This window comes from Falco cherrug, assembly GCF_023634085.1.
Source record: "Falco cherrug isolate bFalChe1 chromosome W unlocalized genomic scaffold, bFalChe1.pri SUPER_W_unloc_1, whole genome shotgun sequence".
NCBI lineage: Eukaryota > Metazoa > Chordata > Aves > Falconiformes > Falconidae > Falco > Falco cherrug.
The window spans coordinates 10,311,878-10,434,154 of NW_026599288.1; the positions used below are offsets into that span (position 1 = coordinate 10,311,878).

Genomic DNA, 122,277 nt, shown 5'->3' on the forward strand with positions numbered 1-122,277 from the left:
CAGATCCGACCGCAGAAGGTGACCCCTACTACACAAATAACTACTCTGCATGATGCTCAAAGGCTTTTAGGAGACCTACAGTGGGTTCATAATGTAGCTTGCCTCACTAACGATGATTTGCAACCGTTCGGATCCTGGTTGCATGGCACCAAAGCCAACAGTCCTCAAACTTGTTCACCAGAACAGCGGGCTGCCCTAGAAGTTGTGTCCCGCAAGATTCAGACTGGCTGGTGTGGTCGCCGAATGGCGAATCATCCATTATCTTTCTTGGTTTTTAATGTTGCCACTTCACCTTTTGCCCTTATTTTACAATGGCAAAAGAAAAAGGGGGAAAATACGGCGATCATTTTAGAGTGGTTGTTTTTGCCATTGCAACCCAGACATCGTATTTTAGAGTTGTCCTGAAGCAGTAGCAGCCTTGGTGAGAAAAGGAAGAGACAGGATTGTTGAAATTGATGGGACTGAACCGGCAGATATCAGTATTCCAGTCAGTGGTGATGATTATGAGTGGCTCCTGAGACATTCAACAGCCATACAGGAAGCCTTGATGGGTTATACAGGTGTTGTACACAACAACTGGCCAAAAGGACCTCTCTGGAAGATGTTAGAACATTACCAGTGGATTGCGAGACTGTTATGCTCAGAAGGACCAGTTGAAGGGCCAACGGTGTTCACAGATGCAGGACGAAAGATGAAGAAGGCTGCGTGTGTTTGGCAATCCGATAATCAGTGGCAGAAACACGTGATCACCGGTGAACCACGGGACAACCTTCAAACCTTAGAACTGAAAGCAGCGTGTTGGGCATTGGGAAGCTGGAACAATACACCTGTAAACATAGTATCAGACTCATTGTACGTAGTTGGTGTAGTACAGCGCATTGAAGATACCTTGTTGAGAGAGACAAAGAATCAACATCTTGGTGAAATGTTTATACAACTGCGTAGTACTCTTCGACAGAGAAAACATGAATTTTGTATTATGCATATTAGAAGTCATCAGTGGACCGTTGGTTTGGGCGAAGGTAATGCTAGAGATGATGAAGCAGTCAGCTGTCTGGCAATAACTCCTCCAACAAATAAGTTTGAAGAAGCTCGTAACAGCCACGAGATGTTTCATCAGAATGCAAAGTCTTTACATCGACAGTATCAAATACCCATAGCAGATGCAAAGGGTATTGTCCGCTCCTGTCCTCAGTGTAGTCATCATGGACCTGGTTTAGGGGTGGGCACTAACCCAAAAGGTCTGAAGGCACTTCAGGTTTGGCAAATGGATGTAACACATGTGCCTGACTTTGGGAAACTTAAGTATGTGCATGTCACAACTGACACCTATTCTCATTTTATATGGGCCACTGCACAAACCGGTGAAAAGGCATTACATGTGGAGAGACACTTAATGTCTTGTTTTGCTGTCATGGGAGTACCTGTAGAAATAAAGACAGACAATGGCCCAGCGTATAGTAGTCAATGAGTCGCTAGGTTTATGACAACTTGGGGAATTAAACACGTTAAAGGGATTCCTCACTCCCCAACGGGGCAAGCAGTTGTTGAAAGGGCAAACCGTACCCTGAAGGATTATCTTCAGAGACAGAAAGTATCGCAGGACACAGATGTAACTAAACGGCTGACTAAGGTGTTGTTTACCTTAAACTATCTCTCCCTAACGGAGGATAGAGAGGGACCACCTGTTGTTATACATCACCAAACAGCGCGAGGGAACCAAACAACTACAGTTCCTGGTTTGAATGTGTTGTATAAAAATATGGCTTCAGGCGTATGGGAAGGACCTAATCCGGTGTTATTTATTAGTAGAGGTTATTTTTGTATCTCCACAGATAAAGGATCTATATGGGTCCCTAGCAAGTTTGTGCGACCTGTATGTCAAGATCAGAAGACGGAAGAGAAGACTCAGAGTGAGCAGACAGAATAAACTGTCTATGTTGTAAGGGACGTAAACTGCAGGTATTGTGCCAATGTATGCTATGTGGGGTAAAACGGTTCTGTAAGCCAAAGCTTAAATGTAAATGGTGTGAAGGGTGTATGGACAGTAAATTGAGTACTGTGCGTTTGATTAGTAACCAGGCATAAAGCAAAAGGAAACATATGACTAGTGCAATACTATGCTGATTGGAGACAGCACACATCATCAGAATCTGTGAAAACCCAGATTTGCGGTGTGGAACATAGTAAACCCATTTTTATATATGAAATTTGGTCTGTTTTAGAACAGGATTGGGAAGAAACTAAAAAGATTTTTTTAAAACGAGTTGGCTGAAAAAAAATTGTGGAAATTGTAGGAGTAAACATGTTTGAGTGGTGGACTTAGTTTACGGTCTTGATGAAGTTTTTACCCATTGGCCAAAGTATTTTTGACATCTTGCCTAGGACAAACATATGGGTGACATGGGCAAATATCACGGGAGTAACAGACTTTTGTTTAAGTCTGCAACAGGCAGACAACCCCTTTAGAACTTGTTTAATTGGTATTCCCCAGCAAGAGAATGAAACCAATTTTGATGGTTTTTGGAATGTTAAAGCAGTGAATCTGTCTTCCAATCAGAATGGTACATGTCTGAGTCCAAATGGGCAATATGTTTGGCCTTCTATGCGTAATGCAGCGTGGCAGAAGATGGTTACAGAGAATTTAAATCAGCCACATCATTTATCTTTGCAGGAGTTTAGACCTATTGGCTAGCGTTGTACCTGTTGAATATGTCAATGTTACTGCAACTGGTATGGCAGACTGTACCCACATGTCATCACCACTTCAACCCGTGAATGGCACTGGAGCAATTTGGTTTGGTGACCCGTGGCAGTTATGGCTAACACATCAAGGTGAACGGGGGTTTTATACAGGGTTTCAAAATCTAACCGGTTCACCTATTTGGGGAGAATTGAAAACTGGGGGTTTCCATGTAGATGTATCAAGGGGTTATCAGTTGCCACCGGGAGTCTTTCTGATATGTGGGTGTGGATAACTGGCTAGCTGAAAAAGTTCACATAGACATAGTCCAGCTGGCTGGACAAAAATGCACATCGCTCTCAGCTTATCTGAAGTAAAGCAAAAATACACTGTCCCTGGCTGTTCTTGTTACACAGTAACAGGAAGATTGCAGTGGGAAAAGAATGTTACAGGTGGGAACAGATAACTACAGAAGAGAAACTAGGGGCGGGCTTGGTATTTAGGCAACTAACCAATAATGAGCTTAACTTTTGTAATATGTATGAGCTAATTATAACAAGGCATAAAAGATGACTGTAAGGGACAATAAACGAAGTCTGCTGATCACTCATATTGAGTGACTGTGTCTTTCTTCTGTCGCGACATGTGGGGACAGAGCGTGGCCAGGGGTTCCTTTGTATCCTGTCAGTGGACCATATTATTTAGGGCGTTTGACTATGTTTGCTCCACATATGAAAGACTTATTAAAAATGACTCAACAGTCTCACAGATCACAGAGGACACTGCGCACCTTTGATGAAACATGTAATGACCGAGTCGATCTACAGTCTGTAACAGCAAATGTCCTAGCCTCCATATTTATGCCGGGGGCAATAGCAGCATTAAATGCTAAGAATATACGAAGGTTAGTGTGCTGGGGAGAGAAACAATTTAATCTTACATCACAGATTTTAAATTCGTTATTGCTTGATGTAGATAGTGTTAGGCATGCTACGCTACAGAAAAGGGCTGCAATAGATTTTTTATTATTAGCACATGGACATGGTTGTGAGGATTTTGAAGGGATGTGTTGTATGAACCTTTCCGATCATTCCATATCGATGCACAAGAAGTTGTCACAACTGCAGGGAAACATGAAGCATATTCTTGCTGATGATAATCCCTTTGATGAATGGTTGAGAGGATTGGGGATAACAGGATGGTTAAAGACGTTATTGATGGAAGGAATACTCTTTGTTATAATCATTGTTGTAATGTTTTTAGGTTTTGGCTGTTTATTTTCTTGTTTGAAGAAAGGTTTAACATCTATTGTGAAACAGACAAGGGTTGTCCAAAAAGAAAAGGGGGATATGTAGAGGAATTTTTAAAGACCGAGGACATATGTTACCATTGTCCGGGTTGGACAACCCAGGCCTGTTAGTTAAAGCTGCAGAGCAACTTTAAATTGTCCTGGGAACACGCAGGGTGAGAAAGAAAACAAGCTATGCACAAACAAGAAGCCAGGTGCAGAGCAAGCCCTGGGAACCGTGAAATCAACACACTCTCATTGGCACACTCTGATCAGGCACCTGCAGCATGCTCACCGATCAGCAACACAGACACCTGCGTGACCAGAAACTTTTATGCAATCACCTGTGTGTAAAGTCGTGTGAGTGGTCGGTTTAAGTTATAAATATGACCTGTTTGTTTAATAAAGTGAGCACGGCATGTAGCCATATTGGTGTGATTGTCGTGACTTGGCCGACTCTCCACGGGGGACCCTCTTCAAATAACTATATAAACTATTTCTGAAACTTCTTCCTGCAAAGCCTTTATGGCATCTGCAGTGTTGCTGGCTCTCCCTTCCATTACTGCAGATATATTTATCATTCTCTTTTCCAATTCAGCAACCCTCAACCAAGGAATAAACCACTGTGGTGAAAACTTATTAAATTGATTGCTGCTTATGAAAAAGCCTTTGTTTTTAATTAGGGATTGCTTAACTTGGACAGTGAGCTTTAGGGAGCTCAAGGACAACCTTAATGAGCAGGTGGTGTTTGTCTTGAGCCCCCCGAACAAGCAAGATATGAACAGGACCATCCAGACAATAAATATTGTGTGCAGCTGTGCCATGACGGTAACTCCACCACGCTTGAGCGTCTGGCCAATATCCCTGGCATGTGTGAACCTTAAAAATCATAAGGTACTGCACGCCTGCACTTAGCCTAAACTTAAACGTTTGCATACACTAGGTGTGTAAACTATTTTTGTTTTTCACTGAGTATAAAGGCAGGCAAGCTCTGGGACTGGGCCAGAAGCCTCATCTACGGTTGAACACACCGTGTAGGAATTTTCCCAGTTACTGAGAAACTTATTTTCATAGTAGCCGCTTCTTCTGATTTCCACTTTACCTCAGAACTCCTTTTCATCCTGGTGTAATGGATCCAAGAATCAATTCCCATAAGTTTTACTGCATTATTAGTTATCAGTAATACTAAATATGGTCCTTTCCACTGCTCCTTCAAAGACTCGTCCTTCCAAGTTCAAAGATGCACTTGATCTCCAGGTGGGAAAGGATGCACCGGCATGTCCAATGGTACAGGTGCTCTCTGTTGAATATACCTGTACAATGAGGAAGGAGTCTTTCCCAAAGACAATATATTCAGTTAACACCTGATCACCAGTAACATGCATTTGGTCTTCCTTTCCTGTTAAATTTACAGCATAAGGTCTTCCGTATAATACTTTAAATGGACTCACCTTTTCCCTGACTTTTGGGGTGATTCTGATTCTTATTAAAGTGATAGGTAAAACATCTATCCTTTTTAAATTAGTTTCTTGATACAATTTAGCCAGTTGTTTCTTTAAAGATCTATTCATCCTTTCTACTTTCCCACTAGACTGGGGTCTCCGAGTTGTATGTAAATCCCATTTTATTCCTAAAAGGGCAGAAATTGTCTGTATTACTTCTGCTATAAAGTGTGGGCCTCTGTCTGATGAGATCCCACTTGGAACTCCAAATCTTGGTATAATCTCATTTAATAATCTCTTTGTTCCCTCTCTAGCTCGATTGGTCCGGTGCGGGAAAGCTTCAGGCCATCCTGAAAAGGTATCTACCAATACCAAAAGATATTTATAATTATTGCATTTTGGTAATTCAGAAAAATCAATTTGCCAATATTCTTCCAGAATATTACCTTTCTTTACCTCTCCAGGTGGAGGTCTTAATTCCACTTTAGGATTATTTTACAACATATTACTTATTGGTTTACTATTTGATCAGCATAGCTTTCCATCTTTGGCCCTACTGCGTATCTCCTAACACTTGTGATTGATTATAGCATCTGCTCCCATATGAGTTCCTTTGTGTGTCTGCTGTAGCAACTTCTGTGTTATGGGAGCTGTTACCAAACATTGTCCAGTAGATGTTACCCGCCATCTGTCTGAAGTCCTTTTACATTTTAGCATCTTAGCTAATTCATTCTCCTTTTCATTGTATTTGGGCACTTCAGTTCTCATTACATTTTGAGGAATCAAGGCTCCCATTATTGCTTCGTTGGCCGTTCTCTTTGCTGGTTCATCAGCCTTACGATTCCCTCGTATGACTTCAGTATGCCCAGGTTGGTGAGCCTTACAATTAATTCAGGCCACTTCCTTAGGTTTATGAATTGCTTCTACTAATAATTTCAATATTTCTGATCCATGCTTAATAGGTGACCCTTGTGAGGTTAAAAGTCCTCTTTCTTTCCACGTTGCCCCATGCGCATGTATCACTCCAAAGGCATATTTAGAGTCAGTATATAGATATTGGCTTGTTTATCCTGTGACAATGTCGGAGCTCTAGTCAAAGCAATTAATTCAGCTTTTTGTACTGAAGTATTTGATGGCAAGGGTTGTGATTCAATCACATCCTCCAGAGTTGCCACTGCATATCCGGATCGTCGCTCCCCATTCAGCACAAAACTGAGAGAATCTACTCCAGATTTTCCAGTCAAACATCCTTCAGATCTGGCCTATTGGAAAAGACTTGTTCAATAGTTAATATATAGTCATGCTCTAGGTTTGTATCATCAGATACCAGCAACAAAATAGCAGAATTCAAAGAGGTTGTTACCTTTAAACTGACATCGTCCAGTTCCAATAATACTGCTTGACATTGGATCATTCTACTAGGTGATAACCAGTGATGTCCTTGTTGTTCCAGCACTGAGGTCACAGCATGTGGTACAAATCAAAGTCTCTAATCCAATTTTTGCTCCCATTTTCATAGGATATTGTTTGCTTTTCTTTTGTTTGGTTGGGGTTTTTTGTTACCATTTTTGAGTTCTGTTTTAATTCTACTTTATTGGTATGGTGTTAGCTTTCCCCGGTACTTCAGTAGCCCATATCAACAGAAATACAGCATCCAGGATTTCTTAGGAGATTTCTGGTTCACTTCGTTGTTCCCCTTGCAGCAGATATAATTGCACCTTCCAGGCATTTTCCGGTGGGATATGCAACTGAATGGAATTCTCAAAACTGTTTTTGGGGCCTGTAGTTTACTAAGTAAATCCCAACCTGAGAGGTATAGGGCATTCCGACATATACAAGGATTCATGTATTAAAGTTTTACCTCCATTTTGTCATTCCATTGGTTTAAAAAATGGCCTTAATTCTCTCTTTCCAGTAACCCCAAAACCTGGAATATTAAATTTACTGAGAAGCCCCTTACAATTAGTTACTATGGAATAAGTTGCTCCTGTATCTATCAAGAAATCTATAGTTTTATTTCCCAGCTTTATTGGCACCAGGGGATCTGCTGGGGATGCCTCTAAGCTCACCCCTACTCCCTGTCAATCTGAATCTTCCATACCAATCATAAGTAGGTCTGCCTCTGGAATGGATGCAGACGAAGGGTATCCAATTAGTTGATTATTTCTTTAGACATTAATTTTTGCAATGTCCTTTTTCCTTGCAAAGCATACACTGATCTTTCCCCAGAGAGATTCTATTCCTTATTTTTCCTCTTATTCCTTGTCCTTTTCCACACCCTTGTCGTCTCAGGAAACCTCTTCCCTGAGATGAAGTTTGGGCTTGGGTAAATGTAGCTGCCAAAATTGCGGCATTTTTTTTCTTTTTCTTTCTGTTTATCCTCTTTTTTCCCTCTCTTCCCCCCCCCCCCCCCCAATTCCTCTCTGTTATTATAAACCTTATAAGCAATTTCTGTCAACTAAGATATCAACATTCCAGACGTACCATCTACTTTTTGCAACTTTCTTCTTATATCTGGAGCAGACTGCCCCACAAACAAAGGAATATAAGTCATTTATCCTCTTCTTTTCCTGAGCTTTCTCCAATACCATTTTTTTTCTTTAAGCAAAAATCTCTTCCTATTATTAAGAATACTATCCTGAAACCATCAAGTGCACATTCTCTTCTTCATTTTTCGTTTTCAAACATCTTTTCCCAATACTACAAGCAGAACAACACCGAGGCAATTTCTTTTTATCCTCTATCATCATCAATACATTAGAATCAAATATCATCAATTTATATTTCCTTCTTCTTTCATAAATTCTCAAGGAAAAAAACAACCACTAAACCCACATATGGGACTTCATTTTCCTTCACATCTATAAACCACCATTAATTGCAATACTTTATTACAATTTATACTTCTGTTCTTAGGTCATTTCTCCTGATCATCTACAGGTATACAAGGGCCATCAATGATTACAATATTCTACCAATTTTTTTCTGAGTGAGGGGATCACCCCCAAACTTGCTCCAATATCTTAATATACAGCCCAATGGAGAACTCTTAAGAACACACCCCCCTTCAGTAGAATGTCCCCATGTTACAAAGTTTTCAAAATTACAGACACCCAACACTTAAACAAAATCTGGCAAACAAATCCAATAGAGACAAAATCTGGTAAACAAAATTCAAAAAAGTTTCACATTGCCAATAAAATTTCAAATTACCTATACACAAAATCTAGAAAACAATATTGAACAAAGTTTCAAATTCCAATAAAGTTTCAAATTACCAAAAACCAAAATCCAGACTCTGGGTGTATGTAAATCCATAAGTTTCAAATTCCAATAAAGTTTCAAATTACCAATACCCAAAATCCAGACTCTGGGCGTATGTAAATTCATAATAGTGTATGGATTTACACAGTTTTGCACATCAAATATCCTGGTGGGACCCTAACCTACAATACCAATAGCTCAACAATGTGTATATAATTTGAATATTCCGGGGGGACTCTAACCCACAGGGGGGACTCTAACCTACTCTCCAATACAAGTTATTTGTAAGCAACCTAATTATTTATGACCAAAGTTGTTAATATCCCAGAGACCTGTTGCAGAAACTCACCTGGTCAATGAATTGGAGAGCCTTCCCCAACATACTTCGATGCGTGCTTGGGGTCCTCACGATTCCTCTGGTCTTTCAAGATTCTGGAGAGCAAGTCCCACCTGGGTGTCGCGACGGAGGGAAGACGCAGTCACTCAATATGAGTGATCAGCAGACTTCGTTTATTGTCCCTTACAGTCACCTTTTATGCCTTGTTATAATTAGCTCATACATATTACAAAAGTTAAGCTCATTATTGGTTAGTTGCCTAAATATCAAGCCCGCCCCTAGTTTCTCTTCTGTAGTTATCTGTTCCCACCTGCAACATTCTTTTCCCACCAAAATCTTCCTGTTATTGTGTAACAAGAACAGCCAAAGACAGTGTATTTTTGCTTCACTTCAGATAAGCTGAGAGCGATGTGCATTTTTGTCCAGCCAGCTGGACTATGTCTATGAGACCTTTTTCAGCTAGCCAGTTATCCACAATTCCCCCGTTTTTATTTTGGGCGACATAGGCCTGGTTGACCATTTTCAATAACAGCGTTTTAACACAGGAAAATACACAGCCAACTTATAAAATCTCAGTTCAGAAGTATAATTCCAGAAATACTTGAAAAATAAAGTTAGCTTGAAGATTAATTTAGATGCTCTTTCTGTTCCAGTGATATAAAAAGTTTAAAAAATTCAAAGGTAATTTTAAAGTTCTGAACATGGACTAATGCAAGCTCAAAACCCAAAAAGAAACCAAACTGATGTTTGACTAGGAATATTTGCAAATATTTTAGTGGAAAATCCCTGACCATTAACAATTTTCTGTCCAAATAACAACTGCCCTTATGCAACCAACCAGTCCATACATTTTCTAAAGAATACCTCATTGATATCAAAGAATTAACAAAGGGGAAAAATTAGTTCTAAGCTATATACATTCATAAGTGGATTTTTCAATAGTTACGTACAGATTTACACACTAAGCCATAATGGCTTGTAGGTGATACACACAAGAAGAGTACGTTGCTTATCTGTCTGAATGTCTATGCTAAATTTGACAACTATGCCACAAGCCAAGCCTACATGGGTGCTGTGTGTTATGCACGTTCCTTAACAAACAGAAGTATAATAGACATATTCCCAAGATCTAGTCCCCGAACTAATTATATTATTTTGTAGCCAATTAAGGAAAATAACACAAATGTGCATATCTACATGTGCACACACCTTTTAGTTCAGAACCGATCTGTGATAAAAGGCCTTAGCCTTATGGCATCATCGAATCTTAACGAGTACAGTAATTAAAAATGCAGTCTTACTGTAAGTGCGATTTATGCTGACATTCCCTCATGCTACACGTGAGTATTTCTCACTCAACTGCCTCAAGTTAAAATAGTAGTATTTGTTAATATGTATTAAAAAATCATTAATTCTCTACAATAGCAGTTGACTTCCATAACACTATGTAAGCAAAAGAGGCTTAAGATGGGTTTTCTGAATACTAACAATTTATTTTAGACTGTCTAAACTCAGGTCTTGAAAGATTTCACTCTGCCAGACATAGAAACACTGTTGCACTCCAGTTGTGATATCCCTTTTCCCAAGTTGTCACATGCACATCTCACTCAAGCAACATTATTGTTAAAGTTTCTCTCTGCTACATAAAAGCATATTGCACTTGTAGACTTAAAAGACAGCACCCTTACTTAGATTATTACCTTATTACCTCATAACTCTTAGGATATCTTGTATCTGTGATTTCATCACTTCAAAAATTCACCAGAAGCAGATAAAACCACAGCCTCAGACTAAACTACACCTTAAGTGCTGATTCAAATAAAGGCATTCTCTTCAGATATGCCTAATGCTTACAAATAATTTTGGCTGGTTTTGATCAAGAAACTATTATTACAATAATGATCAAAAATAATAATCCCGTTTGCAAAATGCCTTTAAGACAGCCTCCTAGTCCCAACCAATTTCCACATTCAGAATACAGCATAAATACAGAATACAGAATAAATTATCTCCATCAAGGCAAAAAGGCTTCTCTTTAAGCACAGAGATGATTGCTAGTTCAAGGCAGAAACCCAATTCTTGTAGGGGACATCTGAAGCACTTTTTTTGGTGGGTTTGTACTCAATTCCGTATTTTTCCTTGAGAAGCTTAAGCTGTTCCTCTTGTTTCAGGAGTGTCTCCAACTCTGATTTGTCGAATAGGTCCGTATTTCCCAAAGATATCATACATTTCCTCCGCTGTGATTTTATACGGCAGGTTCCGAATATAAAGGACCCGATTGACCTCTGGGGGCAGCCAGATGTCAGCTCGCTTGGCCGCTTGCATCGCCATGGCGCCGATCGGAGGGGGGGGGTGGGTGCCGCCTTGGAGAGAAACCGCGGCCGGGAAGGGGCCTGCCGGGCCGCACGCCGCCGCTCGCCGCTGCCGCGGGGGACCCGGATGCTATCCCATACGTTAATAACCCGGGTAATTCCTTTTTACAATCTATGTCCCGAACGCTCCGCTTTTCTAAAAAGCATTTGAGCGAATCGTACGTCGCTTGTCTCTCCATACCTTCGTCAGCGCTGTTGCAGCCTTTGCGAGACTTCGGCGACGCGTGGCCGGCGGGACCCTCTGTAGGTGCTCCCGGGCGCGGGGACTGTGCCCTTCCGCCTCCTGCGCTGCTTTCAGGACCGGTACCCGAATCTCCGTCGAACCGTGGCTCGCAGGTTCAGCCCTCTCTAGGGTCCCTGTTCGGGCGCCATTTGTCGCGATGGAGGTGTGAGAAACTATGGACTAGGGTATTGTTTATAAAGATTTATGTTAGGCCCAATGTAAAGGTCAGACAGCAAAAGATATAAACAGCCACAAGATACCGCTTGTGCAAGATAAGATAACCACCAGATGTCCAGGAACCGACAGAAACAGGACAAACTACCCCATATAAGGACATATGAGTGAGGGGTCAACTATGGGACAAAGGAGGAAGACTTCTTACTTCGGCCTCAACGACCACCAGAAGGCAGAAAACGACCCCCTAACAACAACCGAAGCATGCGCAGGGTACCTCCACTACCTCATGAACACGGGAGTAAAGATGTATAAAAAGGGACTGTTTGAACTGCTCAGGATGGCAGTTGGCGGAGCGCAGACTCCCCTGTCGTCCAGCGCTGTTTTTGCTCATATTCTACTTGCTATAATTAATAAAATTTTAATTGGATTATGATCCATTGTGGTCTCAATTTATAACAGAGGGAAGACACAGTCACTCAATATGAGTGATCAGCAGACTTCGTTTATTGAACCTTACAGTCACCTTTTATGCCTTTTTATAATTAGCTCATACATATTACAAAAGTTAAGCTCATTATTGGTTAGTTGCCTAAATACCAAGCCCGCCCCTTGTTTCTCTTCTGTAGTTATCTGTTTCCACCTGCAACATTCTTTTCCCACCGCAATCTTCCTGTTATTGTGTAACAAGAACAGCCAAGGACAGTGTATTTTTGCTTTACTTCAGATAAACTGAGAGCGATGTGCATTTTTGTCCAGCCAGCTGGACTATGTCTATGAGACCTTTTTCAGCTAGCCAGTTATCCACACCTGGGTTGCCAAATTCTGTTACCAAAAATCATAACCTGGAAAACTCTCCAAAGCAAATGATAGTTTAGAAAGCTGACATTGGTTTATTGCAGCACTGGGTACATGGGGGATCTTTCCTCCTAACATGCACACCAACATACTCGAGGGTACGCATTATATACAGTAGAGTATTTGCATATTCACATTACATATTCATTTCATTCACACAGAGGATTGTTTACAAGTTTCTCACTTCTAGTGCAAATTAGTGATTGCAACACCTTATCAGCTTGTCTTTTCTTGCAGCCAGAACTTTTTTCACTTGGAGACTTCTTTCTGCATAATTTACATAACAGTGTTATTATCATTATCTGTTCTTTCCCAAGATTGACTCCCTTGATTAGAAGTCCTTTCGGTCATTTAGCATGAAGTTTTAAGTAATAAATTAGTTCTTAAAGAATTAACTTTGAGAGTGTCAAACAAAAAGTACATTTGAGCAAAATACAGGAGTAGATGGTACTGTGCTTTGCACATCTATTTAATGGAGATGTACATATTGCTATGATGATGTATTTAATTGGTCTTCTGATCCCCAGAGTAAAAGAATATGAATCACTATCAAGGGTAAGCAAGGAAACACACATACTAGTTGTAGTCAAAAGTGAAGAAATCCTGTAGGAAGGTTTCCAATTTGTTTCTTAGTAAGAAAACTCTGAGATACTTGCAGAGGACTCTGGTAAACATATTAAATCAATGAAACAAAACAGCTAATAAAATTAAGGTTTAATCCCTTTGGCAACAAAAGGGTCAAGTGGAATGAAAAACTCAAGCCTGAAAATTACTTTCTTCTCACACTAACAGGTTACTCTTCAGAGAATTTTCACCACGCATTTGTCTGTAGGCTACAAGTTTTTTTCTGATGCAAATGTAACTAATGAAAAAGAAAAAGGGCAGGCCACCAACTGAAAGAAAAACATTTCATGAATCAAAGTCAATGCTTTCCTTTGAATATCTACAAGCCAGCACTGAACTGACTTTAATAAAGAATGAACACTGTACAAAAAAGTATGTCTTTTAAAAATGTCAGTTTTTTTCTGGCTATTGATCTGAAGACATGTTGAGGAATGCAAGATAGTTTTGGCAAGTAAATTTAAGCTGCAGTTACTGATGACAAAGTTAAATAACTTTGTAATCATAGTATATTTAAGACTCATTGATCAAGTTGCATGAGAAATGCTGGCTCCTAAAAATGTCACTGCATTGCTATGTGTTTGTGCACCCCAGACAACTAAACATCTGATCTTGTGTCATCAAGAATCAGTACCTTTATCAGTGAAGACTATCCAACCTAACTGAATACACTGGAATACAACTTAGGGAAGGCCAGCTACCTCCGTAGCCCTTGATCTTTGTGAACTGAGGAGAAGAGTAGGTAGGTTCATAAATGTTTAAATCAGTTGGATAACTATTGCAATGTGAAATCAGGGAAAGCAGAGGGAGAGAATAAAGAGTAATTTATGAAGCAATCTTTATTTATAAACACATGGGTGTTTATGCATAAAAATTGAAACTATTAGGCTCAGTTATGCCTTAGGATAATTTTTTTCCATATAAAAATCTCAGTCAGGTTTCAAACCATCAACTTGTTTCAAACCACCAACAAGGAGAAAAAGGATGATTTACAGAGATAATTCAAAACCAGTGCAATATCAAAATACAGTTTTCACATGTGAAAGAGAAACATGCTTTGGAACCTGAGCAAAAGGCTTTTTGTCAACTTTGTAAAAAGTCACCCTGTATGTTGTTTTCACTGGCATTTGTTCTGCCAGATTATTATGTTGCTCTTAGCAACTTCCATGGCCCCTAAGTATTTAATACACAGAAACTGCTAACTACTTAGAGAGGGCTACTAAAATTTTCAGCTAATACTGCAGGCAGTCTGACATACTGCTACTGAAAATGACCATACAGCCTAAAATTAAGAAAAAATGTAAAAAAAAAAGAAGCAGCCAAACATGATTATTTTATTTTTTAAATATACTAAAACACTTCCACAATACTTAGATACTACACCAGTTTACAGTCTTGAGGTCAAGTCTTTCAAAATAAATACACTGAACATTTATAACAAATGTCTTATGAATGCAAGTTTTCTCTTTATTATTTCAAGACCAGTTGGATAAAACTTAAAATAAAAACCTAACTCTGAAGCAGATAAGATACAAGTCCTTTTTCAAAACCAGGCATGAGACATGCCACAGCTAAATTTTTCACCAACAACAGTATCATCAGTCTGCAGTAAGCAATTTAATTTTTTTCTGGCACCAAACAGGCCACCACACAAAACAGCTCCACAAAACATGTGGTCATCTGTTATGATGATTTTGTATGAAATAATAATTTGTGCTTGCAGGGAACTGGCCTTTCAAAAATGGATATGAACAATGAGAGATTAAAAATAGTAATGGACACTTACTTATTTTAAAATTACTTGACTGGAGAAAATATTTAAAGAATAAGGAGTAACAGAATGCTGTGCATTAGGTATTGATGATGGAAGCTAAGGTTGGTGCTTTAATTTGCTTTAATAAACAGCTAAAACTGATCCTAAACAGCTCTACATCCATGGTACTGGTAGGAGGCCAATGTGTGCATGTCACTGAAAGGCACAGTAGGACCAATCTCATAAATGGCATCATCAGAGCAGAACAGCAACTTTTCAGTGCAGTAATCACAAAGTGTGAACAATGAGCCATCACTTCTCTCATCATGAACATAAAGCAGTGACCAAGGTAAAAGAGGAAAATAAACCTGTAACACAAAAAACACATTAAACTGAGTTTTGAACATTTTGATAGTGATGATTTTCCTACCATAACATATTTACCACCACGCATATTTTGCTTAATTAAATGGTACTGTTGCAAAAATTATATCCTAATTATATCACAAAACTCTTTTGAAATTTGGTATACAACTAAGTTCTCTTGCAAAGATTTACCTACAATAAATTCTTGGACATAAAACAAGTTTAAGGACACCTTTGCAGTCAGGACTGAATTATTACTGTCTTGTTCATTATATAATAAAAATCAACATGCTCACATGCTATTGAATGTTGTACCCAGAAATACATTTTAATAGTGCCTCATAAGGACACAGCTGTTTATAGGGAGCTAATCACGATATGTGGCAGAATGTTCTTCCTCACTACTTTACTAGTGCCTGAAAAGCAGACAGTAATACTTACTGGAAAGGTTTCTCTAGGGTTATCCTGCCTGAGTGTCTACAAGCTGCATCTGAATGCTTGCAGATATGCCACTTCCATAGCCTCCCTTGGACTGCATTTGGTTCTGAATTGAGCTCACCTGGAGACAGAAGGGAAAGGGGGTCAGAGAAAACAAGGCAGACAAGCAGAAGTGAACTATGGATTCTTCTTGCTTTTGGTTTTATTTTTTGGTTTGTTTTTCAAGTGCACTCTCACCATTAAAGCTACATTACTTTTGCATGAGGATATACGCAGAGTAGGCTTTCTGGAATTTTCACTTCTGCAGGCAGCACAGCAGGAGAGACAGAAGAAGTGGTGCTGATGCAGAAGTTTTTCCTCTATCCCAAAGAAAACTGGCTGATTCAGGCTCTCATTGAGCTGCTTGATTAATCAAGAAAATTAATCCAATCTTATCAGTATCCATTCCACTCTACCTGACAAGCTGTATTTTAGCTTGTTATATGGAAAACATTCTTTGCCAAGCATGATAAACCAGTGAAGTTAATACCATTACATTAAAAATGCAATAATCAATTTATAAAATATCTACCTAGTAACTGAAGTGTGTCGACCACACCACTCAGCTCGGTGTCATCTGCAAACTTGTTGAGGGTGCACTCAATCCCACTATGTCATTGATGAAGATATTAAACAGTACTGGTCACAATACAGACCTCTGAGGGACACCACTTGTCACTGAGCTCCATCTGGACATTGAGCCGTTGACCACTACCCTCTGGATGCAACCATGCAGCCAATTCCTCATCCACCAAACAGTCCATCCATCAAATCCATATCTCTCCAATTTATAGAGAAGGATGTTGTGGGGGACTGTCTCAAAGGCCTTACAGAAGTCCAGGTAGATGACATCCATAGCTTTTCCCTTGTCCACTGATGTAGTCACTCCATTATAGAAGGCCACTAGGTTGGTCAGGCAAGACTTGCCCTTGGTGAAGACATGCTGGCTGTCTCGTATCACCTCCCTGTCCTCCATGTGCCTTAGCATAGTTTCTAGGAGGATCTGTTCCATGATCTTCCCAGGCACAGAGGTGAGGCTGACAGGTTGGTAGTTCCCAGGGTTCTCCTTTCTACCTGTTTTAAAAAGAGGTGCAATGTTTCTCTTTTTCCAGTCACTGGGGACTTCACCTGACTGCCGTGACTTTTCAAATATGATGGAGAGTGGCTTGGCAACTATATCAGCCAGTTCCCTCAGGACTTTGGGATGCATCTTGTCAGGCCCCATAGACTTATGTGTGTTCAGGTTCCTCAGGTGGTCATGAACCTGATCTTCTCCTACAGTGGGAGAGACTTTACTCCCCCAGTCCCTGCCTTGTGGTCCATCCACTTGAGAGGTGTGGGAAAAGAGGTTGCCAGTGAAGACTGAGGCAAAAAAGTTGTTGAGTACCTCGGCCTTCTCCTCATCTGTTGTTACAGTTTGCCAGTGTTGTTCATCAGAGGGGGTACACTTTCTTTGACCTTCCTTTTCTGGCTGACATACCTTCTTTGTGTCCCTTGCCAAGTTCAGCTTCAGCCGTGCCTTGGCCTTCCTGATCCCGTCCCTACACAACTGAGCAACATCCCTATACTTTTCCCAGGATACCTGTCCCTGCTTCCACTGCCTGTGCATTTCCTTCTTGCCTTTTAGTTTGACCAGCAGGTCTTGACTCATCCATGTTGATCTCTTGCCTTCCTTTCCTGATTTCTTACACATGGGGATTGAGAGTTCTTGCACTCTATGGAAAGCATCCTTAAAGATCTGCCAGCTCTGTTCTCCTCCCTTGTCCCTGAGGGCAGTTTCCCAGGGGGTGCTATCAACTAACTCCTTGAACAGCTGGAAGTTTGCTTTCCTAAAATTCAGGGTCCTGACTTTACTCTTCACCTGAACAATATCCCTCAGGACTGCAAACTCCACCAGTGCATGACCACTGCAGCCCAGGCTGCCTCCAATCCTGACATCACTGATTAGCTCACTTTCATTGGTGACCATCAGGTCCAGTATCGCATCCCCTCTGGTAGGGCTGTCTATTACCTGGCTTAAGAAGTTATCCTCAGTGTAGTCCAGGAGTCTCCTGGATTGCCTACAGCTCACCATGCTATTTTTCCAGCAGACATCAGGGTGGTGGATGTCCCTCAGCAGGACAAGAGCCTGCAAGTGCGATGCCTCCTGTAGCTGGAGTAAGAAGGCTTTGTCAATAGGCTCTCCTGATCAGGTGGCCTGTATTAGACACCAATCACAAGGTTCCCTTTGTTGCTTGGTCTCCAATTCTTGCCCATAAACTTTCAAGCTGCTCATGGCTATTCTTCAGAGCCGGCTCTTCACAGTCTATCCATTTCTTGATGTAGAGGGTAACCCCTCCATCCCTCCTTCCTCACCTGTCCCTTCTAAACAGCCTGTAGCCATTGATAGCTGCACTCCAGTGATGGGATTTGTCCCATGAAGTTTCAGTAGTGGCAACTAGGTCGTAGCTTTCTAGCAGCATGGTGGCTTCCAACGTCTCCTGTTTGTTGCCCATGCTGCATGCATTGGTGTAGAGGCACTTCTGGGCTGTCAGCTGTTTCATCTTCTTAGAGGAACACCCCTTAATTCCTTTGAGGTATTTCACCAGTGTTTCCCTCTTGGTTCCTATTACCTCAGGAGCCCCTGGGTCATCTCCATAAAACTTCAAGTGTACTCCAGTGTACCCAGCACGTCTTGGAGCAACACGTTGAAGGCCCTCACTAGCATCCTGTCCCTCTAACATTGGTGTGTTGTTCCACAGCTTGTCACGGGCAAGCCTGATATTATCCCTCTCCCCCTTCAAGTCTATAGTTTAAAGCTCTGTCAATGAGCCCTGCTAGCTTGTGAGCAAAGACCCTCTTCTCCCTTTAAGAAAGGTAAATCCCATCTGATGCCAGCAGCCCTGGTACCGTGTTGGCCATCCCATTATCAATAAATCCAAAATTCTGGTGGTGACACCAGCCATAGAGCCGTGTATTAATAGACTGGGTCATTCTGTTTCTTCTGCAACTGGAAGGATAGAGGAAAAAATTACCTGTGCTCCAGATTCCCTTACCAACCATCCCATGGCCCTGAAGTGTCTTTTGATTGCCCTTGGACTACACGTTGTGGTTTCATTGCCACCCACATGGAAGAGCAGTGGGTAATAGTCTGAGGGCCATACCAGGCTAAAGTTTCCTAGTGATGTCCTTAACCTGGGCCCCAGGGAGGCAGCAGACTTCCCTAAGAGGAGGGTCTGTCTGGTATATTGGACCCTCTGTTCCACTCAGAAGGGAGTCACCTACAAATACAAATATAACCCATCTTTTCTTCCTTGTGCGGGTGGTCGTGATACAGGGAGTAGACCTTTCGGACCTTGGCAACACCTCTGATAGAGATGGACCGTCATCCACATCATCCATTGACTGGTCTTCCACATCCAGAGACTCATATCTTTTGTACAGAGGCACCTGGGAAGGCTAGGTGGGCAAGGAGGGGGTTGCCTGCCGCCTCACATGCATGTTTGTGTTAATGAGTAAAGAAGTATTAGTCTAAAATGCAGAGGCTGTTGCACCTAAAATAAACTCCAGCAAATGTAAGCTTGACTGCATTAGTAGTTCAGTGGCCATCTTCTATATGAAAATTTATGTAGGATACATACAATGTCAAAAACACTGACTAAAAAGCATGTCTAACAGAATTGTGGGCTGACAAGGTGGCACTCTTTCTGAAGCACTCTCCTTTTTAGACAGTCTAAACTGCAAGAACAAGCACAATAAAATGCTTTTTTCCTTCAAAGACAGCATTGCCTTCCCTATGATGATACATAATAACAAAGGTTCTTTTCTGTTTTACGTCTAATTTAGATAGGATAAGGATTCAAGAATTTTGAAAGGGATCACACCAATTAAAGATCATACAATCTGTTATGTTGTATATCTAGCTAATTAATTTCTTCCCTCCCCTTTAAAATCAGGAAATAAGATGGTCCTTGAGAAAGTAAACAAGAGAAAACTAAGTAAATGAGAAAAACTAAGAAAAGAAGGTGATGGGAATGAGAAGGGAACGGTGCACAGAGGGTTCCTACTGTATAATTTTGCCTTTGACAAAATAGCAAGGTTCTTTACAGAGAAGGCAAACAAACCCCAAAATATTTCAGTAGTCAGAAAACTACTGTACTCAGAAGCATGAGGATATATAATAAATAACAATGCTGATGAAAAAGGTTCAGAGCAGTTCGAATTTATTCACAAATTTATATGGGAAAAAGCTAATGAAATTGCAGGAGGTCTTCCTAAGATATTCAGAAGAGAGAAGGCAGAAGTAAGTTCATGAAGTAATATAACATCCATACTATAAAGGAAGTTAAGTAGCAGAAAAACACATGAAGAGAAGCCTGTGATCTTGGAATTTACACTGTCAAGAATTAACACAGAGACTGGATGAAATATTACCACAGTGAGTCACCAAGGAAGAGGCAGGAAAATAGGCAAATATGAAAAAGTAGAGATTTGTAATTCTAAAAAGAGAGAGAAATAGATTATTTTTTGCATGCTGTCTCTTCTTATCTGGGTTCAGAAAAATCACTCTAGTCACTGATGCAGCACATTATCCAAAAGAAAAAAAAGAGAAAGAGATACAAACAGTTATGAGTGTTAAAATGAAAGAAAAAGTCCATATAGAGAGACAATAATGATTATCTACTATCTGGAGATGAGTTGGGTGTTATGCAAGGCAAAGGTGAGGGCAAGTAGGGGAAAAAGTCTGAAGTGAGAGAGTAAAGCTTCAGACAACCAACACAAGCCTCCCATGAGGCTGCTCAGCTGTGACAATGGGAAAAGTTCTCACAGGAAGAGCAGCAAACATCTAAAAAGCAAAAAGCCATGCATTTTAAAAATTTTATTAAGAACACCACTCATTTAATTATTGTAATTTAAACATAGTTTTAAATATTAATGTAATATATTTCATTAAATAGATAATTAGCTTTAATTTAATTTTATCAAGCTGAAACAGTGCTTGTCTATTTAACTTGCTTACAGATGTTTTAGTATAAATTACTTCCAATCCATAATGTTGCTTTCAGGGAAAACCTGGTACTTTCTTTGCCATGTCAGATTTCCCAGTTTTGCCCTTCCCCAATGATTACTGAGTTATGAAAGTTTTCTTCTGATCGCAGTAAGCTGTAAAAAATCAAACTAGTTTCTAGGAAGCTACAAATGACCTCACTTGCCTACACTAAAACTGACTTTTTTCTTTACAGCTCTGTTCTTTATTCTAATACCCCTGACAGAACTCTCTCTTCCCCTTTGCTAAAATCCACCATAAAGAAATGACTTCTTTAAAGGGGATTATTAAGGTCAAGAAGTATTTTTCATCCTTATCTATATGCCATTCTTTTCTTAGATTGTGTATTAATGACCTTAAAAATATATTGACATTCCACAGAAAATATGAAATAGTACAAAATAAATTTATTCTCATAAGGTCACTTTCAATATATATCTTAGTGTATTGGGTATATGTGGCAAGGTTTTGGTAGCCAGAGGGGCTGCAGGGGTGGCCTTTGTGAGAAGAGGGGCTTCCCATGCAGGGCTGCCCTGTGTCAGATACAGCCAGTTCCAGCAGGCTCCACAACAGACCCACTGCAGGCCAAAACTGAGCCTATGAGCAAAGTTAGTGATTCCTCTGTGAAAACATATTTAAGAAAGGGAAAAACCACTGGAGAGAGAGGAGGGAGGAACAAAAAGAGAAACAACAGAGGGAGCACCAAGGTCAGAGAAGGAGGAGGTGTTCCAGGCACTGGAGCAGATACTCCCTGAGCCTGTGGAGGACCCACACCAAACATGGATATTCCTGAAAGACTACAGCTTGTGGAGAACCCATGCCCAAACAGAGCTTTAAACTAGACTCAGTAGGGGAAGGGGATGGAGTTTTGAGCAACAGAGAAGAACCAGGGGCTACTGATGTGTTAGGAACCAACAAGGGAACACCTGAGAAATGCCGCAAAGGAATTGGGGCTTGAACTTCCAAAAAGGTGACACAGTTGACAGCCCAACTGAAGTGTCTCTATACCAATGCACATAGAATGGGTAACAAACAGGAGGAGTTGGAAGCCACTGTGCATCTGGAAAGCTATGGCCTAATCGCTATCACTGAAATTTGGTGGGATAACTCACATGACTGGAGCTCTGCGATCAATGGCTATAAACTCTTCAGAAGGGACAGGAAAGGAAGGAGGGGCAGGGGGTTGCCCCTTATGTAAAAAAATGGACTGACTGCACAGAGTTGCCTTCGAAAGACAGCGATGAACAGGTTGAAAGCTTATGGGTGAAAATTAGGGGCCAAGCCAACAGAGGAAACCTCATGGTTGGTGTCTACTATAGGCCATCTGATGAAGAGGAGGATGTTGATGAAGTGTTCTTACTTCAACTACCAGAAGTATCACACTCACAGGCTCTGATCCTGCTGGGGGACTTAAACCACCCTGACATCTGCTGGACAAGCAGCACAGCAAGCTGTATGCAGTCCAGGAGACTCTTGGAGTGTGAGGATAATTTTTTAATCCAGGTGATACACAGCCCAACCAGAGAAGCATTACTGGACCTGTTGCTTACCACCAAAGATGAACTATTTGGAGAGGTCAAGATTGGAGGCAGCCTGAGCTGCAGTGATCATGCCCTGGTGGAATTTGTGATCTCAAGGGATATGAGCCAGGTGAAGAGTAAAGTCAAGACCCTGAATTTTAGGAGAGCAAACTTTCAGGTGTTTAAAGAACTAGTGGATGGGACCCCCTAGGAATCTGCCTTCAGGGATAAAGGAGCAGAAGAGAGCTGGCAGCTTTTAAGGACATTTTTCTTAGAGCACGAGAGCTCTTGATTCCCATGCATAAGAAATCAGGCAAGGAAGACAGAAGGCCAGCATAGCTGAGTAAGGACCTTCTGGTCAAGCCGAAGTGCAAAAAGGAAATGCATAGGCAGTGGAAGCAGGGACACGAATTCTGGGAAGTATATAGGGATGCTGCCCAAATGTGTAGGGATGGGATCAGGAAAGTGAGTGGGACACACTCACTCACTCTAACCCGCGCCCTACATTGGGACTCACTCAATCACCCACTCTGAGTTGCTTCCTTCAGTGGGACTCACTCACTCACTCACTTTGAGCCGCTTCCTACAGTGGGACACACTCACTCACTCAATCTAACCCGCTTCCTACAGTGGGACACACTCACTAACTCTAACCTGCTTCCTACAGGGGGACTCACTCACTGACTCAAACCCGTGCCCTACAGTGGGACTTACTCAGTCACTAACTCTAACCCACTTCCTACAGTGGGACTCACTCACTCACTCTAACCCACTTCCTACAGTGGGACTCAGTCACTCACTCTAACCCGCTTCCTACAGTGGGACTCACTCAAACCCGCGCCCTACATTGGGACTCACTCACTCCCCCACTCGGAGCTGCTTCCTACATTGGGACTCACTCACACACTCACTCTAACCCGCTTCCTACAGTGGGACTCTCTCAGTCACTCACTCTAACCCGCTACCTACAGTGTGACTCACTCACTCACTGAGTCAAACCCGCGCCCTACAGTAGGACTTACTCACTCACTAACTCTAACCCACTTCTTACAGTGGGACTCACTCACTCACCCACTCTGAGTTGCTTCCTACAGTGGGACTCACTCACTCACTCACTTTGAGCCGCTTCCTACAGTGGGACTCATACACTCACTCACTCTAACCTGCGCCCTACAGTGGGACTCACTCACTCACTCTAACCCGCTTCCTACAGTGGGACTCAGTCACTCACTCACAGTAACCCGCTTCCTACAGTGGGACTCACTCGCTCAATCTAACCCGCTTCCTACAGTGAGACTCACTCACTCACTCATTCTAACCACCGCCCTACAGTGGGACTCACTCACTCACTCTAAGCCGCTTCCTACAGTGGGACTCAGTCATTCCCTCACTCTAACCTGCGCCCTGCAGTGGGACTCACTCACTCATTCTAACCCGCTTCCTACAGTGGGACTCACTCACTCACTGATTCTATCCAGTGCCCTACAGTGTGAGTCAGTCACTCACTCACTCTGACTCGCTTCCTACAGTGGGACTCAGTCACTCACTCACTCTAACCCGCTTCCTACAGTGGGACACACTCACTCACCCACTCTGAATTGGTTCTATAGTGGGACTTACTCACTTACTCTAACCCGATTCCTACAGTGGGACTCAGTCACTCACTCACTCTAAACTGCTTCCTACAGTGGGACTCACTCACTCACTCTAACCCGTTTCCTACAGTGGGATGAATTCACTCACTCTAACCCACTTCCTACAGGGGGACTCACTGACTCACTCACTATAACCCGCTTCCTAAAGTGGGACACACTCACTAACTCTAACCCGCTTCCTACAGTGGGACTCAGTCACTCACTCTAACCCGCTTCCTACAGTGGGACTCACTCACTCACTCAAACCCGCGCCCTACATTGGGACTCACTCACTCCCCCACTCGGAGCTGCTTCCTACATTGGGACTCACTCACACACTCACTCTAACCCGCTTCCTACAGTGGGACTCACTCAGTCACTCACTCTAACCTGCTACCTACAGTATGACTCACTCACTCACTGACTCAAACCCGCGCCCTACAGTAGGACTTACTCACTCACTAACTCTAACCCACTTCCTACAGTGGGACTCACTCACTCACCCACTCTGAGTTGCTTCCTACAGTGGGAATCAGTTGCAGCTGAATTTTTCAAGGGATGTGAAGAATCATAAGAAGGGCTTCTACAGGTGCATTGGTCAGAAAAAGAAGGCTAAAGAAAATGTATACCACCCTCACCTCCCTCCGATAAATAAGACAGGAGATCTAGTGACAACCAACATGGAGAAGGCTGAGGTACTCTGATTGTTTTCCTCCATTTTCACTGGCAATCACTGTTCCCACATCTCTCAAGTCCCTGAACCTTAAGGCAGGGACTGTGGAACAAAGTCCTTCCCATCGTAGGAAATGATCCAGTTTGATATCACCTGAGGAACCTGAACATACACAAGCCCGTAGGATCCAGGGTCCTGAGGGAACTGGCAGATGTAGTTGCCTTGCCACTCTCCATCATATCTGAAGTCATGGCAGTCAAGCAAAGTCTCCAGTGACTGAAGAAAAGGGAATATCATACCCATTTTTAAAAAGGAGGACCCTGGGAATGACCGACTGGTAAGCCTCACCTCCATGCCTGGTAAGATCATGGAGCAGATCCTCTTGGAAGCTATGTTGAAGCATATGGAAGACAGAGAGGTGATTGGAGACAGCCAGCATGGTTTCACCAAGGGCAAATTGTGCCTGACCAACCTAGTGGCCTTCTACGCTGGAGTGACTGCATCAGTGGACAAGAGAAGAGCTACAGATGTCATCTACCTGGACTTCTGTAAAGCCTTTGACGTGGTCCCTCACAACATTCTTGACTCCAAATTGGAGAGAGATGGATTTGATGGATGGACTATTAGGTGCATAAGGAATTGGCTGGATGGCTGCATCCAGAGAGTTAATCAATGGCTCAATGTCCAAATTGAAACTAGTAACAAGTGGTGTCCCTCAGGGGTCCATATTGGGACTGGTACTGTTTAATATATTCATTAATGATGTAGACAGTGTCCTCAACAAGTTTGCAGATGACACCAAGCTGAGTGATGCAGTTGATATGCTAGAGGGAAAGGATGCCATCCAGAGGAACCATGACATACTGGAGAAGTGGGCCTGTGCGAATCTCATGACGTTCCACAAGATCAAGTGCAAGGTCCTGCACCTGGGTCAGGGCAATCCCCAATATCAGTACAGACTAGGTGATTAATGGATTGAGAGCAGCCCTGCAGAGGACTCCCCCTCTACTCTGCTCTTGTGAGACCCCACCTGGAGTTCTACATCCAGCTCTGGGGACCTCAGCACAAGAATGAAATGGACCTCTTAGAGCGGGTCCAGAGGAGGGACACAAAAATGATCAGAGGGATGGAACACCTCTCCTATGCAGAAAGGCTGAGAGTTGGGATTCATCCTGGAGAAGAGAAGGCTCCAGGGAGACCTTATTGCAGCCTTTCAATATATAAAGGGGGCTTGTAAGAAAGATGGAGAGTCTTTTTACCAAAGCCCGTAGTGACAGGACATGGGGCAACATTTTTAAATTGAAAGAGGGTAGATTTAGATTGAACGTAAGGGGAAAAGAAATTACAATAAGAATGGTGAGACACTGGAACAGGTTGCCCAGAGAAGTTGTGGACGCCCCATCATTGGAAGTGTTCAAGGTCAGGTTGGACGGGGCTTTGAGCAACCTGGTCTAGTGAAAGATGTCCCTGCCCATGGCAGAAGGATTGGACTAGATGATCTTTGATGGTCCCTTCCAACCCAAATCATTCTATGATTCTGTGAAAAGGAAAGGGTGCAGAGAAAAACCACTATGTACTGACCATAACCCTCTCCACACACACAGAGCTCATTGGGGCAGGTCAAGGAGGAGTGAAGTTCAGCCTGGGAAAGGGAGGAGAAAACTTGTTGGTTTGATGTTTGTCTTTTTGTTTCTCACTATATGAATCTATTTTAATTGGCAATAAATTAAATTATTTTTCCCCAAGTTGAGTCTGTTTTTCTTATGACAGTAATTGGTAAGTGATTTCCTGTCTTTATGTCGACCCACAAGCTTTCTCATCCTATTTTGTCCCTCTGTCCCACTGAGGAGGGGGAGTGAGTGAGTGGCTAGGTGGGATTTTGGCTGTTGGCAAAGGCTAACCCACCACTCAGTCTCTGTTTTCCACTTTCAAAGACATAAAAATACTTATAGTTCCCATCATCTACAGGAAGCCACAAAACCCCATTTGTGACATCAGTGTTGCTTGCTCTGGAAATAATTCACATCACAAATAGTGAGAAGCTCAATAAGTACACACAATAAGAATATTTGTGTGAACTATAAACTAAGGAAAGTTACAGAGTTTTATATAAACAACATTTTAACAATATTTAAGAAATCTAATTGGAATTCTAAGATACTTTAAAAGATTTTTTTCTGAAATACTCTAGTATATTTTAATATATACTTCTATTTTAGTTCATACATGTTATTGGAATAAATTTAAGAAGTACTCTACATATACCTTGTATAATTTTAAAAAAATGTACTTTGTGTTGTCAGTAAATGTAGGAATTGTTAATATGATATTCCATAATCTTAAACGCAAGTGGTTAAGGCTTGGAATTAAGACACTAGCAGGTTGTTTTTCAGCTTTACAGAAACTCATAACTCAGTTGAGAACCACTCCTTCAACTAATTGTTTCAGCCGCAATAGTCATGTTCCCATATTGTATCAAAGATGAAATATTCGTCATCCACTCATGCTTACTGAGTTCATTCCACTGAATAGGTCTCCTGATCCTACATGAGCCGTGTGAACAAAGTTTGTTGGCTTCCCAATCATGCTTTGGTCAATCCGCCGTCGTCTTTTCTGAAAGGCATGTAAAGAAACCATCTGATTGAGATTCATTTAAAAACACATTTGACATACATGTAGAAGTTAACTGCCCATAGATAATTTCATACACCATAGGCTATTTTCATAGGAGTATGTGGGAAAATCACCTTGAGGGGGGGGATTAGAGAAAATTTGAGTCCTAATAGAAGCATAGTATTACAGAAAGCTTTTTAGGGAAATAAACAATTGCCACTTTCAGATGGTTGGCATGCACAAAATCTACATCACCACAGTTCCCTAAACCACACAACACAACCTGCTATCCTAGAGGAGCAGTGGAGGGTGGAGCAGAGTGGAGACACCACGGCCAGGCTCTGCTGTACTCCCTGCAGGATTGGGAACATGATGGTACCATACAGCCGATAAGCTGCATAGCGGCTGTAAAATATATGAGATGTCTGTTGCTGAGCCAACAACTGTGGCAAAGACCAAGCAAGAGCCTCATTATCAGTGAGAGAAGGTTGGGAACTAGGCCCCCTCAGCACTTCAAAGCCTTCTGACGAAGACATGCTAACTGCTAAAAGAAAAACTGCTGAAGAGACAAGACTCAAGGATGCTAGGGTAAAATAATTGTGGTAGTGGGAGATCGCAACCTCCTACCTCCTACTCAAATGGCCCCCCCAAAGAGAGTGAATACCCCGCTTGGGGAGCATGTGTAGGAAATTTAGAGTGAACTGTATCTTTAAATGAAAGCGAGATAACTTTACACCAATCATAATAAAGGAATGTATGACTAGAGTCACTCAAGCTCCACCTGAGAGTAAAGAGAAGCATAAAAAGGAGAAGCATAAAAAGTGAATGAATGAGGGGAACAAGTGGGGAAGACACCACTGAGAACAACTTAAGGAAAGATGCCACTGAGACTGACTCCTGGGATTGGCCGACGGGCTGAGCCTTGCTTCTCCCCCCACTGGAACGCCTTGGGTGAGACTTAAACTAAGCACTTTTTCGGGAGACTCTAGAGATATTTCTATCTCTAGAGTTACTTTTTAATATTTGTAGCCAGACTGTATTGTTTGTAACTTTTTCACACATTTTTTACTTTATAACATTTTATTTGCATTGTGCCTTTTTGCAAACAGTCACTATCGCCGGCAATCAAAGAAACCTGTATATCTCTTGCACTAATAAACCTGCACTGTTAAGTAGCTAGTCGTCACAGTTTCTCATTGAAAATGACCATACCCTAGAGCAGGGGTCCTCAAAGTTTTTAAACAGGGGGCTGGTTCACTGTCCCTCAGACACTGTCGGGGGCCGGAATATAGTTTGGAAAAAAATGAACGAATTCCTATGCACACTGTACATATTTGTTGGGGTCTGCAGTGGGTCTGCAGACAAGTTAGTTGACTTCAAAGACTTAGCCGTGTACCTTTAAGACAGCCACAAATTGTCAGGTCTGTAAACAGGGTGTGAAGAACCGGAACTTAGAACCGCAGCATACGGGCACCTACAGCAACAGCAAATAGCAAGCAAGAAGAAGGACACAAAAACCTATCAGGGTCTAACACCTGCACTGTCTAAGATATATAAATAGTTTGTATAAACAATAAAGGCCGTTTTGTCCGAACTCAGCCACGCAGACATAGTGTTTCTTTTAAGTCTGCCTCGACTTGCGTTACCACATTTGGTGACCCCGACGTGCCTATATGATCCCAGTAAAAGGTATCAAAAAGAGACCCTGAGACTGTGCCGATGCAACCCCGGTAAGGGGTGTCAGGAGCGATCCTGAGACTGTGACCAGCGGGTTGCTGGGGAGGCGGAGCCTGGTGAAGCGGAGTAGCGCAGCAAGTGGCTGCAAGATCGCGGGAGAACTGACACCGGTAAGGTGAGCCACCAGGGACAGCATGGGGACTAAGTTATCTAAAGAAGATACCATGGTGCTATCAACGTGGAAATTAGTATTAGAGAAGCGTGGAATTACTTTAGATGGGCTTCGGTTAAAAGATATATTATTGTGGGCCAAAACACATGGAGTGGAAATGTCCCCCGTGACTGCTCTTAGTGTGTGGACCTGGGACAATTTAGGATCAACACTGTCAGAAGCTCTGGAAAAAGGGGACAAAGAGGCGTCCGGGTTTTTGCCTACATGGGGACTGCTTAGACATGTTGTAGGGGGCTTCAAAAATCCGCAAGATGCAAATGGGGGCTTGCAAAATCAGCAAAATGCAAATGGGGGCTTGAAATATCAGCAAAATGCGACTGGGGGCTTGCCAAATCTACAAAATGCGAGTGGAGACTTGCAGAGTCCACAAGACGCGAGTGGGAGCTTAAAAAGTCGGCAAAATGCGAGTGGGGACTTTCAAACTCCGCAAGAAGCAAGTGGGGACTTAAAAAGTCAGTAAAATGCGAATGAGGGTACATCGTTCAAACCTCCCCTGTATCCCCCTCCAGAACACAGACAAGAGGATGAGGGGGTGGGGGAGGGGGAGAGACTGTGTCCCTTACCAGACGCCACTCCCCAATGCCCCGAATCCCCTAAATCTCTCCAACTGCATCGACTTATACTTGATACCGATTCCGAGGACGAGGACAGCAAGCAGAAACCTCGGTGGACCGATCCAGGCCCCCCTGACTCCCCCCAGCCCGCACGCCTTCCCCCCTCTGCTCCGGCCCCCCCCGCCCGCCCCCTCAGCTCCGGCCCTGCCTGCGCAGGATGGAAATGCCGAAAACCCGGATTCGGGTCCAGCTACGCCAACTTTATCAGTCACAGGCAATGAAGAAGGTGGAGGTGGTAAAAATCCAGTTTCCAGTGGTACAGTAATGACGCGTGACACTCGGCGATTTTGGCAGGCTGTAAGAGATGGGGTATTAAGAGACGGAAACTGGGATTTAGTGGAACAGATAGGCGGACCGCTCCTTGATCTTCCTACTCCTTCCACCGATGCACCGCACGCATGTCCTATTGTATTGGGAGATGCAGCTGCTGGTAATCCTCACGTTCACACACCATTTGCTTGGAAAGTAGTACAGGCCTTGCAAAAAACTGTTTCTCAGTACAGGGTGACTGTTCTGTCACGCAGAAAAGCTGTCTATACTCTACTGTATTACAGTGGTTGAAATGTATTTTACTCTTTTTTTTTTTAAAAAAAAAGGAATAAGGAATTGTAGAATTGTACGGAACAGAGACAGTGGGTTGTTTTGACATTGATAATGTGCAGTTTTGCCCTTGCTTTGAATGATGTGCAGCTGAGATCCTGCAGCAAAGAGTTAAATAACTTTAAGGGAGTATGAGAAGAAACTAGGATGAGATGGAAGTGTGTGAACAAGTAGTTTTAACCTATCACCTTTTAAATAACAAAGTCTGCGTAGTGTGTGTATTTTTAGCTGGGGGTACACATTGGTGTGAGTCTATTAATAAAGTGGCACTAACTAAAAAAAAAAACAACCCCAAAAAAACCTAAAAACAAACAAACAAAAAAACCCACAAAAAAACCCCAACACCCAAAAAGGGGGAATGAAGGGAATGACCCCAGAGGCACGATTACAGAAAGCATGAAGGTGTCTTAGTACGCATGAAAGACCCTCGTACCGGGCATTGGTCGGGACCGCATGAATTGTTAACTTGGAGGAGAGGTTATGCTTGTGTTTCTACAGATGAAGGTCCACGATGGATACCTGCTCGCTGTGTGTGGCTTGAGCTTAGCATGCCAGACCGTGGGAGCACTGCTGCCGCCAGTCAACCCAACAACCAATGTGTGGCCTCCTTACTGAACCAGTTCTTGTTTGGTGTGCCCTTCCTTGAAACTGACTTGCAGACATTGTTGCAAAAAAGTGAATGTATGCGGGGAATGAAGAATCTTACTGAAAGTCTTGATATTTTCGATAATTGATTACCTCTGTATAATGTTAGCCCAAAAGAAGTCAATATTGTTTGCACTTTGAATGTCGATACCTTGTTTGTTAGGTAGTTAAGAATGTGAGTCAAATTTGCCACCATTATATACAAAACAGAGCAACTATTGGGTTTTGTTGTTGGCTCAAGAACATGGCTGTGAGGATTTGGATGGTATGTGCTGCATGTATTTTAGGCGCCCCATTGCAGCAACATGTTACCAAAATCTGAGAAAATGTCAGCCTTTTTGGCATCCATTCACTCAATTGGCAATATTGTTTGCTTGCCGTCATGTTTGCAAGGGCCCTGCAGAACATGACAAACCTGGTACTAGCTGGTCAAAAAACAAAAAGGGGGAGTTGTTGGGGTCTGCAGTGGGTCTGCAGATAAGTTAGTTGACTTCAAAGACTTAGCCGTGTACCTTTAAGACAGCCACAGATTGTCGGGTCTGTAAACAGGATGTGAAGAACCGGAACTTAGAACCGCAGCATACGGGCACCTACAGCAACAGCAAATAGCAAGAAAGAAGGAGGACACAAAAACCTATCAGGGTCTAACACCTGCACTGTCTAAGATACATAAATAGTTTGTATAAACAATAAAGGCCATTTTTTCCGAACCCATCCATGCAGACATAGTGTTTCTTTTCAGTCTGCCTCAACTTGCGTCACCACACATATTATATTTGTAGTAGTGCACAAAAAACAAGGAAAAGAATGCAATATTTTAAATGAAGAACAATTGTAAGCAACAAAACCAAATAATATTTCAATGTGAACTATGGGCCTGCTTTTGGCTAATGAGATGGTCAATGTTAGGTTCCATATTTGTCACTGCCAGTCGTAGCAAGTGATGCAAGTGTTCATCAGTTAGTCTGGATCTGACTGGAGATTTCAGATGTTTCATTTGGGAAAAAGTCTGCTCACAGACATAGGTGCTGCCAAAGATGGTTGCAATTTGGAGTGCATGGTTCCTGAGATTATGATATGTCTCTGAGGGGAGAGACACATAGAAATTAGTAAGGCTGCTTGATTTGAATGCATCTTTCAGCGAGTCACAAGTCTGTAGCTCGGCCAATTCCATTTGGTAAATTGGATCAACAGTTTCAATGTCAACAGAAAATGGGTTCCAGAAAAGCTGCATGTCCTGTTCATGGAGACAAAGCTCTTTAAATCTAATTTGAAACTCCCTTTGCAACATTTCTAGTACATCCATACATGTTTTGTTTGGGAATGCAACTGCATTAGTCAGTAAGGACTTCCTCTAGTTAAAAGTTGCTTTGGTGTCCTGCTTCTAGCTGAGCATCTAAAGGATACAATGGAAAATACTATCATCTTTTAGGCCAGAAAGCTTGAATAGAGTGAACCACGCAGCCTGCAACCACTACAAGCCAGTATCCTGTATTTAAAAGATGAGAACAGTCATGGAGCATAATATGGATATTTCAATTTACAGTATGTTAAACAAAATGCAGTTTAATAGCTACAAAACTACTTAAGATGAATTAAAAGCTTCTCATCCTCTTAAAGTCTGTTCAATGTCCATTTCTAGTCAGCCATTAGATCTTAAGAACACCCAGACTCACACAGGAATGTACATGCCTCATCAGTGGACTCACTGCTATTGAAACACAGCCACAAATGAATCTTTATGAATCAGAGCCTGCAGCTATAAGAATACATTATGGAGCTTAGCCAGCAAATAAAAACCACTTTTAATCCTTTCCTGTACCTTTTCACTGTTGCTAAAAGCAGGTTTAAACTCCTTATTGCATCAGTATTTAACAGCCATGGGGTGGGGGGAAGCAAAACTGCTTACGGAGGAATAGCAAAACAAAATGACCTGTTCTATACATAAACTATTAGTGAATTCTCTATACCAAACTAATTTGACAGGATCAACCAAATGAAATAACCATAGCTATGAAAACATTGTCATGTCGTTTTTAAGGGCTTTCAAAGAGAAAGCATTCATGGAAATTTAGATGACTCAAATACAGAAAACTGATATATTTCATAGAGACAAATAGTTACAAAAGAATCTCTTGCCATGTCCCAACACATTAATATTTCAATCTAGAAGTCAAACTTACATATATAAAGCTAACTAATTCTTAATTTATGCATGATATAAAATAGCAAAACATATGTGACTAACTTGAGTGGAGACATCTTTTACTCAGTTTGTTTACACTGGATGAAAACTCCTAATTTAAAATGTTCAGTATTAGAAGCATCTTCACCAGGCGTAATGATTACTTCAAATACATAGTTACTATATTTACATAATATAATAATGTAAAATGCTGGGATAGTTTGTCTGTGTTGTAGTCCTCATTCTAAAGTGGGAAGAATCTCTGGAAAGTCACATGCTACTGGAAAACAGAACTCCCTCAATTAAAATACTTTAAATTGTTTCATTTTTGTAGAAGTTTAATTTAGATTTCCTTTTTTTTGTAGAATAATAGAAAGCCAAAGGCATTTGTGTGTACAAATACTACTTCCATGATCTGTTGGTTTTAATGGAGTTTTGAAATGCTGGGGTTTTGATATGCAGAGAACTAAACTCTTTCTTTGAGCAACTCAACTTATTTTCTTCTTTACTTGTTGCTAAGAATGCTGTTATAGCAGTAACAGCATTAAAATGCTGGATTTTGTGAATGCCTAAATAATTCTCCACTCATAAACTAGTGAACGAACCAGTAACCACTAGTTTGAATCACCATCGAACCTTGATTCTTATCTTAAGCAAGTTTCTAATCAGTGGCCATCTAAGCCAGTTACATCTTAGCATGTGCCCACTCTTTAAAGCAATGGAACAATATTTAAATGCTCTGCTAAACAAAGACCCCAAAGCAGTTCACTCTAAAAGCAAATAAAACTGATGCTTTTAGGTTGCAGGAGCACTCAGTTTGCATTTACATCAGTGTTTTAGCTTGGATCAGAAGCATGTTTTTGAAGGGACTTTGCCAGTCCCTGTCTATCATGCTTCAGTTTGATTTTCAGGGCAATCTTAGAGTGCATAAACTGCATTTCTTTTGTATGAAGCTGAACTGGAAGACACTCTCCTAGCTGATACACTCCAATTTCTAATGGACATTGAGGCCAGAGGACTAGATGAGCCAGTCTGAATTAAACCCTGAAACACATCTAAAGTTCACCTTGGTTCCTCAACACCAACTGTTTTACTCTACAAAACTGCTCCTGTTAAGATGTGCTACTCCTTAGTGAAAACACAGACTCATTCAGAGAACTAAAAAGACTGACTAGTGTAGGTGACTGGATATGGAGAACACTGTAAGAAGTCACCTGTTTTAGGAGGTTATAACAAGACTGGGGGAGTATACTTAGAAAGGCAACAAAACTTTTACAGATGGGACTACAAACATTATTATTCTGAAGTTGTATTTTCTGAGACCCTATACCTTAAAGAATATATGCAGCACTGTTATTCTGTAAACAATAGGAAGTGACACATAGATTGGTACTTCAATAAATTTAGTATATTTAAACTGAAAGGAGTACAAAAGCAGCACATTCATCTTTTGCTTTAGAATAAATTAATAGCACAGCTATGCTAATTTCCCTCAGTGTATCATTTGTGCCTATTCTACACTTGCAAGTCATTTGCCCAAGCTGATAAGCCCAGCTGAAATAAATTCCAGTTAGTCTTCGTCCATGCCCCAAACTCCATTTGGTAATTTACCATAAATTAACCTTAAAATATAATGCTTGTGTCAGAAATAGTGTGACCAGCAGGACTAGGGAAGTGATTGTCCCTCTGCACTCAGCACTGGTGAGGCTGCACGTCAAATATTGTATTCACTTTGGGGCCCATCACTACAAGAAAGACATTGAGGTGCTGGAGCATGTCCAAAGAAGGGCAATGAAGCTGGTGAAAGGTCTAGAGAAGAAGTTCTATGAGGAGCAGCTGAGGGAAATGGGGTTGTTTAGCCTGGAGAAAAGGAGGCTGAGGGGAGACCTTCTGTAAATACCGGGGGCCAGATTGAGGACCCTGGGGGGCCGTATCCGGCCCGCAGGCCGTAGTTTGAGGACACCTGTTCTATGGTATGGAATATCCCTTTGGCTAGTTCAGGTCAGTTGTCCTGGCTATGCTCCTTCCCAGCTCTTTGTGCACCTGCTCACTGACAGAGCATGGGAAACTGAAAATTCCTTGACTTAGTATAAACACTACTTAGCAACAACTAAAACCTCAGTGTGCTATCAATATTATTCTCATACTAAATCCAAAATACAATGTTGTACCAGCTACTAAGAAGAAAATTAACTCCATCCCAGCTGAAACCAAGACAGATGCATCTTTATTTTTTGACAGTTCTTTGTCTTTCATTCTGTCTAATTATCTGTAGCATTCTGTCATCATTTCTGCTCACCCTGCAATATCTCTATTACTCTTTATAACAGAAAAGCCAAAATAACAGATTGCTAAGACATTTCAATACAAAATTTGTAAGCCTGCCACAGACACACACATGCAGAAAAGCCAGAAAGTTACATTTATTGAGGCATAATACCTCTGCTTTACAATATTCCTTTCTCAATAAAATAATGAGAAACATATTTTGTATTTTAGCAAACAACATTGATACATAATCAGGAAAAAAAATATAAATCATGCTTTGGCACCTTAACTGATGCACAGTAAAACTAACTTCCTGAGATTCATTTTCCAGTCTTGTATAAGTGTTTCCCTTAATTTTAAGACTACTTTAAAAAAGCCATTAAATCAACCCTTAAAAGGAATGCAGATTATCGAAACCAAGGTATCCATGCTATTACATTGTAGAATTGGGTATCCCAGCAGCATATGAGGTGAAACTGGGTCACATTTATTTGCCTTTCATAAATCTATGCTGGCTGGGCCTGATGTCCCGGTTGTCCTGCACATGCCACATGATGGCACTCAGGATGATCTGCTCCATAACCTTCTCTAGCACTGAGGTCAGGCTGACACGCCTGTAGTTTCCCGGATCCTCCTTCCTGCCCTTCTTGTAGATGGGCGCAACATTGGCTAATCTCCAGTCCTCTGGGTCCTCCTTGGTTAGCCAGGACTGTCGATAAATGATGGAGAACGGCTTGGCGATCTCTTCTGCCAGCTCCCTCGGTACCCTCAGGGGGATCCCATCTGGCCCCATAGAATTGTGTGTGTCCAGGTGGAGCAGCAGGTCACTAACCGTTTCCTCCTGGACTATGGGGACTTCATTCTGCTCCTCGTCCCTGTCTTCCAGCTCAGGGAGCTGAGTACCCTGAGGGTAACTGGTGTTACTATTAAAGACTGAGACAAAGAAGTCATTAAGTCCCTCAGCCGTTTCCTCATCCTTTGTGGCAATGTCCCCCTCTGCATGCAATAAACGATGCAGATTATCCTTGGTCCTCCAGTTGTTTCTAATGTATTTGTAAACATATGTTTTGTTATCTTTTTACAACAGTGGCCAGCTTGTGTACTAGCTGGGCTTTTGTCTTTCTAATTTTGTCCCTGCATAACCTCATGACATCCTTATAGTCCTGCAGAGTTGCCTGCCCCTTCTTCCAAAGATGGCAAACTCTCCTTTTTTCCCTGAGTTCCAGTAAACCCTCTCTGTTCAGCCATGCCAGTCAGTCTTCCCTGCTGGCTCGTCTTTCATCACATGGGGATGCCCTTCTCCTGTGCCTTTAAGTCTTCCTTCTTGAAGAATGTCCAGCCTTCCTGGACCCCTTGGCTCTTCAGGACTGTCTTCCAAGGGACTCTGTTGGCCAGGATTCTAAACAGACCAAAGTCTACCCTCCTGAAGTCCAAGGCAACAGTTCTGCTGACTCCCCTCCTTACTTCTCTGAGAATCAAAAACTCTATCGTCTCGTGATCACTGTGCCCAGACAGCCTCTGACCACCACATCACCCACCAGTCCTTCTCTGTAAACAGCAGGTTCAGTGGGGCATGTCCCCTCGTTGGCTCACTCACCTGCTGTTTCAGGAAGGTCTCTTCCACACACTCCAGGAACCTCCTAGACTGTTTCCTCTCTGCTGTGTTGTATTTAAGCAGACATCTGGTAAGTTGAAGTCCCCCACGAGAACAAGGGCTAGTGATTGTGAGACTCCTCCTAGCTGCTTCTAGAATGATTCATCTGCCTCTTTATCCTAGTTGGATGGTCTATAATAGGCTCCCACCAGGATATCCATCTTGCTGGCCTTCCCCCTGATCCTTACACATAAACATTTGACCTTGTTGTTACCATCATTAAGCTCTAGGCAGTTGAAACACTCTCTAACATACAGAGCTACCCCACCACCTCTCCTTCCTAGCCTATCCCTTCTGAAGAGTTTGTAGCCATCCATTGCAACACTCCAGTCACGTGAGTCATCCCACCATATTTCTGTGATGGCGACTATGTCATAGTTTTCCTGCTGCACAATGGCTGCCAGCTTCTCCTGTTTGTTGTTCATACTTTGGGCATTGGTGTAGATGCACTTCACTTGTGCTATCAATCTTGCCTCCAACACAGGCATGCCACCGCCAGGCTCATCTCTAGTGAGCCTGGTTTTATTCCCTTCCTCCTTTGAATCTAGTTTAAAGCGCTCTCAAATGAGCCCTGCTATCTCCTGACCTATAATCCTTTTCTCCCTTTGAGACAGGTGAACCCCATCTGTTGCCAGCAGGCCTGGTGCTGTGGAAACTGACCCATGATCAAAAAACCCAAAATTCAGCCAGTGACACCAGGCCTGGAGCCAGGTATTTTCCTTGCAATTTACATACCCGCGCCTCTAGGGTCAAGATGGGTTTTCCATCCCACTTCCTCATGTTCTCTCCATAGTACCACAGATAAAACCACAGGGTACCCTGTGATGTGTACCTTCTATATATTCTCTCTTGAGCAAAAGTACACCTATTGTTAATACCTGAAGATGCGGGTCCGTACAGGTGGGGAATAGGATCTATCCTCATTGAGCTGTTGGACCAGTTTCTCCACAGCTGAGATGAGGGAGGTAGAGATATTATATTTGTATTCTTGGAGTTTGCGAGCCACTTCATCCACCATCAGTGCTGCTTTGTCTCTCCAGCTCGTTACTGCCAATGAGTTGGCATATAATGATGGTACACTCCGTACAAATTTCCACCACATGGGTCGTGTGCACTGGACTTCGTCTGGATCTGTGGGTCACTGCATGTTGTTCGGGTCATAATAAATCATCTCTAGCATGGCTAATTCCCTCAGGTACTGGATACCCTTCTCTATTGCAGTCCACTTGCCTGGGTGACATCTAACATCTTCCTTGAAGGGATACCTTTCCTTCATGCTTGACAGCAGTCGCCTCCAGAGGCTGAGGACTTGTGTCCTTCTTCCAATTGCCTTGTCAATGTCCCCTTCCCTAGAAAGTGATCCCAGCTGCTTGGCTTCCCTACCCTCCAATTCCAAACTATTAGCTCTATTATCCCAGTATCAGAGCATCCAGGTGATAATGTGCTCACCTGGATGATGGCTGAAATCTTTCTGCATATCCCACAGCTCACTCAGGGATAGGGATCGAGTGGTTACCTCTTGTTCTGACTCTTCCTCCTGTTCCTGTGATGGTCCTGCTTCGTCCTCCTTTACTAAATTAGATGTCTTCATGTCCATTCCTTCTTGTGTATAGGGGCGACTGATATTGACGCAGGTTGGTCCTCTGGTTCAGCTGCATCACCCATCGCCAGGGTTTCAACAGCTGCAGTGCCTGTCACAGAATCATAGAATGGTCAGGGTTGGAAGCGACCTCTGGAGATCATCTAGTCCAACCCCCTGCTAAAGCAGGTTCTCCTAGAGCAGGTTGCAGAATGTTTCCAGAGAAGGAGTTGCTGGAGTCTGAGTAGCCTCAGTGCTTGTCACAGGGTTTGGAATAGCTGCAAGTAGTTGCTTAACCCTAAACAAGATCTGAAGACATTCAGCAACATGCTACTTCCTAGCAATAGGATCATGCTGGTTTCAACATCCTAAGGACATTAAAAATTTTCAAAATTCTCAAACACTTCTGTGATTGGCCTGGAGGAGAAGAGACAGATCTCTCCTCCATAGGTTGGCTCTCCAAGGAAAAAAGGCAAAAAGTGTAATTTTTAATAGTCCCCATTAGATGACTCCTGAAGTACAGAGGTGATGGCAATGCTGAGTACACAGACCAGATTAGTTTCACAACCAGCAATTCTATCATATCATATCATAAGCCAGTGTTACAAAGTACAACACAATGATAACCTTAGCCCAGGCCCCAGAGATGATAAACAACAAGGAACACATACAGCAAGTAAGGTGTTACATAATGGAACTCTGAGAACAAGCGCAACAACTCTGAGAGCTAACTATTAGAGATAATTTGGTAATGGCTATAACTTCTGATAATAAGAAAGTGGAAAAAAAAAATGTTGTTCAAATTGTGAGATTGGGAGTGGATACAGGAGCGACATTTTTTTTATTAAATACCTGTAAAGGAAAAATTGGAACAAAAACAGGCCATTCCTGCAACCCCTGGATTTGAAATTTGGAAATAAGATAATTACACATGAATTTTTGTATGTACCAGAATGTCCGATACCCTTCTTAGGAAGAGATTTGTTATCCAAATTAAATGCACAAATTGTTTTTGACGAAGGAGAACTTTTCTTGAAAATACCTGAGTCAAAAACGGGAGAAATCCTGATGATACAAGCAAAAGTAAAGGAACAAGAAATTCCACCGGAGGTGGATTTGGCAGTGATCCCTACTGTATGGGAAACAAATATTCCTGGTAAATCAAAACTAGCAGAACCTGTTAAAATAGATTTGAAGGAAGGCGCAGGAACAGTGAGAATTAAACAATATCCAATCAAACCAGAAGTGAGACAGGAATTGAAGAAATTGATTGATAAATTTTTGGAGTATAAAATTTTGGAAGAATGTGAATCTGAGTATAATACTCCTATTTTACCAGTCAGAAAACCCTCGGGTGAATATAGGCTGGTGCAAGACTTGAGAGCAGTAAATCAAATAGTTAAGGATATTTATCCTGTAGTAGCAAACCCTTATACACTGTTAACAGCGTTAAGGGAGACTTATCAGTGGTTTACAGTGCTTGATTTAAAAGATGCTTTCTTTTGTATACCTTTGGGAAAGGAAAGTAGAAAACTGTTTGCTTTTGAATGGGAAAATCCTCAAACCGGGCAAAGGATGCAGCTGACATCGACTAGATTACCCCAAGGATTTAAAAACAGTCCAACTATTTTTGGAAATCGGTTAGCAAAGGAACTTGAAATCTGGAAACAGGATATATCAAGGCCTGGACATTTACTCTTACAATATGTGGATGACATACTGATTGCTACAGAAGAAAGATTTACTTGTATACAGGTGACTATCGACCTCTTGAATTTCCTGGGACTAAATAGGTATAAGGTATCCAGGAAGAAAGCCCAAATAGCCTACCAGACTGTGATATATCTCGGCTTTGAGATTTCAAAAGGACAACGACAATTAGGAAAAAATCGCAAAGAAGCTATTTGTGGTATACCTGAGCCGAGAAATATTCATGAACTCAGAGCATTTTTGGGAATGACTGGGTGGTGTCGCCTTTGGATCATGAACTATGGGCTAATAGCTAAACCGCTGTATGAGGCCCAAAAGAATTCTCCCTTTGTATGGGGCACACAACAGCAAAGGCTTTTGTAGAGTTAAAACATGCCTTAATGTCTGCACCTGCTTTGGGACTTTTGGATTTAACCAAAGATTTTCAGTTGTTTGTTCATGAAAGGCAACACCTTGCACTGGGAGTGTTAACTCAGAAGATAGGAAGCTGGAAATGACCAGTCGGGTATTTCTCTAAACAACTGGACACAGTGAGTAAAGGGTGGCCAAACTGCCTTCGAGCAGTGACAGCAACAGTGATGCTCATACAAGAAGCTCGGAAATTGACTTTGGGAAGAACAATAACAGTCTAAGTCCCACACATGGTGATAACTGTTTTAGAACAAAAGGGGGGACACTGGCTGTCTCCGAGCCAAATGATGAAGTACCAGGTAGTACTGACTGAACAAGATGATGTGATTCTAAAGACAACTAACCTGGTAAATCCTGCAGTGTTTTTAAGTTCCATACAGGAAGAAGGACAACTGGAACATGACTGCTTGGCTACCATCGAGTATGTTTACTCCAGTCATGAAGACTTGAAGGATGTACCATTGGAGCGATCAGACTGGGAATTGTATACTGATGGAAGCAGCTTTATGGAACAAGGAGTCCGATACGTTGGATATGCGGTAACAACAGAGACTACAGTTATAGAAGCAGGAGCATTGGCGAGTACCACATCAGCCCAAAAAGCGGAACTCCTCGCTTTAATTCGAGCCTTAGAACTAAGCAAAGACAAGAAAGTAAATATCTGGACTGATTCAAAATATGCCTTTGGGGTAGTGTATGTCCATGGAGCTTTGTGGAAAGAGAGGGGGTTATTGTCCTCTCAAGGATCAAACATTAAGCATCAAACAGTAATTTTACGATTATTGCAAGCAGTTCAAAAGCCAGACCAAGTAGCAATCATGCACTGTAAAGCACACCAGATTGGGAATACAAAAATAATAGCTGGGAATAATTTAGCTGATAAAACAGCAAAAAAAAAAAGGTAGCAAAGAAACAAGCATTGCAAATGGCAATAATTCCTTCTAAAACAGTAACCCTTCCTAGGGAAAAAACGAGATATTCAGAGGAAGATGACAAATCGGGTCAGTTATTAAATGCTAAGAAAAACTTAGCTGGATGGTGGGTAACTCCTAATGGACAGGTAGTAATTCCACCTCTTTTGATGAGAGAGATAATTCAAATGAGACACCAAGAATGTCACTGGGGGGCAGAAGCCTTAGTAACATCTTTACGAAAGCAAGTAATATCAGTTAAGATGTTGGTGTTGCGACGGAGGGAAGACACAGTCGCTCAATATGAGTGATCAGCAGACTTCCTTTATTGTCTCTTACAGTCACCTTTTATGCCTTCTTATAATTAGCTCATACATATTACAAAAGTTAAGCTCATTATTGGTTAGTTGCCTAAATACCAAGCCCACCCCTAGTTTCTCTTCTGTAGTTTTCTGTTCCCACCTGCAACATTCTTTTCCCACCAAAATCTTCCTGTTATTGTGTAACAAGGACAGCCAAAGACAGTGTATTTTGCTTTACTTCAGATAAGCTGAGAGCGATGTGCATTTTTGTCCAGCCAGCTGGACTATGTCTATGTGACCCTTTTCAGCTAGCCAGTTATCCACATGTTGGGAATAGCTAAAATAGTAACTGCAAAGTGTGAGGTATGTTTGAAAAATAATCCAGTGATTAAGAAAAAGGTTCAAATGGGTAGACTGAAATCTGGTACAGAACCTGGAGATTATTGGCAAGTAGATTTTTCAGAGCTGCCTAGACAAAATGGGTACCAGTACATCCTGGTAGGGGTTGATACTTTTACAGGATGGCCAGAAGCCCTTCCCTGTCGCACCACACAAGCAAAAAGAGGTTGTGAAGTGGTTATTACAAGAAATAATTCCGAGATTTGGAGTTCCTATTGGAATTTCCTCTGACAGAGGTCCACACTTTGTTGCTGAAGTAGTCCAAAGTGTTAGCAAAGTATTGGGTATTAATTGGGACTTACATGCGTCTTGGAGACCACAATCTAGTGGGAAAGCGGAAAGGATGAATCAAACTTTGAAACGACAAATAAGTAAAATTTGTCAAGAAACCAGTCTAAAGTGGCCTCAGGCACTTCCATTGGCATTATTATGAATCAGGGTACAGCCAAAGAGTGGAACCTCAGTCAGTCCTTATGAATTATTATATGGAAAACCATATGAGTCTCCAGAACCAAATCTAAACATACATGTAAAAGGAAAACAAGATGTGTATAACTATTTGCTTTTTCTAAGGAAAACTTTGGCTGCAATTTGGAGTGCAGTAATTTGGAATAGACCTTTATTCCAGGAAAATTCAGTGCATGATTTCCAACCAGGAGACTATGTCTATGTGAAGACCTGGACCTCCGAAATTTTGCAGGAACGTTGGAAAAGACCTTTCCAAGTACTGTTAACCTCTTTTACAGCTATCAAGATAGCAGAATCAGATGCTTGGATACATTATACTCGAGTGAAGAAAGCACCTACTCCATGGAAGATTGTCAATCGTGACCCAGAGACTTTAAAATTGACACTGAAACATGTCTAATTTTTATATTGGATTTTATTTTGGTCGGTAGTGTTGGTGGGATCATGGGCTGACTTGGTGGACAGGAACAAAAGACAAGTAGAAACAGAACAAGTGATTGACATTCCCAAACAAATGGCTGAGGAAAATATGATGGTAGGATTGACTAAAGAATTTGCCAATTTACAAAATGTCACGCAGATCACTGCTTGTTTGCCAATACCGAGGGCAGTAGGTGAATCTATTCCATGGGGAATTTTAACTATGAATCTGACCAATCTGGAACATAAAAATGAGACCACCTATTGTGAACAAAGGCCAGTAACTCAATGGTATGAACAAGTAAAGGTTATTAGAAAACAGTGGAAGTCGCCAGGTAAAGAAACAGATTGTAAAAAACTATTGAATTATGATTTTATAACAGGATCCCGACCTAGTGCCATAGCTCGAGTTCTTCTTCCTGGGGGTCCAAATCCCTAGTTAGGATGGTGTTCCTATGATGAACAATTTAAAACCAATGTGAGTAGAAGTGTCATGGAATGGAAGTGTAACAAAACTGGCCAAGGTACCCAATTAGTAGAACAATGGGACTCTATATGGTCTATGTCCATATCTTCCCATTTTCAGTATATGGCAGGAACTTCTTGGTGTTTTACCTGGGATGGAAAGGTTTTTTCAGTATTACCCTGGGTTAATGATAGATCAACTTCATCGGGAGAGAAGGAAAATAAAATAGTGCCATGGTGGAAATGTGAAAAAGTGTATGATTGCAGTAATGCAGACTTAGTAATCCAAGTAATTCCTCCGTTGGCCGCTGCCTTAAAATATGGTTGTTTCTGTCGAGGTCTTAAGAATACTCTCAATTTAACCAGCACTTTTACAGTTAGAAAAGGAACTTTGTTTAGTTGCAGAAAAACTACTATTCGAAGTCCAGGACATTTAGTTTGGGCATTAAGTGATGGAACCTGGACCACACATTTACCATTAGATGGTAAGGTGAAACAAATTACTTTAGGCATGCCAACATTGTGTCCAGTTTGGAAGAAATCACCATTTAGAGGATCCTTAGAGAATTTAGAATTGAAACGAATAAAGAGATCTGAGATAAATGATGATATTTGGAATGAACCATCTACAGGAGTGAAAATTGGCTGGGCACTTGAATCACTTTTAAATCCTATAGCTTCATATAGAAACAGAGCATGGCTCTATCAGTTAACTGGTCAAGTGGAAAAATTAGCAAACGTTACCAAAAAGGGGTTTAAGGAATTGAATATACAATTGCAGGCAACCACCAGAATGACTTTACAAAATAGAATGGCATTAGATATGCTCCTACTTAAAGAACATGGAGTATGTGGATATCTCAAGGATAAGCTGGACCACTGTTGTATCCACATTCCAAATGTTACACAAGATGTGGAACATGATTTGGATTTATTAGATAAAACTGAAAAAGAAACAGAATCAATTCAAGAAGATATGTCAGAAGACTGGTTAGGGAAAGTTTTTAACAAATTAGGATGGAATTTGAGCTCTTGGATACAATCTATAATTAAAACTTTGTTTCTGTTACTAATTGTCTTTTTGATGATCATGCTAGTATATGCATGTTTGAAGAAACAGTTTACCAATAGAATTGCAGTCAATCGTATGATTATGAGAGAAGTACCAACTATTCCACCAAGGTATAGTCCATCACCAAATTATGTTGAAACAAAAGATATATGAATAATGTGAAAGTATTGAAATAATGATTTTCAACACTTTCAAAGGGGGGAAATGTTATCGATTTGTTAATAAGTTAAGATTGATTGACTTTATTTGATTTTATAAAATTATTTTATAAAATTGAAATATAGAAGGATAAGAAATATTTTTAATGAAACTTATAGTTGCACAGTAAAAGCTGCTATGAGATCTTCTGTACATCCTGTACCAAGGCTAGAAGAATGGGATAGAACCCTTGTTAAAACCTAGGTATTAACTTTAGGGTTTGAAAGGTTTCTTTGTATTTGACCAGTCTTCTGTATGTAGAAGGTGTATTGAAATGTCAGAATATAAGATGAATGGAAACCGGGGAGGGTAGACTGGAACAGCTTGTAGTTACCTGCCAAGAAATCGTGAACTTTAGTAAAAGGTAATTCCGGCAGGGGGAGATCGCGACCACCGACTCATATACCACCTACCCAAATCGTACCCCAGACCCATTTCTAGACCTTTCTAAGCTTTACTGCGCAGAATCGGATATAGGAGGAGAGTATGTTAATGATTTACGGGAAATATTATGATTATGCATGAATACTTAATGAATATGCATGAATACGTTCTATATATGGTGTCTGATTTTGAGACTTGGTGTGCGTTGATCGTGAGAGGACTCGCTCACGCACCCGGCCGTCAATAAAGAAGTGTCTGCTTATCTACATCACATTGGTGTCGATAAGTTCTTCATTCCGAGATTTCGGTAACACTAAGTCCTTAGCCACTCCTCATAGGACATGCCTTCCAGCCCTTTCACCAGGTTTTTTGCCCTCCTCTGGATGCATTCAAGTATCTTCACATCCTTCTTAAATTGTGGGGCCCAGAACTGAACACAATACTCAAGGTGAGGCCACACCAATGTAAATGCAGCAGGATAATCACCTCTTTTGACTGGCTCTTTATACTGTGTTTGATGCACCCCAGGATGCGGTTTGCCCTCTTGGCTGCCACAGCACTCTGCTGACTCATATTGAGCCTGTTGTCAACCAGCACCCCCAGATCCCTTTCTGCAGGGCTGCTCTCCAATCACTCCTCTCCCAATTTATACTTGTGCCCGGCATTACTCCGTCCTAGGTGCAGAATCCAGCATTTGGACTTGTTAAATTTCATCCCATTAATCATAGCCCAATGTTCCAATCTATCTAGATCCCTCTACAAGGCCTCTTGTCCTTCAAGAGAGTCAACAGCACCTTCCAGTTTGGTATCGACAGCAAACTTGCTAACGGTGCATTCAACTCCTGCATTCAGATCATTGATAAATATATTGAACAGAACTGGCCCTAGAATTGAGTCCTGAGGAACACCACTGGGGACTGGTTGCCAGCCAGATGTAGCTTCATTCACTATAACCCTTTGAGCCTTGCCGTTCAGCCAGTTCTTCACCCAGTGCACCATGTACCTGCTCATTTCACAGTTGGACAACTTGTCCAGAAGGATGCTGTGAGGGATGCATGAGAAGACAAGCATGCAACACAATTTAGGAACAGATGGTCCAGTAGATATTTTTAGGGCTGCTTAGATACTGAGCCCACATGTAGCACAAACTTATTTGTTCAGTTTTACACTTCTAAATACAGTCTGGGTGAAAAGTAATCAGGAACAGTAGCAACAGCTCCTTACTTCTTCATTAGCTGCACAAAGATACAGAAGTTTTAAGGACAAAATCTCAGATATTTTCATTATTCAGAATTCACCACCAGTCTTGAAGTAGTATCTAAAATATATGACACATTCATTTTCAGAGGCACTTTTGGCTGCTCATAATGTTAAGAAAGTCTTTCTGCCTTCTTTTCCATCTCTTTGACAAGGCTATAACCTGTTTTGCAGGTCTTCTGCAAAATATAACAAGCAGTCATTACATAAGGAACAACACTGAGAAGCATTCAACATTGTTATCACTGCTTGTTCTTCAAATGGTGTGCACCTCTGCAATTACTGCTTCATGATCAGTTCTTCACAGAGCATTCTTTACAGTTTTAACTGGAATCTGATAATGGCATGTGATGGGTTGACCCTGACCAGCAACTAAGCACCCACCAGCCACTCGCTCACTCACCCCACCAGGGGGATGGGGGAGACAATGGAAAAAGCAAAAGAGAGAAAAAAATCCTCATGGATCAAGATAAAGACAGTTTAATAAGTGAAGAGCAAAAAAAAGGAAAAAAACCAAATGATGCAAAGTCAATCTCTCACCATGTCCTACAATCAGACCAATGCCAGGCTGTTTGGTGTCTGAGCAATGGCAACCTTGTAAAGACTACCCCCCCAGTAAAGACTGATCATAAGATTATATGGCATGGAATATCTCTTTGGTCAATTTGGGTCAGCTGTCCTGGCTGTGTCCCTTCCCAGCTTCTTGCCTACTTACTGCAGGGGCAGAGTGAGAAACAGAGGCAGCCTTGATGATGTGCAAGCACTGTTTGGCAATAGCTAAAACATCGGTGTGTTATCAACACTGTTTAGCCACAAATGCAAAGCACAGCACCATATGGGTTGATATGAAGAAAGTGAACTCCATCCCAGACAGACCCAGTACATAGCACTAACCAAATATAGGGGAAATGATGGGAATCCAGAAGAATGAAGCATGGAAATCTGCTGGCTTAAGAAGTTCAGAATTTCTGTAGTTTTCAGTTACTACAAGGGAGGGGGGAGAATGATGCAATAAAACCATTGTGCTATATTTGTGTAGGATGCTATATGATAAACTAAATAAAAGTACAAAAATGCAGCAAGTACACTGATTTTCCAGGGAAGTATCTTAAGTAGTCATGACAGAGCATCATGACAACTCTCTATGTGAATATAGTTATTTCATTATCCTTACAGCAAACACACTAATCTAACATGTCTGGGAAGACATCCTCAGACTAGACTTGCTTTTCCTATTTCTTTGGAGGGCCTGAATTTCCTCCATTAGTTCAAAGTTAAATTTTCAACTCAGACATAAAGAAAGCAAAGTGCAAAGGAAATAAGTACTCAGTCATGATTCCATACCATGTTATAGCAGCAGTCATTAAGCTATTCCTGACCAATATTTTCCCCACACAGCATGCAATTAATAAGTCTGTGGAATACAAATAAGTTCTTCCCCACGCCAGCAACAGAAATGGATTCAATTTCAACAGCAATAGTCTGTCTTAACAAAACTTCAACATCACTGAAAAAGAAACCTCAAGTACCAGTTTAGTTCAGCTAATGAGCTAAATTCATTTCCTGTTCCACAAGTTTCATGTCTTTCCATGGTTTAGTAACAAGTTTTAACAAATTATGAACTCAACAGATAGAACTAATCTATAAGTAACTGATTACTGTGATGGCAGAATTTCTATTGTGTAAATGTCTCCTATTTGCATACTTTTATGGACACCATTCTCTCAATCTAATTCTGAAGTTGCATCCACTGGAGAAATGCAGGAAGTTTAGTGGATTTCCTAGTATGTCAGATCTACTGGTCTTGCCAGAATAAACCTATATTCAAGAGCTTCTTAAGAAAGATGGAATAGGAAAAGACGGTTCTTTAGTAATCATCAAAAGAAAAAGCTTGGCATTGGAACAGGAAGCACCACAGAGATCGCAAACTCCTCCAGGTCCTTGCACTACTGGTAATTTCAAGGCAACTGCTTCCAAGTTCCATGAATGTAGTTAGCTTCTATAAAAGACAGCCAGCATCAGTTATTTGCTACAGATTTACAATCACAAGCAGTTAAAAAAATAAATCAGAGAATGAAGAAGAGAAAAAACAATAAACAGAATGGAACAAAACAAGTCTTCTAAAGCATCGCAGACTGGTAATTTGCAAACTGGATGCATAATAATGTGTATATTATTTATAGTAAATATTTTTCCTTGTACTTTTCAGAATATGTAACCACGTAAAACCTAAAAAGATAGGCAGACAACTCTATTTTCCCCATCAACTAGAGCTATGGACACAGAACTCAATCATAATCACTGATAGAAAAACTTCTATTGTTCCTAAATTTAAAAAATAAAACTATGCTAAAATAAAAAACCCACGTTCCTCCATGTTTTATAGCCTGAATGTCAGATACCTTGTTACCAACAGATAGGTCTCCAGAGCTTTCTTGCAGCAATGCCAATAAAACAAGTTAATTTTGAACAGATGGTTCATCAACATGACAACTGCCAAATTCTGATCTTATAAGATGATTTTACGAGATCCCTGTACCACACTGTCATCAAACTATGCCACTCAGAAGCATGCTTCCACAATCAAGGCACAGAATATGCATCTGTCTCTTCCCAGATTTCCTGTATGGTCTCTGTGCCTCACCTCCAACTACAAACACTTCTCTGTTTCATTGAAACTCCCCAAAGTTCTTGGTATAAAGTGCCCAAAGATTCATGGACACAGGATATAGAGTAGCCTTCTACAACTACTGTCCAAGTCATTTAGGTCTACGTACTTCTCCATCGCTTCAAAATTTTACACTAAGGACAACTGCATACCATATCAAAATAATTTAGGACAAGAAGAAATGAATCAATGTGAAATGTCTCACTTTAATGGGAAGAATCTGAATTTTCTAATATGGAATTACTAAAAGACAGGTTATCATTTTATAGTTGCCCTATAGAGAGCTTCCTAGGGCCTCTTTCACTCCAAATGTTTGGAAATAGTGCATTAGAAACAATTTTGAAAATGAAAATGCTGTGGTGCTCCTTTTCACATCTTTCCTTCTCTCTGGTGTTCACTTCATATCCCTCTCTTTACTGCCTTGCTGAATGTATACCCACACATACCCCAGTCCAAAAAAGTTTCATCCTTCCAGATAACTGATATCTGCATCCCACAACATACTTATAAGGATCACTCCCTATCATTGATCCTTTTCTAGAAATTTTTAAACATCCATCTAAGTTTTAAAGTGGTAATTGTAACATATTGTACTAAAAATTCAAGAAAACTTTAAGCTCAATTTATAATTCTAGTGTGTCTTTAAAGCTGATGTACAAGCATATAAATTTCCCCATTAAGAACATGACAGAGGGGTTTTGTTTTCCAGCTACAAATCTAAAAGAGTAAAAAAGTTGAAAGACATACATTATCATCAAGACTCTCAATATTCCCTCTTTGGAATCATTAAGGAAAAAAGTTTTGAGAAACTCACTCTCAGGTATCTACCTTTCTGCCTTTCCCAGTTCTGTTTCACTGCAGGTTTCATTTTCAGATGACTCTTCTTTGAGCTGAGACTGCATAATTATAGGACACAGTTGTTTAAGAAATTGAAATAAGTAAATTTGCATAAACACAATCTGAAACAGATATGGTTGGTTGTTAACCTGGGGAACAGTAACAGCATAAACTGCACCACATTTAGTGCTTCCTGCAGCATTTCTTCCCTTAAGCATTACAAACATAAACATCTGCAGAGTTTGGTGACAAAACCAATTGTTAGTAATATTCACCCCTATACTGCCTGCAGAGCCAACATAGCTAAAAGTCTAAGTCGATTTCTATTCCTTCTTGAGAGCAGCCCTGCAGAGAAGGACTTGGGGGTACTGGTGGGTGAAAAGCTGGACATGAGCCAGCAGGTCAAGGGAGGTGATTCTGCCTCTCTACTCTACTCTGGTGAGACCCCACCTGGAGTACTTTGTCCAGCTCTGGGGCCCCCAACATAAGAAGGACATGAACCTGTTGGAGCAGGTCCAGAGGAGGAATGATCAGAGGGCTGGAGTACCTCTCCTATGAGGAAAGGCTGAGAGAGTTGAGGTTGTTCAGCCTGGAGGAGACAAGGCTCGAGGGAGACCTTATAGCAGCCTTTCAATACTTAAAGGGGGCTTATAAGAAAGATGGGGACAGACATTTTAGTAGGGACTGTAGCCACAGGACAAGAGGTAATGGTTTTAAACTAAAACAGGGTAGATTCAGACTAGATATAAGGAAGACATTTTTTACAATGAGGGTGGTGAAACACTGGCATAGGTTGCCCAGAGAGGTGGTAGATGCCCCATCCCTGGAAACATTCAAGGTCAGGCTGGATGGGGCTCTGAGCAACCTGATCTATTTGAAGATGTCCCTGCTTATTGCAGGGGAGGTTGGATTAGATGACCTTTAAAGGTTCCTTCCAACCCAAACTGTTCCATGATTCTCTGACTAAATTATTTACTAAATCCCAATGAGATGAAGCAAGGGATTAATAGCAGAAAACATACTGTACCAATGTGGGAAAAAGATCGTGCTTGAACTCTCTGAATGCAGACTGAATTTTTAGCCCTGGCAACTGGAAGTTTTACTCATTTTAAAAAGTTTTTCCTTGTAAAATGTAATCATCTGACGTACATTTTATGGAGCAACAAAATACTATATGGTAAAAGATTTTAAGGTTGTATTACACAGTAAACTTCAAAGGAAAAGTTTTATCTGTCTGATTACATAAAAATTAGGAGGACAAAAAGACAAAAAAAAATCTCATTTGTTTTATAATTCTTTTTTCCACTGAGAAATAATATGACCTCACTAATTCTAGAACATAAGTGTAATCATTTTGGATGGGATAGAGTTCATTTTCTTCATAGTAGCTTGTATGGTGCTGGTTTGGATTTGTGCTGAAAGCAGTGTTGTTAATACAGGAATGTTTTAGCTATTGCTGAAGAGTGCTTACACAGTGTCAAGATCTTCTGTTTCTCATGCTACCCCACCAGCAAGTAGGCTGGAGGGGCACAAGAAGTTGGGAGAGGATGTTACAGATTTGCTAATAAGTTAAGATTGATTGACTTTATTTGAAAGATTATTTGATTTTATAAAATTATTTTATAGAATAGAAATATAGAAGGATAAGAAATATATTTTAATGAAACTTATAATTGCACAGTAAAAGCTGCTATGAGATCCTCTGTACATCCTGTACCAAGGCCAGAAGAATGGGCTAGAATCATTGTTAAAACTTAGGTATTAACTTCAGGGTTTGAAAGGTTTCTTTGTATTTGACCAGTCTTCTGTATGTAGAAGGTGTATTGAAATGTCAGAATATAAGATGAATGGAAACCGGGGAGAGTCGACTGGAATAGCTTGTGGCTACCTGCCAAGAAACTGTGAACTTTAGTAAAAGGTAATTCCGGCAGGGGGAGATCGCGACCACCGACTCATATACCACCTACCCAAATCGTACCCCAGACCCATTTCTAGACCTTTCTAAGCTTTACTGCGCAGAATCAGATATAGGAGGAGAATATATTAATGATTTATGGGAAATATCATGGTTATGCATGAATACTTAATGAATATGTATGAATAAGTTCTATATATGGTGTCTGATTTTGAGACCTGGTGTGCGCTGATCGTGAGAGGACTTGCTCACGCACCCGGCCGTCAATAAAGAAGTGTCTGCTTATCTACATCACATTGGTGTCGATAAGTTCTTCATTCCGAGATTTCGGTAACAAGGACACAGCTGGGACACTGACTCCAACTGACCAAAGGGATATTCCATACCATATGACATCATGCTCAGCAATAAAAGCTGGAGGAAAGGAGTGCTCATGGCTATGGCATCTGTCTTCCCAAGTAACCGTTATGTGTGATGGGGCCCTGCTTTCCTGGGGATGGCTGAACACCTGCCTGCCCATGGGAAGTAGTGAATGAATTCCTTGTTTTGCTTTACCTGCGCATGCAGCTGTTGGTTTACTTATTAAATGTCTGTATCTCAACCCACAAATTTTTGCATTTTTACCCTTCCAATTCTCTTCCCCATCCCACGGGGAGGGGGGGGGGGGAGTGATCAGCTGTGTGGTGCTTAGCTGCCTATCAGGGCTAACCCACAACAATAAGTTACTATATATTTTAAGATATCCTAAGTACTTGGCCACTTTTCCTATTCTTTAAAATAATATGGTTCAGATAGTGTGAAGAGAAGGGCTTACATCAAACAGACTAAATAGAAATAAATATTTAAACCAGTGCAAATTTCAAGGGCAGAGAGTGTGCAAGAGAGAGTGAGAGATCTAAATACTGCAGAAGATCATTTTTGTGAAATGAAGCCTGATACTAGCAGCATACAAGGAGACCAGATGTGCTGTCTTCAAAGGATAATTAAGAGGCTCTCATATTTGTAAAACAGTACTGCAGATTTTACAGTGAACTAATTTCACATAAGTATTATGCACTTCAGAAATTTCTTTTTGTATTTTAATACATCTCCTAAGTCTAATCAGCTTTTCCATATCTAAACTACTTACCTGATGTCAATTTAAAAAAATAAGATGGTTTTCTTATACAGTTATCATTTAATTTAAAATCTAGCTAGAACAAGTGTTTGCCAAAACATTTAATCTGCACTACATTCAATAAAAAGTCATGGTGCTTATACAAATGCCCCACGAACACCTACTTATCAATGTCCAAGAGCTCTATATTTTACAGTATTCTGTAGTACTTTTCCTTGGAGGATGTCAAAGCAGTTAACAGCATCCTGGGCAAGCATTAATCCAAGTAAAATAATCCAGAAGTCAATCAGTTTTTGAAGAAAAAAAAAAATCCAAACCAAAAAATCAGCACCCTCCCCAAAACAAGATGAAAAAAGAGTTTTCCTTCTTTCTCACTATCTTTTGCACCTTTGCTCAGTTTCCTTCTCTGTCTCTCCCCTAACACTCCAACTTTCTCACTGTCTCTCTGCAGGAGGGGGCCTGGAAATCAGGACCATAAGTACCAATCAGTTAGCTGAAAGGGATGTGCTCCAGCTTGTAGGTCACAAACCCTGGGAGGACAAGGAATGTGAATAGATAACAATCAACAGGATGAGTCATGCCGAGAAAAGATAAGGGAATGAAGAACAGATGGAGCCAAGGAGAAGTAATGCCTTGCTGTTAATCGATGACTGTAAAAACTTACTTAAAGTGTCCTTTGTTTGTAGTTAACCAACCAGGGATTGCCTAGTATGTAATGCTTAGCTTAAAGAACCAATCTGTTTAAAGCGCGCAGCTTCTGAAAACATATATAAACTCGTGCTTCTGTATAATAAATCGACATTTGCTTGCATCAAGCAGGGTCCTTTCTCTTCATTCGCTGCAAAGTGGTGACCTCGACGTGATCTGGTTAAGGATCCGACATGAAGGGCTCTCGAATCGCCTGAGCGACTTGCAGCGAATCCCACAGAACTTTGAATGGACAGCTGAAAGGGAGCGGGAGCCAGCCGGCCTGAAATCCCTCCGGAGTTGAGGTGAGCTGTGGGAAATCCGAAAAGGGGAATCGGGCTTCATCCCCAGAAAGAGATGTATATGGACTCATAAAGGGTCCTCTGGTCAGATTCGGGAGTCCGTGCCTCAATCTCCTCAAATGGTGACCCCTATGGTGGTGTTCCGAAGCCTTGGAAGAATAAGGATGGAACTGGTCGATAAAAAAGACAGCTCGTGGAAGAGGGCTGCGTTCCAGAGGAGATGCCTTGGCTGAACGATCGTCTTGCTGGCTGGATCAGGCAGACAACCTAAACCCCGAGGATAACACCTGTATGCATCTGATATGGAGAAATAGTGTGAAATGGGGACAATGGACATCGATCGTGATTGTATATGTCTGCTCAAGGAATGTGGGTATGGTGACTGGTCATGGGTGTGGTGTATGGTCACATAGTCACACAGCTTTGAGGAGACACCTACCCTTCTTCCTCTAACAAAGGGGCTATTTATAAAAAGGATGAGAAAAGGATGAGAGACATTCCAATGTTATCTAGAGGGAGGGAGTGCTAAGTCTTCTTGCTGGAGAAGATCAGATGGTCACAAGGACATGAATCACCTACAAACCTGCAAGATCACCACATTCTAGGCAAAGGACTGATAAGCTAATTAACATACGAAGCCAGAGTAAGCAAGTTTAGGTAATGAATATGTATAGGCGTTAATTGAATATTCATTTGTTTTATTGTATAAATGTGAGATGGTTCGTCACTTCGGGCATGCACGCTTGTGGAGGAGCGATCCCCCGTACATCTGCGCGCAATAAACATACCTACTTTATAACTTTCGAGTTATAGAGTCTAATTCCGTACGTCATTTTGGCGAGCCAGCCAGGAGTATTTCTGCTCAGCTGAGGGACCAGCTGCGGAGCGGATGCTCCTAGGCGCGCCCCGGGAGATTTCCTCGGAGGAGCCTCCTCTTCTCAGCTGTTCACCCGGGAGCAGAAGAGAAACCCCTGGATCCACGGATAACACGGTATGTTTAGTAACGGGGCGGCTGGTGAGACGCACGGAGACGTCCGGCGCGCAGCGTAGTCCCCAGGAGGAAAGGTACCTTGGGAGGGGGTTTGCTGACCAAGGGGTGGCCGCTAGCGATCTTGAGGGCAGACCGAGCAAACCCGAGGTTACTGCCACTCCTAAAAGCCCGGAGGCCTCGTGACGGAAAGCGGGGGGCGGGACGGAATAAGGTGGAATCTCACAGTAACAAGAGGGACCTCAGAGCAAAAGTGAAAGAGAAACTTTTGCGTCGAAAAAAAAAAAAAAAGAAGAAAAAAAAAGAAAAAAGGGGGAAGCTAAAAACTTCCTTTAGGTTGTCTTAAGAATTGGGGAATTCCTAGAATGTAACAACTGAAATAGCGCTCTGTGTCTTGTTTGTTCTATGTGTTGTCTTGTTACATGTTTAAAACTTGGAGTTATGAAATGTATGTTGAAAAATAATAATATTCTGGTAATTCTAGGCAAATAGCGGAAAAATTAACACTCTGCTTAAGATCAGGAAAAACTAGAATCTGTTGTTTGTTTTTTTGGCAATTGTTCATTGAAATGCATACTTTGTGAACTGTTAGTGTTCCTAAGAGTTTGTACATAAGTGCACGGTACCGTATAACATACTGCTTGTGTGACTGAGGGCTGCCCGGAGAGTGTGAATGGTGTGATTGAGATGCACATTTTGATTTTCCGTGTATAGCTTAATTATTTTGACTGAGTGTGAGTGCAAGAGTGCTTGAGACGCGTGTTTGAGTGCAAAACGAGTAAGGAGCTCTATCCGCATTTCCGACCTTGGGTGGCTAAGGCGGCCGGAGAAAACCAAAGTAATTAAAATTGCAAAATAGGAAATGGAAGGAGTAAGCCCTGTGAAAAATCGCCCTTGGGTTGTATATTAAAACATTGGAGTGATATTTTAGGACATGGTGGTACCGAAAATAGAAGGAAATTGGTTAAATATTGTAATCAGTGGTGGCCTTTGTATAAATTGGGGAGTGATGCGAAATGGCCTCAGGAGGGAGGAACATTAGATTATAACACTCTCCTGCAATTAATGTTGTTTCTGAGAAGAGAGGGAAAATGGGATGAAGTATCATATGCAGACATGTTCTTCGTCCTCCGGGACAAACCTGAGTGGCAAAAGGACTGTGGAGTAGTACCCCCTCGGGATCCTATGGTACTAGCACTAGAAAGAGTGCGGGATTAACATCACCTGATCTTTGATTATGGCTCTAGAAAAGGATGGGAAAAAAAAACCTGAGACCCAAACTAGAAAGATGTTCTTGTTGAAAATTTTGTGTTAAAAAGCTCAGGTTGCGGTTCCTTCTGTGGAGCAACCAGAATGAAACACGTTGTAAGATAAAAACTTGTACTAATGTATGTAAAACCTGAGGGGGGTGGGGGGTGGGGGTGGGTGGAGAATCAAAGACCTTGTGAAAGTGTTAAAGTATTGGGGTGAGTTTGTACAAACCCCCGCACCCCCTCGAAGGTGCGACTGAATCATGCTGGGATGCATGGCAGAGTGTTTGCTATTTGCCTGCGAAGGCATGATATGTAAGAACACAGACTTAAAGCAACAAGGAGCAGATTTGCATTCAGGGTAAGAAAGAGTTAAAACAGAAGTGCTGTTGCACAGGCAGGCTTGTGTAACCTGCAGAGCAGGAAGAGCATCTCCTGCCCCGAAACCTTCTGATGGTGAGGAGGAGGGGGTTGCTGTTGCTGACGATTGAGCAGAAGGACCTGACAATGTCACCCCAATTGCTGCAGCATTTGCAGTACAACAGGACCGATAACGGCCCCTTTAGGAGGGTAGGCAACGGGTCTGAGGAGAATAAAGGTGAATCTTTGATGGGAAAATTAGATGTTTGAAAGTTGGTTATGAAAGATTTGTCAGGATGATCTAATAGGACTAGATAAAGGTTCGAGTTACTAGGTAACCGTGATATAGAAAAGTTGATAGAAGGAACAGGGAACGTGTACAGAAGGTAAGAGAAGAAGAGCTGGGTCGTGCTAAACTGGTAGAGGAGATGAGGCAGAGACAGGAGGAATGTCAGGCAGAAGTGAAAGAGTGAATCCCTCTCCTATGGGATCGGATCACTGTGCATATTGTAGGGAAAGTGGGCACCGGAAGCAAGAACGCCCTAAGCTAAAGAACCATCAAGGGGTTCTGGTGAACTAGGGACTAGGAAAAATGAAGTGGAATTTTAGTGAATACAAAACCAACTTATTTGTTAAACTTCAGTAAAAAAAAATAAATAAATTTGTTACAGTTGTGGTAGCTGCCGGCCACCAGGAAAACATCCTGAAACCTTTAAAGTACAAACTAAGAAAACAAATAAGAATGCCAAATTCACCAAAATCTTTGTTGGGATGAGATGTATTAGAACATCTAGACGTTTAAAGAAGGAGAAATGAAACTAAAAGTTTAAAATGATCAAGTAATTGAAATATTGAGCTTATCTTTAATTCAACAGAAAAGAGGAAAAGAGGACTTCCCTGAAGTAAAAGAAATTTTTAACCAGGTGTATCTGAAAATAAATTCCAGGAAAGGTGAAAAATGCTTTACCTGTTACAGTAAAAATGATAAGGGGGAGGCTTGCCCAGTTCAGATATAACAATATCCCTTGGTCAGCAAGGCTGTGGGGGATATTGGCAGAAAAAGTGAAATAAAATACACTCTCTAGTAGTTCTACTAATGTAAATCTGTGTGTTTTGCCATGACAGTGACTTGTTATGGGATGTGCAGATGAAACTCTGCATTGACAACGAAGTACAAGGAATAAGATTGGTCAGGTGCCTCCTACCATAGTCAAGGGCAAGACTGGGTTGGCCTCTGTGTTTGCCACCAAGGAGAATCTTGAGCTCCGCTGTTGGCTGCAACCCAGTAGGCGTTGAGCAGTGGGAACATATGCCATGCCAGACCCTGATGTGAGGAATGGCCCCCTCTGTTATAAGAGGGTCATCCAGGAAGGAAGAACATAAGGTGGCCCATTGAGGCACTGATTTGGAAATTGGAAACCGCCTGGCCGACCATGAGGCCAGACGAGTAACAGAGGAGGTAGGAAAGGAGGAATTATCCTTTATACCAGACGATAAAATCCAAACTGTAAGTACAGTTCAGGAGCCAAACTATTCTAAAGAAAACTTAAAGGTAATTCAGGACACGAATGATAAAATAAAAATAAATAAGTGGACTTATTTAAGGGATGGTCGTATAGTGGTACCATCCAATTTAATATGGACCACAGCCCTATTATTAATAAGACGCATTGGGGAGCTGATACTTTACATAAAAGTCTAAATCAGAAATTGATAGGGCAAAACTTGTATACTGTAATAAAACAGGTGACTCAGCAATGTGAAATGTGTTTACGCAATAATCCCAATACAGCAAATAAAATAAAACTAGGGAACATTAGTAGAGGACATTATCCAGGACAACAGTGGCAAGCTGATTTTCCGAACTCCCAAGAAAAGGGGGGGTACCAATATTTATTAGATATGTCTGATACGTTTTCAGGTTGGCCAATACCTTTCCTTGTTGAACAAATAAAGCAAGAGAGGTAACGAAGGGATTATTAAATGAAATTATCCCCCGCTTTGGGGTTCTGGCAACAATCTCTTCCAATAGAGACTCACACTTTTTTGCCAAAATAGTACAAGTGAGTACAGTATTGGGAATTACATACTCCTTATTACTTCAATGTTCTGTTTGGTGCTGTCGAAGAATGATCAGAGAGCATAATGATAGTTTTTAGAACAGGGGGGATTGAATAATGAGCTACGTTCAATGAGTGATGAATGGTATACTACTTTTTTAGAAAATGATGTGCTTATATATAATTATCCAAAGTTGGGAGGTGTTCAAGGACCCTTATTGTCAACATGATGAATACACCAAGACCCTTAGTGTCAGCACCACGGATGTACTAGACACAAGGTCCTTGGATTCGTTATCTTTATAAGGGCCATCTGGTCCTAAGTTTCTGTTGTGTATATAACGCTACCTAAACAAGGAATTTGAATCATGCTCATTAGTCTATCGAGGAACAGAGTCTGTGCAGAAACAAGAAGGTAAAAAAGGTTCACTGGAAGAAGACTCCTGATCTTCATCCTGAAGACCCCCAGACGACCACTCCTCAAGGACATTGGGCAGGAGCGAAATATGTAAATGAATTCCCAGAATTGTAATGAATATGTAAATGATTTCCTGATGGAAACCATAATTGGTGGGATACTCTCTTTGGCTGGTCACCTTCTGCAACAGGAATTCTTAACACTATGGTACACCCCATTGTGATCTTATTGATCAGTTTAGGAATTTCCTTAATACTAACCATTATGTTATATTTGTGGGTTTGGAGAATGTTTAAAAGGGTAACACTTATGTATGATGCTTTATATCATTCGGGAAGACTGCTTAAGTAAAAGAATTTACTTAGTTTGATAGAAAAGGGGGGATTGATATGGAGAAATAGTGTGAAATGGGGACAATGGACATCAATCGTGATTGTATATGTCTGCTCAAGGAATGTGGGTATGGTGACTGGTCATGGGTGTGGTGTATGGTCACATAGTCACACAGCTTTGAGGAGACACCTACCCTTCTTCCTCTAACAAAGGGGCTATTTATAAAAAGGATGAGAAAAGGATGAGAGACATTCCAATGTTATCTAGAGGGAGGGAGTGCTAAGTCTCCTTGCTGGAGAAGATCAGATGGTCACAAGGACGTGAATCACCTACAAACCTGCAAGACCACCACATTCCAAAACAAAGGACTGATAAGCTAATTAACATAGGAAGCGAGAGTAAGCGGGTTTAGGTAAGGAATATGTATAGGTGTTAATTGAATATTCATTTGTTTTATTGTATAAATGTGAGATGGTTCGTCACTTCGGGCATGCACGCTTGTGGTGGAGCGATCCCCCGTGCATCTGCGCGCAATAAACATACCTACTTTATAACTTTCGAGTTACAGTTTAATTCCGTACGTCAATATATATATATATATATATATATAAAAAAAGGGAATGACCCCAGAGGCACGTTCAGAGAAAGTATGAAGCATGCTATGTTTTGAACTTTTTGACTGAACCAGTTCTTGTTTGGTGTGCCCTTCCTTGAAACTGACTTGCAGACATTGTTGCAAAAAAGTGAATGTATGTGGGGAATGAAGAATCTTACTGAAAGCCTTGATATTTGGGATAATTGATTACCTCTGTATAATGTTAATCCAAAAAAAGTTGATATTGTTTGCAATTTGAATGTTGATAATTGTCTTTATGTAGATGCTAATGTAGTAGGAGGCTATGATGGGAAGGTGCGCTTATCCGGAGTAACTGCAGGGAAAGCATTAGAGTTAAATCACCTTCTTTGTTAGGCAGTTAAGAATGCGAGTCAAAAATTGCCACTGCTTTTTGTTGTTGGCTCAAGGACATGGCTATGAGGATTTTGATGGTATGTGCTGAATGGATTTTACGCGCCCCATTGCAGCAACATGTTATCAAAATCTGAGAAAATGTCAGCCTTTTTGGCATCCATTCACTCAATTGGCAGTATTGTTTGTTTGCTATTGCCTTGGTTGCCATCATGTTTGCAAGGGCCCTGCAGAACATGGCAAACCTGGTACTAGCTGTTCAAAAACAAAAAGGAGAAATTGGAGAATTGTATGGAACAGAGACAGTGGGTTGTTTTGACATTGATAATGTGCAGCTTTGGCCTTGCTTTGACGATGTGCAGCTGCGATCCTGCAGCAAAGAGGTAAATAACTTTGAGGGAGTATGAGAAGAAAAACTAGGATGAGACAGAAACAAAGGAGGAATGTGATCTCACCTCTAGAAGATAAGGAAACAGCATGAACAGTAGAGAGTAGCCTATAGTGAACAGCACTATGGAAAGTGTTGCATGAATTTGACTGATCACTCAAACTCTATTCATAAGCAGCTTGCTGACTTGAGAAAAAATGTACAGGGTATAAAGACTGAGAACGGGTTAACGGACTGGCTTTCAAGCCTTGGGTTAGGGGGCTGGTTACAAAATATAATCAAAGGAGCACTGATGGTATTGACAGTATTGTTGGTTTTAGTATTATGTGTTCCTTGTTTGTTTCAATGCTTACAACGAGAACGCATGTTTAAAACAAACTGGATTTCGATTGCTCAAAAACAAGAAGGGGGAGATGCAGGAGGGGGCCTGGAAATCAGGACCATAAGTACCAATCAGTTAGCTGAAAGGGATGTGCTCCAGCTTGTAGGCCACAAACCCCGGGAGGACAAGGAATGTGAATAGATAACAATCAACAGGATGAGTCATGCCGAGAAAAGATAAGGGAACTGGTGGAGCCAAGGAGAGGTAACACCTTGCTGTTAATTGATGACTGTAAAAACTTAGTGTCCTTTGTTTGTAGTTAACCACCAATCAGAGATTGCCTAGTATGTAATGCTTAGCTTAAAGAACCAATCTGTTTAAAGCGCGCAGCTTCTGAAAACATATATAAACTCGTGATTGTGTACAATAAATTGACATCTTGCTTGCATCAAGCTACGTCCCGTCTCTTCATTTGCCACATCTCTCCACCTGTCTCCATCTCTGAATTTTGTCTCACTCCATTTCCCTGTTTATCTCTGTGCGCCCCCCCCCATCTGTCTGTCTCTCAGTCATTCAGTCTCTTAGTTTCTCTCAGTCTGAGCAAGAACACTGAGCATAATCTGTGGCACTTGCTCTCTTCCTCCATATCTATCTTTCTCTGGCTCACTCACACTCACTTGCTCTCACTGTCTCGCACTCACTGTCGCCTGCCATCCCATGCCTGCTCCCATAATCTTGCACTTGTTCTCACACATGCTAATGACACCTTGCACTCATTTTCTCTCTCACCTGCTTGCACTTACTTGCAGTTGCACTGTCTCACAGTTGTGACTGTCACACTCTTGCTGCCTCACTCTTGTTCCATCTAGTGATCACTAGCTTTCTCTCCATGTCTCATGCTCACTTAAGTGTGCTCATCACACTCACTGTTTTGACAAATCATGCTCACTCCTACAGTCTCATACTTGCTCACTGTCTCTCACTTGTGCTCACCTCCTCTTGCATGCTGTCTCACACTTGCTGTCTCATGTTCGCGCTCTCTCTCTCACCCTCTCTTACTCAGTCTTGCACTTGCCATCTCACTCAATTTCACTCTCTTGCCCCTGGTGACTCGCAGTCATTCTGTCTCACAACTGCTGTCTCACTTGCTTTTGCTGTCTAACATTCCCTCTCTTCCTCTTTTGCTTGCACTCTTTTTCTGCCTCTTCTTGCCCGCTGCCTCCTGGTCTCTTGCTCTCGCTGCCTCGCTCTTTCTCATTACTCAGCCCCCCTCCCTCACTCTCCAGTACGTGCTCATTTTCTTCTCTCATTCCAGCTTGTCTTCTCACATTCATCGCCTTTCTTTCTCCCTCATTCTCTTCTTTGTGCTCTCCTTGTTCCTCTCCCTTCTGCATTCATCACCTAGCACTTGTCACCCCATGCTCACCTCCTCATGTTCACCTCTTCCCCTCAGTCCATCTCCTCACACTCACCTCCTTGCCCCCTCGCCCCTTGGTCTTGTTTGGTTTCTCATCCCCACTCAGCTCACCCCTGTTGCTTGCCTCCTTGCCCCGGCTCACCCCCTTGCCCACCTCCTTGCCCACTCGCTTCACTTCTCACCTGCCTCCTTGCTCCCAATCACCTCCTTTCCCACTTGCCCCTGTTTAACCCCTCACCGCCCTCCTGATCCCCTCACCCCTCGTGCCCCTCTGCTCCCTTGTGATTGTCTCCTAATTCTCACTTACCCCCTTGCTTCTTTGCCCTTTCTCTCTTGTTCGCCATCTCCCTCTCACCCTCACTCTCTTGCTTGCCCTCACCTTCCTTCTCACCCTCCCTTGCCCTCTTGCCCACCTGCACCCTCCTACTCACCCTCCCGCCCACCCTCATGCCCTCCCTCTCCCTTACTCTCACTTGTCCTTGCCCTCCTGCTCACTTGCACCCTCTCACCCTCCCGCTCACTTACTTGCTCGCCCACTCACCCCATTCACTGTCAATCTCTTGCCCCCACTCTCTCATCCCCTTGCTCCCATCCTCCCTCTCACACTCCCAATCTCTTGGTTGCACTTGCTCCCTCCCCCACTCTTGATCTCACACAACCATACCCTCTTCCCACCGCATGCTCACTCTCCTGCTCACTCTTGGTCTCACTCGCTCGTAATCGCTCACCTGTGCTCCCCTGCTTGTGCACTTGCACTCTCTCCTGCTCTCACTTCTGCTTCAGCTCGTTCTCTAGCTCTCACTCTCTCATGCCCTTGCTTGCTTGCCCTCACAAGCACCCACGCTTTCTCTTGTGCTCCCATTCCCCCCGTTTGCACTCACAGGCTCATTCCCCTGTGCTCCCTCCTCCTTGTTCCCTCTCTCACTCACTCCCACTCACTCTCACCTGCTCACTCACTCTTGCCTGCTCTCTGACTTGTGCTCCTTCCCTCCCGCCTGCCACTGCTCTCTCATCTGTCTGCCTCCTTGTTCTGCCACTGTCCCTCTTGCCCGCCCTCTCTAACTTCATTTAAATGAATTCTATGAAATGCAGAGGAGAATAGATTTTATCCTATATCTCTTAACAGAAATATTTCCTTCCTTCACCACTGTCCAACCACATAAGAAAATAAGCCTTAAACAGTATCAGACATCATGACATTTCCAGATTTCCACCTGCTTTTTGGCAGATGTTAGAGCAACAGTTTAGGTCCTCCTCACTCTCACCCTCCCCTTCACCTTCCTTTCTCCCTCTCTACAGTGCAAACATATAAAGGCTCTTTTCAAAGACTTCAGACAGATTTATGATTAAAGATAGGAAAATCTCTACAAAAGTCTAGACCAGACTCTTCTTTCACAGCTAAACCAAGATGATAGTTAATTTCTTAATTCTCACTAGGCTTAGTCCAACAGCACTAATTTAAGAAGCTAAAACAAAAAAAAACAAAAAAAAGAAAAATTGAACAATGTATTGAATTAATACACAAAACAGTTCTAATACTCATACTTACAGGCTGAGGCTGTTCTGCAATACAACAGTTGAAACACAACCAGAACTCACTCATTGTTTACAGTCTGAAGTGCAAACACAGATGAAATGCAGGACTCAATCTCTGCAAAAGTGTCTCCAGGTAGCAAGTTCTTTAAATAGATTTATTTATAATGGTTCCAGTGTGAAAAGTTTCTCTGTTGAGCTTTTTTCCAAAGAAAAGTCAGTTCCAGGATAAACAGGTTGAAGATAATTTATTTTGGAGTCTTCTTTCAGAAGACTGGTCCAAGCACCACATAAGTGTTACATGTGCTTCTTTGATCCCTAGCGTTATGTGAACCTGAAAAGAAAGAAGCATATTACATCAGAAAGAAAGATACAGAATCTCATACTCACAGACAGCCACCCACACCAGTGATTCCTTGATAATATTTTGAACTACAGAGTGGAGAGACAAGAGCAAACAAGCCACGCACATTTCTTTTTTTAAGAGACATCTCTTAAAAGCACAGGAGCAGGCAATTCCAGTGTCAGAAGTCAAGCAAGCAGGGCAGGCCAGCTTGGCTGAGCAGGGATCTTCTTCTAGAACTTAGGTAGAAAAGGAAAGTGTATAGACACTGGAAGCAAGGGCAGGCAACATGGGAGGACTACAGAGATGCTGTTCACCACTGTAGGGAGAAAATTAGTGCAGCCAAAGCTCAACTACAGTTCAAGCTGGCCAGCACTGTGAAGGACAACAAAAAGGGCTTTTAAAAATATGATAATATCAAAAAGACTATCAGAGATCACATTGGTCTGTTACTTGATGAGGTCAGTCACCTCATAAACAGGGATGTAGACAAAGAAGAAACATTTAATGCCTTCTTCACCTCTGTCTTTAACACCGATGATGAGTCCTGAGACCCCTGAAGCCCTGTGTTGAAACACCGTGACTGGGGGGATGATAAACTCCCAGCCCACTCTGAACTTGTTCGAGACATTGCTCCAGTTGGATGCACATAAGTCTATGGGGCCCGAAGGGATTCATCCCAGGATACTGAAAGAGCTGGCTGATTACTGTGACTACTTGAATTCCTGTGACAGGCACTGCAGCTACTCAAACCCCAGCAACAGGCACTGCAGCTACATCAGTCCCCACAACAAGCACTGTAGTTATTCAAACTTTGGAAACAGGTACTGCACCTACTCAAAACCCAGTGACTGGCACTACTACTCCAACCTTAGTGATGGGTGATGCAGCTGAACCAGAGGACCAACCTGTGTTGATATCAGTTGCCCCTATACACAAGAAGAAATGGACACAAAAAACATCTCGTTTAGTAAAGGAGGAAGCAGGACCATCACAGGAACAAGAGTAAGCGGCAGTGTTGCGACGGAGGGAAGACACAGTCACTCAATATGAGTGATCAGCAGACTTCGTTTATTGTCTCTTACAGTCACCTTTTATGCCTTCTTATAATTAGCTCATACATATTACAAAAGTTAAGCTCATTATTGGTTAGTTGCCTAAATACCAAGCCCGCCCCTTGTTTCTCTTCTGTAGTTATCTGTTCCCACCTGCAACATTCTTTTCCCACCGAAATCTTCCTGTTATTGTGTAACAAGGACAGCCAAGGACAGTGTATTTTTGCTTTACTTCAGATAAGCTGAGAGCGATGTGCATTTTTGTCCAGCCAGCTGGACTATGTCTATGTGACCCTTTTCAGCTAGCCAGTTATCCACACGGCAGAAAAAGAGGGAACGACTCAATCCCTATCCCTGAGTGAGCTGTGGGATATGCGGAAAGATTTCAGCTGTTGTCCAGGTGAGACTGCTCCGAGGCTGGGATAATGGGGCTAATAGTTTGGAATTAGAGGGTAGGGAAGCCAAGCAGCTGGAATTTCTTTCTAGGGAAGGGGACATTGACAAGGCAACTGGAAGAGGAACACAGGTCACCGGCCTCTGGAGACAACTCCTGTCAAACATGAAAGACAGGTATCCTTACAAAGAAGATGTTATATGACGCCCAGGCAAGTGGTCTGCAACAGAGAGAGGTATCCAGTACCTGAGGGAATTAGACATGCTAGAGGTGACTTACTATGACATGAACAAAACACAGATACCCATAGAAGTCCAATGCACATGACCCATGTGAAAGACATTTGTATGGAGCACACCATCATATGCCAACTCATTAGCAGTAGATGAGATGGAGATGAAGCGGCACTGATGGTGAAGTGGCTCACCAACTCTGAGAATATGAAGACAATCTCTCTTCCTCCCTTGTCTCAGCTGTGGAGAAATTGGTCCAGCAACTCGACAAGGATAGATCCTAATCCCCACTGTACAGACCTACATTTCAGCTATTAACAACAGGTGTACTTTTGCTCCAGAGAGAATATATAGAAGGTACACACCACAGGGTACCCTGTGGTTTTTTATCTGTGGTACTATGGAGAGGACATGAGGAAGTGGGATGGAAAACCTAATTCAACCCAAGAGACACGGGTAAGTGAATTGCAAAGAAAAACAAAACCAGGAGTTATTCCAGGAAAGCTGCTGCTCCAGTCTCCAGTGGGCAGTTTCCCAGAGAGAGTGGGAGAGCTGACCTTACTCCTGATCCTATGGAAAGGAAATCTAATCTGTTTTTACAAGAATAAGTAGAGAATCCTATGACCAGGACTAGAGAGGCCCTGCCTCCAGCCAGGTGGAGGAGAGGAACAACCAGGTTTACTGGATTGTGTGGATCCGATGGCCTGGCACATTAGTTCCACAGGAGGATAAAGCTCTATTAGACACCAGTGCACAGTGTACCCTAATGCCATCAAGCTATAAAGAGGCAGAACCCATTAGTATTTCTGGAGTGACGGGGGGAACCCAACAGCTAACTGTATTGGAGCCTGAAATAAGCCTGACTGGGAATGAGCGGCAAAAGCACCCCATTGTGACTGGCCCAGAGGCTCCATGTATCCTTGGCATAGGCTGTCATCTCAGGAGAGGGTATTTCAAAGAACCAGAAGGGTACTGGTGGTCTTGCGGTATAGCTGCCTTGGAGATGGAGGAAACTGAGCAGCTCTCTACCTTTCCTGGTCTCTTGGAGGATCCTTCTGTTATGGGGTTGCTGAAGGTCGAAGAAGAACAAGTACTGTGCCGATCACTACCACAGTGGTGCACTGGCAGCAATATTGCACGAAACAAGACTCAGGGATTCCCATCCATAAGCTGATTCACTGACTGGAGAGTCAAGGAGTGATCAGCAGGACCCCCTCACCCTTTAACAGCCCCATATGGCCAGTGCAAAAGTCTAATGGAGAATGGAGACTAACAGTAGACTATTGTGGCCTGAAATAATTCACACCATCGCTGAGTGCTGCCGTGCCAGACATGCTAGAACTTCAATATGAACTGCAAACAAAGGCAGCCAAGTGATATGCCACCACTGATATCGCAAATGCATTTTTCTCAATCCTTTTGGCTGTGGAGTGCAGACTACAGGTCGCTTTCACTTGGAGGGGCATCCGATACACCTGGAATCGACTGCCCCAGGGGTGGAAACAGCCCTGCCATCTGCCATGGACTGATCCAGGCTGCACTGGAGAAGGGTGAAGCTCTGGAACAGCTGCAATACATTGATGACATCACCATGTGGGGCAATGCAACAGCAGAAACTTTTAAGAAAAGGAAGAAAATAGTCCAAATCCTTCTGAAAGACAGTTTTGCCATAAAAGAAAGTAAGGTCAAGGGACCGGCACAGGAGACCAAGTTTTTGGGAATAAAATGTCAAGGTGGATGTCGAGAAATCCCAGTGGATGCGATCAACAAAATAACAGCAACATCTCCACCAATTAATAAGAAAGAAACAAAGGCTTTCTTAGACATTTGGAGAATGCACATTCCAAACTACAGTCTGATTATAAGCTCTCTCTGTCAAGTCACCCAGAAGAAGAAAGATTTTAAATGGGGCCCTGAGCAATGACAAGCCTTTGAACAGATAAAACAGGTGATAGTTCAAGCAGTAGTGCTTGGGCCAGTCTGGACAGGGCAAGATGTAAAAACTGTGCTCTACACTACAGCCAGGGAGAATGGCCTTACCTGGAGCCTCTGACAGAAAGCACCAGGGGAATCTCGAGGTCGACCCTTGGGCTTTTGGAGTTGGGGATACAGAGGATCCAAGGCCCACTATATTCCAACTGAAAAAGAGATATTGGCAGCTTATGAAAGGGTTTGAGCTGCTTTGGAAGTGATTGGTACTGAAGCGCAGCTCCTCCTGGCACCCCAGTTACCAGTGCTGGGCTGGATGTTTAAAGGGAGGGTCTTCTCTACACATCACGCAACTGATGATACATGGAGCAAGTGGGTCACACTGATCACACAGTGACCTTGAATAGGAAATCCCAGTCATCCAGGAATCTTGGAAGTGATCACGGACTGGCCAGAAGGCAAAGATTTCAGATTGTCACCACATAAGGTGATGCATGCTGAAGAGGCCCTACTATATAATAAATTGGCAGAAAATGAACAGCAATATGCCTTGTTTACTGATGGGTCCTGTCATATTGTAGGAAAGCATCGGAGGTGGAAGGCGGCTGTATGGAGCCCCCCCTATGACAAGTCACAGAAACTGCTGAAGGAGAAGGTGAATCGAGCCAGTTTGCAGAGGTGAAAGCAGCTGGCTTTAGACATTGCTGAACAACTAAAATGGCCAATACTTTGCCTCTATACTGACTCATGGATGGTGGCAAATGCCCTGTGGGGGTGGTTGCAGTTGTGGAAGCAGAGTAACAGGCAGCACAGAGGTAAACCCATTTGGGCTGTCGCATTGTGGCAAGATATTGCTACTTGGGTGGAGAACCCGGTTGTAAAGGTACATCACATAGATGCTCACATACCCAAGAGTCGGGCCACTAAAGAACATCAAAAGAAACAGCAGATAGATCAGGCTGCTATGATTAAGGTAGCACAGGAGGACCTGGACTGGCAACATAAGGGTGAATTACTTATAGCGTGATGGGCCCATGACACTTCAGGCCATCAAGGAAGAGGTGCAACCTATAGATGGGCTTGTGATCGAGAGGTGGACTTAACCATGGACAGTATCACACAGGTCATTCATGAATGTGAAGCATGTGCTGCAATTAAGCAAGCCATGTGGTTAAAGCCTCTCTGGTATGGAGGACGATGGCTGAAATATAAATATGGGGAGGCCTGGCAGACTGACTATATCACACTTCCATAAACCTTCCAAGACAAGCACCATGTGCTTAAAATGGTGGAAGCAACCATTGTATTCTGGGCAGTGGCATGAGGCACAGTTTATGTTTCAAGCCATCTGGTGGTTGCTTCAACTATTGCCTTCCATCATGTGCCTCTTCATCTCTCCAAGTCATCAGGAGTTTTGGCATGTGTCAGAAATTAGGCTACAAATGACAGAAGCGTAAGGATCTTTTCTGATTCTTAAAATATTACAGTTTTTATGTTGTATTGTTGCTATTATTTTGGGTAGTTAATTTTTGCTGCATACATGTGCTGTGTGAATAGTTTTTACGTCAAACTTTTTAAACTGGGGGGAAAAAGTTTGCGTATACTTATATGGTTTTTTTGTAGTGGTTTCACACTAGCCAAGACTCTTCTAAATTAAGTCTGTGGTAAATCAACAGTATTAAATTAACTTAAGAACACATTTTCTTTTGTTTGTTTGTTTTCTTCTGCTTTTCTTTGTTATTTCTAGCAGGGAGATGAAAGACACAGTTGTTAAAAAAGAACAGCATCAGAAACATTCTGGCATCAGCTTTTAGAGAGTTAGAAATTGTTTTACTCTCAAATCTTCAGCAACTTTATCTTTTGAAAAAAACCCACCACCAAACACCAAAGCAACCCATGCTTCATTTACAACACAATATTTAAATAAAAGAACCAGTAAACATGCAAAGAGTTTTTAAACTGCAGATGTTGTAAAAGTTTGTTTACTTCCAGATTTGCTGCCTCTAGATGCTAACAAAGGAATGTGCAGATTTTGCTGCTACTAGATGGTGAGATGTAGCCATGGAAAGGCAAGACAAACCTTTATGTCTGAGTGAAACATATTTCATACATTTGTATCTTAAATACTCTGTATGTCTCTGTAATACTCTCTATGGATAACATCACATGTTATTTTACAGCACTATTGGGAGATCAGATTAAGCCCATGTATCAGCAAGTGCTTGTACTAGTGATACGAACTACTCTGAATTCTTGCTTAATAGATTTAAAGAATCATTTTTAGATGGGGGGGAGGGGGAGAAAAGAAAAAATAAGTTTGTAGTATTACACGTCAGACCACAAGAGGCCATCTCAGAATGCCCTTAGTGAATAAAAAGAGGAATAGGTGGCTGATTTGACTTCTCTCAACTGATGCCCCAAAACAAAAACCACAGACTACTACATTGGAAAAAACAATGCAACTTACTGACTAATGAATGTAATTTATCAGAACATCACCCTGCTTTGGCAGCAAGAAAGAGCTATGAAATTTTATAAAGTGGGTTTTTTAGCTTTTTTTCTTTTACTGCAGTTTGAAAAGGAATAAACTGTAATTAGATTTATCTAGTACTATCAGCGATGATAGAAATGGTTATTTTAAGAAATGAGCTGATGATAGGCAGAAATAGACTATGTAAATGAAAGAAGATGAGAAGATGCCTAATAGAAGAAAAAGAATCTTTCCTTTTGGGAAGGATGGAGGGAAAAAATAACACAAGATTAAGTTAGTTATTCTGTTATGCAGTGCTTCCAGTTTTCTATAGTGAAAGTCTGGGATTAATTGAAACTTCAAGATTGGACTTGTTTTAGTAAATGTTGTATAGTGAATTTCTGTTGGTCAGCTGAGTTGCATTCACTGACTGCGTGTATGTGGTTAGCTGATGGCAAATGCAAGGTAATGTGAATTTTTCTAGGCTACAGTGAAAGACAGCTACATTGAGTTGAATCACTTCTGTTAGTGGCCAAGATTAAGTCAGGACACCTCAGACTGATAGCAATACAGTGTCATCTTGCTTCCATGTAATTCAGATGTCATCATAGCATAACAACATTCAGAAAAACTGGTAGAAAAAACCCAATAATGTTTCCTTATGACTAATTTGCTATATTTTCTTTCTAGTGAAAATAAAATGACATACCACTGGTAAATTCAGCCAATTAATGTGCTTTTAATGAAATACTTGAATACTTGAAGACACATCACTTCTGTAGTACTGAAATTTTGGATGATGGGTATTAGTTAAAAGAATTTCAGTTTGAAATCAATGTTAGAACATTTAATGGTAGAATTCTACTTTGTATTTAGAGCAACAGCAGAATGTTAGTTTCATGTGTTGGTAACTGAATTAATAATTTCTTTTTTTGTATAATACTTTTATTTTCCTTTCAGTGCTTTGTATCCTACTTGCATTCAGTTTACTTAATGAAGAATAAGGAAGTATTTGATGTTTTCAAATTGCCTCTAGCAGAATATGACCTGTAAGTATGCTCAACAGAAAGGATGGTATGGAAATTGAAACTGTATAGTGAGAAGTTTTGCAGTGTATAATAGCTTTAAATAGCTGTTCAGACTATGTAAACACAGAATTGGACAGTCTTGTAATGTATTTACAGTTTCATGCTTATGCTGTGCTTTTGCATATTTTCAAAGACTTATTCTAAACAGAAACAATGTGTAAAAACAATACATCTCTATAAAGAGATATAACTCTTATAAAAGAAGATAAATTTGCTATATACAATAGAAGACAAAAGTTGTGATCTAAAAGGATACTGAACAAACAACAGAATTTATTTTCAGATTCAACCTTCAGCCTCATAGCTAAATGTCAACCATTTAAGTGTATTATTTAAAAAATAATGGAATATATAAAGAGGATACATTGCAGTTTTGAAAGCTAAGGAATGTTGGATATGTACCTCTCTTCCTAAGGGAGGCCTGGTAACACCCCTGTATGGGGTGGCCTCCCAAAACTGGAATTCTCTAGATGGCAAACGGCCTACATGGCCAGACTTTTGGAAAAAGCCAGGCAATGGTAAAGGATACTGTCTATATGATGACAAAACGTATAAGTTGGGTCCTAGATTTGATTTACAAATATTAAACCTAACCACCACAGTATTTATGAAAAGTGATAATAACTGCCATTGGAAAGCTCGAAGTAAAACAGGAGGACCATGCCCTGGGAATCCAGGGCAAAACACTTGATCACAATCTGATGGATGGAATGATTATTGGATAAATAAGACTACCATCTATGTAGGAAATTGGAACGTGGATCAAATTAGAAACATAACAGTAATAGATTTTTGTAATAATACCCAATTACAAGGTCACAATCCATCAGGACAAGATGCTAATTGGGCTTATGGCTGGTATAAAGCAGGGAGATTCTTAGGAGCAAATTTAACTGCAACACATGGACCTTGCAAACTTCCCCAAGGTTATTGGTGGTTATGTGGGGATGGATTTAGCAGGAAACAACTTCCCCCAGGATGGTCAGGTATGTGTACCATAGGATACTTAACCACCCAAGATCGAATTTATAACCAAATGTCTCCACCTCCAGGAATCTATCATAATGTCTGGAGACGTGTTAAGAGAAGTGAAAACCCCATTGTTGTGAGACATACTGGATACCACAGTTTTGTTAGGGGGTTTATCCCATGGTTAGGAGTTAGTAAATTAGAAAAGACTGTAGTAAACATGTCTGCAGAAATTGAACAAATGTTTAATCTAACGACAGATGCAATCAGCTGATTGAACCAGAAAGTAAAATCTTTGAGTAAGGTGGTAATTCAAAACAGAATGGCCCTAGACTTAATTACCTTAAAGGAAGGAGGAGTATGTATGATAATAAATCAAAGTTGTTATGTATACATAGACCAAAGTAATCAAATTGAAACAGACATCCATAAGATATGGAACAAGGTTCAGATTTTGCATGAAATTACTAAATACAATTTCTCATGCAGTTTTGAAGCTATATGGAACAAACTGACTTCGTGGTTACCTAATTTAGAATGGTTAAAGCATGCTTTTGTTATAATACTTATTATAGTAGTTTTAGGAATATTAATATGTATATTACTTCAACGTTTTGTTTGGTGCTGTCAAAGAATGATCATAAGATATGATGATTTTCTGTATTTGTAAAAGAATTTACAATAGCTGTTAGAAAAGGGGGGAATGAACAGTGAATGCTGTACCACTTATGTAAAGGATGACGCACCTATGTTTAGTTAAAAGTCAGGAGATGTCCAAGGACCCTTATTGCCACATGACGGATGCACAGACTGCTAAGTCCTTGGGTTGGTTATCTTTAGAAGGGACATTTGGTCTTAGATTCCTGTTGTACATGCAACGTGGCGAAGATGGAGACTTTAAACATGGCCGCTGAGGAATAGAGTCTGCGTAGAGACAACTCCTCAAGGACATTGCGCAGGCACGAGATATGTAAATGAATTCTCAGAATTGTAATGAATATGTAAACGATTTCTTGGAAAACTAATGAATAGGTATGAGTTGCTTGTATAAAGGGGGGACTGAAAAGTCCCCTCGGTGTGCATGACTTTGGTGGAGCGATCCCCCATGCACCCGGCGCTGCTGAATAAAGATAACCTCCGCTTGCCTGTATATTGCTGACTGATTCTTCAAATCAGTTTAATTTTCAGCGTGATTGAGACATTGCTCCTTGGACATAAATTACATTTCAAAAGATTCACTGTGCTTGGTAAAGATGAAACATTTATGCGCTGGACTGAGCTGCGTCTATTTTACTATGTCTATTTTTGTACATTTATGTGAACCATTACACATTTTGTATGGGAGGGAAATGAATTCTGGTAGGTTGACTTTACAGATGACAACTATCCGAGATTATTTTAAAATGTGAAGTTTTAAGATAATCTCATGTGACATAGGGTAGTGAAACGGGAGCGGGAGCAGGAGGCGAGTGGGGTGGGTAGGAGGCGGGGGATTACTTTTGGTTTTAAGAGTGTCCTAAGAGAACAGTTTTTAAAACGACTCAACAGTATTGCTCACCGCACTGCTGACAAAGACCCTACCTGTTCTGAGGGTAGGTACCCCTGCAAGGAGGCTGTTCTCATAACGCCTCACCTGGGCCTCGGCCGCTCCGCCGTCGCTCCTCGCCCAGCCCAGCCGCAGGGCTAAGGCCTTGTAGTACGGAAGATACCAGTGGGCTCATCGGTAAAGAGCTGCCGCCTGCAGGCTGGGGACTCCACGGGGAGAGATTGCCAGGGCTGCCCCCCTGCTTCGCTCCGCGGGCGGGGAGCCGGCAGAAACCCAAGCCCCCCGGTCCAAGGGAAAAGGGAGTGCCCAGTTCTGGTGCCCGAGGCACAGCCCGACTCGCCGCCGGCCGCAGGTACCTGCTTCACACCCCCCGGCCCAATCCAGCCCCAGTGGTACCCCTGATGGCAGGCAGGCCTCTCCTCGGGCTCACGGGGGAAGGAGGGGGTGGTAAAACCGCCGACTGGGCTGACGGGGCAACCCAAATCCCTGTCCCGGTTACTCACCACTGTCCGCAGTGGCAGCCTCTCTTTGTCCGCTTCTCCTCAGCACCTTCTTCCCCTCCTTTCGGGAGTCCCGTGCCCCCTCCCCACGGCGCTTGGGACCCCTCCAAGAGGAGGACGGAGACAAAATCAATGGAGGAAACTGGCGACGACCGGGCGGTCATACGCAACGGGCAGGAACGGCGCTAGTGTGTCTTCGCCCTCCCGGCCGACTCCCCTGCCGCAGCTAAGCTCCGTACACTGTCTGCTGCCGCCGGCGAAGCGCCTTCCCTCCGCGGCACGGCGAGCCCAGCCGGGAGGGTCTGGGAGGAGGTAAAAATGGCGACCTCAGTGGCGCTAGTGCAGCGATGGGAACGGATCCACCAGGCCGGTTCGCTCCACGCTACCACCTGGGCTCATCAGCACGACGAAGAAGATAAGAAACAAAGGAGACTAATCAACTAAAGCAGTTGTTTTAGTCTGTCAGCCTTTATATACAACCCGCTCCTCTGCTGCCGCACTTTCAAACCGGCGCCGGACATGGCCGCAGCGCCAGGGCCCGGCGAGGCAGCCGCCGGCACCGCAGCACCCTCTGGCGCCGCGCGCGGCACCGCCGGGGCGCTGCACGAGCCCCGCTGGGGGCAGCCGGATGGGGTGGCCTAGGGTATATAGTCGTTTCTGCGGCCCCTTGCTGCCAGCCTGGGGCGGTGAGTTGGGTCAGGGAGCGGCGGTGGGTCAGCCAGTGGGAGCAGGCCTGGCAGGTCCACCTTAGCTATGCTCAGTTATGTGGGGTATGTTCCTCCTACACAGCTCTCATCACCACAGGCCCTGGTCAGCAAGGCACTCCTAGAGCTTCCTCGCATCTGCCTCATCCTGTTTTCTGAAATCATCTTAATAGGGCACTTGAGCCATCTGGGAAATAAGACTTCAGCTGGTGCCATGCATGGGTGGTCCTGGGGACAAACTCTCCCTGTCTACCAGAGAGCTTTCCGTGTCCAGCCAGGAGAATCCTTCTCCCTAAGTAGGATTCCTCTCCTTTCAGGTCCATAAAGTTAGGGAGCTGGGTAAAGCCAGCATTCCAGATTCCTCCTGAAGTCAATTGAGAGAAAAGAATCTGGAGGAAGGAGAGGAGGGAGTCATCTTACCTGCTCAGATGCTCACCTTTGCTTTGTCAGGAAATTGCACATCACAGGACAGTTAGCATAAAAAACAGTTAATTCTGTTCTGGCATTCATAAGGCCTTGAGAGACATGTGAAATACATTAATGAGAATTGATATGATCCAGGTCAGACCTTCAAGAAAAGAAAAATGATGACAAAATGCTCTGGCATGTGATCTCAGGCTATTTACAGCAGCAAACCCTCTCTGTAAGTTGACAACCTTTCCCACCTTACTTATTCCCCTTATAGGATTATGATTTCAGTCTATGGCAGCAATACAAGCCTGACTTAGAATGATTAGGGCTCCTGTTGACTTCTCCACACCCATAGCTCTTACTGATTCAAAATAGGTATTGCACCACTATGTTACCGTAAAAGTCAGCAGAGAAACTCTAAGACTCATTTTGGAGTTTTAGAAAGCAGGCATTCTTTGTTGCAGCGCTGGGCACACATGCAAATAGTTTCACAAAGCTGAGTGCACCCATCGCCCGAAATCACATAGGTTATATAGTGTTTGAGTTATACATATTCATTAAACCATTTCCATATTCATTATATTTCCCAGAATCATCATATATAGGCTAATATATGCTAATACACTCTGCACACGCATCATGAAATAAGTCGGTGATCATTTAGGGGTCTCTAGCAGTGATCCATAGTCATCTTCACCATGTCTACTCGTTGACCTCAGGGTCCAGGCATGCTCACAAGGGGTCTTCTAGGGAGTTGTACAATTATGTCAGTCTTGAGCTGGTTTGTTCTAATTTGTAGCCTTGTCCTTGTTCCTGTTATCTCTAAGAGCAACCCTCGATTCTCTTATTTATTACTTTCTTATCTTCAAACCTCCTTTTCTCACCACAGAAGGCCACAGCTGCACATTCCAAAAATGTTATATTGACCTATTTTTTATTCTAACAAAAGGTTAGTAAAGCAAAAAAAAAAATATTTTAGGCTACACTGACTCTTGAACAGACCTTATTCCACTCCATTAGACTGGACCATATATTGTCCTTAAAAAAGAAGAAAAAAGGTTTCACTTTGCCACTAAAAGTGGCAAGCATGACTCAAACATGAAATCTGACCAACGTGCAAGATCAGATCTTCCCCACTGAGTGGCAAGGAACTGGTAGCAGCTATACCCAGAGACACCTCGGTTCTCTTGTGTTCCAGTTCTCCAAATTAAAAGAAGCTGCCGTCCTCCTCCATCTCACCTGTGTGCTAGTTGCCCTTCTTTTACAGATTATGTGTGGTTCAGCTGCATTGGTAAAAATGGAATATGTTGCAGTGTTGAAGAGTTTCCACTAAGCTGAACTCGGACAGTATCATAGAGACACAGAGACGGATTATAGAGTAGAAAGTTTCCTTGTCTATACCTAAATCAGCAAACTGTTATAAAACAGTCTGAAAAGTATAAAAATTATTAAAAAACTTTTGGTCTCTGTTTTTAGTGTATATGAATATGCCTGATATTTAGGCTTATTAACAATATGGGTTTCATGTCTTTAATAAAAGCTGTATCAACTGACAAATACAATGCATAAGACTGTGCTCCTGCAATGACTTCAATTGATTTTCCTTGCTCTCTTGCCTTTTTTTTTTATATTTTTACAGACTTCTTTTATGATTTTGGACATTTTTCTTAGAGGCCTTTAAGCCACTGAGGTACCAGATGTTATTTCTGAATTACCTTCTGAAGGACCATGTGAGGGGTGTTTGAATCAGGTCACAGATCTAGTCACTCATCTTCCCTTTTACAGATCCAGCCACTGAAAACCACCAGTCCCAGCACTATACCCTACTCATGGTGTTTCACTTGCACATGATTAGATGATGGAGTGTCATTATCTGATGAATACAAAGAACTGTTGCAAATATTGTTACCATTTTATTTAAGCTTCTAATTATTATTAATGAACTATACTTCACAAGAATCCTGTCATGTAGAGAAAATATTATCTCCACTTTCAAGATGAGAAATTGCTGTATAAAGAGGCAATATACCTTGCCTCAGGTCATACACGTAGTACATTATAAACCCAGAAATTTAATCCAGAATTTGAGTGCGGATCTAGTGTGGTGGGTTGACCTTGGCTCACTGCCAGTCCTCCCTCCCCCTCCTCAACAGAACAGGGGAGAAAAAAAGATGGACAAGCTTGTAGGTTGAGATAATGGCAGTTTAATAACAAAATCAAAGGCCATGTGTGGAAGCAAAGCAAAAAAGAGGAAATTTAGTCTCTACTTCCCAGCAGCAGGCAATGTCCAGCCACTTCCTGGGAAGCAAGGCCTCAGTACACATAGCACTTTAACCACCAGTGCCCTCCCCTGTCCCCTGCTTTCTCTCAGCTCTTATTGCTGAGCATGACATCATATGGTATGGAATATCTTTGGTCAGTTGGGGTCAGCTGTCCCAGCTGTGTCCCCTCCCAACCTCTTGCCCACCCCCAGCCTACTGGCCTTTGGGGGTGGAGGTGATGGAGAGAAAGCCCTGAGGCAGCCAAAACATTGGCGCATTATCAACACTGTTCCAGCCACAAATGCAAAGCACAGCACTATAAGGGCTGCTACGAAGAAAGTTAACTCCATCCCAGCCAGACCCAGTACATCCACTCAGTCTAACCACAAGCTCATTTTCTTTATTAAAAAAGATCACTCCTGAACAATGGGAGAAGGAGCAAAGTATTACTGAAGAAAAAAATGCCAACAGATATTCTGTTGAGGAACAGCTCATGCAGAAAACTATAGTTCAATGGAGATCTTGTGAGTAGGCATATTTACACAGAAAACTTTCTACAGAAATATCCTCCTGTTTTGTTAACTGTATAGACCAAGAAGGGGGAGGACAAGCATGCAATATGTCACTTCAATATTGTGCATCTAAGACGTGACATAAGTAAGAACTTCCAGCTCTTATTGGCCAAATTTCATGCAGGAGCATGTGAATTATAGGAACATCACAGGAATCTTAGGCCAAACCTGCTGACATGTTAACAATCCCCATAAACTCAATACATGTGGACAGTGCTTTGTGTAGCAAGATTTTGGTACCAGGAGGGCTGCAGGGCAAGATACCAGAAGCTGCCCCCATGTCAGACAGAACCAGTGCCAGCTGGCTCCAAGACAGACCCACTGCTGGCCAAAGCTGAGACAATCAGTGACAGTGGTAGCACCTATATGATAACATATTTAAGAAGGGGAAAAAACTGCTGCATAACAGAAGCCAGAAGAGAGGAATGAGAATATGCGAGAGAAACAACTCTGCAGACATCAAAGTCAGTGAAGAAAGAGGGGGAGGAGGTGCCCCAGGCAACAGAGCAGATTCCCCTGCAGCCCGTGGTGAAGACCATGGCGAGACAGGCTGTCCCCCTGCAGCCCATGGAGGTTAACAGTGGAACATCCATCTGCAGCCTGTGGAGGATCCCACGCCAGAGCAGGTGGATGTGCTCAAAGGAGGCTGTGACACCATGGAGAGCCCATGCTCATGGAGCAAGTCTTCTGGCAGGACTTGTGGCCCCATGGGGACCCACACTGGAGAAGTTCATGGAGAACTGCCTTCTGTGGGAGGGACCCCACAGTGGAGCAGGGGAAGAGTGTGAGGAGGGAGTGGCAGAGAGTGGCTGCAACCCATATTCCCTGTCCCCCTGTGCCATTTGGAGGGAGGAGGTAAAGAAACCAGGAATGAAGCTGAGCCTGGGAGGGAGGGGTGAAGGGAAGGTGTTTTAATATTTGCTTTTATTTCTCATTATCCTGCTCTGATTTGACTGGCAATAAATTACATTTCCTCAACTTGAGTCTGTTTTGCCTGTATAATAATTGATGAGTGATCTCTCTCTGTCCTTATCTCGACCCATGAGCCTTTTGTCATACTTTCTCTCCCCTGTCCAGTTGAGGAGGGGGAAGTGATAGAGCAGCCTGGTGAGCACTTGGCATCCAGCCAAGGTTAACCCACCACACCACATTAGGAGTACCACTGTATTTTCTTAAAGAGTTGTGGCATTTTTATCATATCCTGTTATGACACATGATTTGAGCTACTCCCCACAGCAATTCCTCTCACAGAACAAGGATGTGTCAGGTGTGTTCATACACAGCTGTTGTCTCTAAAATGCGAGTCTGTTCCCAGTGTGCAACAAGCCAGTCTTACACACTGAGACAAGATATTGTTCTACTACAGAGTTGCACAAGTCTGGATGCTAGCAAACAAAGCTAGCATACTGCAGTACAAAGTTACAAACATTATATGCAAAATCTTATCACACTTTCCCTGCCCAGAGGGCAGGTCTTTATTGACTACGCATTTGCATATCCATTACCTAACTTATCTTACTACCATGCATGCTCTCTGAGGAAGGGTCTTTTAGTGGGCCTGGGTCTTTCCCTTAGGGGGTGTGATTTTTAGAATTATAATAAGGATAGTTCACTTCTAGGGCAAGGCTAAAGACCATAAGAGCTGACTAACCTGAGTTTAACATGAACAAGGTAGTCTAAGTGTGCATGGCTTACATCATGAAGATAGGATGTTCTTTGTTTTGTCTCTCCCAAAGTTGACTCCCTTGATTGGAAGCCCCTTCATTCGTCATTCTTGACAACTCTAGAAGGTCAGCTTGACCTAAACTCTATGCAAATGTAGTTAAGCACTAAATCAGAGTTCAAGAATCTGGGGGTTTTAGACAATTTCCCTCTTTGGGACTTATTTATATATATCCTTATATCAAGTATGTCCCGCTCTCTCTGAACTCCTCTCAGCTGTAGCAATATAACATTGTAATGTAACATACAGGCATACAAATATAACAATCACAAGTACAATAATTACAATTAACTACTTAATCCATAGGCATAAATCAGGAAACCAGGACATTAGCCAATTCCAAACTTCTTGAAAACCATAAGAGGTATCATCTTTCTGGATCTCATGCAAGATTTAAGTATGCTTCCAAATCTCTTCTAAATCAGTAGTAACTCTCCCAGACTGATCCACATAAATACAACAACTAGTATTAATTACGGTGCAAACTCCACCTTGTAAGGCTAATAGCATATCCAAGGCCATGAGATTTTTAAGGCTACCTTTCCTGCTTCCAAAACTACTTCTTGTAAAGCTAATATAGTGTCAGCAGTCCAATTTTCAATTATTTCTAATTCTGCTTATATGTTTAATATTACTTTTTCTCATTCACTGACTCCTAACCATGGAATAAACCATCTGACAAATGAGTGGAAACCAGTATTTCTTTCCACAAGGGGGTTATCAATACTTTGTTTATGCACCTTCACATAGACAAGAATTTTTGAATGCAGTCTTAACTTCTCAATAATAGTTATATTTGGGACTAATGCACCTAAAGTAAAAGTTTCTCTCCAATTAGAGGGTAGGGATTTCCTAGCTTTGTCTTCACATAACCAAATCTAGCCCTTTCCTGCAGGTACAGGTCCATAAGCATAATTTTGACCTTTTGCCGTTCCTACACCTATAATTTTTGTACATGACTTATTTCTTTAGAAAGATGGCTTCATTCATACAATCTGCCTTTCATAATCCTTTTGGAGGGTTACACCGTTGGATATACTGTGCTCCTAGATCTACTCTGGGAATATCCACGTTCCATTCTTGCAGGTCTATCTTTGGATCTCTTTGAAAGGAAGTATTTTCCAAAAAATGATTCCAGTATATGTTAACAGGAAGGGGTATTCCCCTTATTTGAATATTCTGGGAAATGTGTACATACCCAACAATTGGTCTTATTGACTACCCGCATGGTTTTCCAGATCATCACAAAGTGTCTGTTTTGAGTCTATGGGTTCTTCTGATTCCACCGAATTTGAAAATTTATCATACGACATAACAGGCAAAATCCTATACATCTGTAAAACATGTTTAACAAAGCATCTACAAAGAAATCATGCTAGTATTAAAGAGACAATTAACAAACTCAACACCAGGGGTCCTCAAACTACGGCCCGCGGTCCGGATACAGCCCCCCAGGGTCCTCAACCCGGTCCCCGGTATTTACAGACCCCCCCGCCCCCTCCCCCCATCTCCTCTGCCGGGCAAGCTCAGTCGGCAGCCTCTGCACTGCGAGGTCCAGCCAACTCGGGCGAATCGCCAGAGCCCCGGCGCGGCAAAGTCCCTTCAGTCCCCTCTAGCCACCCTGTCCGGACTGCGCGGCCGGGCTGAGGAGGGGGGCGGTGGCATCAGCGAGGGGGGCAGCTCCCCCGTCTCTCCCTCCCTCCAGCTCCCAGGCAGGACAAGCAAGCCAGCACCAGTGGGAAGCGCGCGTACCATCATGTCAAAAAAAAGAACAATTGACTCCGAGTGCGGGGTGTTCCAAGAAAGTGGACTTCTGATTATTTTTCCACGGAGTACAAAGAGCGAGCTGTTTGTCTGATATGCCAGAATTCAGTGTCTGTGTCAAAGGAATACAATTTGCGTTGACACTACGAAACTCAACATAAAGGTAAATATGATTCTTTGGTCGGACAAGTGAGAAAAGATAAAATATTAAGACTGAAACATGGATTGACAACTCAGCAAAATACATTTGTGAAGCAAAAGCAGCTCAATATGTCATCACTTCGAGCAAGCTATCAAGTTGCCAAGCTCGTAGCGCGCACTGGCAGAGCATTCACAGAGGGAGAATTTGTTAAAGAATGCCTTCTTTCTGTGGCCAAAGAGATGTGTCCAGAGAAGGCGGATTTATTTAGTACAGTGAGGCTTTCAGGACCTGCAATTACACGAAGGACTGAAGAAATGGGGGAAAATTTGAATCTGCAGTTGCAAAACTCCTCAAAAAAACTTTGCTGTTTCTCATTGGCACTCGACAAAAGCAATGATGTTCGTGATTCTGCACAACTTCTAATTTTCATTCGTGGGACAAATGATCGTTTCGAAGTCACAGAGGAGCTTGCTGCACTGAAAAGCACCAAAGGAACAACTACAGGAGAGGATATCCATGAGAAAGTTTGCCAAACTATGAACGATTTGGAGCTGGACTGGGGTAAACTATTCAGTGTGACACCTGGTGGTGCTCCTAGCGTGGTGGGGTCCATGAAAGGAGTGGTTGCACACATTAACAAAGAGATGGACAAACGCAGCCATTCACATCCAATAGCCATACACCGCATCATCCACCAACAAGCCCTGTGTTGTTAATCACTGAAGCTGGACTCTGTCATGAAAATTGTGCTTTCTTGTGTTAACTGCATTAGATCTCACACACTAAACCACAGTGTCAGGAATTTCTGTCTGAGCTAAATGTTGCCTATGAAGATATTCTGTACCACACAGAAGTCCATTGGCTGAGTCGAGGGAGAGTTTTGAAACGATTTTATGAGTTACTTCCACAGGTTTATGATTTTGTGCTTTCTAAAAACAAAGAAGTACCAGAGCTCAAAGATGCAGAACGGAAATGGCACCTTGCGTTTCTGACAGATGTAACAGAGCTACTCAACAATTTCAGTGTCCAGCTTCAAGGAAAGGGGAAGCTCATCTGTGATATGTATTCACATGTGAAAGCATTTCAAGTCAAATTAGACCTGCTCATTAACCAAGTAAAGGAGGAAAACTTCTGCCATCTCCCCACAACTCAAAACCTGTCTGCAGAAAAACCAGCAGCTACATTCCCAAACAAAACGTGTATGGATGTACTAGAAATGTTGCAAAAGGAGTTTCAAATTAGATTTAAAGAGCTTCGTCTCCATGAACAGGACATGCAGCTTTTCCGGAACCCATTTTCTGTTGACATTGAAACTGTTGATCCGATTTACCAAATGGAATTGGCCGAGCTACAGACTTGTGACTCGCTGAAAGATGCATTCAAATCAAGCAGCCTTACTAATTTCTATGCGTCTCTCCCCTCAGAGACATATCATAATCTCAGGAACCATGCACTCCAAATTGCAACCATCTTTGGCAGCACCTATGTCTGTGAGCAGACTTTTTCCCAAATGAAACATCTGAAATCTCCAGTCAGATCCAGACTAACTGATGAACACTTGCATCACTTGCTACGACTGGCAGTGACAAATATGGAACCTAACATTGACCATCTCATTAGCCAAAAGCAGGCTTATAGTTCACATTGAAATATTTGGTTTTGTTGCTTACAATTCTTCTTCATTTAAAACACTGCATTCTTTTCCCTGTTTTTGTGCACTACTACAAATAAAAATATGTGCAGTGTGCATAGGAATTCATTCATTTTTTTCCAAACTATAGTCTGGCCCATGACAGTGTCTGAGGGACAGTGAACCAGTCCCCAGTTTGAAAGGTTTGAGGACCCCTGCACTAGAACATCCAAGCAACAGTGCACTCAATTTACTGCCAATAGGTCTCACAGCATTCAGTGGGACCTTATGTACTTTATCATCCTCTATTGTGATGGTGGCTGCTGTGGTAACATGCAATCTGGCGCTCCCTGAATTTCAGGCTGTGAGGTGGCTACATAAGCCTGGAATTGTTGTGGAGGATTCATTTGTATCATCATATGTTTCCTCCCCCCATTTCCCTGCTTTTTGTTGCCACCTGCAAGTAAATGTCCTTGAGTGTTAGATTTAGATCTGCAGTATTTTGCAAAATGCCCTGGTTTGTTACATCAACCACATACCAAACCAGAGCCATCAGCCTTTCCAGGCCTCAATCTCTTTAGACAGTCCTTCTTTAGGTGACCTTCTTGCCCACACGTGTAACAGCAGACAACCCTGACTGCATCAGCAAAGGTCTTTGCCAGATGCTCCATTTGGAAGGCAGTGGTTCCCACCTTCCCACATACATCCATTAATTCTATTAAAGTGGGATTACAATTCACCATGCCTGCAACCACCTTTCTACAATCCTTATTCACATTGTCCTTAGCTAATTGAAGTAACAATGCTTCCTTCGCTGCCCCATTCTGTATTTGCTTGTCCAAGGACTCTCTCAGCCTATCCAGGAATGACACGTACCCCTCACTTGGGCCTTGTTTTATTGTGGTACATGATTATTGTGGAGCACCATGATCCAGGACCTGCAATAAAGCTTGTAGAGCCAATTCTTTTCCCTGCTGCAGGACTAAATGATGTAAGTGAGCTTGTAACTGAGGAGAGTTAACTGGAGCCTCCCCCATCAATTGTGGAACCCCTGCCCCAAAACATGGATCATCCTGGGGTATTCTAAATTCATCAATGATTGCTCGTTTGCCAAGCACCTTCAATTTGACTCAAACATTGACATTTGCATAGGGGTCAAAATAATTTGCACAATCGTATGGCAATCATGAGCAGTAAGCTCTGCTGTGAAAATACTACATAACAATGATAGAGCATAGGGTGAGCCTATTCCATACTGTATACAGGTTGATCTTAACTCTTTTATCACTCCCCAGTTGAAAGGTCCCCACTTCGGGGGGGGGGGGGGGGGGGGGCGGGGGGCACAGGGCATTATCATCCCTTCAAAGCACTGGGCAGGTTAACACCCTGCCCCCCATGGCAGTTGCAAGCATCGATATCCCCTTCCATGAGTGCTTGCTCCCACATCTTTTTCCAGAATTTGGCAGGATCTGGTCCCGATGCTGTAATTTGGACTGGTTGTTGAACATGACCTGAGGTCTCCTCCAATAAACCTATCACAGATGGCTCGGGATCATAGCTAGGCAACAGGACAATGACCGGATCTCCCTGCCACCCCAAAGGGAACTGACTCCGCCCACTTGACCTGGCATCGCTCTGCTCCTCCTGCTGGCCCCGACTTCGTGAATCGGGTGATGACAGAGAATCCGATGGCACCAAAGGTACCTTATTGGGCATCATCTCTGCAACCAGGGATGTGGCTGCTTCAACTGCAGCCTTTGTCTCCCTGTCCACTTCTGATTGTTCTAGTAAATCCAAGACCAATCTCCACGTTGTCAATGACGCTGTAGCAATTTTGTGCCCTCTTGTGGCAGCCCCCAAAAATAGCAATCCAGCACTTTGCCATATCTGAATGCTGGAGACATTTTTTACCCTAACTGGCAAATCATTCCTTTTACACTACCCTAGCAGACTTCTAATTGCCATCTCATCATACTTTATGCCTCTATTTTCAAATATGTCTATTAGCATTTTTAATATAGGGTTTGTCTCTCTGTCCACTTCTGATTGTCCTAACAAATCTATGATCAATCTCCATGTTGTTAACAAATCTGTGGCAATTTTGTCTCCCCTCAAGGCCTCCCAAAAAAGTACCTTTCCAATGCTTTGTCATGTCTGAATGCTGAAAGCCTTTTTCACTGTAACTGGCAAATCATACTTTTTACACCACACTAACAGAATTCTTATTGTTGTTTTATCATATTTTACACCTTTTTTCAAATACATCCATAAGCATTGCAAATATATAATTTGTCTCCCTGTCCACTCTTAATTGTTCTTAGTAAGTCTAAGACTAACCTCCATGCCGTTAGCAACATTGTTGCAACTTCATCTCCCCTCAAGGCAGCCTCAAAGTATTTTTCCAGCATTTTGCTGTGTCTGAACACACAAGACATTTTTCAGCATAACTAGCACATCACTTACTTTGCACCAGCCTAGTAAAGTTCTTATTGCCTTCTTGTTATACTTCATGCTTTTTTTTTTAAAATATATCTATAAGCACTGTTAACATAGAATTTTCTTCTTCTGCACCCATATCAGTTAGCCCCCATCTACATTGGGCATCAAAAGCTGCAACTCGAGTTAAAATAGACAACAAATACTGCAATACACCCATATCAATTAGTTGTCAACAGCTCACCTCCCACAGTGTCTGTTATGGGTCACAGGTTCTCCTGCTTGTCTCAGCTACATTGGGTATCAGTTGGTGCAGTCCAACTCAGCCTCACATGGGGCACCAATCACTGCAGCACAAAGAAACTAATAAGCTACAAGGCTTTTACCATCAATCAGATTCTACCATCCACACTGCTTCACCTTCCTCTAGAGACCAGATCACACTACCCCTCCTCTGTACAACCACCTCTCCTCTAATCCTCAGGGCTATTTAACCACTTAGTGGGAACAAGCTACAGCTGCACATCATCCATGTCAATCAACCCACTGCCTCTGAGGCAAGGCCATAGCTGCATATTATCAATGCTAATCAACCCACTGCCTTCATTCCTCTACAGGTCTTCACCTGGGCAAGGGTCTTCTTGACCTGTGGGTGTGTGTTTTAGTATTATAATGAAGGTAGTTCAATTTGGGACACCTTAAAAGGCAGTTTTGTTGCCAAGTTGGATGGCCAGGTATCTACCTTGCCAAGTTGTCCAATAACTCAACCTATACACAATAGAACCCAGGTGCTCTGGTTATGGTTCAGAGAATAAGGACTTCAAGTAACACAGACTCAAATGACAAGTAGCACAACAAGCCATTCATCACTGGTTAATAAGTGTTAACAAAACGCTAACATAGAGGCTGGCTTCTTAAAATCAAGATGTTCCTATAGTTAACTGTTTCACAAATATACACAAAATATAGAAAGATTCAGTAAAACTTTAAGACAATTTGCAACAGTAGTGCCTCTGGGATAACATATTAAATAAGGGGGGGAAAAATATCTGTGCAACACAAATTGCAGCAGAAGAGAGGAGTGAGACTATGGGAGAGCAACAAATCTGTAGACACCAAGGTCAATGAAGAAGGGGGAAGGAGGAGGTGCTCCAGGTGCTAAAGCAGAGATTACCATGTCCTCATTTCAGCTGAGATAGAGTTATCTTCTTAGTAGCTAGTACAGTGCTGTGTTTTGGCTTTGATGTGAAAACAATGTTGATAGCACACTGATGTTTTTAGTTGTTGCTGGGTAATGTTTATACTAAGTCAAGGACTTTTCAGTTTCTCAGGCCTTGCCAGTGAGAAGGCTGGAGGGGCACAAGGAATTTGGAGGGGACACAGCCAGAACAGCTGACCCAAACTAGCCAAAGAGGTATTCCATACCATGGGATGTCATGCTTGGTATATATACCTGAGGGGTTGGCTGGGGTAGGCAGATTGTTGCTCAGGGACTGGCTGGGCATTGGTCAGTGGGTGGTGAGCAGTTGCATTGTGTATCATGTGTTTCTTTCTTCCTGTCCATTTGGATTTATTCCCCCCCATTATAACTATTGTTGATGTGCAGAATCAGACTCCATAATCTTATCAGATTGTAAAGTAGGTATGTTTATTCAGCACTGGGCAGCACAGAGGGTAATCCCACCAAAGCTGTGTATGCCTGAGGAAACAACTTGCCTCAATTTGTACAATTAAATGTTGCATATACATAAGATTTCCAAATATGCCTATACATATTCATAATTTAGCCCTGCTTCATATTAAAATTAGTTCCAAAAAGTAATTTCCATAAGTCCCTCCCAACTGTGCTTGTGTGGTGCCTCTTGGTGGGGGTCGTGGGGATGAAGGCTTGGTAGTCTCCCTCGCTCTGAACTTTTTACCTTCTCTCTTCGCACAAACTCAGTTGTTCCTTGTTTTTTTGTCCAAACTATAGAGTTGGTTTTAGCTAGTTCTCATCACGAACTGTCTTTCAGGAGGAACTATAGACTCCTTGCTTCAGTTAATTTATACAATGGTTAGTAAAACAAAGCATTATTTATCAACAACAATCTAGGTAATCATTAAGCAATTAGATCTACTAAAATTTCTTTAACCCCTTCCCTCATTATTGTCATCATTATTATTATTATTTAATTTTTATTGTTTCAATTATTAAATTGTTTTTATCTCAACCCTTGAGTTTTACATTCCTTTCCAACTCTCCTCCCCATCCCTCTGGATGAGGGGAAAGTGAGCAAGTGGCTGCGTGGTATTTAATTACCAGCTTGGGTTAAACCATGACACCCTGCAGCCTGTGGTGAAGACCATGGTGAGACAGGCTGTTCCCCTGAAGCCCATGGGGGTTAATGGTGGAGCAGATATCCACCTGTAGCCTGTGGAGGATCCCATGTCAGAGCAGGTAGATGCCCGAAGGAAGCTGTGAACCTGTGGGAAGCTCATGCTGAAGCAGGCTCCTGGCAGGACCTGTGATACCATGGGAGAGGAGCCTATGCTGGACCAGGTTTGCTGGCAGAAATTGTGACACTGTGGAGGACCCAGGCTGGAGCAGTCTGTTCTTGAAGGACTGCATCCTGTGGGAGGGACCCCATGCTGGAGCAGGGGAAGAGTGTGAGGAGGAAGGAGCAGCAGAAGCAATGTTTGATGAAATGACTGCAACCCCCATTCCCAATACCCCTGTACTGCTCGGTGGAAGGAGGTAGAGGATTTGGGGGTGAAGTTGAGCCCGGGAAGAAGGGAGGGGTGGGAGGAAGGTGTTTTTACGTTTTGATTTTTAGTTCTTATTTTCCTACTCTGATGTGAATGGTAAAATTAAACTAATTTCCCCAAGTGGAGTCTGTTTTGCCCATGACAGTAATTGGTGAGTGATCTCCCTGTCCTTATCTTGACTCACGAGCCTTTTGTTATATTTTTCTCTCCCCTGTCCAATTGAGCAGAGAGTGATAGAATGGCTTTGGTGGACACCTGGCATCCAGTCAAGGTCAACCCACCATAAAGATAGAGCGCATGGTCTGCTCTTGAAAGCATATTAACACTGCATTTGTGTTTTAGGGGGAAGAGGAAAATTTGTCAAATTGCTGATCGTGAAAATGTATTTTGAACACTCCACTTTTAGCACTGCATTTCTTTTTTAAAAGTATTAATTAAACTGTATCCTTTCATTCTTTTAATTTCTGCCGCAGCTTGTCCATGGCACTTTATTGGCCTCTGTGCAAGGTTGTAGATTTTGTTGTAGCATGGTGAGTGACCAGCTTGTAAGTCACGTGCTAGATTTAGTTAGGATGTAATATTTTGGCTGTCTGCTCAGGCACTTCCTGTGTCTGCATCCTTCTGATTTGCAAGCATGTGTTAAAGGTGAGCTCGAATCTGCAGATGTTCAGAATACCCAAGTTCCCTTTAACTGAATACAAGGATGTTCCTGTTTAGGAGGTTTGAGTAATTTGTTGTCTGAACCTTGCAAGAATTTGACATGCTCAATTTTAATTCTCTGGCTGCTGTATGGTGCACCCAGTCAGTGTTGCCTAAACTCTTGTATTGCTGACCTCTGATTTAGTGTTTAACTATATGTTAAACAAGTATGTACACAATATTTAGGTAAAGCTGATCCATCCTCTCAAGTCATCAAAACTGATGAATGAAAGGACTTCTGATCAAGGGAGCCAGCCTTGGGAAACAAAGAACAGATAATAAGAACACTGTTATCTAAATTATGCAGAAAGGTGTCTCCAAGTGAGAAAGTTCTTGCCCCAAGAGGAGACAAGCTGATAAGGTGTTGCAATCCTCAGAAAATCAGTTGAAAGTAGGACAAAGGTAATTGTGGTAATGGGAGAGCCTGACCTCCAACTCAAATAGCCACCAACCCCCCTTCTCAAAAAAAAAAAAAAAAAAAAAAAAAAGAGAGCGCAAATCCTGCTTGGAAAGCATGCGTAATTGGTAAAAAAATTCAGTAGTGCTATCTGAGGATGTGCTCTAATTTGCATTAGAAGCAAAAAACTTGTAACCAATCCTGTGCGTGAATGAAAATGATTATGTACTATGAATATGAAGGTACTCTACTGTATATAATGTGTACCCTCGAGTAACTTGGTGTGCATGTTAGGAGGAAAAATCCCCCATGCACCCAGTGATGCAATAAACCGATGTCAGCTTTCTAAACTATCATTGGGTTTGGAGAGTTTTCCTGGTTACAATTTTCAGTAACACTAGTGGAAAAAAAATAATTGTTTGGACTGATTGAAAAAATGTGTTACCAGTGATACTAGAAGTTTAATGTATAACCTTAGTATATGTAAAGCCTTAGTATAATTATTAGACTGTAACCAAGAAGTCCTTGTAGCAGTATAATTATTAGATTGTTATCAAGAAGACCTGGTATTGTATGAATGAGATTTATGGTCTGACTTGAAAGGAACATCTAGGATGAAAGAAAAGAACTGATTGAATCTCATGGAAACCTAGCAGGTTTTGCCAAGAAAACATCGTAAGAGGACTAAGATGACCAGGTCATGAGGTATCTAGAAATGGATTTGGGTCTGTGGTCACAAAAGCCGCCCTTTGACTCAATTCAGAAGAAAACTACACATGTGCAAAAGAAGGAGGATCTAACGTAAATGAATTCTGGGAAATAATCAAATATGTATGGCATTTTGGGGAAACAATGCATATATGTGATTATACAGAATATAAAGAACATGTATTTGAGGATAAGGTGAGCACATTAGGAGGAGATATCCTCTGTGCTCCCAGCACTGTAATAACATCTGCTTTCTGAACTTCAAAACAAGTCTTAGAAAGTTTCTTTCACCAATCTTTCAGTAACAAGTGGATAGCAAGAATTTCTCTGTAAAACTGAGTTTAATACTCTAAGTTCTGCTGTTGTTTTTCCACCTTCTCACAATGAATCTGGACCTTTTTTGCAGTCTCTAGCTTGTATTTTTTTCTTTCCTAGTCTTTAGGAGTGAGTCTGACTCTCCAGCCTCATGTAATTGACAGCTGTAGAGCCTCTGGAATGCTGTTGTGTTTGTGATGTGTTGGTGTGTATGAGGCAGGCTTTCTTTTTTTCTTTTTGTTTTTTGGTTTGTTGGGTTTTTTTTCAAATTGCAGGCAAGACTTCAAAATTTCTTTTTTCTTTCTTCTTGTCTCTCTATTTAGAGTAGTACTAAAATGGTGAGAGATTCCCAAAGAAAAATCTCTGGATGAATTGAATGTTTACATAAATTGTCATTGTTTTTGTATTTGTCTGTCTAATTTGCATCTGGTTATTTCAGTGCAGCCTGTCTGCTTTCTAATAGCTGTTATAAGTGTTCCTTGAATTGAGGTGCAGTAGGTGTGTCTCTGATATGCCAGAATCTGTATTGTTTTGTTGGGTTTTATTAATGATTAAATGAATCTTTGCTTGCACAGTAAGAGCAGGTGCATCTCTATGTATCTGTATAATGCAGTGCTTGCACATGGCAATGCAAAATTCTAGGTCTCACTTTCCATTCTTATTTTTTGTTGTTTTCATTCCCTCCCCGTTGTCCTTCACATGGTGTTGCAGTGGTATAGGAAGATTATGGTTTAGCATAGTTCAATATTTGCCTCTGAATGGGTGGGCTTTCTGTGCTGCCTGGTTTGAGAGCAGCCATTTAATACTGAATGAAATTTAACATTTTCAGTTAGTTTAAAAATTCAGCTTTCCCAAAGCTCAGAAATGCCTGTGGAGTAAATAAGAGTGACTCAGGAAATCTCTCATCTAGATCTTTGATTTATTTTGTTTTCAGTTTTTCACTTTGTGTCAATACAGAAGCAACTGTATCTCTAAAACTTGGTATTGCTGAGTGCTCTAGAGAATGGTTTCCTTTTCTGATACACAGACATTTTTAAAAATGTACTTTCACATTGCTTGATTTTGGCCTGTTGTCCTGCCCCCAGAGTATCAATGAGCTTTCAGTCTTTGCAATAGCGTGAGTAATTAACTGTTAATGCATTAGGTGTCTTCAGAGCTTTATTGCTCCTTGGTGTCCTTTCTTGAATATTTAGGAGTTCTAGAGAGACAGAACAAGCAGGTGTGTGTACAAGTTTCCCCAGAAAAGCTAACCTCTTGTGCCTTTCCAAAGCCATGGTCCCTGTTGTGATTTAACCCCAGCCAGCAACCAAGCACCACTCAGCCACTCGCTCACTCCCCCTCACCCAGAGGGATGGGGAGGAGAATCGGAAAGGGATGTAAAACTCAAGGGTTGAGATTTAATAGGTAAAGCAAAAGCCGCGCACAGAAGCAAAACAAAGCAAGGAATTCATTCACCGCTTTCCATGGGCAGGCAGGTGTTTGGCCATCCCCAGGACAGCAGGGCTCCATCATGCATAATGGTTACTTGGGAAGACAAACACCATAATGCCAAATGTCCCCCCCTGTTGGGGTCTGCAGCGGGTCTGCAGACAAGTTAGTTGACTTCAAAGACTTAGCCGTGTACCTTTAAGACAGCCACAAATTGTCAGGTCTGTAAACAGGATGTGAAGAACCGGAACTTAGAACCGCAGCATACGGGCACCTACAGCAACAGCAAATAGCAAGCAAGAAGAAGGACACAAAAACCTATCAGGGTCTAACACCTGCACTGTCTAAGATATATAAATAGTTTGTATAAACAATAAAGGCCATTTTGTCCGAACCCAGCCACGCAGACATAGTGTTTCTTTTAAGTCCGCCTCGACTTGCGTCACCACATGTGAGGGGGAGGGAAAATGTTATAATTAGTTTTGGGTAATCTCATGAATATGTATGTGTTTTCTGGGAAATTTGTTTAATATGTACATGTGTACTGCATAAAAAGAGCTACCTGAGAGAAGGATGCTATGCACGTTAGGTGGAGCAATCCCCTGTGAATCCAGCGCTGCAATAAAGAATGCCTGCTTCTTAATGCTACATTGGTGTTAAGGAGTTTCTTATTCCCGATTTCGGTGACAATAGTATAAGAAAAAATTAGTCTAATGCTCTATTTCAACTTCTGATAACTGAATTTGACCTGTTTCAGAGTTGTATATTTCAACATGTTATAATTGCAGGATAAACAATATTTTCCAGCTCCCATTTTTACATTTTGAAAAGCAGAAAGATAAATACTCAGACTTTTTCCTTATGTTTTATTATTTCCAGTATATGAAATGAGAACAAACAAGTAATTTCAGATTTGATGGTATTTATCAGTAAAAGATAAAACTAGTTTGAAAAATATGGTTTTACAGTTATGTTTTGCAGGATGAGCCAACAACAGGGATGGATCCCAAAGCACGGCATTTCCTATGGAACTGTGCTCTGAGCATCATCAAGGAAGGGGGATCAGTGGTGATCACATCTCACAGGCATGTAGCAACTTGACTGTGTTGTTACCCCTGCCATTGCATTTACTGGGATCACATATTGAAGTCAGCTCAGCTGCTCTGCTTTTCAGTGCTGCTTTCAGGGCTAATGAGGTTACTTCTGTTTACAGTATGGAAGAAAGTGAAGCCCTGTGCACTTGAATGGCAATAATGGTCAATGGACGGTTCAAGTGTCTAGGCAGTGTCCAACATCTAAAAAATAGGTAATTACTTTCTTTTTGCTTATGCTACACATTTTTCTGCATTTTTAGGGAGCTACAAACAGTCTTACTTCCACATGCATCTTTTCTGTTGCTCTTCTGGCTGCAAGAAATGGTGCTGGTTTTTAAGTTATATTTTTTTTCAAAGACACTTATCTAAACTCCTGTGTTGGCTCTCTTGCTTACAGCTTTGGAGATGTCTACACCATGGTGGTATGAATTGCAGGGGCAAACCCTCACCTGAAGCTTTCTGAGGAATTCTTTGGGCTTGCCTTCCCTGGAAGTATCCTGAAGGAAAAACATTGGAATATATTGCAGTACCAGCTTTCCTTTTCACCATCTTCTCTGGCCAGAATATTTAGTATCCTTGCCCAGAATAAAAAGAGACTCCACATTGAAGACTACTCTGTTTCTCAGGCTACATTGACCAAGTAAGTGTCTAGAAGCCTATGTGCCAAAATCCACTGACTTATTGGTCCTACTTTACAAAAGCACTTCAGCAAATTAATGAGGCTAAACTTTATGGCTAAGCAAAGAGATCATTTAGGTCTGAGCAGGTAAGCTAACATCTTTTTAAGAATTTTTTTGTGATGTGCTCTTAACCTACATGACTGAGCCTAAGAGAAACACTTTTGTGGGAGAAGGGACAGTCTGGTAGGAAATGCAGTGTTCTGGGAGAGCACTCAAACTGGGTCTTGACCTTATCATGGAGGAGGGAATCAGTGTACATGGAGGCAGATGCATTGTGGGAAGCGTTTGCTCATCTTGATACAAAAATTATTTACTTTAAGAAAGAAAAAGAGGGAAAAAATGTAAATATCTATAGTGAAAAACAAGAAAGAATTTGAAAACTAGAGGATGTTAGTTAAAGCCTTACAAACAGACAACAGTAGTGCTGCTTCCTCTTTTTTGTAAACCAAATCATTACTGTTATGATATTTCAGCATTAAGCTTCAGTATCTTCTTGGCAGAAATTGCAGCACTGATTTTTGGGTTGCTATAATTTCTGGTGTTTAGTATAAATAATTATAAAAAATGTAATAAGATTTGCCACCTATTAGGTGCCATCTATTAGGAAAATACTCATGTAAACAGAGGTGTGTAAGTGTGCTTTGAAAAACAAAACATGAGGAGGATTTTAAGCTGGGTAGGGGAGGTTCTGCCACAGCTACCCATCCTTCTTTAAGAATATCCTGTATATTGCTATAGTAAGCCAAGGCCTGGCTACAGCCTGTTCTTTGGTATTTTTGCATTAGTGTTAGCAGAATGGGGACATTTACAACTCATCATCTACAACTGAAGTTTTGTATTTAAGGAGGGAGTGTGTAAAGGACCCCACTTTGCTCTACCCCTTTATCTTACTCAGCTTCATGGCTTTTAACCACTGAAAATGAGTATGTAAACCTATTTTTTGTGCGTGTTTGACCACACAACTTATATTTAATTTTCCTTTGAGAATTCTGGTCTTCTGTCAGATATAGTGTCTGTTCAAATTTGTGGTGGATTTTAATCCCAACACTTTAGGAAGTTACTTTTTTTTTTTTTTTTTTTTTTTTTTTTTTTTGAGAGAGAATTTGTCCTAAAGAAATTTAGGTTTGCCTACAGATTCTATTTTTAGAGTTTTGTTATTCTTTGTCATCCTTCCTACTCCATATCACATTCACAGTTTACAATTAAAAGAATTTTTTAAGTGTCCAGGTTATTTATTCAACACAGGATCTGAAAATCAGTATGGATTCTTTGGTAACTGTCTCTTACCTGCAGGTCAGATAGTGTCATTTCTTACCTGGGTAAGGACATTGTCTACAGATTTTCTGTTTAATTTTTGTGTGTCTTATTCTGTTACTTTTATTGGAGTTCTTTGGGTGCAGACTGAAGGTGATAATGCCCTAGTGATCTAATGCCAGTAGAAGCCATTATTTAACATAAGATCAGAAAATTACTTACCTAAACTCTCTTTGATCTGTTCAGGGTCTTTTCAGCTGTGGCAGATGTGTTTTTAAGAAATATAGCAACCAAAGCGAAAATATAAAAACATGTTTCTTAAATCTGAATTAAGACCTATATGCAAAAGGAACAGGTCTGATCAAGGAGATGCAATCTTGATTCTGTAGAGAAGAAATAGAAGAGACTCATCAGATTTCTCTCTTCTTTCTTAAGAGGTTTAAAGTTTGCAAACTATTTCAGAAATCTAAAACTACAGTACTTTCTGATGTTTAATTGCAAGGTTCATTATCTGTCCTTGTCCATCTGTCATCTGCAATAGGAGTATCCTGGTTTCAGCTGGGATGGAGTTAACTTTCTTCTTAGTAACTAGTACAGTGCTGTGTTTTGGCTATGATGTGAGAACAACATTGATAGCACACTGATGCTTTTGGTTGTTGCTGGGTGATGTTCATCCTAAGTCAAGGACTTTTCAGTTTCTTGGGCCCTGCCAGCGAGAGGGCTGGAGGGGCACAGGAAATTGGGAGGGGACACAGCCAGGACAAGGTGACCCAAGCTAGCCAAAGAGGTATTCCATACCATATGATGTCATGCTGGGTATATAAACTGGGGGAAGAAGGAGGAAGGGGGGGACATTTGGCATTATGGCATTTGTCTTCCCAAGTAACTGTTACGTGTGATGGAGCCCTGCTTTCCTGGGGATGGCTGAACACCTGCCTGCCCATGGAAAGTAGTGAATGAATTCCTTGCTTTGCTTGTGTGCGCAGCTTTTGCTTTACCTATTAAATTGTTCTTATCTCAACCCTTGAGTTTTACATTCTTTTCCGATTCTTCTCCCTATCCCTCTGGGTGAGGGGGAGTGAGTGAGCAGCTGTGTGGTGCTTGGTTGCCAGCCAGGGTTAAACCACGACAAGGAAAAAGACATCCATTGTGCAAATCTATTCATGGAAGACTCTTGATACCAGGTTATATTCTGGCTATTTTATCTCTCTACCAAGACTTCCTTTAATGAGATGACCCCAAAGGCTATTACAGTTCATCTAGACTAACATGTTTCTTCCTGTTTCTTCTTTATTCTGTGTGGGCTTTTTTGAATTGTTTCAATCTACTGTCCAGTAATTAACCTACAGCAGTGTTCAGGGAACAGGAAGGTGTGGAAGAGTAATATTTTTTTTTTTTTAGTTGAAAACATGGCTTTAGTTTGTCATGTGTTATAATTATTTTTTTCTTGATCCTTTGGGGTAATATTCCCTTTTACTCTCTGTGCTTTGAAGGACACAACTACTATGCTTTGCCACAACATGCTAGGTAATAAGGCTTATGGAAGACAGCTTCTTGAAGAGTGTCCTTAAGAGACCCATGGAGTTGTGCTTATTACAAATAAAAATATTTCAGCATCACCAAGAGTCTTTAATTAAAATGAAATCTGCCTTTGTTAGGCACATAGCAAAAGGTAGTCTTTACCATAAATAAAATCACTCAAAATAGCACAAAAATTACTCACTTTCTGAAATATTTACCCTGGTTCACAGAGCAAATTTGCCTTGGTTGAAGAATTCATACTGTCCTTCCTGACTGCATACTTTTACTTATGAGACCATCCTTCCCACTTAGAATTTTATATAAGCTGTAATGAATATATCTGAATGTTACAGTCTCAAGTGCTTAAATATTTTTTTTTAACATGGACCAATTTTTTGCAGCTGACAGCTTTGAAACTTTCTGACTTCATCTTGAAATATACTTATTTCTACTTGGCTAGACTGCAGTAGCACACTCACTAATTGCTTATAACATTACTTACACAAAGACCCTCAAAACTCTTTTTGTTATTTGTAGTTAGATAGGAATTCTGCCCCCACATAGAAGCTGATTGCATGTCTGAGCTGGTAGTGTAATCAGGACTTCTGAGAGATCATGCCTCTTTTTTTTTTTTTTTTTGAACAATAACATTTCCACTGAGATTTTGTTCTGTTTGCTATACTAAAAATAAATTAATAAATAAGAAAAGATATTTCCTTCTTACACTGCAATTTTACTGAAAACTGCCAATCAGAAAATAGTTCCCACTTCTTTTTTACTGAAGGCATGTATTCTGTTCATAACTTCTATTGTTTGACTATTATAGGGAATGTTGTAAAAGATACCCATTATCTTGCTGTGCTGTACAACAATGTTGTGTAATATGTCTCTAAAAATAATGATGTTCACTAATGGGGTGTGTGTCTGTAACACAAAGAAATAAAATAATTTTTTTCAAGAAACAAAGATTAATTACTCCTTTCAGAGTAGATAGCACCGTGTATTTAACATGGACAAAGGAAAAAGTAAAATAATTCTTTAGCTTTAGCTTAAACTACACAAAAGAAGGCTACTGCTTATCATCTTTTAAACATTTCTTTAGTCATTCTAGTCATCCTGTATTAGTCAGTAAAATTGTGGATGCTACAGAACTAATTCCAGACAATAACTAATGTTAAAATGTATAATTTCAGCTTAAAAATTAATTGATTTAAATTAGATTTTACTGCAAGTTATTAGAGTCCCAAACTGTCAGTTATGGCAATCACACACAGTTCCACACTCAGAGGTTTTTTGGTCTCATATGCTTGCTCTCTCATACACATTTGCAAGCTGTAACAAGTAAAAAACTCCACCCTTTATAGAGACTAAAATATTAGGAATGAAATGCATAAAAGGTAACTGCTGGCAAGTAAAATAAGAGTTTCTGTTAAGGTGCTGTTTTTACAGACAGTTGCTTATGTGTAGTTCAGAAAGGGGTGGAATCCTTTCCACGCAGCTTAGTTGTAATTTGTTGAATTCACAAGACACACTCTCTCTCTCTTTTTTTTTTTTTTTTTTGAGGGGGAAGGTGGGGGGAGTTAACTTGCTGTTTCACAAGTCAGCTGTAATCTGGTCAACAGTGAGTTATACTGACAGCATGAGTTCAGAAGCTGATAAATTCAAGGAAGATATGATTTTAACTATTTTTAAAGGTCTTCATTAAAGGAAAAATGCATGCTAGCATCTGATTTCAAGAGCCAGAAAACATGAGAGTTTCTGCTCAGTTTAGCTTTCAGCCATTCAAAGGGGAGGAAAAATGCCTTGGAGAAATCATCACAATGACTTTCTATAGATTTCACTGGAAAAGAAATCACTGAAGTGTTGGCACCAGGGGTAGCTGTCTGTCTCAGAAATGGTAATTTACTAGCAGGTGAAGGAATAATAAATGGAAGAAACAGTGTTTCAAAACACTGATAGTAGAATATTGAAATAAGATGGTTTGGTTTGTGGGTTTTTGTTGTGGTTTTTTTGTTGTTTTTTTTTAACTTGGTAGTCCTGTGTTTTTTAACAAAAGAGGAAGTTGTATGAGGGAGAAGTGAAAGGCTGATATTTGGGGAATGAGCTTGATGAGGTTTACTTCCCTTTCAGAATGATTGTGTGTATATTTGTGTTTAAATCAAGAATAGTGCGCCAAAGCTTTACTGCTTCTAGAGTGGAACATGTGGACTAGCTGGAAGTGTTCCAACAAAAATACAGTTATTCACTAGTGTTGATTTGTGTGTGTGTGTACAAGTCAGGGAGTAGGATAGTAGAGAGTGAGTGGGGAAGGATGAAGTAATTTCCTGAAAGACTGTATATACAAAAGACCATTTATAGAGAAGAGAAAACAGGGCAATAGTGGGTCTGTAAATTGGATTTCTTAGAAGAGAATTGATGTTTTATGGTTATGAATAGACCCTAGGGTGACTCAAAAATACAGAGATACAGTATAGCCCAGAAAAGAAAAAAAAAATATTATCAAGTAATAAGGAAGCCTAAGCATTTTGCATTTGGTGAAAACAAGAAATTTTCAGAATATTTCAAATGTCTTTCCCTTCACACTCTTACAGTTTCCCCCATTTGAAGAGTAACAGTACTATAGACCTGTATATGCTTATTTACATAAGAGTATTTTGTCGATTTGCAGAAAAGCAGGTTTGGATTGAATCAAACATAATGCTAAAAATGCTGCTAGAACTTGCTTTTTTATTATTATTCCTGCATTTTTATAAGAATTATAAATATATTTTCTGTTTTCTTTTTTCTTCTCATTGAATGAACAGATAAGCTAAAAGACAGTGTTTCTTCTTTACCCAAGAAGATTCTGTAGGGCTGATTTATTGAAAAGCAGAACTGAAAAAATATTTCTCCATAGAAACTGTTTGCAAAAGAGAAAATGTGAATAAGAATATAGCAATGTGAGTGTTCTCCCACAGTTGAACAATAGGACAGATCAGCATGCATGCTATAGCATGAAAGATCCTATGGTTTATATACAGGAAGTTCTAGACAATTTTATAAAGTTGGCTATATTTGAAATATGAATTTGTTTCTTTAAAGAAACCTCTTACATTCTTAGCTGACTTACATTCTTAATATTATTGTCTTACTGTACAATTGGTTTTCTTTCTTTTGATATAATTTGAGATGCCAGTATCTTCATACCAAAAAGCATATTTGGAGCAGGTGGCTGAGAGAGGAAAGAAGAAGGGATAACTTTTTGATTGGTTATTTTTAGCTGGGAAAATATTTAGGTTTTGCTGTGCTGTAATTTTAACAGATTTGAGTGGAAAATAAAAAGTCACCATTATGGGAAGATGAGTTACAGATATTGCTGAGGTTTTTCAGTCACTGTCCTGGTTTCAACTGGGATGGAGTTAACTTTCTTCTTAGTAGTTAGTACAGTGCTGTGTTTTGGCTATGATGTGAGAACAATGTTGATAGCACACTGATGTTTTTTAGTTGTTGCTGGGTAATGTTTATACTAAATCAAGGACTTTTCAGTTTCTTGGGCCCTGCCAGCGAGAAGGCTGGAGGGGCACAGGAAATTGGGAGGGGACACAGCCAGGACAGGTGACCCGAACTAGCCAAAGAGGTATTCCATACCATATGATATCATGCTGAGTATATAAACTGGGGGAAGAAGGAGGAAGGGGGGGACATTTGGCATTATGGCATTTGTCTTCCCGAGTAACTGTTACGCGTGATGGAGCCCTGCTTTCCTGGGGATGGCTGAACACCTGCCTGCCCATGGGAAGTGCTGAATGAATTCCTTGTTTTGCTTTGCTTTCATGTGTGGTGTTTGCTTTACCTATTAAATTGTTCTTATCTCAACCCTGGAATTTACATTCCTTTCCGATTCTCCTCCCCATCCTTCTGGGTGAGGGGGAGTGAGCAAGCAGCTGTGTGGTGCTTGGTTGCCAGCCAGGGTTAAGCCATGACATGGCATAAGAGTAAGGCACACCCTGCAGCCTGACACCTGGATAGAAGCATGTTCCCATCTGAGTTCTCTCTGGGTAGCTGTGTCAGTTGTGGTGGGTGCAGAGTTTAGAGAGGGCATGGCTTTCTGCTGGGTGGATGCCATTGCTCCCTGGTCAAGCTGGCAGAGCTACATTGCCCTTCTGCACAAACTGCTGTGCAAACTGCCACGCCACGCCCTGTTTGCCTCCTCTGTTCCAGGCACTCCCAATTGCTAGCGCTCTCTAGGGGCTTCTTTTATACATGCCCCGGCCCTGCCAAGATCTCGTCAGCCACTGTCGCAGGACTTGTGGGCTCCCTGAGGTTTCTCTGTTTCAGGAAGACCCCCTGTACACTGCGCTAGAGTGCTCAGCTGCAGCACTAGAGCTGCTTGCCTCTATTCCATCAAGAATGCTTTTTGTGTAAAGAAAATTGATACTTGACAAACTGATTCTGAGGCTCGGACTCTTAATACTGTGTCATGGTTTAACCCCAGCTGGTAATTAAGTACCATGCAGCTGTGCAGCCGCTTGCTCATTCCCCCCTCACCCAGAGGGATGGGGAGGAGAATTGGAAAGGAATGTAAACCTCCAGGGTTGAGATAAAAACAATTAATAATTGAAATAGAATAAAAAGGAAAGAACAATAATAATAACAACAGTTGGGGGGGGGGGGGGGGGGAGGAGAATAAAAGCTAAAGGGAAATGAAGAAGGAAAACAAGTGATGCACAATACAACTGCTCACCACCCACTGACCGATGCCCAGCCAGTCCTGGAGCAACGATCGGCCTGCCCCAGCCAATTCCCCCCCCCCCCCCCCCCCGTTTATATACCAAGCATGACATCCCATGGTATGGAATACCCCTTTGGCTAGTTCAGGTCACCTGTCCTGGCTGTGTCCCCTCCCAATTTCCCACACCCCTCCAGCCTTCTCGCTGGCAAGGCCTGAGAAACTGAAAAGTCCTTGACTTAGTGTAAACATTACCCAGCAACAACTAAAATCATCAGTGTGCTATCAACATCGTTCTCACACCAAAGCCAAACCACAGCGCTGCACCAGCTACTAAAAAAATTAAATCTATCCCAGCTGAAATCAAGACACACTGAGAACATACAATCTCTTTACAGAGCTTACCAAAGCAGGTGGTTGATTTTTAGATGTTTGTAAAATATTTATTTTGCCGAATACTGTATATTTCAAGGCCAAAGGTAGCGATAAAAGTACAGTAAATAATCTGCTACATGCTGAAGAGTGAAAGAAGGAGAAAACCATAGGAAAAATATTATTGGAATGTTGTTTGTAAGGAGAAAAGCAAAGACAGAATGTTTTCATTTTGCTTAAAACAGAGATGCTCAGATGGCTGATACCTGCATCACTGGGCAGAGGCAAGTGAATAGATATATGAGGACTTCTGAAATTTAGTTGCAATTTCCAGATTCAACTCTAGAACCATATGATGGAAGATCAGTCTGAATGAAAGAGAGGATTGAGAGCACAGTAATAGCACTGAATGTCATGTGCATTTTGACAATTATCTGATGCTGAAGTTCACAATAGGTCATTTTTAGCTACCTTATGCAAGGGAATTGCAACATTTGGAGAATATTGTGATGTCTATAAAAGTGGATTTAACAGATAAATATATATTGTTTTTTGAAATCTACAAAACAAGATTAGAGCCCATAGGTTTTACTGCTATATAAATGAACTATACTCATTGTTGCAATGAAACCCAAAAATCCAGGTCAGTTTTGAATTATGAACTACCAAAGATTTTTCTCTTAATCATTTTGTTTTATAATTAACTGAATAAAGGTATATTCTTTGACATTAAATCTAAATAATTTATATTAATAGGAATTGTAAGTAAAAATGGATTGCTAGAAGAGAATCTTTGCTTAACTGTATTTTGTACTATTTTTGGATATGGGGTATGCAGCAATGCATCTGGGCTTTTCAGTTTCTGTCTTTGATCTCTGCATGGTCTATATAAGAATGCTGACATGAAAAATGAATTATTTTTTTTTCCTCAGTCCCATTTCTTAGTAACTTTTGAACAATTTTTGTATTAATCTGTATACCTCAATGCTACTTATGTATGCTGTATGTATGGCATCAATCTGCACTACATTTGAAGATTGCAATAACTGTCATGATATAGACTAGAATATAAATAACCCTGGCCCATTTTCTTGTAACTACTTGTGCCCTGGATGAAACAAAGAGCATGGTAAAATCAAGAAACAGATTAATCTATTACTACATGGCATAATTTCAATCTTGTGTGGCATAGTAGGCATTGTCATATACCAGAGAAAGTACCAAATAGTTTCAGGCTATTATCTGACTTGCTTGCTGTGATCTGAAGGAAGTTCTTAATCCTGTCACATTAAAAATGTATCATGAATATACCTTTTTAAGTACATGTTAAAGTTTTTGTAATATCAACAACAGATATGAGGGTTTGTAATACATAGCCTATGAAACAGTAGATAATATATTACAATTCAGAAGCAGTAAGAGCCTGCATTGCATCTTTCTAATAATTTAAGTTCCACATTTCACAGAAGGGAGAATCATGTGGCTCCAGTGAAGATTTTTTTATTGTATAGATACATTCTTTGCTGCAGATGAAGAAAATTAAGAGATTACTAAGGTTATAAATACAAAGTTCTATACATCAAAACAGTGCTTAACAATTAGGTATTATTTAGATATTATATTAGGATTTATTTATTTCTATAGGTTATTAGAATTCAAGATTAATATGACAAGCTAAAGGAAAAGTATATACTTTTAATATGGGAAAGAAGGGGGGGGAAAGAAAGAAGTTTATAAAAGAAGAGCAAGAAATAATTATTATTAACTGGATATTGTAATTCTATACCATATTTGTATAGGGAAAGAGCATTGCCAGAGGTGCAAAATAGTGGGAGTAGAAGGAAAAGCAGTAAGTAAATACCTTAATGAGGAAGGAGCAATAGAAAATTTGGAGAAAACAAGGTCAGGAGACCCAGGCAAGTAAAAAACGTTAATTTTTTTTTAATGTGGTTTGGAGGATTGCATGTTTAATGAAGCAAGATATAGGAAACCAGTAAAGGAATTTGAGGACAAGGATAAAACACCACATGGTTCTTAATATAGCTGTTGGAACTACATCTAGATGTAAGCACTTGCAGCACTTGGTAAGACTGTGGGAGACGGTACAACTCGAGATAAATGGCACTGTCCCATGACCTTGAAGGATCAGTGCATCCTGTTCCTCCCTTCACTGTTCACATGGGAAACCTACATTAGAGATTATTTGGACATGGCACAGGGCCAGCCGAGGGTTGTACTACTGGCATCCACAAAGCCATGAATCCAAAGCTGATTGGCTCTAGTAACCATTGTGTTGTGAAATTGCTTGGAGGGGGGGAATTACAGATCTAATATTAGAACAATATTATTATACTGTGTTAGTATATATACTATATATACACATATATACGTATATAATGTATATACTAGTGTATATAACAATAATATTATAATTTGTTAGTATATAAGGTGTTCATTTAAGCAATAAAATTATTCTGATTGAGCAGATTGGGGTCTATGAAATTATTCACCACATAAGACCACTGATTTCAGGTTGTAGAGGGATTTTTAAAGGACCGAGGACATATGTTACCATTGTCCGGGTTGGACAACCCAGGCCTGTTAGTTGAAGCTGCACAGCAGCTTTAAATTGTCCTGGGAACAAGCAGTGTGAGAAAGAAAACAAGCTATGCACAAACAAGAAGCCAGGTGCAGAGCAAGTCATGGGAACCATGGAATCAACACACTCTCATTGGCACACTCTGATCAGGCACCTGCAGCATGCTCACCGATCAGCAACACAGATGCCCGTGTGACCAGAAACTTTTATGCAATCACCTGGGTGTAAAGTCATGTGAGCGGTCGGTTTAAGTTATAATTATGACCTGTTTGTTTAATAAAGTGAGCACGGCATGTAGCCATATTGGTGTGATTGTTGTGACTTGGCTGACTCTCCACGGGGGACCCTCTTCAGTTAAACCATAAGATTCTTGTAGTAACTTTGCATCTTTCCCCTCAAAAATTGAAATAACAGTTTTATTTATTTTCCTTAAAAATTCAGGATATCCTTTAAAATAACCTTTCTATGAATGGTTTAGATGTCACAGAATTCACATGTTCCATGTTTGGGAGTCAACGCTGAGGAGTTGTCTTCTACAGAACACTTCACTAGTCTTCATACCCCACAAGTTTGGCAATCTCTTCCTTGTGCAGTTGGAGTAGATGGGGAAGCTAAGTGGTAATTTAAGCAGAGGCCATGGGATAAGCATTTGCTGTAGCTGGTAGGTTACTTGTTAGAGTTTTAGTGATTCTCTCAGGTTAATCATTTAGCTGTGATTGTTGGGTCGAATGATGGATTACTTTAAGAAAATTCCATGTATGTAATTATAATAACACAATCAAAGCTATTAATCCATAGTAGACTGCAAGACTAACATGTTCAGTTGCAAATGAGATACAGTCCCTTGAGCTACCTGGAAAATATAGAGATAATTATAGATTAATTTAGGCTGCAAGGAAACTTTGGAGAGTGGAGCCAGCTTTGAAGTTAGATCCAATTTCATACTTAGATAAGGTTGCTTAGGATTTGTCCAGTCAAATTGTTGATATCTTCAAGAATGGTGATCCTAGAGCTTCTCTAGCAACATGTTCCAATATTTGACTGCCTTCACTGTGAAGAATTTTTTTCCTTACATCTAACCAGAATTTCACTTGCTGTAGCTTGTGTCTATTGCCTCTTGTTCTTTTCACTTCCAAGAAAAGCTTGACTGTCTTTATAACCACTCAGTAAGTTAAATATCAGTTAAGGTCCTCTTTGGGCTGAACAATCCTAGCATTCTCAGCCTGTCCTCTGTATCATGTGCTCCAGCTCCCTAATCACTTGGTGGCTCTCTGCTTCTGGAAGCAGAAGTTATCTTGTTTAGCAAGGGAGGAAGAAGCTCCTCCTGAGAGGGAGCAGGAAGAAAAATCAGAAAAAGCAGCCTGTTCTGCAGTACAGCAGCCACAAGAAAAGGAGAGGGAAGAGACAGAAATCCTAAATGAGGTAGAAACCACCTGGTCCCTGCTGCAATGGAGAGATGGGATGCTGCTTGATGCAAGCAAATGTCAATTTATTACACACAATCATGAGTTTATATATAGTTATCGGAGGCTGTGCACTTTAAACAGATTGGTTCTTTAAGCTAAGCATTACATACTAGGCAATCCCTGATTGGTTAACTACAAACAAAGGACACTTTAAGTAAGTTTTTACAGTCATCAATTAACAGCAACGTGTTAGTTACTTCTCCTTAGCCCATCTGTTCCTCATTCCCTTATCTTTTCTCAGCATGACTCATCCTGTCGGTTGTTATCTGTTCACATTCCTTGTCCTCCCAGGGCTTGTGGCCATCCTCCCAAGGTTTTATGGCCATCAAGCTCCAACACATCCCTTTCAGCTAACTGATTGTTACTTATGGTCCTGCTTTCCAGGCCCCCTCCTGCAGTTCCCTATCTCTGAGTGAGCAGCAAGATATGCAGAAAGATTATGTCTGTCATTCAGGTGAGCAAATTATCACCTGGTTGCTCTGATGCTGGGATACTGGGGCCAACAGTCAAGAATTAGAGGGGAAGCAAGCCTGGCAGATGGGATCCCTCGCTGGGGAATTGACAGAGGGGTTGGAAGAGGGGCAACAATCCACAGCCTCTGGAGGCAGCTCCTGTCAAGCATGAAATAAAAGTATCCTGTCAAGGATAGGTAAACTACCAAGGCAAGTGGACTACCATTGAGGAAGACATCCAGTATCTGAGGGAATTAGTGGTGAAGGTGTTCTACAGCAACCTGGGCAACAATCAGTTCTCCAAAGTTCTGAATGAAATCCAGCGCATGTGGTCCATGTGATGGAAGTTTGTATGGAACATGCTAATGTACACTAGCACCCTGGATTGGACAGACATTGAAGCATCAACTGTGCATAGAATGGCCTGTCAGCTCTGGCAGTTTGAGGAGAATCTCTCTTCCTCCCCAAACCTGCAGGCCTGCATTTCAGCTGTGGAGAAACTGTCCTAACAGATCCACAGACTCAAAGAGAATAACTCTTCCTCCTCGCCCATATAGGCTGTTGTCTTAGCTATCGAGTGCCATATGGAGTTGGCCTTTTCCTCCTCAAGGAAAAGGGAACCATGGGCACATACTATGTGCTACTCTGGTTCTGTCTTTGGAACCACAGGGAGGACATGAGGAAATAGGACAGTGTACCTACTTTGAACCTAGAAGCTCATGTACATGAATTGCAAGGGAAAACAGTGACCAAAAAGGTTCCATCCAGGAAGATTACTGCTCCAGTTCCTGTTGAGCAATTTCCCAGATGCAGTAGAAGGGCTGATCCTGATGAAGAAACTTCTGCTTTGCAATTACAAGAGTCAGGTAATGAATGCTCTGACCACAAATAGAGGGTCTTTGCCTCCAGCCAGTCAGAGGAAAGTGACAACCAGATTTACTGGACTCTTGTCGATTCAATGGCCTGGCACACTGGGTCCACAGGAGTATAAGGCTCTGGTGGACATCAGTGCACAGTGTACACTAATGCCATCAGGGTACAAGGAGGTGGAATCCATCTGGATTTCTGGAGTGACAGGGAGATCCCAACAGTTGTCTGTGTTGTAGGCTGTGGTAAGCCTATGTATTGGGTTTGCATGGCAAGGCTTTGGTAGCAGGGGGGCTACAGGGATGGTTTCTGTGAAAAGCAGCTAGAAGCTTCCCCTATGTCCGATAGAACCAATGCCAGCTGGCTCCAAGACAGACCCACCACTGGCCAAGGCTGAGCCAATCAGCAATGGTGGTAGTGCCTCTGTCATAACATATTTAAGAAGTGGGAAAAAACCCTCCTGCAGAGCAGCAGCCTGAGAGGAGTGAGAATATGTGAGAACAACTCTGCAGACACCAAGGTCAGTGCAGAAGGAGGGCGAGGAGGTGCTCCAGGCATCAGAGCAGAGATTCCTCTGCAGCCTGTGGTGAAGACAGGTGAGACAGGCTGTCCCCCTACAGCCCATGGAGGTTAATGGTGGAGCAGGTATCCACCTGCAGCCCATGGAGGACCCCACACTGGAGCAGGTGGATGCCTGAAAGAGGTTGTGACCCCATGGAGAGCCCATGCTGGAGCAGGTTTGCTAGCAGGACTTGTGACCCTGTGGGGGACGCATGCTGGAGCAGTCTGTTCCTGGACTGCACCCCGTGGAAGGGACCCATGCCGGAGCAGTGTGTGAAGAACTACAGCCCATGGGAAGGACTTGTGTTGGAGTAGTTCATGGAGAACTGTCTCCCATGGGAGGGACCCCATGCTGGAGCAGGGGAAGAGTGTACGGAGGAAGGAGCGGCAGAAACAACGTGTGATGAACTGACCATAACCCCCATTCCCTGTTCCCCTGTGCCACCCAGAGGGAGGAGGTAGAGAAATTGGGAATTAAGTTAAGCCCAGGAAGAAGCAAGGGGTGGGGGGGAAGGTGTTTTTTTTTCTGATTTGAATGGTAATAAATTAAACTAATTTTTCCCAAGTGGAGTCTGTTTTGCCCATGAAAGTAAATTGCTGAGTGATCTGTCCCTGTCCTTATGTTGACCCATGAGCCTTTCATTATATTTTCTCCCCCTTGTCCAGTTGAGGAATGGAAGCGATAGAGCAGTTTGGTGGGTACCTGGTGGCCAGCCAAAGTCAACCCACCATAGCTTTTGCTTAGCTTTTGCTTTTCTGGCTATGCCCTGTGCCTGGTCAGCGCAGTCTGTCCTATCTTCTTATTAAATTGCTTTTTAACTCTTTCTTGGGTGAGAGGCTCTCGGGGCGGGGGGGGGGGGGGGGGGATCTGAGTGCCGGCAACTAGGGTCAGACCATGCGTTGGAGAGGCCATGTGTCCTTGGTGTCAGCAACTGGAGTGAGTGCAGGTGTGCAAGTGAGTGTGTGATCACTAGCAAAGATCAAGTTGGAAAAACTGGTGAATAGGTGAAGTGGCCTGGGAGGAAGGGGTATAGTGGGTCTTCCTTAGAGACAGTTCTGGGTGTGAGACTGCCTATGTATTTCTAAGGGTGAGAGCACAGAGGGGTTGGCTATTGGACCAGGGGAGTCCTGGTAAACTCTGGGTGTGAGAATGCCTGTACATCTCTAAGGGTGAGAGCACAGGGGGGGAATCAGCTGTTGGGATCCAGAAAGTCCTGGCCAGCTGTATGTGTGTAAGGTCTGTACCAGCAACTGGAGTGGGCTGCAGCCTCAGGGGTTAGTATGTCCAGGTGCCAGCAACTGCAGAGACTGAGATCCAGGGGCCAGCCACTGAGCAGGCTGAGTATCTAAGACCAGTTGCTGGAGGCATGCACCTTGTACATATGTATATATATATTCTCACTAGTGGACCTCCATCCTGTCCAGCCAGAGAAGGGAGCAGGAAAGCCATTGGTGCTGTCCATGTTTGTGTGAGTGCTCTGAGTGTCTGTGATCTGTGTGGCTGGTCATATGTATCTGTATATCTGTATATCTGTAGTGTATATGTGTGCTTTTAGTGTGTGCCTGCTGGGAATACATTTTCATTGTTGCTACTGGTTGGACTTGGGCACATAGAGCGGTGGCAACCTTGCCTCTCTCACGCTGTTGGATCCAGTGTGATATATTTTACTCTAACAGTTGGTACAGCTCCTCTTAGCACCTCACATGCCTGTGATGTGCCAGATGTTCAAAGGAAAGGTCCCTTCTACACATCATGTGACTGACGCTATGTAGAGTAAGTGGGTAGCATTGATCACACAATGGGCTTGAATGAGGAAATCCAAGCACCAAGGAATAGGGGAAAAGATCATGGACTGGTCAGAAGGGAGAAATTTTGGAGCATCGCCCAAAGAGTTGGCTTGTGCTGAAGAGACCCCACTACAAAATAAACTACCAGAAAATGAGAAGCAATATGCTCTGTTTACTGATGGATACTGTTGTATTGTGGGAACCATTGGAGGTAGAAACCTGCTGTATGGAGTCCCACATGAAAAGGTGCAGAGACTTTTGAAGGAATGGCCTCAAGTTGCACCAGGGGAGGTTTAGATTGGTCAGTGGAAGACGGCTATATTCAAAACCTCAGGCACTTCTAAAGTGCTATGACTGACATCATGTGTGGGTACCATCAGTTGTAGTCCGTTCTTCCCTTCAGTGGGAGGGTGTCATGGTTTAACCCTGGCCGGCAACCAAGCACCATGCAGCCACTCACTGACTCCCCACACAGTGGGATGGGGGAGAGAATTGGCAGAGTAAAAGTGAGAAAACTTGTGGGTTGAGATAAAGACAGCTTAATAGGTAAAGCAAAAGCCGAGCAAGCAAAACAAGAAATTAATTCACTACTTCCCATGGGCAGGCAGGTGTTCAGCCATCCCCAGGAAAGCAGGGCTCCATCACGCGTAACGGTTACTTGGGAAGACAAATGCCATAATGCCAAATGTTCCCTTCCTTCCTTCTTCTTCCCCCAGTTTATATACTCAGCATGACGTCATATGATATGGAATACCCCTTTGGCTAGTTCGAGTCAACTTTCTTGGCTGTGTCCCCTCCAGCCCTCTTGCTGGCAGGGCCCAAGAAACGGAAAGGTCCTTGACTTAGTATGAACATTACCTAGCAATGACCAAAATCCAGCAAACAATATCCAACAAAGTTTCAAATTACCAATACCCAAAATACAGATGCCAGACATCCCCATAATAGCATACAGATTTACACAGTTGTGCACTTCAAATATCCCGGTGGGACCCTAGCCCACCAGTGGAACTCTAACCCACAATGCCAATAGATTAACAATGTGTATTTAATTTGGATATTCCGGTGGCACTCTGACCCATGATTTGAAGAATCAGTCAGCAATATGCAGGCGAGCGGAGGTTATCTTTATTCAGCAGCACTGGGTGCATGGGGGATCGCTCCACCAAAGTCATGCACACCGAGGGGACTTTTCAGTCCCCTCTTTATACAAGCCACTCATACCTATTCATTAGTTTTCCAAGAAATTGTTTACATATTCATTACAATTCTGAGAATTCATTTACATATCTCGTGCCTGCGCAATGTCCTTGAGGAGTTGTCTCTACGCAGACTCTATTCCTCAGCGGCCATGTTTAAAGTCTCCATCTTCGCCACGTTGCATGTACAACAGGAATCTAAGACCAAATGTCCCTTCTAAAGATAACCAACCCAAGGACTTAGCAGTCTGTGCATCCGTCATGTGGCAATGAGGGTCCTTGGACATCTCCTGACTTTTAACTAAACATAGGTGCGTCATCCTTTACATAAGTGGTACAGCATTCACTATTCACCCACTGGGGGGACTCTAACGCACTCTCCAATATGACTTATTTGTAAGCAACCTAAGTATTTATTACCAATGTTATTAATATTCCAGAGTGCTGTTGCAGAAACTTACCCGGCCAGGCAATCCGAGGGCCTTCCCAAAAATACTCCAGTGCACACTTAGAGTCCTCATGATTCCTCTGGTTCGTCAAGATTCCAGAGAGCAAGTCCCATCTGGTTCACAAAATTTTGTTACAAAAAAAATGAGCACTCTCATTGTGAAGAAAATTTATTCTTTTTCTAACTGGAATTTTCTTTGCAGCCATTTGTGCTTGTGGTCTCTTATCCTTTCGCTCTGCATCTTGAAGAAGGATCTGGCTCCCTTTTCCTTATAATTACCCTTTAGGTAGCTGAACCATTTGATGTATCTCGCCTACTGATAATTGAGTGCCTAAACCAATTGACATCCCCAGATCTTGCAGGGAGAATTCTGGTCCAGGAAAATTGACTCCAGCTTTCCCTCTAGGCATTGGAGTTACCACCCTTCTGCTTGGTTCACAATGCTCCTAGCTTTGGGGAAATATAGCTTGTTGTTCAGGAGAATTTAATTGAGGGTTTGCGTGGCAAGAGTCTGTTCTGGAGCAGCTCCTCCAAGGTTTTTGTTGTGGCAGCAGTGCTCTGGCACTCCTCTAAGCTGCTTTAATTGTAGGGTAGGCTTAGTGTGAAATCGGTGTGCTTCTCACGATATCAAAAATTGGAGTTTCTGAGCCCCCTTGCTTTCTAACACTCCTTGCTGAGGCAGGAGGCTAGGTGAGGCTGGGCCAGGATTCCAAGATAAAACTCAATAATGACAGAGTCGTTAAGCAGGTATTTCTTTATTTGCGGTGCCGGGTGCATAGGGGATCGCTCCTCCTAGTATGTACCCCCAGCTCCAGTTCTCACTATTTTTATGCTACAATCTAATATGCATATATATATATATGCATTAACATTTCCTGGAAAACTAATACATATTCAAACTGTTTCCCCGAAATGTTTTACATATTTTTCCACCTCCTCATGCACACGTACTGCCACCTTGAGGGTCTTCTCAGAGGGCCTTCTGATGAAGGCTCAAAGTCTTTGTCCACATAAACTTTCAACCTGGGGTCTCTTGTACATGCGCAGTTCATTTCTACTGATTTTAAAACTTCTTATCCTAGTGTTCTGGAACACACCATCCTGTTCTCTAGCTAAAGAAAACTTTTATCTTCCTTTGCAGTGCTTGTTTACCATTGTCCAAGGTTATTTATGACATACCCTTATGGTTTTACATCCCCTAGTCTAAACTTCCAGACCACAATTATGTAGCAACTAGGTATTACCCTACCTTTTACATATGTTAGCACATTGTACAAAGGTTAGTGAACCCCTGTCAGCTCACAAAGTTGACCAGTCTTTTATTCTTTTAACCCTTACATATCGCTCACCTGGTGGTATTAACATGGAGTAATTGTTCCCATTTACTTTTTGCAGGCCCGCCAAGCAGCCCCTTGTGTGCTCTTTTTTGATGAGCTAGACTCCATTGCAAAGGCTCGAGGTGGGAATATCGGAGATGGTGGTGGTGCTGCAGATCGTGTCATCAACCAGATCCTGACAGAGATGGATGGCATGTCCACCAAGAAAAACGTCTTCATCATTGGTGCCACCAACAGGCCAGACATCATTGACCCAGCCATCTTGCGCCCTGGCCGCCTGGATCAACTCATCTACATCCCCCTGCCTGATGAGAAGTCCCGGGTTGCTATTCTTAAGGCCAACCTGAGGAAATCACCAGTTGCCAAGGTAGGATCCGCACCCTGACTGTGTCTGACTTGGGTTTGCTGTGTGCTGCACATGTTCCTCGCAAGCTGGTAATAGAGCAGAGGGCTGGTAACTGCTCCACACAGTACAGAGCTGGGAAGCCTTCAGTTCCTGAAGGATGGAAATGAAGAGGTAGGGGGAGGCTTGAGCTCTGAGACTAGGTATCAAGAAAGCTAGGTGTTGGTGTGTAAGCACAGCAGGTCTTTATCGCATAGTAGAGTTCTGCCCACAGTGTGGGAATAGGAAGGCATGTTATGGCAAGGTGGAAAAAATTCTTGTACTCTGAAAGAAAAGTAAATGTAGAAAACAGGGGTGGGAAATGGAAATTGAAGAGGAACTATTGCAGTTAATTGTTGCTGAACTCTCATAGGCAAGAGCGATGTCCCTTGCCTGAGGAGCAGGCAATAATGCAACTGATAGCTAATCAGAGAAAAGCAGATGTGAAGTGAGAGCTCAAGCTATTTTATGCCAAGCTTACCTTTTTAGGTGCTGTTGGGAAGGAAAGCTTCAAAGGAGGTTGCAGTACTACTCCCTCAGTTGAGGGGGAGGAGGAGGTTGGTTGTCTTGGTCTGCCTGTGCCCCATCTCCATTTCCAGTCTGACTGTTTCATTTGACTCCTCATGTTGAGACCTGAACAAATCATATCCTAAATCCACAAGTCAACCTTCCTCTTCTTGAGGGTGAACAGTGCAGAGGTACTCTCCCCATCTACTCTGCTCTTGTGAGACCCCACCTGGAGTACTGTGTTCAGCTCTGGGGCCCCCAAAGTAAGAAGGATATGGACCTGTTGGAGCAAGTCCAGAGGAGGGCCGTGAAGATGATCAGAGGGCTGGAGCACCTCCCACATGAGGACAGGCTGAGAGAGCTGGGGTTATTTAGCCTGGAGAAGAGAAGGTTCCAAGGAGGACTTGAAGTACTGGAAGGCCACTATAAGGGGGCCTACAGGAAAGATGGGGAGAGACTCCTTACAAGGGCATGTAGTGATAGGACCAAGGGGTAATGGCTTTAAACTGAAAGAGGGTAGATTTAGATGAGATATTAGGAAGAAATTCTTTACTGTGAGGGTGGTGAGACACTGGCACAGGTTGCCCAGAGAAGTTGTGGATGCCCCCTCCCTGGACTTGAACACACAAGGCCAGGTTGGATGTGGCTTTGAGCAATCTGGTCTAATGGAAGATGTTGCTGCCCATGGCAGGGGGGTTGGAACTAGATGAGCTTTAAGGTCCCTTCCAACCCAAACTATTCTGTGATTAACAGCTGCTTCGCAGGGTCTTGCTGGTTGTGTGGGGAGTGTGGCCTGCCTTTATATGTGGTTAACTTTTCCCAAAAACGAGAACCTTAAAGGCTCATCTCTTCAAAAATTGGCCCAAGTTTTAAGGCAGTACCTTGATACCATGGGATCTAAAGACACCTCTTTGTCACCTGAGGGTGTAAAGGACAGGCCTCTCTTGGTTGGTTGGTTTGTTTGTTTTCACTAGGATGTCGACCTGGATTTCCTAGCTAAGATGACCAATGGCTTTTCGGGGGCTGACCTGACAGAAATTTGCCAGCGTGCCTGCAAACTGGCCATCCGTGAGTCTATTGAGAGTGAGATCAGGCGAGAACGAGAGAGGCAGACCAATCCTTCCGCCATGGTGAGTAGGGCACTCCTGAGCTTTCCCCACTCGTGAGACAGGCAGCCCACCTCATCCCGTGGGTGAGGCAGGATGCATTCCTCTCCATAATCCTTGGATGGGGATGATTGGGCTCTCATCACAGAGTATGGAGCTTGGAGCTCTTTGTTCTCATTTTGTGGGAGAACAAGGCCCTCCTGGGGTGCCTTATTGTCAGCATTGCTCAGAAGGCCCCTGCTGCAGCTGTGACTAAGTCTACCAGTGTCCCTCTCCAGCCCCTACTTGGGCAGGTATTGGAGCATACTGGCTGGAGGGAGGCTGTGGGTGGTTGTTGGGCCGTGGAGCTTGTGCATGCAGCTCACCTGGGCCCTCTGTCCTGCTACAGGAAGTGGAGGAGGATGACCCAGTTCCTGAGATACGCAGGGATCACTTTGAGGAGGCCATGCGCTTTGCTCGACGCTCTGTCAGTGACAATGACATCAGGAAATACGAGATGTTTGCGCAGACTCTACAGCAGAGCCGTGGCTTTGGCAGTTTCAGGTAACTGTGGGGGAGTGGGACAAGGGTGGTGTGGCTCAGCCAGCCCCAGAACAGAGCACTGAGGCAGCTTTCTGCTGGATTCTGGATAAAAAAAATTCCCTCATCCACATTTTTCCATTCTCCCCAGTGTGTACGGTAGCCAGCTGAGTATGTGGCAGGCGTAGGCTGTGCTGCAGCTCAGTTGTAGCTGCTCTGTTTAGTGCTCCTGAAGTCCCATCAACCTTCTTTTCCTTTAACATGAGCAACATCTATCAGCCATATAAGCCTTATGTGTGACCTGCCGTAAGGCTTCATCCCCTTTCTCCTCCCTGTCGTACTTGGCACCAGGGTATTGGTATGGAGGGAGGAGATCATGCTGAGCTATGAGGAGTATTTTGAACAGTGTCTCTTCTCTCCCCTTCTGCACCACTGCATGCAGGTTCCCATCAGGTAACCAGGGTGGTGCTGGTCCGAGCCAAGGCACAGGAGGTGGCAGCGGGGGCAACGTGTACAGTGAAGACAATGACGATGATCTCTACGGTTAACTCACTATCCTCTGTGGACCAAAGTCCACATCAGACCGTGTTGTACAGGAAAAAAATCCAGTGTTCAGTGGACTCTGCTTCTTCATTCCTCAATCAGAACAGTGTAGCTGTACGTCAGACTTTTTCTGTGGGGAATCACTTGGGAGGCAGACAGTGAATTAACGAGGAGGGGAACTGACTTAATTTCTGAGAAATCTCTGTTCTAGTTTGTGGCAGAATCAGCAGCTTTAGCAAAGAGTACAATGTTAGCCTGTATTAAAAAAAATATCCCACAGTAATAATAATAATAAAAAAAATTGCTGTTGTCATTTAACCCCAGCCAGAAACTAAAGTAATGCACGGCTGCTCGCTCACTCCTCCGCTCCTCAGAGGGATGGAGAGGAGAATTGGAAAGGAATGTAAAATTGAGAGTTGAGATAAGAACAATTTAAGAATTGAAATAAAATAAAAAACAGTAACAGTTGTAAAGGAAAAGAGGCAGAAGGGGAGAGGAATGAAAGGCAAAGGGGGAGGGGGGGAAACAATGTGATGCACAATACTGACTGATGCTGAGCCAGTCCCCGAGCAGCGAGTGGCAGGACATGGCTGACTCCCCCAGGTTTATATGCTGAGCAGCCCAACCATGGTGCATGCAGGATGGGGGATAGTAGCAATGAGCCCCCCCTTCATTGTCCCATCTCCAGCTGTACCACCCCACCATTCACAGACCTTCCTCGGCTGGGCCCCGCTCCTGCTGCCTGTGTCCTGAGAGCCCCATGGGGAGGCAGAGCCCCGATGGAATTCCCCTGGTGCTGGTGAGGGTGAGACCCTTTACTGGTCCTGCTGCCTGCACCCAGGCCAGGGCAAGCACAGCCCCAGCATCTCCCCTTGCAACACACCCCAAGGAGGTATATTCTGCAACCCCAAGTGCTGTTGCAGAAACTTACCCGGCCAGGCAATCCGAGGGCCTTCCCAAAAATACTCCAGTTCACACTTAGAGTCCTCATGATTCCTCTGGTTCGTCAAGATTCCAGAGAGCAAGTCCCATCTGGTTCACAAAATATTGTTACAAGAAACAATAACCAGGAAAACTCTCCAAACCCAATGATAGTTTAGAAAGCTGACATTGGTTTATTGCATCACTGGGTGCATGGGGGATTTTTCCTCCTAACATGCACACCAAGTTACTCGAGGGTACACATTATATACAGTAGAGTACCTGCATATTCATAGTACATAATCATTTTCATTCACGCACAGGATTGGTTACAAGTATCTTGCTTCTAATGCAAATTAGTATGCATCCTCAGATAGTACTACTGAAGTTTTTTTTACCAATTACGCATGCTCCCCAAGCGAGGTTTTACCCCCCTTTCGGGGGGGCTATTTGAGTTAGAGGTCGAGTTCTCCCACTACCACAATTACCTTTGTCCTACTTTCAACTGATTTTCTGAGGATTAAAACACCTTATCAGCTTGTCTCCTCTTGAGGCCAGAACTTTGTCACTTGAAGACATCTTTCTGCATAAATTAGATAACGGTGTTCTTATTATTTGTTCTTTGTTTCCGAAGGTTGACTCCCTTGATCAGAAGTCCTTTCATTCATCAGTTTTGAGGACTTGAGAGGGTGGGTCATTTAACGACTTGAGAGGGTGAGTCAGCTTGACCTAAACTTTGTGCAGATACTTGTTTAACATATAGTTAAACACTAAATCAGAGGTCAGTAATTTGGGAGTTTAGGCAACAGGTTGACTGTGGCATGTGAAGGCACAGACCCCAAGTCAGTGAATAAGTGAGATTGTTTACTGCATACATGAGTGCTGTTATATACAATCACTTTTCTACCCAAGTTCTGCCCTGGAATGTGCCTACGTGCAGCAGAGCACCTGGGAATTTGTCTATGTGTAGCAAAGCAGTTGCTCATTACAAGCTGCTCACATGCTTGTGGATTCACTGCCAAATTTGGCCGCTTATCTGTACGCTAACAGTTCTGCCAATTCAGCCTTGTTTCTCTACAAGGTCAACTTATTTTCGTCCCTTAGGATTCCCCCTTTTTTGTTTGTTAAATTGGATAAGGTTAAGGCTCTGTGAATTTGAACCGTCATAGCTTGATGGACAGCCCTTTGTATCATGGCTCGCATCAGGTTCATCAAACACGGTAGACATATAACAATGGCCAAAAACCTTAGTAATATAACAAACCCACACATCAATACTTTTTGTATCCAAGGACCTAATCCTAGGGTCCAATCCCAACCTTCAAAAGGATTCCATCTGGAATCTTCCTTCAACTTATATGTCAAGTCATGTAGCTGTTTCAAACTTTGATGAATTGACACTGAATTATCACTCAAATTCATACAGCACATTCCATCAAACTCCTCACATCCATGCCCATGAGCTAATAACAGAAAATCAATCACAGCTCCATTTTGCAAAGTGGCATGTCGCGCTGATTCTACATCAATCAATAATTTTGCAAGGGCCAAACTAGTCACATTAGTCTGTTTGCATTATTCTGTCTTGTTCTCTGGCTCATCATTGGTAGGAGGTCCGTTATCAGCTGGTCGAAGCTGAGTGGGGATCCACCGAGGCCCTTGATCTGTAGAGCATACAAGCATACCCTTTTCCCCATGTTAATTCTACTGGAATGCTCCATTGGTTAGTTTCTGGGTCTTTGTAGCGGACCCAGGGCAGTTGCCACCAAGCAGGACAAGAGAAATGTTTATGCACAGTGCTATGGTCAGAAGAGCGGTTTAAAAAATTGATCACATATAGAGCTTTCCACAGTTGTTCCTGTGGTGAAGTACCTAGGCTATTCCTCCTTTTTTGTTTCTGCAGCATGTCTTTAAGAGACCGATGAGTTTGTTCAACAATAGCCTGTCCAGTGGGCAAGTGGGGAATGCCCGTCACGTGAGTAATGCCCTAATTTTGCAAAAACAGGCTCATGCGTTGCGCTATATATGCTGGGCCATTGTCGGTTTTAATTTGAGCAGGGACTACCATGGTAGCAAAACAAGCAAGCCAATGATGGCAAGCATCATGGCTTTTCTCCCCGGTGTGACTGGTGGCAAAAACATAGTGTGAAAAAGTGTCAACCAAAGCATGAACATATTTAAGATTCCCAAACAAGGGAATATGTGTGATATCAGTTTGCCAAATTTCTCAGGCTTGGAGGCCACAAGGATTAACACTGGGATAAAGGGGTAAAGGGCTGAAGTTTTGAAAGTTGGGACAGGCCCTCACAATCTCCTGGGCCTGTTCTTGTGTCAGGTGATACAAATGTTGTAGCGCCTCAGCATTTTGGTGAAAAAAGTTGTGTGAAAGCTTAGCCTGTTGATAAGCACTGAGGGTAACAACAGCCTCAGTAAAGAAGTCTGCCACATTATTGCCTTCAACAATGGGACCAGACAATGAGGTGTGTGACCGCACATGCAAAACAAAACAGTCATGACAGCAATGCTCCAATAGGAACAAAAGATGTTTCAACAAAACAACTTTTGGTTAGAAACCATTTTTAAAAATGAACATTCCAATCTATGCACTATCCTTACAACATAAAGAATCTGCAACTAGGTTTAAAGGTTGTTGTCTGAACAATGTGAAGGCACGAACAGCTGCAGCTAACTCCACTATTTGTGTAGAGCCAGTAACAAAGATAACATCTGAGTCCCAGTACCCTTGCTCATTTTTCCATGATACAACAGCCTTTCCCAAAGGTCCTGAGCCATCGATGAAAACAGTCAGGGCATTTGGGATAGGTACATGAGAAAAATGCATTTTCAATTGTAAGGGCAAATCAGTTAAAGAGTGAAGCAATTTATGTCAAGGAATAGAAAAGGCAATGGTTCCACTAAAGTCAGCCAGAGCAGACTGCAGTGAGAGGCTTTGCTTAACCCAAAAATCAAAGTCCTGTTTGGCCAAGGGTATAAAAATGGTGGCTGGGTCATGGGCCATAAGTTCCTGCAGACGATGTTGACCCTTTTGAATGAGGAGCACCAACATGTCAATAAGATTTGTCACTGTTTCGTAAAAAGAGTGAGGAAAAACGATCCACCCCAAAATCCTTAATGGATCCTGGTGTTCAGCTGCCCATTGAAACAAAAGAGCATGAGGCTGAAATTCATTATAAATCAAAACCAATAAAACAGACAAAGTTAATATAATGCAATGACTCTGATCCTCCTGTATGTTATTGGATATGGTTTGCAAAGCCCTTTTGGCCTCGAAGGTGAGTGTACGTGGCGACAACAAATTAGAGTCTCCTTTTAACAGGCTAAGAAAAGGTGCCAGGTCTTCTGTAATTATTCCCAGATATGGTCGCACCCAGTTGATGGTACCCAGTAACTTTTGCAGGTCATTGAGGGTCTTGACATTTGTAGCAAGGTGTAGAAGTTGAGGAAGAATATCTGTCTCAATTTTCCATCCAAGATATCTCCATAGCGCTTGAGTTTGGACCTTTTCCTCTGCTATACAGAGGCTGGCGTTGCTTAATGATCATCTTAGGTCCATCACGGCTTGAGTGACCAATGAGGAGGATGATGCCGATACTAAAATGTCATCCATATAGTGGTAGATGAAAACCTGCGGGTACCTTTTGCGAACAGGACTGATAGCCTGCGCTACAACATTTGACACATGGTGGGGCTGTTTAACATGCCTTGTGGCAACACAGCCCAGTGAAAACGCATGGTGGGTTCCTGATGATTAATTGCTGGTACCCTAAATGCAAACCGAGGTGCATCGTCAGGATGTAATGGCATGGCGAAGAAACTGTCTTTAAGATCAATCACTATAAGTGACCAGGAGTCTGGCAGCATAGCAGGAGAGGGGATGCTGGGTTGTAAAGCTCCCATAGGCTCAATCACTGCATTGATAGCTCGCAAGTCATGTAGAAGTTGCCACTTGCCACTCTTTTTTTGGTATTACAAAGACAGGAGTATTCCACGGGCTAGTGGAGGGTACAATACAGCCTGCTTTGAGTTGCTCCTGCACCAGTTCATGCAATTTGTGCAGCCTTTCTGTGCGCAAGGGCCACTGTTCCACCCACACTGGTGTATCTGTTTTCCAGGTGAGTTTAATCGTTGGCTGCACCTCAGTGGTCCTTAGGACAAATTTGTCTTCAAGGTAACCCCCCCATTCGCTCAACAAATAACATCCCCACAGGGTGCAGGGGACTTTCATGACATATGGAGTGATATGTCCTCGTTGTCCTTTGGGGCTGAGCACTAAAACTGGTCAGGTGCTTTGTTTAGGCAGCTGTATTCCCCCAACACCTACTGTTGCTGATGTGGGTCTTTCGAAGGCCACTCTTTCGTCCAGTCTGATTGCAAAACTACCAAAACATCAGCGCCAGTGTCCACTAGGCCTGAAAAATGTCTTCCCTCTATATAACATGTTAATAATGGTTGGTCATGAGCAATTTGGTGTGCCCACATAATATGTGGAAGGTTGGTGATGCCAAACCCACCTTGTCTTTTGCCTCTCCCTTTTGGACCCACATTTGAAAATAATACAAGCTGAGCTATTTTTTCTCCCTTTTGAATATGACACGGAGGGGATGGGGTCCAAGCCATAATTTTTATTTCACCAATGTAATCATTGTCAATCACTCCAGGAAGTATAAACAGCCCTGAGCGAGTTACTGAAGAGCATCCCAACAAAAGCGCATTACAGTCATTCCCTAAGGGACCTCAGACTCTGGTTGGGAGCAAATGCACAGCGCTATCAGTGATTAAGATTGACTGAGAGATGGCCAAGTCCAGTCTGGCAGTGGGTTGTGTGGGTCCCAAAATACTGGTAATGCCATTGTCTTTCTGAACCTTCCTTCTGTCTGCAGTGCCTGGCAGCTCTGCTCCCTGGAGCCTGTTTTCTGCCCAGCTCTCTTCCTTTGTTTTTACATTTTGTTTTTACTCGTGAGTGAGTGATGCAGGTGACTGTAACCTCTCAAGAACTTCACAGAATCACAGAATGGTCAGGGTTGGAAGGGACCTCTGGAGATCATCTAGTCCAACCCCCCTGTTATCGATTTGTTAATAAGATTGATTGACTTTATTTGCTTGATTAATTGATTTTATAAAATCATTTTATAA

General features: G+C 42.1%; 3 protein-coding genes across 3 annotated transcripts; 1 reads left to right on the forward strand and 2 right to left on the reverse strand.

Annotated features, from left to right (window-relative positions):
- Window positions 1-14,574: 14,574 nt before the first annotated feature.
- LOC129734929 (CDC42 small effector protein 2-like) lies at window positions 14,575-75,447 on the reverse strand. The gene is made up of 5 exons (XM_055700353.1): window positions 74,868-75,447; window positions 64,354-64,671; window positions 27,223-27,324; window positions 15,823-15,940; window positions 14,575-15,383 (listed from the first exon to the last, which is right to left on the reverse strand). Exons 2-4 carry the CDS (start codon window positions 64,405-64,407, stop codon window positions 15,842-15,844), a joined length of 255 nt encoding a protein of 84 aa, XP_055556328.1. The 5' UTR covers window positions 64,408-64,671; window positions 74,868-75,447; the 3' UTR covers window positions 14,575-15,383; window positions 15,823-15,841.
- Window positions 15,947-22,851, reverse strand: LOC129734918 (uncharacterized). Its single transcript, XM_055700331.1, has one exon. The coding sequence runs from the start codon at window positions 17,930-17,932 to the stop codon at window positions 16,502-16,504; it is 1,431 nt and encodes a 476-aa protein (XP_055556306.1). The 5' UTR covers window positions 17,933-22,851; the 3' UTR covers window positions 15,947-16,501.
- Window positions 75,448-110,221: 34,774 nt separating the features above from the next.
- LOC129734888 (transitional endoplasmic reticulum ATPase-like) lies at window positions 110,222-116,279 on the forward strand. The gene is made up of 5 exons (XM_055700261.1): window positions 110,222-110,372; window positions 113,178-113,512; window positions 115,009-115,164; window positions 115,529-115,683; window positions 116,102-116,279. The coding sequence occupies exons 1-5, from the start codon at window positions 110,222-110,224 to the stop codon at window positions 116,205-116,207; spliced, it is 903 nt and encodes a 300-aa protein (XP_055556236.1). The 3' UTR covers window positions 116,208-116,279.
- The last annotated feature ends 5,998 nt before the right edge of the window (window positions 116,280-122,277 follow it).

What these genes read in the sequence shown, in the direction of transcription:
- LOC129734929 (XM_055700353.1), bottom strand. Translation starts at nt 64,407, where the DNA reads ATGAGTGAGTTCTGGTTGTGTTTCAACTGTTGTATTGCAGAACAGCCT. An exon ending in TTGCAGAACAGCCTCAGCCT is followed by an intron (nt 27,325 to 64,353) that starts GTAAGTATGAGT and finishes CATGCCTTTCAG; the next exon opens with AAAAGACGACGGCGGATTGA. An exon ending in TATTCAGTGGAATGAACTCA is followed by an intron (nt 15,941 to 27,222) that starts GTAAGCATGAGT and finishes TTCTGTCTCCAG; the next exon opens with GTGAGCTCAATTCAGAACCA.
- LOC129734918 (XM_055700331.1), bottom strand. Translation starts at nt 17,932, where the DNA reads ATGGTGAGCTGTAGGCAATCCAGGAGACTCCTGGACTACACTGAGGAT.
- LOC129734888 (XM_055700261.1), top strand. Translation starts at nt 110,222, where the DNA reads ATGGACTGGTCAGAAGGGAGAAATTTTGGAGCATCGCCCAAAGAGTTG. An exon ending in TATTGTGGGAACCATTGGAG is followed by an intron (nt 110,373 to 113,177) that starts GTAGAAACCTGC and finishes ATTAACATGGAG; the next exon opens with TAATTGTTCCCATTTACTTT. An exon ending in CGTGGCTTTGGCAGTTTCAG is followed by an intron (nt 115,684 to 116,101) that starts GTAACTGTGGGG and finishes CACTGCATGCAG; the next exon opens with GTTCCCATCAGGTAACCAGG.